The 144,179-nt window shown below is 41.1% G+C and overlaps 1 protein-coding gene across 2 annotated transcripts; it reads left to right on the top strand.

Annotated features, from left to right (window-relative positions):
- Window positions 1-32,857: 32,857 nt before the first annotated feature.
- On the top strand, window positions 32,858-136,145 carry kazna (kazrin, periplakin interacting protein a). 2 transcript variants are annotated; one of them, XM_070910078.1, is made up of 11 exons: window positions 32,858-32,973; window positions 38,350-38,364; window positions 41,857-41,887; window positions 53,930-53,972; window positions 80,643-80,687; window positions 119,623-119,814; window positions 130,788-130,924; window positions 131,464-131,634; window positions 133,170-133,359; window positions 134,855-135,010; window positions 135,366-136,145. In XM_070910078.1, exons 1-11 carry the CDS (start codon window positions 32,858-32,860, stop codon window positions 135,545-135,547), a joined length of 1,278 nt encoding a protein of 425 aa, XP_070766179.1. In that variant the 3' UTR covers window positions 135,548-136,145. The 2 variants fall into 2 exon arrangements, with proteins under 2 accessions (XP_070766179.1, XP_070766180.1); XM_070910079.1 differs by lacking the exons at window positions 32,858-32,973; window positions 38,350-38,364; window positions 41,857-41,887; window positions 53,930-53,972; window positions 80,643-80,687 and adding an exon at window positions 103,189-103,413 and having other exon boundaries at window positions 134,855-134,991; window positions 135,377-136,145.
- The last annotated feature ends 8,034 nt before the right edge of the window (window positions 136,146-144,179 follow it).

Raw genomic sequence — 144,179 nt, 5'->3', positions numbered from 1 at the left:
TTCTCAATCTGTCAGCACTCCACTCTTTTGACCATTATTCTTTCCATTTTAGTCATAACACAAGTAAAATGTCATGAAGCAGGAGTCCATCTGTGAAGATTGCTGTCCATTTTTGATTCCTCAGAACAAGAAGCTCCATGCAGTGTAGTAGCTGAGGTGTCAACATTGAGAATATATATCATTTCATTTGTCAGGTCCAACCTGTGGTATGTAAACGATGGTGATATAAAATATAAGATGATTGAATGTTACAGTAATTTCTAGGGGGGTTTCTATGGTCATGGAAAACCTGGAAATGTCACAATCCTGGAAATGAGGTCTTCAGGCACGTATCCATGACATCACACTTTTTAACACATTTCCAACACAATCCCCAAATGATAAGTTTGAGAAAACACAAGCAATTAAAATGAGGTATTTAATAACAAAATAAAACGTGTAGACCCACATATGTAGGCACCTAGCATTGTTGAAAAGAATAATTGTAGCTAAAGCTGCAGTAAACAGAACATTGTTTTAAACAATTTAGATTATTATGGTAGTCATATTTGGCCAAAATGATTATGAATAACTAAAGTATTTGGTGTAAAAAATCTATGTTGCGTAAGATCACAAGGGGTATCCTAGACTTAGCATGAAGCATTGGAAAAAACAACAGATGACACATGGAGGATTTTGATACTAAAACAACATAATGTAACTTTCATTCTCAGTCTGCGCCTCGAACGCCTGTTCCTGCAGTATGTGACTTGGTTGAGCGAGTACGAACACTTTACGGTACTGCATCACTCATGGGTCTGGCTTAGTAGTCTCAGTACGGACATCATGGCAGAGGTGAAGAGGACGTTGACAAAGGAAGCTAAGAAGAGAAAACGGGGGAGTGACTGAGCAAGAGGCCAGACAAGAGTAAATCTCGGACTGGTTTTTAGTTGTTGGCGAGAGCTTCGCAAAATAAAAGGCAGCAAGGCAGAGGCGAGCTGGCCTCCTTGCTGTTGGACTAGTAAGTAACATTAGCTGGCTTGCTGTGTCTTGTGTTGTTGCACTTGCTTGATGTTTGGCTGTGTTAGCTTTGTTAGTTGTCTACTCGCTGGTTTTTGATCATAAGTCAAGTCAGCCCACCGAATCCTTCAGCTTGTCAACAAATGCACAGCTGCTCATGAGGGTGAATTTCACTCCGAAAACTGTAGGGGCACCAATTCGCATAAAATACCAATTCTTGCATAATGTTATTTTAATACACTAATTGATTGCATGATGTATGATATATCCATATGTACGTATGTTTCTGGCTGTGATCAAATGAAATTGGTTGCCACTTAATTTTGTTTTACTTCCAACTTGACTGGTCCCCTGTTGTTCTGCAGTGACTGAGGGGGGCGCCCCATACCAGCCACAAACCTCTGAAAAACTTACATGGCAATTTTAACAAACCACTGCTATTGTCCTTCAAGAGACAGCTCACTGCAGAGCTGCTTCGTGTGAATCTTTCTTTTCCTCTAAAGGCCCATCTGGTGTGTATCCTGCAGTCAAGCTGGGAGGAGATTGGCTGCTGAGCTTTTGCCACCGACCCTCCCTCTATCTCCCCTTCCCCGTGCCGTACCTGGCTGTGACTACATTAGCTGAGCTGTCACTCATCAGTTGAGGGAAATGGGGGGAGGAAAGGGAGAGTTTGAGCACAGGGCGGATGTCGACGGAGTTTGGGGGCCAGTAAAGGTGACTTTGACGTTGACTCAGTGGAGACACTGATAAATACGATCTATCTGGCTCCCTCCGACCTCCACTCTGCTCTAATCATCAGTGGAGAGCTGCAGACACGTCTGTCACTTACAGAATAAGCAAAGTGGATTCATACACACAGTGCTCCTTTTTTTTTTTTTTTTTTTTTACAAATACAGAGTTGTACAAAATCTTAGGACAAAAAACATTGAATATAGAAACATATCCGATCAAAATTTCATGTAATGAAATTTTCTCAAAAAGCCAGTAATTGTGAGCCCTTTGTAATATGTATTGAACACAGAGCAAATCAATATTGCAAGCATTGCCGGCTATTCTGAGAGAATCAATATTGTATGGTTGTAAAGGGCACAAACTTAGCTTCACCATTAAGTCTCCTTTTTCTGAACTCACAGACATGGATACAGTAATATTTAAATCCCTGAAAACATCTGCGCTGTATGGGAGAAAATGGATGATAATTTTGATTTAAAGCTGCACTTATCAATATTTTCACATTAACAGCTACGTGTAATGTAAAAGTGGTCTCTTAGTGATGAACCCACAGGCAATTATCATACAACCCTGTAATAACCCTCAGCTCTACGGGGCATTTTGGCGTCTTTATGCTCATTGTTTTGATTTTACAGCTTGCACCTTTACTGTTTTGGTTCAGTCTCATTGCTCATCAACCTAATTTCCAATGCTAATGCTGCTCCATGTCTGCTGGATGTGTAAATGGGCAACATGTTCGCCATACATATATATGTATACAACTTTTTAAGTTGATAAAATGCCAACGTTGTGTTTACTGCTTGTTCTGCTGCCCCCAAGCGGCCATAAAACAATGAATACTGCTTAAATGACAGCATATGCTAAGGTAGTAATCCCTCTGTACAGAGTTAGTGTAGACTTAAAAAAAGAACATTTCACTGTGATTGTACCTTGTATAAATACATGTATATAAATAAACTTGATTCATTGACTGCATTCCTAAGCCAATTGTATTGCATCAAATGCCTATCCTGGAAGTGTCCAAATTAATATTTCAACATAAAGGACTGACTTCCACATATATTAGCCAATAGTGCTGGACCTGTGCCCAGGGTCATGGAAGAGCGCAGGCTGCACACAGTCTCAGAGGACTTGGGGGAGGTGCTGTAGAGGGAGCGAGTGTGTGATGGGTCTGGCTGGGTCAGTCTGTCCCTCTCTGACTGGGGCCTCAGCTGGCCCTCCAGAGCACGGTTCTTACCCATGCATAATACATCACCTTGGTCCCATCTGCCCTCTCAACCCTTCCACTGACTCCATTCGGCCTGTCTAAGAGGCCCTGCAACAATGAGGGCCAGATATGCTGCCACGCGCTAATATGTTGATGGCTTATTGGGGCCCGGCTCAATCCCAGAGTGTGACAAATGAGAATGGAAATTGGATAATTTGGTTCAAAGAGAGTTTTGTCTTCATCTACTGTTGAAAATGGCCCGAGTGCTTCCTGGGTTTTACTCTGCCGTCAAAACATCCAGCAGTATTTTCAAAATACTAGAATTAGCTCACCCAAGTTCATGGCTTCAGTGTGTTGTTTGAATTTCAAAAATGATTCTTTCATGTCAAAGGCAGCAAACTTGAACTTGAGGGTCTCATTTTCACATTTTCGATTAGTTCGATTATTCCTATTTCTATTTGCCTTTCCTCAAAGTTATAATTGCCCTGATCTCAATGAATGTTATTTGCAGTGATGGTACAGACAAGGTCAAACCCTTGTCATTTTTAATGCTGCTGTGGTCAAGAGCATTGCACTTAATGAAATGCCCAGGGATATCTCATTCACTGAGTGGATAGTATCCAGAAGGAATATGTAATATTACGTCTTTTACTCTTTATCTGCCTCTTGCAATCAGTTTTTTTTTTTGGGCCACACAAAAATTGAATTGTCGGTGCGAGATGCATGATATTACTCCTCTAGCTGGTGGACTTGTATGTTGAGCAGATTGAAAATGACGGCTTATCTTGTAAGGAATAAATTGAAAACCATTTCATTATAGAATACAGTTCTGAATGTTGCCTGCAGAGAAAAGAGCTCTCTGTCAGAGTGAAATAGTAATGGTATGGGAATTGTTATGCGTCAGTAGGATATGATATAATGCAAAAAACTGTATCCTTTACTTCTACTTGAACTGTGATAATCAGTGTGGGAAGTCACACATTATCATTTCTTGTAAAAATGTATAACAAATGAATCAAAATATATCTTTATACCTAGTTGTTATGCAGTTGATGTCTGCAGTTTAGACACAGAATGTTTTCTAAAAGAGATTTACAGAACTTAATGTGAAATTTACACAGTAGTAAATATTAAATTACAAAAACATAATCCACTTTCTGCAGTGGCATCACTTCGTTTACATTTTTTTTCAGAGACAATGCAAAAAATATTGTATATATTGTTACAATAACATGATACAGGTGTGTTGCATGTAGGATTTCTAACCAAGGCTAATTTGCGACCCCTGTCCATGATTAGACTTTTCTGCTTAAAAAGGTCAGGATAAATCATCTTTGCCAAGAGTACATTAGTTAAATTAGGCACATGATAACTAGTGATACAAAATAATGTCAGATGACATCACTGATTCGGGACAAAAGGTGAGCCAGGTTCAACATTTTTACCCTACGTTGTTTGCTGGAGCTGCAATGGAACCCCTGCAGTGGTCTCATTGAAATAAATGAGAGCACTGTTTTTTTGTGTTTCTGAACACAGGTTTAAATATTGTTGATCTGACACTAAAACTATGAATTTCTAAAAAGCAATATCACATGTTCACACTATCACCAGTTTAAAGTCAATTCGCATACATACATTCAGAGTTAGACTTGTTAGAAAACAGGCTTTTGGCTTGTATGAAAGACTAATTATCCCACTACACTGTCTCACTATTTTGTTACCTGACATGCATGGTAATTAGCTCTCTCAGCTTGTGACCAAATACAGTCTCTCTGCAATTTGCATCGTACATCAGAGTGAAACTCTCATCAGAGTGAAAGACATGACGACCAAACATTGCAAAAGTTTCAGCACCAACACTGAGGGGCTGAGCTTCCATTACCTGTGTCAACAGACAACAATTAGAGAATGATGAGACATAGTGCACATACTGTATTAAAGATGCACAGATATACGGTAGAGCCTGATGGGTCTATGGAGTATATTGGCCAGTATATCAGTATCAGCACGTCAAAATCAGTATCACCACATATAAAATATCCTGCTTAGTTACATATCTTGGTCACAATTTCTCCATAACCACATTTATTAAATACTAATCAAAAATGTTATTTTGTTTTATATCCACATGAATTTGAACAAGACTGTATTTTGTGCTGTTTCTGCAGTTCAAAAAGAGCTATAGTTTTCTTAATGATTGTTAGATTTCCTTTGATTTGAGCTAGCACACCGTATGAGTCATGATTTGGGTATTTGTTAGTGTGTTTGCACATGGTGTTGGCCTATCATCCTTGAAAATCCTAAATCACTAAATGCTTTCCTACAGAGGAAGTCTTTGGGGACATGAAACATCTTTCCACTCACCTTACATCTGAAGGCCCATTATGTGGAATAAATAATGGCATGTTTCAAGCTAACTCTCTGCAATGAAAACTGAAAATGACTAGTTTATTGATTTGGGAGACGCGCTTAACAGAGCAAGGGAGAGAGCTGATGATTGTGCAAGCCTTTAACATGCTGCACAGTTCCCGAGCCCTACTCTCAATGAGCTTTAGCCCTTTCCATCAGAGGTCAAGGCTCTGGCTCCAACGAAGACATACACAAGAAGGAGTAGCAACACAACATGGTTAATAGTCTGCATTGATCCAGAATGCAATACCTCAGAGATTCTACTCGCCCTCCGAGCTGGTCTCCTGTAGCAATGACTAGCAGTCCTTTCCGGTCTCCTGGGATAGGGAAAGATAAATGTGCATCCTTCAAGGTGAAACACAAGCTTGAGGTCAAACGGCTAAGTAAGGCCATTTAATCCCGAACAAAATGTTTTCAGATTGTAGATTAGGCAGCGGCTTGAAACGCTGGACTCGTCCTCCCCTCAGTTGTGTTTGATTTTGGTATTGAGTGAAAACTCCGTGAACCCCATGTGGGACTGGAGAGAGATGCAGGGCCTTTGTTTGGCTGTAAGTTGTTACAGATAAAAGGGGATCATAATACCTAAAGCTAATAACCAGATTTAGTTTATCCGCTACTATGCTAGATGCGTGGCTCATAGATGACCCAGGCAAAATACTACAGAAAACCCTCACCTTTTAATAAACATTCATTATTATCATTATCAGACACATCCTTTGTATTTGGCTCTGTGAATTCATTTGGTAAGGATGGAGTATTATATGCTATTAGACCTCTGAGACAGTCTAACAATACATTTGTTGTTGTGTCTAATGACCCAGAATATGGCACTCAAGGGAAATTCAATCAACTAAATAATTTATGCTTTTGGGTGTTGAAGAGAAATATTTGCATAACTGGCCAAGTCATATGTAGGTTGCTAGGCAACCTGGCTTGTCCGACAGGCACTGTCACAGACAGCCATGTTCATGGTTGAATCTGTGTATTGGTAATTTTTTTTTATCAGCTTGTTTTTCTTGGCTTGCCACGGAAGAAAGCAACCTTTTATCTGAAGTGTATGTGTGTGTGCTCTGGCATTGCATAAATATTGATTTTATTTTATTGATTTCTTTTTTTCGAAGGTTTTTTGGTGCCAGCTCACCTGGAGCCACTTACAGTATGTCATGCCAGCTACAGGATGAATCAGTAATCTCCATCTTCATGTGGAGAAGATGCAATACCATCCTAATCTAACTTGCTCATCCATTGATGTAGTCTAAGTGGAAACCACTGCCTCAGGTGTGTGCTTGTGTGTACACATGTGCATAAGGCAGTACGTTACTATGGAAACAGGATATCAGAAGATTACTTTGATCGTATAAACAGGAGATATAGACGGAGAGGTAATAGCCAAAGCTTGTTTATATGTTTGTCCCTCTTGCTTGGTGTTTTTGCTCCTTGTTTCCTCCTGGTGTTACTTTCCTTCATATTACCTTGCCAAACCAGCTATCTCCCAAGATCAAAGGCTTTGCCCTCAATTTTTGAACGGGGTTTCAGAGCTGTAATGGGCTGCCTGTGTGCTGTGCCCACAGCTACACTGTTTAGTGGGGGTAAACTCATGACCCTCAGGTGTGACTCCAGGTGAAAATGCGCCAAATGAAGAATTGGTCCCATGCATGTGTATATGTACGAACATGCATATGGAGTCACCTCTGTCTCCATTTCTGTAACCTGCAGCAAGTTAACTGCCCCACAGATGACTGCTTTTCCTTGTCTTCGTGCCGCACAAAAATTACTTTGACTTTGTATCTAACTGTAAAACATTGTAGGGGTTTTCAGAGTCTGACACTGTGCCCCCCCCCAGACAAAATTTAGATAACTGTGCCCCCCAACAACACAACACCCTGTCCTCTCCTATTATTGTATTTTGTCTCACTGAGATTTGGGTGATAATCATTTTCTGAGTTTTGGAAATACAGTCCAAATTTCATCTTATCTTCTCCACCACTGTATTGTACGTGAGTGTGACGAACTGGCAGTAAAGTGATAGATACAGTAACATATTAAAAAATAAATTATAACGTGCAAATTGCAAACTACTTTTAAACACTTAGAAATTACACTTGACTTAGAAGCAGTGTGTAGTTTTACCTTTATGTAGCAAAGTGATCCCAAAATCCTTAAAATCACAATAAATGGAACTAGAAAATAATATTTCATGCTGCAAGCTCTCTTATGCTTGTAAATCTCAGCTCTTTTAATCAGAATTTCAACAATGAATTTTTTCAAAAGAAGATAGCAAAAATGTTATATAAATGATATTGAGATTTGGTAATGGTTTATGTCATCCAATTACTCTTATATTCATATTTAGAGCAACCTCCTCTGCCTGGATTCCGGTATGTCAAAGGTCACAGCTGAGATTTACAAGGGTATGCGGCATGAAATATTATTTTCTAATTCCAGGATGGTGACGATGATAAAGTAAAGCACTATACTGGTCTGCCAAACCTGGGATCCTATATGGCCTTATTCCATTTTTTGGTGCCTCTCATGTCAGACCAAAGGAAAATTCTCACTCCATTTCAAATGCTCCTGCTAACCTTTATGCGCCTCAGATTGGATCTGCCTGCACAGCACCAAGCCCATCTCTTTCGTGTTTCCCCAAAAACAGTTTACAGAACATTCAATGAAATTGTGTAATTTTCACATGCAAACCTGAGGTGTTTGATTGTATGGCCAGATAGACACAAAATTATCACCAGTTTGTGGAGGGCTTTGGACACAGAGATGCAGTGATTCTTGACTGTTTTGAGGTTTGCACAGAGAAATCATCCAATCTGAAAGCGCTTGCCCAAATGTTTTCCAGCTACAAGCACAATCACACTATGAAGTATTTGATAGGTATTACACCCAATGGATCTATTTGTTGCCTATCAAAAGGTGGCCGTACAAGTGACAAACATATAACACAGAACAGTGGTTTTCTTGACAATTTGTTGCCAGGGGACATTGTCTTGGCTGATGGAGGTTTTGACATACAGGAAAGTGTTGGCATGTTGTGTGCAGAGGTCAGACACCCAGCCTTTGCAAAAGGCAGCTGTCAGCTGGCTGCAGGAGATGTAGAGGAGACTAGAAAAATAGCACATCTAAGAATCCATGTTGAAGGGGTCATCGTAAATAACTGTCTAGAAGTATAACATCTTAAAAAGAACCATACCCATCAATATGATATGTGTACGTGAGGAAGACACTTTTTTGGATAAGATTGTCACTGACAAACCAATGTCCAATTATAGTTTAAGAATACGTTGTGTGCTGATGCTTTATCCTGCTTGCCACCTGTCCCTCTGTTGTGCATTTTAGAACTGCATTTGAACTGGTCTTGCATGAACAATAAAGCATGTACAATGACTGATTTTTCATAAATGTGTTGGTCTTGACTGTTTCCTTGTCATCAACAATTTGATAGCCAAATGAACTAAATGCAAACAATAAAACCTTTCTGACAGCCAGTGTTTTAAAACAAACATGTTTTTAAAAAGTGCAACTTTTTGTGTCAAAAAGGACAACATTGGTGGTTTTCTGAGGAAGTATCTATGTTGTGATGTGTTTTTAGAAAACAATGGATGCTGTACTAGTGTGAAGGAGTACTATACATACATAAACCAGAAAGTAGCGTGAGCAGCATTAACAAGAGAAACAACAGTTACAACTAGAAATGGCTAAAGTATTCTGAAGACAAGTTGAGTGTACTTGCTGAAACATTTTGGTATTGTGTTGTGGGTGGTTGCTAGGCGGTTTCTGTGGTCCTCCGGGTGGTTGCTAGGGCATTGCTAGGCAGTTGCTTGGAGTGGGTGGAACAACGAGAACAGACCCAACTGTTGTCTTTGGCAGGTGCATGCTGTAGCCCCACACAACTTAGATGGAACCACACAATTGTGCAGTTTTGGTTGCCACAGGCTGCCATGTCGTCCTTGCTGGTCTGGTCCACGACAAAGTCACCACAGCTTCTCAGCTGTTTGCCTCTTCCCGCGCTCCTTTGGTACTGTGTTAGAGGTTTGTCACGTTCTTTTCTGATTACCTGCTGATACAAGGCATCTGCCTTGCACCCCGAGTGAAGTAACTGCTTACAAGTTCAGAGAGTCCAGAGCAGTGGGTCTTTCAAGTCCCTAAAACTAAATTGTTATACTCTGCATCAGCCACATGAAAAATATGTGTCTGGACTTGCTTGTCGTATGGATTACCCTTCTTTAGCTGCAGGTCTCTATCCACTACTTACAAACAAGCCTCTGTCACAGCTGCTGCATGCCTCCTCGACAGTACTCTCACAGTACTTGTATGGGCACTTTATCTCGACGCAGCCTCTTCCACAGCAGGTGCATTGCACTATCCCACTATCAACCTGTGGAAACTTTGGGTTTATGATGAAACCACACGGACTCATTGTCTGTCAGTACATTGGTAACAAACTGCTTTCACTGTAGACAGTGCAGACTTGTCCAAGTCAGACACAAAGACTGAATGCAAAATCAATACAGTTATCGTTCCAGTGCAAAAGTGATGCCAAGATGAGGATTTGTGCTGCTTTCTGGTCTGTCTCTCAAAGAAGTGTGTCTGCTCAGGTGCCGTCTACCTTACTTGCCAAGGTTTTGCAGTGTAGGCGCAAGACAAACAGTTCACTGCGATCCATTTTCTCATCACGTAGACCGCATGGCAAATCTGGTGCTGAGAACGGCTGCACTGGGCCTGCAAATGCATAACAATAACATGCTTACTTTGACAGATGGATTGGCAATACTTTCTACAGTTGCAAGATATGAAGCCCACTGCTCCTGTGTAGCAATGACGAACTTAAAGGTGTTTGATGAAGTCCTTAGAGCAGACATGCTCTCTACCTCACTATCTAGGAGTCTATTAGGAGACTTCCTTTTTACTTTGGCACTGGTGAAATCCAGTGTCCTGCCTCTGCTCCCACCTTTGTGATGCATCTGACTACCGCCTCCAACTTGAACAGCATAGCTGCAACATGTCTGCATGTCTCCGCTATGCCAGCCATTCGTGTGCAGTGACCTGAGGATATAGCCCCTGATGAGTTTCGAGGACAGCAGGCTCTTGTCTTAGCTGCATCTCATGGGCGTTTAAACGACGTTTATTTACACTTCTTTTTGCAGTGAATAAATACTTTCTTCAGATTTGATGCTGTAGTAGCAACAGAGTGAGTGCTTTTGTCCCTGCCACACTAAATCTGCAAATTAAATAATGTATTTAACACCAGACTTCATAAAATGGAGACTACTGCAGAAAACAAGGATATGATAACATTATATATTTTTTAGCTATGAGAGACAAATTGCTTTCATAAACAGTAGCCTATGCCTATAGGTTAAAATATGAAAATAGCCTACTTTTCCATCTGGTTCAGTGTAAAATTATGAATGATGTAAGTGTCAATCATTTGCAGGTTCAGGAATACTCACACGTATCAAAGGAAAACAGACAGACAAACAGACATACATACAGACTTTCTATCACTTTCATGTCTTTACACCATGTATATTGTACATGTGTATTGATATGGTATTTAGTGATGTGGTGTCATACAAATGAGCATGTTGGTTTAAGCTATTTTACATTAAAAAGAGTTGGTTTCACTGCAGTGAGGCTATCCCAGAATGCATTGGGCAAAAAACATTCATAGTCACATTTACAGCTATGGGCCGCTGAAAAAGAGTGTGATCACATTTCATGTCAGACAGAGAAGAATCAAAATGTTTGTGATGAACTGTACTTTCCTTCCTTGTGCTAAACCTGCTACTGTGGTTGGCCTTGTAATGTTGGATTCATGGACAAATAGATTTCCCCTCATATCAGATGTTTCTGCACTTTCTTTTAAACACAATAGAAATTGTTTAGCCCGAAGCCGCTCATTTCACGACAGTCTTGATAGAAAAAAATAACAGAGTGGGAGCTGCGTTGGACTGCGCTGATCGAAAGATGATAAAACGTTTTTGAAATATGTGGTTGGGTGAGGAGGGGGTTGTCAGGTTGCTGACACATATTGCTTTAATAAACACAGCTCGGCCAGTCAGCAGGAGATGACGAATAGAACAATTCATACTGGCCTAATCCATGATTTGAAAAGCACTGGTGCTGTCATCAAAGCCCTCTCCTCACTTTGGATTATGCTGTCTTGAATGAGGTTTAAAGGAATGAATAAACAGAGAGCAACATTAACAATACACAGCTCAGCAGTAGTTTCGGAATGATCACTTTTTCAGTGGCTCACAGTGAAAAAAATAATTAAGGATTGTATTATCTTTGGGATCATTAACATGTTGTGCTCAAGCATGAACTGAGGCCAGCCCTCTCCATTTCAGCAGTTTTGAAGAATTTATCTGTATAGTGCAGCTGTGGGAAAAGCTTATTGGATCTCTTGAAAGCCTTGAGATAAGAATACCCATTGCAACTCTTGGACTTTGGGTTATAATTGTCCTAAATTGATTTAGATTTTTTTTTCATTATTGGGTGAGTTGAGTTCTCCTCCAATACAACCTGTCTATTGAAACACCAAGTGAGCCTGTGTTGAAGGCACTCAAGACCACACAGAAAAGAAGTATTTTATCTTCAGGGACTCATCCACAAAAATAAAGTAAATTAAATGTAAAACTAAAAGAAAGTAAACCATTTGAATTATATTATGCATTTTTAACTGCACCCCTTGTATTCCACTCGGGGGGGGGGGGGCTAAGCTTGTGATTACAAAAAAATAATCTGTTGGTAGGTTTTATAGCTTTCAAGAAATTAAAAATTCTTGCCATCGGGGCAACTTAATTAGAATTCCATTTCTCACAATACGTCCATCCACACGACAACACAGAGTATATCTTTATAGAAGACAGAGAAATGTAATTGAATTACCCTTTGTGCTGCTTGTATGCTCATCCAATCGTACACAGATCTAAGACGCTGTACGGCTCATGTCTCTAATGCAGAGTCTTCTCAGTTACGAGACTCCAAGGTCAAGGGCGGTACACGGAGTGGTGGTATTATCTTTGTGGCAAATCAGCCATCCATCCGGAAAGGAAAATGAAATGAAACAACTGTAGCTTTCAGAATGCACTTCAGTAAAGTCTTACTGCAATAGAAGACACTTCTAACATTTCATTTGAACTGTTCGATTGCCATAACACATTCCTGACGCATAGTTAGAATCATACTCTAAGAAACATTTAAGAGTTCCGGCTTCCCAGGGCATAAAACCAAAGTGGTCCGAGACCTTCTGTTCACTATTTGCCACCTTCTGTCTTTTGATTTGCTCAGGAAAGATTTCTGTTAGTATTATGACTAACGTAGAGTGATAGCAGTCTTGTCTTTGATCTCGGGTAGTGATTACAGACTGTAAAAGTAGACAGGATAGATCTCCTCGTGGTTAAATACCAGAGTAAATGGGATTAGGTTTTGTTTTTCCCATGAGGCCTACTGAGTCGTCCTACAAAGCTGACACACTCAGTGCTGCCCGAGTAATAGATAACAGCACTTTTCCTTTGCTCATAGTGCCACTGTATGTGCATGTCTAACTCTTTCTAATTTCATTTAGGCATTTTCGAAGGACTTACCTGGACAGTAGACTGGATTTGCATAAACGCGTATTTGCCGTGGCTGAAATTGATTTCTGAAACCCTGGGCAGAACAATGAATTCACATATTTTATTGAAGGAGTTTAGTGAGGGCCACTGCCAGGTACTTCTGACATTACCACAGGCAAACCCAACACAGTTTGCCTGACCATACCTAGCATTTCAGTTCAGTAAGCTTTGAATCTGACACACAAACTAGTTTCGTGCCAAAATAGGACATCCAGTGTTTTATAAATTGGGCACATCGAGGGCAAGAAAATACAACGGCCAATGCAAAATCAGGAGTCAGGAGTTTTTCTGCCGAAAAGAACCATATAAACTATAGATGTTTTAGTAGGTAGGTGGGATTAAGAATGGGGATTTCGGCTTCCCCCATTCCAAAAAACTTCTTCATGTCAGAACAACTTGTGCAATAGTTTTCTTTGGGGTTTACAGTGAGGAGACTTAATGAATTTCTTTACAAACATCTATGTATCTCGTTGCCTGACATCTAATCACAACATCATCACTACAGAGCTCAGACAGGCTCTGGCTTTAGCTTCATACTGGGGCAAAGCGACATCCATCGCCATAGGAGTGTTCATTGCTATGGATATGCGACTGTATAGTCGTGGAGAACACAAAGTGCATTAGCCCTGCTGTAATGTTCATATGTGCAAAGTCTGCATCTTTCTCTTGCTCCCTCTCAGTCTCTCATACACACACACACATACAGTGTCCCTGTCCTCCTCCCATACAATGTCTTCAGTTTCTCTTTAAGGGTCATCAGAGCTGGCTGTTTTTCCCCGTGTTTTTTGCTGACTCTGTCTGGGCATGCTTGGGTGTCTTTCAATTTAGCTCCTTCTGATAACTCAGCCTCCTCCAATAGATAAATATTAAATTAGAACAAATGACTCTCACTTTCTCAGCAGGCAATTGTGTCCCCTTCCCCTGAGGCTTTTAGCAGCAGCTAAACAAGCACTGCTGCTATCTGTAATTAGGAATGGAAAAAACAAGACACACACACAACACACAAGTGCTAAATGAACACCCTTTGCATTATCGATAGTCACCATCCAGCTGCATCCCCTGGATAACTGGACATTATTTAGATCAGCTCTGTATATTCACGGGGGGGTCACAAATTGCTGAATGCACCACATGTCTTTTACTAAATCTGCATTTATGAATATTCTTCATTAATGTGGAGGATAGGATTTCAGATGGGCTTTTAAAATGAAAGCTAGATTTGGTTGGCTGGAATGCTTGTACTTTCACATGATAAGTGTCTCATACATATATACTGAAATACTCTTCTTGCAAATCCTTTTCATGTTTGTTTTTAGCACAAATTCTAGGTTCCAGAGAAGGTTGTAATCCTGTAAGCCTGTTTGAGTGTGTAACATTATTAGTATAACATGATTTGGATGGCAAAAGACAAGTGAGTTTGATTGGGTGTCGCTCCCGGCGGAACACTTTTTGGATGGAGGTAATATTGTGTAGCGTCTGACTATCTGGCACAAGTGATTCGATGGTTTGTGTGATAGGGACGTGCTGCCATGCTGAAAGCTGCTGCAGATGGCTCATATCTCTCTGTGTAGCAGCAGCAAGACCTCAGCGTGGAGCAGTGAGAGCAATATCCTGAAGCAAGCATGCAATTTGCTATATCACTGTTCTTAAATCAATCTTTGTAATATGGATGTACTGTACCTATCGGTCTGATGGCCTATCTATTTATTTGAAATTGGTCTATTTATTTGTTTCCCTGAATTCTTATCAAGCCAATCTTTTTGTTTCTTTGTATATTGAAGATGCTCTGCCGTAAAGTATGTATTACAGTCTGTGTACAGTATGTATGTGGTTGTTTGTTTATATAATGTATAAACACACTCCTGTTGTAGGTATCAGTCCTAAGGTTAAATAAAATGTGGATCAAGGTAACCCCACCTAACATACAGTAGGAACTCCTCTTTGTGTACATTTGCTGTCCTTAAAGCCTCTTTGGCTCGAGGACAGTATGGGTGGATGTGGCTGTGATAGGAAAGGAGAAAAATGGCACAGAAAGACACATGGAGCTCACTGAATGTCTCTGACAGAACATATATTTTTCACTGGGCGGGGGGGCTGTCTCATGGTCTTAATGAAAGGCGTCTGGGAAGATGAGTGATGTTAGAATTTCAATGTAGAAATGTTTGCTTTGATCTGGGATTTGATTTTGTGCTCAGGCCACCCATGCAAACCAAAAGAAACAGCATGCATTCAGTATACTGTAGGTTTTTGGGGGATTAAAGCATTCATAAAGTAACAGAGCATTTGTTATCGTGATGGAAGAAAGGCAGTGTGGACTGTTAGTAGGAGACTGAACTTGAACTCAAATCAATGTTTCACTGTTATAAGAAGAACCACACAACTTTCTGTTTGATGCTGACATCACCAGTGTTGTCCTGACATTGGTTGCCACATGGTACAGCACTCACGGTTCATTTTAAAAGGCATTGACAGCCAAACTAAATTAGTCCTTTTTTAGTTTGGAGGAGTTGTCATTTCTCTGGTTGGCACATCCTCCATGCCTGACATCATATAGATCTGAAAATAGATATAATGATAATGTGTTTTTTTGTATACTGAGAGTGCTCAACTGGAGAGAACTGGGTAATACTGCACAGCACTGCAAAATGTGTCCTCAGCCATTTAGCTGCAGTGTGACCTCTCTGTGAAGAAAACGGCATTCATTATCAAATAAGCTAGCGTTCTCCCATGGTTTGCATATGGATATAAATGCCTTGCAGTAATTTACATTTCAATTCCAGACACTATATGAGAAATTAGTCCTATGCAAATTATGAGTAGGTGAGTTGTGCAGGAAAATGATTGACATTTTTCAATAAATACTGCAAGATGAATTTAATATGTTTTGTGCATTAATTAACAGGGGGGAAATGGAAATGACCCTAGCTAAGGTAGAATTAGCATGATTTAGTCGAGGTTCTGCTGGGGTCGATTACCCAGCTACAAGAAGGAGAGTGAAAGAATGCAGAGTCATTTTTGATTGATGTTGATTCATATTAATTTTGATGGAAAGGTCTGATAACTTCACTATCAGACTGAGCTCGTGCCAAATTAAAAAAAGGTCAGAGTTTCTACGTCTGAATTCCTCCCTGTGTTTGCAGTGCTGCCGCTCTGTTTGAAAAGGTCAGCTGATCACAGTATGTAAACAGCAGCGTTATAATGGAAGAACCTGCCTCTCTTTGATGCGTCACGCACAGCAGTGTGCTGTGTGCTTGTTACTGTTCAGAAAGGATGAAACTTTGTTTTTCTAGATTGTTTGGTAATATAGGCTTTAAATCAAAAAGGCATTAATTTACCCTCACTGCTTTTGTGACATATTAATACATTTTAATCCCAAAGAAGGCATTTTTCCTGCATATTGTTGGGCTATTAAACACAACATGCTAAGATGGTTCATTGCAAATGTCTAAATTCTCAGACAGCAAAACTTAACAAAAGTAGAAACCCATCAGATTGACAGATGATGAAATTTGACACGACATAAATGAAAATATATTAGAATCAATACTGGCAAAGGAGATATGAAAGTGTCCTTACTGACAGTTATAATCTTGACACAAACGTTATTTCTACCTTTCCCTTATCATTCATCTTGAACCTAGAGATTTTGCCTCCGCGCTATAAATGATGTTGACAAATTTGTCCAAGTTTTAACGGAAAGGAAAAAGAGCGACACAGTCAGACGCTGCTCTGATGTCAGAATGTGTGTCACCGTCATGAAATATTCATCATGTTTGCCGAGGGTGTGCATTAAGTTTAGAATAAGAATAGCTTGAATTTTTCAGCAGCAGCACCATTGATCGGGGCTGTATCATTAGTTGAATGACTCATCACCGAAGAGTGTTGCTGAATATTGATCATTCACTTGACTGAGCCCTGCAGAGTACACTTCCCAATCTTTTCTTCTGCCCTTTTCATATCCATATTCCATATTCAAGTTTATCTCTAGCTGCCAAAATGTAATATTGAAATGAAATGTTTTTGTTTCTCTACCATGTACTGTCTAACTCAGTTTATTGAACCTTTGTGTTTGGCTGTGGACACACTTACATTGACACGGATAGGATTTCAGTACTGCTTGTTTTCCTCTCTCTCTCTCTCTTCCTCTTCCTCTTCCTCTCTGTCCCTCAGATAATTACACTTTAGCTATCTTTGATTTCCTCTGCCCTCATTGGGATGCTCCCACGAGTTACCTTCTATGTGGCTGCTTTTGACGCGAGTAGTAAATAACAGTGAGAAAGGCCATAAATCATGGTAATTCTTCCTCTAGTCCTCTCATTCTGATTGATCACTTGTGTGCCTTTGAGGTCCACCTGTGAGTCTTGTCCCACTGATATAAATTAAGTAGAATTATGGAGAATTATGCTCAACAGCAACCTTGTGTATCCGAGTAATTCTGCAATAGAAGATGTGTGGGGGTGTGGAATGAAATTAAAATGAAATTAATTTCTAAAAATGTTAATAATTTGTAATTTAAATACGCCACAGTGATGGCTTGAGATTATTTTGCAAGGAAGGTGCCTTCCAACTGGAGGAACCTCAGAAATGAAGTGACCTTAAGTCAGACACAAGCCGTGTGGATGAGGGGGCAAGCAAAATGAAATCAATAACATATCACATCAGACTACGTGACACGATCCTCAGATGCTGCAGTTTTCAGATGTAACCAAGGTCATCAGCGCTTTTGACACTTGTGACTCTTGTGACGTTGAAGGAGAGCCACACACACACACACGCATGCAAACACACTTACACACAGCTGGCGAGCTGAATGACTGGCATCTTAACATTTACCTCACCTTGTGCCTCTGCGTTATTCACTCCTTTAAGACTTTTCCTATTATAATTGACTTCACAGGGGGGCTCACTGTGCTCACTGAGTTAGAAAATCATATTTGGATGCACAGCTAGCAAACTAATCCCAGCCATGCAGAACTCTGGACTGGACTGGAAACAGCTGCAAGGCATCCTCAAACACTGGTGCTTCATCTCCCTATTGGCAAAACTCAGATTAGTCTCTGCAAGACATTTTTTTTTTCCTAGCTCATCTTTCACCACACCATTAATGCAGCCCTTTTTCCTCATTTGCTTTCCAAACCCAGCTGTAGAGTGCTGGAGGATGTTGGACCATGCACTGCTCTGTCAGCTCAGGGTCAAACAGAGATGACCTTTTTATCTGGCTCCGCCTAGACAGGTGGAATTTGAACAGGATACATGTGTAAGTAACCTTTTATAGGCAGAGCTGGCAAGAACAAAACATGCCCATTAATCTGTTTGTCACCATTATCAAGATATTTGAGTCTGTGGAGTCATTACTGCGGTTTGTTTTCATGAAAGAGAATCACTCCAAACTTGAAATTGATTGTGGGACATGTTTCCACAATCTTCACATCTGTGAGTGTGTCAGTTAACGGCTTGTCATAATGCAACACCACCTTCAAAGAAGGAGCATTTCTTCATAACATAACGTTCATAATTTTCCTATCCTGTGAATATCCCCCCCGTGGATAAATACAGTTTGATCTTACAGACACTGAGAAGATCTAAATGTATTTACAAACGAAGTACCGAATTATACGTGGCGATGGATGACATTATTATGTCATGGGGATCAGTCATGTTCAGCTACCAGCATAATACTTTGATGTTTGTGGAGGACACTCAAATCGAACTCACAAAAAACCCTCTGCAATTGGCCCAAGTGTGACAACAAGACATTCACAAAAGACTGTTACTGTGTAACTATTGTGTAACTGTTCCAAAAAATGGCTGCCCTTGCGTTATCCAATGTTTAATGAGCACAAGTCCACAGCCCAGTTTCTGTTTAGAGGTTTTATTCAAATGTTCCTCAGTTTAACACAAATCGTAAAAGACATTACAAACTTACAACACCACACAACTCAAAAGGAGGGGGAAGGGAAAAACAATTGTCTGTCTATTAAATCCGCTTTGAGCATATATATGTTTACAGTATAGCCATTTAGCTCTTGGGCTGTGACTGATTAATCATCTCTTTATCAATCAGTTGTCTCCCTTAATGTGGTCTGATTTTTGATATTCAGTACTCATAGAGGAATTCATTAAATATGTCATAATGTTCCTCCTCAGTCCTGTGAACATATTTTTAGAAAACCAGCTGCCCTCTTCATGTTTAGCAGGGCTACATATTGTTTTAACCAGGAGTCTCTTGATAAACCAGCTAACATATGTTCTGTTAATTGATATCCACAGTCTGTTAACCATCACGCCAATATTGCCGTCCAGCTTATGACCAAGCACACTATGGGGCAGACAGAAAGAGCCACATCGAGGACCGGTGACATCAGCGAAATTCATTTTAGGAACACTTAGCCCTCCCACACAACACTTCAACTCACACAATACGGGTGCCGATTTTGGCTTGTCCCTGCCTCGTCGGCTCAGGCTGTAACCACAAAGCACCCATAGGTGTCCACGTCCCATTGTTCCCATAATCAGCACTTAGGCTGTTGGCAAGTGCTCTACGCTAATTTGATTTTGGAGGTAATGAGTTCATTTGCAAAGATCTGCATATTTTGAGGAGAAGTACAATGCAAAACGCCAAGAGTGATGGAAAAGCTGATTCCCTATGGTGTTTTAGAGGCTTCTCTCCCCATTCGTGTAACTGACTCCTGCCTCTTCTCTGTGATCATAATGACAAGGGGAGCCTACTTAATTCTGCTGCAAATGAATCAAGTGTAAACATCATTAGGTATTGATATGAATTGCATTCATTTACAAAATTAAGTTTGGTTTTCTCCACTAGATCAACTCATTGGCACTGAGCTGAATCCAGATATGAATATTATGAGGAAATAAAGTGTTAACCCAACATCGTTTTGGTGTTTTCATTTATGATTTAATCTTTCATGTATCTTTGCATATTGCAGCAATCATACATTCTTAAGTGACAGTTTTGAGTGGGTCTTACGTCTGACATCATCACATTCATTAGTTTTGCAGTCATAGCTCACATTTTTGTACCATCTAACAGCAGAGCACTCAGGATTTCTGTGGTCCACCAAAATGCAGTAAGATCAATTTTAGATGTTGAGAAAAATTACTGACAGACAGAAAGGCAAGCTAAAAGGACTTTCTGGTTGACATGAAGTAATGGACTCCAGAAGTGCCCAAAACATAGAATTCTTTAAATCCATCAAATGAGTACATTTCCCACTGTAACAGTAGCATGTATGTTCACCTCTGAGTTTGGTTTTAGACCTACCTGACCCCGTCTTTATACCATTGACATTTCTCTTTACGGTACTACGAATCACTTAGAATTTACACCACAACAACCAGTTATTGGGTTTTAGGAATTTTTGATGTATATCGTCTACAATTCCAGGCATCCATTAGTTTTCATATATTTTCATATGGCATGAAATCCTACATTATAAAAGATGTTTCAACAGCTAACAGTGATTTTCATACTACAGAAATGACTGCAAAACAATGGCTGCTTGGAGCTGTTGTAGAAATACCTTAATAGTTTATAATAATTAAAATGCAAGAGTGTCTAAGCGTTTCAGATGGCGTTGCTTAAGAGCTGGCGTTGCTGCTGTAGGAGACGTGCTGTGAACTTCTGTGATGCGCTACTGACTAGAGACTGTAATACTGTTTGACCTACGAACATTTACACGACATTGATACAAGTAAGTCCACAAAGCGTTAGCAATTGAGCTGTCTGTTGCTTTACGACATTCAACTTTGGGACGACCCATTAAGGTGTTTTAATTTGTATTTCACTCAAAAAGTGGAAGCTAATTAGCTTATTTAACTAACTTAAGCACTGATTCCCACCAATTTTCTTTAGCACAGATTTAATTTTTTGTTCCTGTTCAAAAAATATATGACTTTTTTTTGCTTCTTTTTGGTAATTACAAGTTTGACCAATTAATTTCACAAGTCAAAACAAACACCATGGATATACACTATATTGCCAAAAGTATTCACTCACCCATCCAAATAATTGAAATCAGGTGTTCCAATCACTTCCATGGCCACAGGTGTATAAAATCATGCACCAAGGCATGCAGACTGTTTCTACAAACATTTGTGAAAGAATGGGTCGCTCTCAGGAGCTCAGTGAATTCCAGCGTGGTACTGTGATAGGATGCCACCTGTGCAACAAGTCCAGTCGTGAAATTTCCTCGCTCCTAAATATTCCACAGTCAACTGTCAGTGGTATTATAACAAAGTGGAAGCGATTGGGAACGACAACAACTCAGCCACGAAGTGGTAGGCCACTTAAAATGACGGAGTGGGGTCAGCGGATGCTGAGGCGCATAGTGCGCAGAGGTCGCCAACTTTCTGCAGAGTCAATCGCTACAGACCTCCAAACTTCATGTGGCCTTCAGATTAGCTCAAGAACAGTGCGTAGAGAGCTTCATTGAATGGGTTTCCCTGGCCGAGCAGCTGCATCCAAGCCATACATCACCAAGTGCAATGCAAAGCGTCGGATGCAGTGGTGTAAAGCACGCCGCCATTGGACTCTAGAGCAGTGGAGATGCGTTCTCTGGAGTGACGAATCGCGCTTCACCATCTGGCGATGTGATGGACGAGTCTGGGTTTGGCGGTTGCCAGGAGAACGGTACTTGTCTGACTGCATTGTGCCAAGTGTAAAGTTTGGTGGAGGGGGGATTATGGTGTGGGGTTGTTTTTCAGGAGCTGGGCTTGGCCCCTTAGTTCTAGTGAAAGGAACTCTGAATGCTTCAGCATACCAAGAGATTTTGGACAATTCCATGCTCCCAACTTTGTGGGAACAGTTTGGGGATGGCCCCTTCCTGTTCCAACATGACTGTGCACCAGTGCCCAAAGAAAGGTCCATAAAGACATGGATGAGAGAGTTTGGTGTGGATGAACTTGACTGGTCTGCACAGAGTCCTGACCTCAACCCGATAGAACACCTTTGGGATGAATTAGAGCGGAGACTGAGAGCCAGGCCTTCTCGTCCAACATCAGTGTGTGACCTCACAAATGCGCTTCTGGAAGAATGGTCAAAACTTCCCATAAACTCACTCCTAAACCTTGTGGAAAGCCTTCCCAGAAGAGTTGAAGCTGTTATAGCTGCAAAGGGTGGACCGACGTCATATTAAACCCTATGGATTAAGAATGGGATGTCACTTAAGTTCATATGCGAGTCAAGGCAGGTGAGCCAATACTTTTGGCAATATAGTGTATTATATATTATTATATTATATATATATATTAAATCAAAAAGGAACTTTGTAAGGTGCTGTTGTATATTTGGATGGCTCTAAACTATATCTTAAGAGGTTTTCTGTAGTATAAAATCTCTTCTCCTCTCATATTGTTACAAATGAAGGAATGTATTTTTGGTGTTTTTTCTCCTCCTTTGTTGAGGTGTAGAAAAGCTTGTCATCCATGTGCTGTGCCTTTGAAGGAAAGTGGTTTTGAAAGGATGCATCAAGCCAGCCAGCATCACCCCCCCCACAGCACCTAAACAGAGCTTCTCTCAATCCTCGTCACAGAGACGACGGCTGCTGAATACTGAACAGAGAAGACAGGAGCTGCCCCTCACCCTGAAACACACAATTATTCCCTCTCTCTCTCTCACACACAAAGGCAGACATACACATTCACACGTGCAATTAACTACACTAACTGAAACACCACACACCTACGCAGGGATTTTAGTTCACAGAACGCTAACAGCATCAGACGTGCAACCACACACTCCCTTTCAGCAGGAAAAATGGACCATCTGTGAGCTCTTCAGGCCACCAGCCAATGACATTGTTTAGGACTCATTTTAACGGCAGTCGTGAACTGCATTTTGAATGTTTGTTCAGCCGTCTCTTGGATTTGGTGTTTGAAAAGCCTTTTTTGTTCTTGTTGTTTTGCAAACATCTGTGTGTGGATGTGAAAGGAGCCACTTTTAATAGAACTAAGCTTCTCTAATTTCTCAGCTACTGTATACTGTTAACTACAGCCACCAACTAATATACAGAGGTGGTAAGAGCACATAGTTATCATGCTAATGAGATTTTATTACTGCATTGTATGAGTTTTAATATTGAGTTCAAATAAAATGCGATCCTCTGATATCGTCAAATTGCTGAGTTTGAAAGAATATTTTGTGGAAAGTCATTGTCCTCTCCTTGAGTATGTTGGGTAGAGATGTCCAAATGTCGTTTTTTTGGCCCTAATCCTGTTCAGAGTCTTTTAATATTGGATATCTGCTGATACCAAGTCAGATCCGATAGTTACATTTACTTAAATGTTGATTAAATATGCATGTGACACATTGTAATATCACACACCTTATTTTTCAGAAGCTATTTGATCCAAATAGTGGAGGTCCTGGTTTAAAAATACCTTAAAAATAAGTTTATAAACTTAAATTATTGATGTGAATTAAATATTAACTGGGAGAATGTGACTCCTGAAACTGATGTGATGTGATCCGTTAGAGAGGAGACGTCAATCTGTTGGAGCTGTTGGAACTACAGAAATACTTTGATTGTACAGTGATACTACAGAGTGGAGGGTCTTTGGCTGAGTCGGAGTTTAGCAAATCTGTGTATTTTTCCAAACTCAGTGTCGAGTTTATCACATTCATGAACCATTGTCGTTTTGCCTGTCAAAGAAGTTTCCTCTGTCTAGGGGAATGTTTGGATATAAGCATTTCTTACAGATAGGTAAATGTGTGTAGAAATTTAAGAGCGTTCATGGAAGCACGTAGAAAACGCTCTTAACTTCTAAGAATGATTGTTATCCAGAAACGGGGCCCAAAAGTCCTGGATGTCAGAGAGTTCTAATTTTTCTTGTTTTCTGACAATGAAAAATAGATTTATCAGATTTAGCATTTAAACATGGTAGCATCCTGCTACATGTACTTGAAATAAACCAGAAATATTCTAATGGGTTTTACTTTGAATATTCAGTTTGAAGGTTTTTCTATGGTGAGTTTTGTGTTTGAAGGTTAGGATGTGTGCTTGGGCACAAAATCCACTTCTCATCTCTAACACAAACACAATCCACCACCTTCAGTGGTGAAGATGTTGATATCACACAACCAGATTTAAACCCACATAAAAGCATTTTTCTCTTTTGCCTACAAACCTGTGTGAGATCTTTATTCCCTGCTTGTCTCACTCCAAAGGAGCATGTATCTTGATTCCCATCAAAGCTCACAAACCTGTTTGGGTCTGAGATCAGCCTTGAGCCTTTCACCACGGAGCCAGGGTCCATTTGGCGGTATGGCATGCCCCATCTGTTTGACATCGCTCTCTGGATCTGCCTCACGCCGACTGGCCATGTGAAGGTGGGGAGGATGTGAGCAAGGGCTTAGCGTGAATGGAACAAGAGATTAGAGAAATTGGGAGAGTTGGGATGAGGATACAGGATATTCCAACAACACACCTCCCAACCTCTAACCTCCCCACCCTCGTCAGACAGAATGGAAAACTTATCTGTGTGTGTCAACAAACTGTGTTTACCCGGCTGCATCTGTGTATTTTATTTCTTAGCCGGTCGGTACACTCTGTGCTGACGATGGCAAGGACAGAGGCATCGAAATCAATTCCCAGGGAGCCAGTTTGCTGCCTGACATGAGTTGCTCATCTCAGTGAGGTGACTATAATTAAGACTTTAGGATAGAATGATATGATAATGATCTTTAGCCAGTATGTTGACCAGCTAGTTCCTAGCTTTGTTTATCTTCAGAGATAAGGAACTGACATCTCCTTCACTAACACTTCAAACTGGTTTGGACTAACACTTGACTTCAACCTTGTGACCCTTTTAGTTACACAACTGTCTTTTTAATCCCTCTGGGTTAGTTAGACAGTTGCCATTGCGCAGAGCTGCCTCTCTCCTATCCTCCAGCTGCTCGGTATTATCCATTTTCAGATAGTTTAAACAGTGAAGGAAGAGGAGGGTTGAGAATAAACAGATTACTGCAGGGAACATAATTGTGTGTTTTCATAAGACTTGTCTGTTCCTTGTCTTGGGTTGACCCACCCCTGTGGAATGAGCTCATACTTCTTCTGGTGTCACACAGTTACTTGTCTGCTCCCTCTTTGCAGAAATGATCCTTTATGCATAAATGAGATAGTGCCCTCCTCTATTAGTATGGAAAACTGCTTTTAAGGAACTTTGGCACAAAGCAGCAGGGCATCAGTTTGCACTTGAGTCATGTGGGTGTGTCTTGTTGTATGAGTAAAGCCTGTTGATTCCACCACATTACCAACGTTAGCCTTCTCTTCTAACTCAAGTCTAACTCAAATCTACTTTCTCCCTTTTTGATCCCTGAGCTGTTATTGCCTCTTACTGTATATCCCTATAACTTACTTACTTCAAACATTTTACACTTTTCAAATTGTTTTCTTTTATTTAGCAGGGCTTAGATACACTCATTGATTACATTGGGAAGCAGCTGGATAGAGGAGGACCTCATGGGCAGTTGCCAAGTTACAGTAATGCATGGGCGAAGATCTGCAGTAGTTATCTTGTTCTTCTTATGTCACAAAACTGAGTTGCTTCATTATATAGAAGTTTAAACAATCGTTACATACAATGAACTGTAACTGAAGTGATGACCCAGCAATAACAAACAAAAATGTCTCTATCGTGGTAAATATCTCCTTGGAAATACTGAGTTGTTTGGTTGAAATATAGTGACTCATTCATTCTGATCCTGTTACCCAGGATCTGTTGCCCCAGTGCAAGCTCTCTATTTGTAGGAGGAGCCTGAGGGCATGTTTGGTCTCTTTCCTTTGGGTGCTGTCTGCAGCCAAGTGACAGGATGTGAGACTTGTGAGACTTTGTGCACAACAGTGGTCACAAGTGACACAGACCTAGCAAATGTTATGATCTTATTGGGGAAAATCTGTTTCTCTCTCTATCTCTCTTTTCCTTAATGCCTTCCTCGATTTCTCCCCCTCCGCCACTGTGTGTGTTTGTTATTTGTGTGTACTGTGTGTTCTGACTCTGCAAAAAAATGCTTTTTAGCTGCGCCCCATTCTCCCCCATAAGATAAGATGATCTTGATAAGAGATCAAGATAGCGTTCAGCTACAAAAACCCCATTTCCTAACTCCTCTAGGGACATAAAACCATTTCCTTTTGCTCGAAAAAAAAACAAAAAATCAAGCAACCCAAGAATTCACATCAGCACGGTCCCGCATTACAGCATCTTTTCCACCTCATTGGCTGGCCTTTCCAGATGCTATCAATGAGCAGGTGATTTTGGTGCAGCCCATAAGTTCTGCATTGCAGGGGCATAGTCTGAATCAGTAAATACAGATTGTGGTGTAGGTTTCTTTACATTGTATTCAGACTAGCTGCACAGCAGCGACCCTGACTTAGAGGCACAGCCCTGCTGAAAGCAGAAAGTGCTATAGATACAACACATTCTCCTTTCCAGAGGTAAAAAAGTTAAAAGTTTGATTAGTGTCTTTACTATCAGACCAACAAAGATTGTGATTACACACACACATACAGGATAGTATTTCTGTGTGTCATAAGCATATGCGGTGATTAATGAATGTATCTTAGGGGAAAAACAAAATAACTTATCTCAGTCCATGGCCGCAGTCTGAATATTTAAGCAATTTTATGAGACACCACAGAAAAAAATCCTATGCCCGTCATGTGGTGGACAGGAGAGAAATAACACTTCCGCACTCATGCCACTGTAAGCTTCAGTAAAAATAATTTTCTGTAGTTGACTCCACTTCAGCCTTTCATTTGTACATGTAACTACACCTTACCTAATGTTCTAGTTTGCTCATCATTTACACCCTCAACTGCTGAGCAATTGATCTGACAAATTAGGAATTATTGCCTTTGCTGTGCTAATACAAGGTCAGAGGACCTACTGTAAAAACAAGAAAAACATAATACATCTACTTTATAAATAATAATCGTAATTTGTAATTGTAGTATGATAACACAGAGACAGAGGCAGTATGTTCAGAGCTTGGTAGTTTTGGATGAGAACCCAAAAATGTAACTCTGTCTTAAAAACATCAGATAAGCATCCACTGGCAAAAATTGTAAGTTTAACAGTGAAAGATGTATGCATTTCCTGGATGTTTTTACCACCACAGCTGAATTCTGTGTCTATAGTTGCCAGGCAACAAATACTGTCCCAGTGAGGACTTGTGAGTGCTGCCTGTTATTGCTTAGCAACAAAATTCCGCCCCAGTAAGTAAGAAATTAAATCAGCAAGGCTTAAAATCTACTGTATACAGACCTCAGTGCTGCAACTTTTTTGCAAGACTTAAGTTGAATACATTGACTTGGATGCAAAGGCCTGCTGTGTGGACGGATACTCAGCAGCAGCACAATGAAGAATGGTCGCAGAGCACTGATCCCACTCCCCACTGTCTCTATTCATATGGTAATCCAAGCCCCCAGCACACCAACTAATTACTGATCCTCAGTCAGTCGCTGGGTCCTGATTCACTCCACTGACCAGCAGACACATTCAAGATCCCAAGAGAGAGACTTGAGCGATGGGTCATTTATGTGATGTACACACAGACATGAATCAAATTTACAACCCATGTTCACATGTTTGGAGCTTAACTCACAATAAAGCCAGAAACCACTCTTAGATGTTGAGTTGTTAGGAGTAAGGATGTAAATCTGAACCAACCACTCAAAACAACCCCCAAAACAGCATGTTGTTCACTGTTTAGCGGCTGTTCCATATGGTTTTCTAAGTAAAGCCAATCATTACAAAAATAACCAAGGGCAACAGCAGTCTTGACTGATGCTCTATTCTGCTGTTTATCTTGTTTTAGTTGGTATGGAGACTGGAGAAGATAACTGCATAAGTTATTCATGCTCAGCTAAAGTGGAAGGAAATGAAATTAGATTTGGTCCTGCTGGCTCCCAAAATCTCTTCCTCCCAAAAACTGTCCCATGTTCTCTTGCAGTTGAACCTAAACAAACCAAATACAACTTGGAAAAGTTTCAACTACATTATTGGTAGGAAAGGCATATGGGGTAAATGAAAGCTTTTTGAGGAAAAGCTCATATAGTTTGAGGCTCTTTTTCATAAACATTATTACTGATTACCTTTGTTCATCATCTGTGTTATGAAAACATCAGGTTTCTACACTGTCAGACAAAGTAAAAGTGTGTGTCCTGGTCGTAGTTCAGTTGTAAAATCCTAGCACACCACGGAACGTCTCTCCTGCCGGGCTGCTGACAGCGCTGTCAGCCGAAGAGTCAATCACACCAGACGGCAGTAGAGGAAGTTGTATCAATGTCTGGGTCAAAAGTAGTTTAGCCAACTTCACTGACAGTCATCGCCGGAGCTGAGAGCGTCGGAGCAGCCGTCAGACTCAAGTCGAGCTGCCTTGCCTCGCACCGTCCGGCGCCGCACTGCTCCTAGTTTCCAGTGTCCTTATCTACTACCATCACATTTTGTTTACAGCCTGCCGTGCTGTTGCTCCAGCATTGCTCTGTGCACAATAAAAGTGCATTGATTCCCCAGGCAAATGTGTATGCCAACATAGAGTATATGCATGTTTACTGACAGGATACACATTCTTGAGGAAAGACAGCTAGTGTAAGGGATATAAGATATATAAATAGATAAAAACAAATCCACTTACAAACAAGCATCTTAATTACCCTCAAGGGTCCAATAGACTTTTATGACTCCTGACAAGAGATGAATTTCATTAATGAACATCAAATGACTTTGGGATTATTAGCCCCCTAGTGTATATATGTGTGTGTGTGTGTGTGTGAATGAGTGTACAGTATGTATGCAGCAGCAGGGTCGTCTATAAATAACAACATGATGTTCATTTACTGAGCGGGAGGGGTGACTTGTGTCTGGGCAGATGGATGAACGGGGGGAAAGCGTGTGTGTGTGTGTGTTGTTCATCCTTTTGCTTGCACACTGTAGCGGGCGGTCAGCAAGGTTTTATTTGAGACAACAGTGTGGACCTCAATATTTGGCCCACACACATACTCACGGGGTGCCCGAGGCTACGGTAACTTTTGTTTTTGGGAGTACACAGCAGTTTCTCGCTACCCCGGCTTGTGCAGTGCGGCTGCTGATCTGTGCTTACCTCATGCAGGATGGGTTGGGGTCTAAGTTCACGTAACCTTGGGAAATACTAACAACGCAGCTGCACTGCTGAGTGAGTGGGCATGCTTTGACATCCGAATGTCAGATTATAACTGAGAAATGCAGCGTTGAGTGGGGGTGTTGGGTGGGAACTGGGGCAGATCTCCTCCACCACAAAGAGTAGTAGTTAATTATAAGTGCTTATTTTTTACAACCAACAATTAGAGTGTATACTGTCAAAACGTATTTTCTGGCCTGTGAGATTAGATACTGAGAGTATGAGAATGGATTTTTCTTTTCTGTGAAACTCCTTATGATACTTTTTCCTGTAGCATTTAATGATGTAGCAGGATTGTGTGTTTAGCTGTTAAACTGCTTGTTAACCAGAAGTTGTTCAAGCCTCCTGCCCGACTCAAGTGTCCTTTGAAACCGAATATTCCTTTTAGCTCTGTTTTGGTCTCCACCAACCACTGAGAAAAAAAGGGGACTGGAGCACACTTTGTTGACACACATTGGTTTGAAACCTTGAACTGTGCAAACAGACTAGCCTTTCGACAAAATGCCATTTAGCCATTTACCATTTTGACTCTGATGAAGTCACAGCAGTGTCGAAAAATGTTAGTCTGCTTGCACAATTAAAGGATGCAAATCAATCAGTGTGCTCCAGTCCCCTTTTTCCCTTGGGGGTTGCTGTCCTCTAACTGAGAAACACTTGATTTAGCTGCATATTGTTGGAAAATGCTGTTTCAAGCTGCTAATGCTCAATTACACTCCACCATCTAGTCCAACAACTTTTTGCCGTTTGGTGCTGGACAGCTAGCATTGAGTGGGTCTATCAGAGCCTTTTCGCTGCCTGCTGCTGCTGGAAACAAGGTTGATGAGAGCGGTGAGACTGAACCAAAACAGTAAAGTTGTGTGCCGTAAAACCAAAACTCATAGCTAAAAGAGGCTTAACACTCTGGAGAGCTGAGGGGAACTGTAGAATCGGGTGATAATTCCTTACTACAACCATTTTCACATTACATGTAGTCATTTTTTCCCTTGATATGTAATAATACAGCTTTAATTATTTCTATTTAACAATTAAAGTCATTGTTAGGAAAAAAGGTTCCTTAGTTATTGTTTAATGCAATTTTTAACACAACTACTGTTAAGTTAGGACTGTGTGGGTGTGATTGGATCAGATTTGATTGACATTGTTGTCTCCATGGTAACACTGTCATCAGATTCTCATATTGTTAAATCATGATTAGTATGTGGAAATATGTTACATCATCTTTCTCCAACAGGACGGTTTTAGGGAACATGCTTTCAATATTGCCTCTTTGTTCAATATTGCATACTCATGTACAAAAAATACTTAAATATAATATTTCAAATGAATCAAAATATAGATACATGTATAGTCACAAGAAAAAAACTTGCAGTTTAAGCCTCTAAGCCCTGTTCGTATCTGATGATGCCTATTGACAAACATGTTAATTCTCTGTCAGCTCTGCAGTCTCTCTGTTGAGCTACTTTGAATTCATCATGAGGCTTTTTTATCCTATAAGCTTCTAGTATCCATCTGTCTCTTATTTGATTTCTGGGGTATATTTGACATTTGGAAGTAATGTTGTTTGCTTGCAATGCTTCAACTATAATAAAAGTGACAGTTTTCACACCCTGACTGCGGATACTTTCAACAATACCCTCTGTGGTGCTGCAAAGGGGAGACAGAAGCATTAATGCTTGATTGGCTGTGAGTGATTAGCCTCATCTGTAAACAGGTGGCAGTCACTGTGTCTGCTGCTTATATTTGTAGCCTTTTAAAGAGGGAGAAAAACAGAGCCGAACTTAGGAAGGGTTAGATATGAGCTATACTGAAAGATGTATTTGTGATACATTGTTGATCGCATATTCTGTCATCTGTAAGATTAGAAAAATGGTTCAGTCACCAGTCTGAGCAGGAAAGTCCAGTTAGGAAAAATGAATGAGCGTCATTCTCCCCTTTCCCAGATTGAATGGGAAAAAAGCAAATTCTCAAATTCCCCTGCTTAATTTCAAGGTCAAAAAAGAACAAAAGATAAACCTAAATTGAAATAACCCGAACATTCTTAGTATAATAATCTTCTTTTTGGTTTAGATCATCGTGCTGCAACTAACATCTATTTTCATTATCTGTTAATCTTTTAATCTTTTTTTTCCGATTCATTTAGTCTATAGATTGTCAGAAAATAGTGAAAAATGCCCCTCACAATTTCCCAGAGCCTCGACGGCTGCGTTCCCATAGAAACCGTGTTAACACAGGTCCCGCAACATATGACAGCTACAGTAGTTTGGAAAATAGCGACATGGGGCACTGAATTTGATGAATTTACTGTTCATCAAATCACAAATGAGACAAGAATTAGCTATCTAGTATGCTATTTGCTAACTGTATGTTCAGTGGGTGTCTGATGTTGAGTAGTGGGAAACGTCTGAATCTCTCTTCTTCTCGTATATTTAACACTTTCATCTCAGAGAATATTCAAGTTTTTTTCTCATAAATGTACAACTTTAACCTTGGAAATTCAGTTTTTCTCTGAATATTACCCCCCCCCCCCCCATCCAAACCCCAAATATATTTCATTTCAAATCATAGATTTAGACTAACTTGGCAGAGTAGTGAACATATATTTAGGTATAGGTAAGGTGTAGTGAAGAAAAGACATCAGTAATAATGTTGAATGTTTATAGAAAAGAAAAATATCTATAACAGCCTCAAACGGCATGTCACTTCAACATTATTGTGGTTTATGGAGCTCAAAATGTCAAGTTTTAATGGAAATGCACACTTGAATGCACCTTCCTGCTGTTATGTTTAACTTTTCTCAAACATTACAGCAGAGCCTTAAAAATTTAATTTGTTTGCAGGAGGAATACCTCGCTGTGATACTGTGATGAAAGCATTGTTTGCATAACTATTATTGTTTTCTCCCCACAACTGCTTCTTTGTCAAACTAATGATTTCCTTCCCTTTGTCCATGGAGGGAGCTGCACGCAGTATACAGAGAGAGAGAGAGAGAGAGAGAGAGAGAGAGAGAGAGAGAGAGAGAGAGAGAGAGAGAGAAAAAGCGCCAGTGTTTCACTGAAGTCCGTTTTCACAGGCTTAGTGAAATTTCTTGTGTCAGTTCAGTCAAACACACAATCCCAGAACCTTCCAGCAGTATCTCCAGAAAACAGCTGTGCTGAAGACTTCTGACTTCCATGTGCTCATATGGTCTAGCTCACCCCCCTACCCCCCCCCGACTTTCTCTGCAAATGGTACAGTCCATTTAAAAAGGTGCTTGTCATCTCTCAATGCTCTGTGTCCTTTCAACAGTCAGCTGCAGGGAGCACATTTCACAGGGGCAGTGCTGGCTCTCTAACACACACACACATATACACATATACACACACACACACACACACACTCTCGTGCTGTTACGGAACTCTCAGACACACACACACACACAGGCATGCTCGCACACTGACACACTCACACCACATATACACCCTCTCCAAAAGCGTACACTCCTTCCAGCAGATACACATTTCCCCTGAGCCGGATGCCTCTCTTTAAGGGAAAGGACAAACTGCTTTGAGGATTTAACTTGGCTGTCTCATAAAAAGGGACCGAGAACAGACAGAAAAGGGAAAGAGGAGGAATTTATTTGGGGACACCGTCCTTCACAGGAAATGGTCAACTTGTCAGCATGACACCTTGTCTGGATTCCCCTCTCCTCCTCAGGCAAAAATCCTGAAAATGATGGATGACAACAAGCAGTTGGCCCAGCGCATCGATGGGGCCATTCAGTCCGCCAGCCAGGAGGTTACCAACCTGCGGTCAGAGCTCAGCGCCACCAGCCGCAGACTGGCCGAGCTGGGGGCGACCGACTCTGCCAGCACGCTCGAGACCCTGCAGCACAACCACAACGGTAGGAGAGCCGCTCGGAGAGTGGAGTGAGACTAACTGTGCGCTGAGAAGCTGTGAACATGTGCAGAAGGATGAGTGCGCTCTGATGCAGCTGTGTATAATCTTGCAGTGTGTGCCTTAGTGTATCTTTGTGCACATGTGCTGCTGTGTGTAATGGACGGTGTCCAAGAGTGAGTTGAAAAAGCCTCTGCTCATGCCTCTATCCATGGGAATAAGTCAGTGAGTGAGTGGATGAGTTGAACAAAAGAGGTGAGGGGTTTCTGCTGGCTGGTGTCCACTCTCAGTTCTCCCACAAATCCCCTCTCATGTTGAATAATTAACCTCCTGAACCTTTAAGAGGGGGGTAGTGCTGCACTTTAGTAAGGGCAGAGTGGGTAAAGTTACAACCTCTTTTCACTCTTGGGCACTGTCTGCTAGTTCATTCGGCTCTCCCTTAACCGGGCAATGGATCTGTGTCTCTTGAGGAGGAAGGGAAAGGGGGCTGATTTTAGGGTTGCCGTGGGTTACTGTTACCGAGAGCTGTTTGAATGGCTGCCCAGTCTGTAGAATTCTGTCCTGTGTGTGTGTGCGTGTGCTGCAGCTGCTCTGTTTGCCCTTTTCCAACTTTTTTACACTCTGTGTGACATATAGATAGGTAACAGATGTGTGTTTGTGGGTCTGTGTACATGCATAAGCATGGGTGGCTGCATTAGCATGCGTGGGTATGCGTGCCCATGGGTTGTCATGTCCTTTCAACTTCTGGCTCACACATACTCTCACACTCTTGCTGTTTCCATAGCAGTCAGCTAGTACAGTGAGCTGTCTGATAGGATATGTTCCATCCAGGCTTCGGCAGCACTCTGCTTTGAAACCACATATCTCTCAGATACTTCCGAGATCAAGTTCAGTAAGAGGGCTGCGATATTTCCTCTCTCACATTCACAAGGAAAGACTGTTGGCTAACTTTCCCTTTACAATGACAGAGCGTCATTTAGTCCTCAGTTGACCTCTGTAGTGCTTTTCCAAAGAGGAAAATGTGAACGCAGGCTGCCTTACACAGCTGGTCAGGAACAGTTTGGTCATGTGTCAGCATTGTTTTCAATGGACTGCCCCTGTCTCTTTGTTTTTCAGTTATTTCTTTCTGCTGCGTGTGTGTGTGTGTGTGTGCCTTGCGGTATCCCTTTAACCCTGATGCACGCTCACGCTCCTGCTGTTTCCATAGCAAGTGTGTGTGCCAGTGTGAGTGACGACAAGCATTCCTCTGGGAGGGTTTGAGCACTGATGTCATTGTCCCTTGTAGCTGCTTCTCTGCTCAGCTGAAATGATGCCTGAGACATGCATGCTGTGGAATCACATTCATAAAACTCATAAAAACCACATTAGCGTCACAGAGACTGCTGTCTTTCTGACTGGTTCATTCTTAAAATGTTCGCAATGTTTCTGACATGATACACTTTCAGAAACTGACACCGATTTGTAGATCTGTCTCGAGATGGATTTTGTCAGACATAATTGTCTAAAAATACAGTGCTTCTGTGTTTTTCAACATCAAAAATGACACACATGACATTTTGATACTGAAAATTATGGTTTCTGACTCCTGCCTTTGTTTGGCCTGTATATCTTCCCCATCATTGTGTCTCTGTCAATAAGTCTTTTTTTTACTTCACACCCACCTCTCGCTGTCTGTTCTCAACCCCCTTCCCTCCTCCTGTCTGTTCTTTACAAGCCCGGGGTATATAATAGAAACTGCTGGGGATAGGGGGATTAGGTAATTTATCACCAGTGGCTGTGTTGGGAAGGGAGGTGTGTGCTAAGGGTTGCTGGTTCATTGCGCAGCCGGCAGAGTGGGAGTCCTGAGGGAAACTGTGTTGGGGGAGGGGGGGGGGGTGCTTCCTGGCACTTCGCTACCAGCAACACTAACCTTGCTAGCAGGCTAGCTTACCTTAATTGCATTTCTACTGCCTGGGGGTTTGCCTGTTACATTCATCCCGACAAGTACGAAAGTTATGAATAAATGGTAGTACTTCATGTATTATCTTTTTTGTGGTGGTCTGTGGAGACACACAATTGTTTCTAAAACACATTCGTCTCTCTCTCTCTTGAACCATTTTACACGTTGTCTATCCTCTGAGCTCACTGGTATCCTCATGTGGTAGTTCATGAGCTTCCCCCTGGACTTAAATGGACTACATTTAGCTTTGTTGTGGTGCTGTGCGGCTGCTTATATAGAGAAATGCTGAGCAGCCATAAAACTGGCTCAAAACTTTTGCTTGTGGCCCCAATTTGTGCCGTTCTCGTTTTCTCTTTGTGTATGGGCGAGAATGTCACCTCCAGCTCCACTCTGGAAGTTGGTAAGGTGACTGAGAAGCCCACTCTGATGCTCATTCTGCCATATATCCACCATATATTTATTTGTGGTCACCTTAAGCTAGAGGTATCTTCGAGGTGTCTTTTACTTTTATAAAGTTTTCATTAATGGCTGTAGTGAACAAGAAGCTTTTTATTCTCATTGTGTCAGATATAGAATGAAATGCTTCTTACAGCTCATTTAGTAGAGGTGCATACAGGTGGAAAAAGTTTTATATCTGCTGTCTCCAGTTGTAGTCATAGTCAAACCACAGTTACACACGCTAGATCCACTGTGGTTACCTTGATTAAATCTGGCACAAGGAACACAGAGCTGCTGCAAAGTAACTACACAAACTCCTGTGCTGTGGTGCACGTCAAACTGGTTGGTTTTATATTTGTATTCTGCACAGTCTCCTCGAGCAGTCGTAATCATCAGGAGTGTTAGAGATAGCAGAATTATGACTGAACGTATCATTGTTTTGGTTAAATTTACAAATACTGCAATTATGGATTTGTTGACATTATTTTACACTTGAATGTCACCAAGCTGTGTCAGATTTCGACAGACAGACTTATCTTAAACAAAGTTATCAGCAGTTTGATAAATCCACTTCGAAGCTTTTTTCACAGTGTTTATCAGCGGAAGAAATGAGCTCTGTTGTCATGGAGATATATTGTTCAAAATGTTTAAGCACTGCTCAGTATACATTAACATGCATGTGATCATATAATAAAGACATATGTAATGTTCATGGTCTCATTCTTTTCAATTAAAGTTGAGTTCATCATGCTGTAATAGGATTCGCAATGAAGACAGGCAAGGCTGTCTTCTCGGCTAATGAAGACAGCCTGGCTATGCTGCTGGCTAACATTTGCTTGCTAGCTACAATAGCTACTGTGTTAGCTATGTTGCAATTCTGCTCCTGTTCCAACCCATATTTCCACACGTTATCATGACAAATCTTTTGTTTATTGGCTTTTCCACTAGATCGGTTACTTATCGGTTACATCCTTCATAAAATCCTTCATCAACAGAAAAAGCTAGACTATACTAAACTATATGTCTAATGGAGTTGTAATAAAAGGGCCATTCAATCTGTTATACAGTCATAGTAAATAGACATTTATATAGTGGAAAGAGTGCTGCAGAATGGGAGCTACATATTGGACATGAAATAATTTAATATTTTTGGATATTTCATAGTAAAGTGACCAGAAATTTGGCAACAAAGAGGGAAGGATGACATGCAATAGGTCCCCTGCTGGAGTTAAACCAGGGACATTGTGGTTACATGTTTTCTTTTTATGAAAATTATGATAATAGGAATATTGATATATATATATACATAATATTTTGATTATCAGTGCTTAATTTACTATACATGTAATCCTTTAGACAGCTTTTAGAAGTTGGAAAACATTTTGATCAGCTACTCTTTTGTAGTCTTTCACCCGGAGAAACGATAACAAGCGGAAGCAAGCGATGTAAATCAACTGAATATATTTCCCTGGTTTACTTAGAGCTTGTTTTGGGCCTGAGGGTGAAAATATGCTGAGACTGTTATTTTGATGCAATTTTTTGGACAAAGCGTTGGATATTTTTCCACAGCTGATTGTATTCTGTCCACCTCTCATGAGGGACGATGATGTTTATTTATTCAGCATTCAAAGGTTATGAGAGAAGGTCACCCCTATTGCATTTAATGACTCATCCATTCTTGTGGTTGAGAGTGAGAGTATTTGAGCCAAGCGTGGTTGGTCAAACATTCACAAGATTATTGACTACATTACTGCCTCAACACAAAGGGCATGCTTTTCTATCTGAAGCTCGTTAAAAAGTTTTATGCGATGTCAGGGTAATCATTTGAGTTAAACACAGATTTTATCCTCATGATAATTAAAAATACAAAAATATATTCATCTTCAAGGAAGGGTTATCCAGAAGATCAAGAATGAGTTAGGTCTATTATATCATTTAGCATGGAGGATTTGCTGTCTCTATACATCATTAATGAGCAGACAAGCTCTTTATGTTAAAATGCTACTGAGACTACAGAGTTTTCTGTAATTCTGTTCACGAAAAGCCTCCTTGGTCATTGACATTAGATATTAAACAGGATTAAGAATATTGGGAGGCTATATGAGCAAAAAGTAGTTGCTCCTTTAGAGGTGAAGAGAAGAGCAACGGAGACATGACAAGACTACTCATGCTTTTAATACTATTAGCTTGAATAAAGGGCTTGAATTGGAAAAGGCGGCAGTACTCTAGACCCTCTGCATCTGCACAGCGTGTGGTATTGGGTGTTTTTATTCAGTTTAACCTCTATTTCACAAGCACCCTAAAGCAAGTGGGGCGGCCCACACCTTTCTCACACTGGCCGCAGGTCGATGCAGTACTGTGATGGGCGGCCATTCATCAGTAGAGGATTTTGAAAGTGAAAGCAAGAGGCTAAGCTTTTCTCCACCAGCTGTGTGGCAGAACCCATTGGGTTCTAACAATGGGAGAGGGACAGCAAATTTCTGCCTCCTGCCTGTACTTGTGAGTACCAGACATTTCAAAAAATGCTATAGAAATGTCCAATGTGTGTTTCCAACATTGACTTCCCTGTTATCACACCCCAGGTTTACTATGGTAACATGGCATTTAAGTGAAATTGCTTTGCTCTGTTATTATAATTTCTATGCGTGAGTGCAGATCCTCTCTGCTCATTGGGGCTCCCGTCATTCTGTGTACGGCGTTGACATTGAGTTGTTGGTATATTAGAGAGACACAACTTGCTCAGTAAATGCTTCATTAACATCAAAAGCTTGGACATTTGTATTCCTCCAGTGTGCAGCATGCACACGTGCATACACTGACACACGTGACGTAGACTCCTAATTACCACTACAACAATCAAATGTATGTACAGCACCAGGGATGTAAAGTCTTGTAAAATTACTGATGTAAAATTACTCTGAGTAAACGTTGCTGCGTTACATTTTTAAAGGCAAAGTGGGGGTGGGTAAAGACAAAATTGTATATTATAATGAGATTGTATGATCACACCACAGAGCCCCTTTGTCCAAACAAACAACATATTCCTTTTCTATGGGTGGCACTTTGCAGCCTGTGCATACAACTGATTGACAATTACACAACCGCCTTCCTCAGAGTGGCCTTACTAGAATTAACCAAAAAAGTGGACAAAACTCAGACAATTGAACAAAAATGACGACAATAAATAAAAAGAGCCATGGACATCTCGGTGGGTGCAACAAGCATTATTAGGGCAGACAACATGTACATAAATAAGCTATAAAAACTCCACAGTGGCTGGAGCCAAGAAGACACACACTCAAAAAGAGAGCGGCACAGTTTTTATACAACGTGTAGTACACACACACGCACACAATGCTACGCAGTGTTGATGTTCTAGCTTCAAGCTTGATGTTGTTCTCACCTGTCTGAACGGCAGTCTGCGAGTCACAATCTGCTGTACGTTCAACTTCTTGTCTTGATCGTTCTCAAAGCAGAATATAACCGGTTCACACAGCCTCTCTGTCACACATCGCTCTGCAGTCACAACTGTGACAGGAATTGTCAAAAACAGCAGAAAGGTCTAATACACCTCTCTGAAGGTAAAAGTTCCATAAGTGAATGCCGAAGTCACAGCTGAAGGATCCACCATGAGCCTTTTATTTTGCCAGACCCAGTTCGCACCTGTTGGTCACTGCTGCAGCTATTGATTTGGCTTCTTTCTTTTGTTCCAGCATCACACGGTTTATCATAACTTTTTGGTATGACTTTTGTTTTTACACTGTAACGGATGTGACTTCAGCCCTTTACAGCACTTACTACTTGCAGCAAACAACTTTTGTTCCACAACTAGTTTGAAAAATTGCAAAGACTCACAGTTAATACACATAACTTCACCTATATGGAACTTAACTTGTATGGAATAAAGACAGGATTTGCATAATTTGGAAAGACACTTTTATATCTCAGCGATTTGAAAATGTCAATAGGCTTTCACATAATGTTCTACCCTCCTCAATTAGGGTAATGTATGCAAAAAGGGGTCTTTGGCATGAATTTTCCTTTCTTTTTAAGCGTACGATTTGAGTGCTCGGTTAGTCACATTATACTGCACTCATGTTTATGAATACATATCAATAGGAATATATTGTGTCAAATAAATTCTAATTATTTCACTTTATTTCTGCTATTTATACTTTACCTCACAGTATTTGTTATTCTTATATATAAAAATCACTGGGCAACATTTTTGGAAACCAAGCTGTACGTGTTATTTTGTATGCTTTATTTAGAGAAATTTGCATCTGAACACATTTCCAGATGCCAAAGTACTGAGTATTTGATCACTGCCTCTGCTGCATCAAGCCCTAGGGCAAAATCATCATTTCCACTTTTGTCTTCTTTTCTTGTTATGTCGTGGTCCTGTCAAAATCCCAGCAAAGTCTTTCAAGTATAGGATGTCCTCACATAGATTACAGGTTTTTTCCATGAATTGCATTTCCTGCTATCTTTTGTCTGCTCAGACGATGTCTTGAAAACCTGACATTTTGCAACTTGCCATTACCTTTGTACTCCCTATCATTGACTTGATGAAGAGGGATAGGTGTAAAGCTGCTGTCACTCAGAGAGGCATTTGGTGTAGAATGCCAGCTGGGTGAGTGAAAAAACAAAGAAACAAAAAGGCAGGAAAGATATAACAGGGTAACTCAGTCATAAAAGACTGCGATGAATTACCTCAAGCTGTGAGAATGGCACCATCTCATTAGCGTTTTTTTGTCAATGGAGATGGCTTTTGAGCTCCTCTCTGTCTATGGCAATGAGAAACTTAATGACTTGTGTAAGGAAAAATGATAGTCCTCCTCAGGTTCCATGTTTATGGCACGTTTTATAGACATTTATTTGACAAAGTTACCCAACAGATGGTTCCTCATGAAAGCAGTCCTCAAAAGTGCAACAAAAATTGGAAACGCCACAATTGCCTTTGGCAAATTTCATTTAGCTCCTCTCCTGACGTCGACTGCAGTAACTTTCCTAATGAATCCCAAGTTTAGAAGGACTCACCACCCACTGGAGGCTGTATTTCAAACGGAACGACTCGTGTCGGTATAATTAATAAGGCTGAAACCTGAACGTGTGGTTGAAGGTAGTAATTACTTGCCTATAAAGCACGTTAATGATGAGTGATGTTAGTCTGTAACCATATGCTTAAAGGTCATTCATTTACATAAACATGTAGTCATCAACCGAGTGAGAGAACCTTGTGAATTAGATTGATTACAATGTAGTATATAGTTAAGATATAATGATGTGTTCTCTCTTATGTGTGTGTTCACCACATTCTGGGTGTGTGTTCACAGTGCTGCCACGCACACACACTCACATACCTCTCTGTCGCCTTGTCATAAGTTGTTGACCAGAGGAGGAAAGGGATTTTCAGTCATCAGCTACCAACAGGCCTTGACACACTAGCAGTGGCTTTGTTTGACATTACAACTCTAATACTAATTAACTCACACCCCCACTACTATGCTACTTCACACATATTATTTATTATCTACCTGAATAGACAATTTGATGCCCTTCATTGCATTTGGGTAGGTCAGGTCTGTAGTGTATATTTGATGTTTTGGGATGGTCACAGTATGCATTAATGAGTTTGAGTGGCTCTCGGGTATGTAAATGAATGTTGCCCTCTGTCCTTCAGCCTGCCTTTCCTGAAAACTGATGCTAGCAGCACTCTCACGCACAGCGGCAGATGGCATAAGCGAGTGTGCCCGGTAATCGGTGACATTGCACATATTCAGATGCCATGAAGTGTAAACTCTGAGCTGTGTCATGCAAAACTGTGGAAGTAGAGGGTGAAGAATGGGGGAGGGGGGTGCTTTAGTACGACGTAAATGTCACTTTTCCCAAAGAAAGAGATTTGAGAGAGGATTTGGAATAATCTGTAGCTCCATGCAGGTGACGGGCCAGTGTAATGGATAGTGCACCATGTGGATAGACTACTGTGAACAATGATTAAAACTCTCATTAATTTGATGGAAAGCTTCATTAGTGGGTGATGGTGGGTGGTGGGCATCATTGTTTTTATACTGCATCCACTAAGATCCCCCATTAGTTTCTAGATGGCCTTCATTTTCTGTTTGCCACGGGGGCCAGCTCAAACATATTAGAACAAACTTATTCCTCAAGATAATGTGGGCGAGAATCATTCGTAACTATATCGTTGCCAGTGAGCATAAAGGGGGGGAAAAAATGGAAATAAGAGCAGCTGAATCTATGCAAGGCTGTACTGCAATTACACCGGATGGGACTCTGGTGTAGAAATCTGCAGAGTGGAAGCTGATAGGTCTGCTCTTTTGCCCCAGAGAATGGCTCCTAATAGGCTGAGATAGGAGATGAGGAAAGTGTGTGCTCGTCAGGCACGGAGCCCCCCAGTGATTTTTGAATGATGTGATGTGACGGGGACTGGGGGAAGAGGAGGGCACGGGGGAGGAGGGGGGTCCACTGCGGGGCTTCCTAAGATTTTGTCAGCAATTATTCACAATGAGGTGCAGGCAGACGATCGGCCGTGGCAGCGGCAATGATGAAATGACATTTCCTCTGTTCATCTCGCATCTCTGGAAGTGGTAGATTGAAAGGATATGAGTTTTACCTACTTCTGTCCTCTGTTCCATTTATGTGAGGCCGATGCTGTGCAGCACTGTGTAGAGACGGTGTAAATCTTGACGTCATCCTTATCTCTCTGCAGGTCTCACCTATAAGTGTTCAGAAAGTATTTTATGCATTCTTCATTTGATTGTAAGTCTTAATTTTTTTATCCAAAGAAACATTACTAAGCATTCAATGTTGATATTTCCATATACAGAAAAAAAACATATTGAAATAATTCAACAAGAAATAACTAACATTTTAATGCAGAGCAGTGTTCATCTTCTTCAGGTCTACTTCTACAACAGGGTGTTAATTTTGGATCCTAGCTGGGGGGTACATGGTGTGTGCAACCCAAGATGATAAGGGTATTTTGGGCGTAGGTATAGCCGAATAGAATTACTGCATAGCTCTGCAGAGGCATTGGCTTGCCTCTGAGCATTTTCAGACACATGTACTGGTCCTGGGTCGGATTTCTCCTTGCACACATCCCACTGCAACCGTTTAGGAGCTGACAAATAGAGTGGGATCTCGGATCAGTGATTCTGTAAAGCCTCTACTCATGTGTCAAACAGCTTCCACCAGCTCACAAGGACCAGTCAAGGGAGCTGTGAAGGTGTTTCAAAGTTTTTGTGAGACATTGCCTTGAAATTGCTTCATCGCTCTCTTGGAAACGGGCACAGGATGTTATGTTCTTGGCCTAAACCGATGACGTTCAATGTTTAAAGACAAGGATCAGTGGGAGTGTAGAGGTGCTCCTGCACAGCAGACACTAATGTAGTTATTTGAGTATTAAACACTCCCCTCCACCTCCCACATTTTGTACTTGCTGACATGCTGTGTGGAATGATGCCCTTAAATCTTGTTGATGGTGTTGAGTCTAGATAAGTTCACCATTGAGTCATACCAATATCAATTTATCTCCTCTGCTTTGTCTGTAATATAATTTAGGTACTGAACATGTTGGCTTTAGGATGGTTTTGGCTTTAAGTCCTCTCATTATTAAGTTACAGAGGTTACAAGATAGACTTTGGGATCGTAGTTGTCTGTTAGTATTTTCTGGTCCATACTTGAGGCCAGATTTTTCTAAGTATTTTGTAGCTGTCACTCTTTCTTTGTCTGTGATCACATTGGACGCTTGGGCTTAAACCAAATGTACAGCTGTGAGCGTTGCTAGTGACCAGAGGTCAATGGGTGCAGACACGTTACGTCATCATTCTTATTGCCACGCAACACAAGGTTTGGTAACTAGCAAGCTATCCAAGTTGCATTAGCAAGCTAAGTTGAAGTAACAAAGGGGGATAATTCTTACTCTTCATGGAAAGGATAAGGAGTCAAAGTATGGGTGTGAAAACATGATGTAGCATGTCTAAGAAAATCTTGTCTAACAGCTGCCTGTTTCAAAGTTTACACATTATAAATCGAATCTAAGTTTGAGACATTTTCTTCATGGGGATCCCAGGAGTGCACTCCTGATTCAATATGTCCTTTGTTCGGAAGTGATCAGAATATTGAAAAAGATATATAAATTAACAAAGGCACACATTCACAAAACTGCTTTTCTTTTCATCTATTTCTTGTCATCTTACCTTTTGTTTTCTCTTCTAATGATCACACCAACAATCAGCAGAAACAGACAGACAGGCGCAACGCTGTTTCTGGGTTTGTTCTAGCCAGTTGGTCAAGTCCTGGCTGTTGTGAATATGAGTGATCATCCAGCCCACAATTGTCCATCTATCAGCATGCAGGCTGTCCGGCCAGCTGGTGCCCGCTGGGTAGGAGAGGCAGATTGGGCAAGCCTGGATATCACAGTGGTGGCAGGTGGGCCCCGCCATCAGGTACCGTAATGCCCACTGGCACAGACGGGGCCGTCTCAGAGCCGCGTGATGGGAAGGGACGGGGGCATGTGTGGCGGAGGAGAGAGGGAGGCATCTTGAGCCATGTGTGTGCCAACCCTGACAAATTGGATAAAGCCTCCAGTGGATAGGAAGGGCAGTGCCAGTGTGATGCTGACATATGAAGAGGACTGGCACAGTGGGTGGAGTAGGCAGAGGGTAGGAGGGGGGTGAAGGTGGCGGAGAGCAGATGTGTGTGTCATCACAACCCTGGCATCATGCTGAAGGAGGGGCAGCATTACTTACGTTAATGGACGCAGACAGACAGATACACACATACACAGAGCAATAAGTCTACTTGTCTCTGTATGTGTGTGTATAAGAGAAAGTGGACGTGCCTTCTTATAACAAGGCTAAAAAACACTTCCTATGGTGTGCTATTTTCACACGTACACAATGTCTGTCCGGGGATACTCTTCATCCTCTACCTCATTTGTTTTTTCACGTGTCATAAACCACATCTTTTGCCTTTCTGCTCCTATTACCTAGCATGAAAAATGGCTTGACATTTTATCTGCTGATGCATTTATGCTTTAAAAATGCCCACAGACTTGCAGTGTCAGGTTGGCGGCACTGTTTGTTCCATCAGAATAACAGACCATACAGTACATAGCAATCTGTGGAGAAGCTGTTTAGCAAGTGAACAGTGCCGCCTGAAGGTAGTGGAAGCGCTATCTTAATACGTCTTTAGATTTTATACACGGTGAAAACTGTCATGTCATGCTGACATGCAAAAACATTATATACTTACTTCAAAATACAATGTGTCTCCAAACTAAATTAGACACTCCTAATAGATACTGTTGTAAACTCTCTCGCATAGGTTACCATGAGTTACAATGATCACTCTCACATTTGTACTGGTGGAAACCTGTGACATTTAATTACTAGCCATCCAAGAATTAAAGTTCACTCATTGTACCAGTCCAAGAACCCCCCCCCCCCAAAAAAAAAACCAGGTGGCTAACTGTCAAAAGAAATTGCAGGTGTGCATTGAGTATTCTGCATCATTACGTCAGACCTTCATTAGCAAGCAAGCAGAGTCACTCATTTACTCTAGACTAAAGCAATTACAGATTTCTCACAGTCGATTTCACCTCAGAAACGTGGGGATTCATTCGAATGTTTTGTCTTTGAGTTGCAAAGACTAACCTTTTCGAGTCAGTTCTATAAGTTTCTCATATATGAGGATTTGTTCATTCAAATTGATTTACTGGCTTGACAAACAATAAACAGAGGCTGTGTCTCAGTAGCCTTGTTGGCAGACGGAGATCTGTATTTGCCTTATCCCACTTAAGGATCTGTCTTGTCATCGTCTTTCATTTTATTGATCGGGATAATACTGCAATGACTAACTCCGCAGCTTACTGTAGTGCAGCTTTCATTATGTAATGAAGACATTACACAGTAAGTAAGATATTAGATGATATGTTGAGAGCAGTCTGTAGCCTCTCTGCATTGTTAATGGAATTTAACTGCTATTGATTATCCGAACCGCTGGTCCGGTGCAAGCAATGCGAATGGCCTCAACAAGTAAGGGTGTTAGTTTAGGGTCGATGCATCTGACGGCCATCCTTTGACTCTCATTGAGCCAACATGACCCTTAACCGTGGACCACATAACCTCCAAACTGAGGATGCGATGGCCTCACACAGTCATTAGAAAGTGTTCAATGCGTCACCGTGCCTGTTTAAGGCATTGAATCCTCATCAGCAGGAAGCTATAGGCAGATGTCTGATCAATAGACAGGGGGAAAGGAACAGAGGAGTCGCTACTACCAAATGTTTCTTTTGTGAGCAGTCACCCCAAAGAAAGTCCCTGACCTTTTGTTTTTGAGTGATTGTTTACAAGCATCAGGCTGAATGCAAAAGACTGAAATTTGTTCACATTTTTTGAACGTTCTTAAAGTAATCTATCATATATTCCAGTGGTTTGTCATTTTAGCTTTATTGCTGATGTTGTTTTCTTGTCTTCTTGATTTTTTATCCTCTCTGCACTTTTAGTTTTGAAACTAGGTAAGATTTTAGCAGTATCATTATACACAATACTGTGAAACTGTGAGTGTATGGCAGGGTTCATTGTAAATACCAGTGATATAGGGATTACTCATTACTCATTGCTGAGATTTTTGTTTTTTTTTGGTATTCAGAGTTGCACATTCTTCTCGCCCATACTCTTGTAAACAAACCCCCACATTGTTGCATTTTCAATCTCTCAAAGAGGGAGGATGGTGCTACAAGTGTGTGACTGGCATTGTAACACCTTTTATTCTCAAGTTAAATTACCTTATGGTATAAAATTATATTTTTCATAGTGAATTATTTCTCTTCGGGAAATATTTTTGTTGCATCTCTGCAGTCATTTGCCAACTTGCTCATTGTGTTGTATAAATATGTTCTGTCCTTTACCTGACCTGTTAGTGTTGCAGACAGACATCCGAAAAGCTGTAAATTACTTACTTAAACATCAGGCCATGAAAATGCCTTTGCCACAGAAAAAGCCTCTAAAATGCAGTGGCATGTCATATTTGCGTTTTAGAAGTTGGTTCTTATCTGAGACATAACAATGAGACAGGTACTGCCAGCTGCTGTCAGTCTAGAAGTAGTCATGACACTCTCTTTCTTGAGCGAAGAGGCTTTGCCTCGTGTCTCCCATCCAAACAAGGAGAGTTCAGCCAGAGTTCAAAAGGAAGTTGAGAGGGAGAGCGAGATTTTCGCTTCCCCCTGTGTCAGTTACTCCCCACCTTTTGGGTCTTGCTTCTCTTGCAAGAGAAGTGTTTGGTTTGACAGCTGGTAGGTTGCAGATATTGTATGTGGGGGAGACATATTTCTTTCTGCCAGCCTCTTGTTTGAAACAAGTACGCTGGTTTGTCATCTTTCGGGGAATATCAAGAGGAGGACTCAGCTAGCCCCAGGGGAACACTTTTACTTATTAGAGAGGCAAATTGTGAAGACATGCTGTACGATCCGCCGGGCCAATGGAAAACCCATGTGATATAGTTTAAAACAAAAATAATACAATTTAGAAATGGTGCAGGGGTGAGCAAAACACCACTTGTTAATCTCTTGTTCCAGGCGATGGACGAGGGAGGAAAGGTAAGATAGCATGATGAGTTGTTATGTTGAGCATCTCACTGGGACTTTGTGGGCAGTGGGACTCTGGTTACTTAACTTTGATAAGGTTAACATGGACCTGGCGGCTTGAGGCCCCTCAGCAAGGCTCATTGATGCTGACATGAATGTACACATGCAAGTACACACATGTACGTGCATTCTTTCTCACACACACACACACACACACACACACACACTGAACGTTGCTGGGTTATTTGCTTTGTGCAGTGAGTGATCCATGTGTTGGCATGCTCTGTGGCCATTAATTGATGTGGCTGGCTGTGTAGACATAATTGATTTTTGTGGTACGGGCCGTAAAGCACAATGCTACAGCTTTTCACTGTCAGAATCTACAAGGCCGTTACCTTGAAAGGAAGTTGATGCCACCGTTGAACAGATTCATGGATAATGTAATGGATATAGAAAAAACAACTTTATTCCACGATAACCTACTGGGCTGTTGTGCTACTACGGTCCCAACTCTAAGTCTGCTTTGTTGAGTTAGTACTCTTGTACACATGTATACTGGATAATAATCTTGATATGAATAGGTAGTTTAGCCAAATAATCTTATTGGTCACAGAAAAACTTCCAGTACACATCATATCTTGTTTCACTCCTGCTGTACTAACTGCGGGGGTTGTCATGGAGATACCCAGAAATGTTTCTCTTTACCTTACCAAGTGCAACTGAAAGGGGGTGACGTGTTCATAGCTGTCAGTTAGTAAATATAATGTGAGTATAAAATTGGTTGGCCTAAGAATAATTCATTCTCTATTAGTGCTATGGAGTGGGTCCCCTTTTTGTCTCGTGTACGTGGGTGACGTGATACACTTTCCCGCCACTGGCTTGACAGTATTCCTCTGATCAACAGGCGGCAGTGACACACCATGATGTGCCACAATGCGCCAGCAAGCGAGGGAAGAAGAAGACTGCCAACAGGGAAACATGAATGTAATGCTGGATTTAAAATTAAAAACTCTGCTTTGCAAATGTTTTATGCATTCAACACATTTGTTAGAGCTGAAGGACACAATGCGCTTTGGTTCCTGGCAACCTCACATTAACAATAAGACTCCAGTAAGTTATTGTGCCTGGGCAAGACATTTTCCACATCATAATCCCCCGTAAAACCTGGGCGTGGAGGTGTTCAGCTATTCCTTTAGTTGAATTTTTAAGTAAGTTTTACTAGTCAAATCTTCAATTTCTTTTTGTTTTTGGCCTTACCACTCTGGTAGGATACTCTTAACATCTTAGCCATGAAAAGTTTGAATTCTTGCTGCTTTGAATTCTTGCTTTGTTGCATTGGAAAATCAAACCTTGAAGGCAAGTTGTCATGTAGTCTTCAGCTTTGCAAGTCAGATAATTATTTAGAGGTGTGAGAGGATTGAGATCTGCTCAATATTTTGTAGTTTCCTCTGTTCCCCTGTTTTTGAAGAGTAACTACACCCAGACTGAAAATCCTACTTGTGCTGCCATCTAGCAGTTGCTGCATGCTCTTTGTCTGTAGTGCAAGATGATGAAGGTGATGAAAAGTCAAGCCATACAGATCAACACAAAAAAAGAGGGATGTTCTTTGCTCAGTAAAAGCCAATACTGTTTTTATAATAAAGAGCACCTTTAGACTGCATAGAATATCATGTTGAGGGTATGTGCCTGTATCTATGTTTGGATCCCTGTCATTACGTCTTGTTATTGTAAGAATATCCCTGAGATTGATGTCCGTGTGTATCTGGATCCAAAGCAATAAGCTGCTTATATTAGATCTTAAATCCTTCACATCACCAAACAACATCTTGGCTTTCAGTTCCACAATCCATAATCAGACCATTCACACTAACTTTATTTGGATGCTTCAGAATTCACTGATGGATTGCCAAAACCCTCAACATCATAATGTCCTATAATTCTGCAGCTTGTAATGCAACCTTTTCATATCTGACTTGAGTGGATAGATGGATAGGCAGCTCTGGGTGGTGGGTGAAACGACTTGTGAGGAGGAATAAAGTCTATCGCCTCATAGGCAATTGATCTTTGTCAGGAGTGACGTGCCTGTGCAGTGTCTGTCTCCCTCCACAAAATTGACTTACATTAGGCTTAGCGTTCAGATATTGCTCTGCTGCTCAGGGTGTCGGAGAACAATTCCCAGGCTTATGCTCCTCACCATGATGCCAAAGTGTATCATTGATTCATTGATTGTCGGCCTCTTAGAGTTCTTGCTATTCAGTACATCTCCTGCACACAGTGTCATTGTTAATGCGGTTTCAGGTTTACGATGAACAAATTTGCATCAAAGTATATTTATAGAGAGTTATATTGTTGTAAAGAATCAATCTCAGAAGTAGGTATTACAGGTGAAATAAATGTTTTTAAGTTAGCCCCCTGGGCAACAGAACATTTCATTTCTAGTTTCATAATTACTGCAGCACTGTGGTCTGTCATCTTTAACCTATTACTTGGCCAGCTGGGCGTAAAGGACACCTAACTCTTATTAATCAGGTTTTGGTAGTCTAGTGTTTCCCCCCTCTGAAACTCTAGTTTTTAAATTTGGCAGCTCTGCACAGATTGTTTTGATATATATTGACCTTACACAAGATGATGTTTTGTCAGAGTGTTGCCAAGGTGGAGTAAATTCAGTTGATATGGAACACAATGCATCCGTATTGAAAACTGTCAAGTACTGAAACGCTGACATCAAATGTCAGATTTGTAATCTTACTTTTACTCATACTTTCATTTACATTTACTTCATCTTTGATGATCTTTAAATGTCAATGTTTTTTTTAAGTTCAAATACCACCTCTGAGTTTTGCCCCTGCTGGTGCTGTTCTGTGGAAGGCAGGTAAATATGCAGAGGTTATAGGAAATGGCACCATGGCTATGAAAGAGAACATTGAGTGGTGATTATGTAGTGGAAACAGCACAGGCTGGATGTCCAAATTTCCTCTCTTGAGGCTGTGTCAAGACATAAAACTTTGTGGTTGTTCTGCAGTGTTTGTTATTCATCCTGCTCATCTCATGTCATGTTATTACACTGGACAATGGTTTTACAACTACCGTCTATTGTCCTTACTAGATACCATTGTTTATCAATTTATACAGTACAAATATTTCCGAAATATAGAAATATTCATCAAAACATATTTCTAAAACCTGCAAGAACTGTGAAGTCACAGCCTCTTGATAGTTAATGTAACATTGATTTTGATTATAAGTGTAATGAAACGAGCCGAATAGCCCCATACTGGCACGACCTTGTAAACTCTTTACACAAAGCTTTACACTCTTTCTAGGCTGGTGAGGGCTTTGCCTTGTTGCCCCAGATCAGAGTGTTGCTCGAGGATTAAAGTCACTTTCTAAGCGTTTGCCTCCAATTCAGCAACACAGTTATCACAGCCACATGATCATACTATCAAAGCTCATGCCCACGCCTCAGCATAAGTGTGCGCCAGCCCTTTTCAGAAGTTAACAGCTCCACAAAAGTGCCAGTGTGTATGTAGATGTAATAAAGGACTGCATGGCAGCAATGCTTGCTGAGGGCACTGACAGAAGAATTGTGCTCATTAGGATTCTGCAGTGTCTGCCGAGCGAGGCTGAGATGAGAAGAACTGATGAGAGGAGAGGCAGCAGAGGGCCAGAAATAGATCAAAACCAAACTGGAGTCCAGAGTACTGGTGGGCACGGGGAGGGAAGGAATGCTGGCCCTGTAAGGCTGGACACGCTAAATGGAGCTGTCCGGCTGTATTGCAGATGGAGAGGCACCCGGGAGAATGATAGCAATAGCGAATGAGCTAGCTTGCTAATGATGGGAAGTATTTAGGAATGCTGATAACAGTAAGAAGGGGTCTTGGTTGTGATTGGGAAGGATGAAGATTATAGAGACCCTCAAGCTTTTCTCTGCTCTCCCATTTTCTTTCTCTCCATCTCTTTCCTCCCCCTGTTATCTCCTCTTAGTTTTGCTGTTCTGAATGTGATTAGTGGAGAGATAAGAGGCTCATGATTCTTCTATTTTCTGCTCCATTAGTCTAACTCACTTCATGCGGTTGGTCTGTGCCAGTGGCCGAGCGGCTTTTTCGTCTCCGTGCCTTCATCATGCTTCTCCTGTTGTTCAAGGCCTCGTGCACCTCAGCCTTTCATCTGATGAGCTGCACGTCTCAATAGTTCAGGTTATTCCTTTTAAAATGTAAATTTAAAACGTTTTGTGTTGTCTTTGAGTGAAACATATGAGCGAGGTTGTTTTAATTTGATTCTTTGAATGTTCAAAACACTAAAGCACGTTACATTTTCTGTCATGATTTATCAAAAAGAAGATTTTTTTAACACAAGCTGTGCGTTCACTATCCAAATAAGATAATTGTAGCTTCTTGAAAATGTGACCCTCACTTCGGCAAGTCCACTGTCCCACTCCATCCCTCTGCCGTGCTCCCCCTTCTCTCCAAACAGACCATTAGCACTGTGCTGGGCGCTCTGGAGCTCTGTGGATGGACGACATTTAAGAAACATCGCCTTTAGTCATTCCTCTTCTTCATCCTTCTTGTCGGTTAACCTTTCCCTCTCCCTCTTTTCCTCCCTCTACATTCTCATTTCTCATTTCTCTCTCTCTCTCATTTGCCATCCTTTCCTCCGGTCCTTCTGTGACTTGCAGTTTCATTCAGGCAATTTTTTTTTTGGTCTCCCCTCTTTTTAGCTCCCTTCCCTCCTTCTGTCTCTCTGTTTGCCTCTCTGCGGATCCATGTGTGGAATGGAAGCAAGTAGAGCGAGGCAGCGAGGTAGAACCCACTACCTCATCTGGTAATGAGCCTGGAAAGTTCCCAGTCAAACGTACACCGTCTCCATGGAGACTGAGGTAAAGTTGCTGGCACTGCCTGCGACTGGTGTCTTTGAAGGTCCCGGCTAGAGTAAACAATGCCAAGGTCAACACTCCTAGGGGTCCGCCACAGCATCTGCGACCACAAAGACGCACCGCAGTCTTTGAGGGTGTCGTGGGAGCTTGTTTTTTTGTCATCTGTTTCATCCAGGACCTTTTCATTAGACTCACTAGACCACCCTCACCGTGACTCACCACCCAACTCACTTTGTTTTCTCTCAAGTGCAAACCTCTAACTTGCTATCCTTGTGTTTTATTTTTTGCCTTGTCCCAAAGAGAACTTTCCAAGGTACAGATGAACAGCTCCGTACATCTCAATGTCTCCTCAGTATGTGAACTTGTTTGTGTGTTCCTTCATAAGATGTAGCTCTAAGGTTCCTTGTTTAGTCATATTTTTAGCACTGTGTTGTTGTGTTATTTTGTGTAATTAAATGCCCTCTTTGTCCTTCTGCTGCCTGCTGCTCTCTCTTCTCTGCCCCCCCCCAGGGCCACCTCCATTTATTGTTCAATTTAATTATTAATGTTCTTAATTCTAGACGAGGGAACAAAGCTGCTATGTCGTTTATTTATGCCTTTGAGCACTTAGTCATTCACTCTCTTGCTACCACGGTTGCTGCTGCAGAGTCACTTACTAGTTGGCTAATTACATACAGAGGCACCTGCCCACACAAAGCACAGACGGGTGGCTTTGTCACATTTCGTTGTCAAGACTGCCTCTCTTGCACTGTGAGCTCAGTGTAAACTTTAGGTCATATCTGGAACTGGTGCGTGCAGAGCTGTGTCTCTGAAATATCACAACACAGTGGTCACTGTAGCTTTGTTGCAACTAGTGTATTTCCACTACAACGTAGACTAAACCAGAAACAAACAAGCCACTATTACTTGTAAACCCAGACAATAACACTGTACAACCCTGTGTCTCACATTTATATACTGGCAAAGAAATGTTGCCCGATTATGTTTTTTATCAACATAGTAATGAAATGTTTTTAAATTTGTCACAGAACGTGGCAGTACAATATCTGCTTGTAGCAACTAAAGTGTATGTTTTATGGTTATGTTTAGGCAGTCAAAACACGTGGTCAAGGTTAGGACAGATCGCTTTCTTGACTGAATATCAATATTAAAAAGTCAATGCCAACTTTCAGGATGTGTTTACTTTTTGATGTTCAACCAAAATCCCACTATCTACCATGACCTCCTCTCTACGACTTTTGTGTGTAACAAGAATGTAGTGCATCCTTGACTGGAAGAAAACCGGTGACTTTGAACATCATCCAGTAAGCAAAAAAGTTTCCTATTTGGCAACACAAATTAGTAGAATATAAACAGAATTTCTCAGAGACAGGGTTGTGTTGTAGTATATGTAACGGATTGCCCTTTTAAATTGCTTTTGCCAAGAAATATGTTCAAGAGATTCTGTAGAAGCCACTATATTTTGAGATTTAGTCATCGAAATGAAGTTTAAACAAATGTTATTTGTATTCCAGATGCCTGATAAACCTTTCCGCCAAATTTAGCCCAGTTTCAATAGACACTTATTTGTCTTTAAACCTTCAAATCACCAAACCACAGTTGCTGGGCTGCTGCTAACAGCTGCTCCTACAATAAACATCAACTTTGGAAAAAATTGAAAGTTAAATCCACAAGTTTACTCAATGAAGTCACTTTCATTTTAATTCATCCCCATGGAATCCATCTAAAACCAAACTCTGCATTTGTCTTAGTTTTCTTATGTTTCAGACTTTTGTTACATTATGTTTTCAAGGAAAGTCTTTTTTATTGACAGCATGACTGTATAGTCCATGACCAATAATTATAAGGTGCCAAATTCTGAAAAGTAATGCTGCCATTTGGGATTAATTAGTGCACAGCACTTCCATATCCATTCTGTAAAGGTCAGACAAAATGGTAAAGTTAATGTTTTTTTCTCCCAAAGTTCATGTTGTAACCAATTTTAGACTAGTGTGATGAGACTGAACAACATCTACATACACATATTGTTCATAAGCTGTGTAACTACAGCATTTAGCAGCATATGCTGCCCTTCAGGCTTGTAACAGTGCAGGTACTTGACATTCTGCCCTGTGATGCCGTGTTTGTGTATAAATTGTACAGCTCACACGTCAGAGTGTCCGACGCTGTCCCAGATGCTACAGGGCACATATCTAGCCGTTAATTGGGGCTGAGGGCAAACCTAATACAGATGGTATTTGCACTGTGTGATGAAGAGGATTTTCTGGGTTTACTGCAATCTGCAGTGCAGCTAAAGGAGGAGAGGAGAGACGAGGAGACCGGAAATTGGAAAAGAGAAATGGGGGAGATGGAAGACTGAGACAGTGGCTGAGAAAGAAAGTAAAAAACACGGTGAGGAGATTGAAGGCAGGGACACACAAGGAGGAGGAAGTAGAATGAAATACAGAGAAATAGATGACATAAAACATACACAGACACAGAAAGAACATGTAAAATCCCTCTGCTTAGCTCTGTTTGGTCATTACGTTATAGCACGTTGTCACCTTTTATTGTTTGCTTTAATCCTGGAATTGAAGCTCTGTAGTGGTGAGGGCCATCATGTATTTATGTTGTGTAAAATGTCGTAGTCACATGGAGACCCCAGTCACGACAAACTCGAAGCCCACTTGAAATCTTCCCCCCTTTAAATCCCTGCTCATCCTGTAATTACCACTGATAGAATCTCCTGGAAACTCATTCAACTTCCTAATGTGCAAAGTTAACTTGATGAACGGCGAGCAATAATGCATCTGCGCCCGCCATCAGTCACCATTAAAACTGAGAGCTGGCCATTGCATCTCAATATAGCATTATTAGCAGCGGAGTTTCTCAAGAAGATGGAGTGCCCTGCATACTAAACCAGACAAGAAGCCTCAGTGTCATGCTGAAAATGGACAGCTACTTCACTGTAAACTTTTTGAATGATCGTCAACTATGATTAATGTGAGTATTTACTGATGAGTGGATTGTGACTTAACTAATGGCAGCTGTAGATACTGGAGCTCTAGTGAAACATCTCGTCTGTTCCCACCAAGCGTCATGACCTCCGGGTCTGGAAAGAAAAGCCAATGCAGAAGTGTCTTAAACCTGCATTATTTCTAATGGCCAGCAGGGGGCGACTCCACTGGCTGCCAAAAGAAGTCCGATTGTATAGAAGTCTATGAGAAAATGACTCTACTTCTCACATGATTTATTACCTCAGTAAACATTTTCCTAATGAGTTTATGGTCTCAGTTGCTAGTTTCAAGTCTTCTTCAATACAGCATGATGTTCATTTTGTATTATTATGGTCCCATTTAGAGTAAAATAAGTGATAAAGCAGGGTATGCTTTAGGGTGTGGTTAGCTTGTGATTGACAAGTCGCTACCATGGCGACCTGTCAGTCAGGATAGAGACGATCGGTTGTACTAAGACACTCTAAGTAGTCAGCTATTCTCTGCGACTTCGCACGGCGTAGCCAGGAGCCAAGTGCAGCCATGTTGCATGTTGGTATAGGTGAGTGTGCATAGTGTCTTCGGGTTGTCAGCTCCACCCTCTCGTCTAAATATGGTCACTTCTTGTTCCATAAAACCAAGATGGTGACGGCCAAAATGCCAAACTCAAGGCTTCAAAACAGTTGTCCACAAACCAGTGGGTGACATCATGGTGGCTCTGTCCACTTCTTTTATAAAGTCTATGACTCCCACAAACATTCACATGCTCTGAGTGTCACTGCATTTGTAATTTACACATGCAAAATAAGACTCTGAGGGTGCAAGATTCAACTTGCATTTTCACTACTGTCACACACAGTTGAACCAAACGATAATGTCCCCCTTGACTCACACATGCAGCCCACACAACATCCCACAAATGCATCTCAGTTCGTCATACAGGGTGATCTCTCTATTCTCTCTCTCTTTCACCATAGACGGTTAAGATGATGAATGCTTTTCTATTTGACAGCCTTTTTTTTCTCTTCACTGTTTCTCGAGACTCAAGGCTTGTGTGAGAAATGTGTGAGTTATACTCTGGGCTGAAGCTGTAATGTAAAAGTATACCACAAACCAACAAAATTGTGGGATACAGTGTATGGTACAATTTGAAGGAGATCGACTGTGAATGCTCTATCTGCAGGGAAAAGCTATTAAATGCGGCAATGGTCCAGAGTAAGCTGGACAGACATGTTGAGACAAAATACCAGTGTGGTGGTGGGGTGCTGTGAGAGAGAGAAAAAAATCACTGTGAAGGAGTGCCATATTTGAAAGAAGTTTGTGAACCAATGGTTTATCCAGCTCTCCATGTAGATTCTGCTGCAGCTGCTGACAGCATGATTATGTCATGTTATCTTCTTTGATACTGGGAGGATCTGACCCATGCCAATGTGATCTTTATCTTTGCTGAAATCTCTTCTTACATCTCTATAGTGGTATAGATATACCTCTATGACTTAGATAGAGCTAAAAAAAATGTGATCGTGACCAACCACCAGTCATTGTCTGTTCTTGACATTACAGGAGAAGGCAAAAATCTAAGATGAAACAATATATGGGGAAAAAAATATTTAAACAATGTATACTGGTACTGTATGAAGGTAGAATATAGCAAAATATCCATAATAAAACTACATGACCATTTACATTACTTGAGAATTTGTTGACCTTTAAGGACCCCTTTCTTCTGTTTCTGTTCCTTTTTTGGTTTCATTACCGATTTACACTTAGGTGAGATGTTCCATCTTAATGTCTAGATGAAAAGGCATTTTGAGAGTATCCAATGTCCGTATTGTGACGTACTTCCAAGTGAAACAGGACAGGCAGGTGGGACATAATGTTGGGAGGACGTGATAACCGTACCATGCTCTTGCTAGCTAGCTAACTAATGAATCTTATATCTGTGCTGCTATAAGTTGGAGATTGATTGATGGGTGGATGCCATGATATTATTGGTTGAAATTGGTTGGTCCAAGCTTATGTAAGCACATGTCATATTTTATATGGAAGAAGAATAATAAATAGATTTTTTGTCATTTATACGGCATATATTGTTAGATAGGTTCACAATGTGACTGGGGATGTGATCTAAAAGGGTTAAAAGGACATTTTTATTTAATCTGGACTTTAATATTGATGTTAGTTAATTATTTGTGTAACATAATCCTATCAAATTACAATAAATGAAACTTAATACCTCACAGCAGCACCTTTCTCATCTCTGACAGAGCAGGAAGAGTAGGCCGTGGAGCTGCAGAAGCAGCCGAATCACACCTCTCCCTCGCAAACATGATGGATCACAAAACAGCCAGCGTCTAGAAAAACAAAGCCAGCATTTAAGCTCCTGGCTGCCCACTGTTCTTTTCTGTCGTCCGTGGCATAAATCTCAGTCAAGGCATACAGATTCCTTCCTTTAAGACGGCTGAGAGGGGTTATTTGTTTCACTTTACGGGCAGTTCGTTGGAGGTGGGTGGTGGAGATTTCACCTTGTCTTGGGGAAGGTTTTAAAGCCTGATGAAAGAGGTAGGACAGCGGAAAGGTACTGAACAGATATGGATGTATGACAGTGTTTTGCCATAATATGCATTTTTGAAAACAGTGTCAGACTGGCAGGCTTCATGTGTTTGTAGACCTACTAAGATGGTGTGTGTATGTGTGTGTGCGTGTGTGTGTGTGTGTGTGTGTGTCTATACTTTTCTTTACAGTAAAACAACACACATACTGTATATAGGCTGCAGATAAGATACATTTTGAAAGGATGAATGGTAATTCTGTCTCGTACAATAGTAGAGTTGTGTGATGGTGTGCAAACATTTGGTAGAATGCCTCAAATCAGACAGTGCATGTCATTTCTCTCTCTCTCTCTCTCTCTCTCTCTCTCTCTCTCACACTCACACACACACACACTCACATTGGCAGATAAATAGGTAGCTGGGGATTGGTTCAACCACAACAACAGCTGCTCGTGTCTGGCCACTGCCATGTTAGCTGCAGCCAGCCATGCAGTCTGTGGATTGGAAGACACAGTTTATTTGGAGAGTATAAAAGCACGTGCTGTATTTGTACCAAACACACAAAAAAGTTGTTTTATATTACACAACATGGTGTGGTGTGAATGGTGTGTTCATGTTGCTTGGCCATACGATGTACAAAAAGAGTTTTGTAGTTTACCTTATAGATTTTGATGAGTAGTATACAACAAAATAAACGAGTTTGTTTTACACACAGATCCTTATCTAAATAAAACTCAAGAATAAAATCTAAATTAAAATGTTCTCATTAAGATGCTGTCTTCTCTCCTAATCTCCTTCGTCCCCTGTGGGACACGAGGCCACAGTGAGCTCCCTGCCTCCAGATACTGTAGAAATTCCAAACTTGGTTGGACTCACACTCTCCAAACATCCTTAGGTGGTCACACAGCCCAATTTCAGAGACTCTAATGGATGCTGCTGTTCGGCTGCTTTATACAGTGTGTGAAGATATTAAGTCAATGCAAAGTCAATGGAGACATACAAATGGAGATGAACAGATGCAGATTGGTGGGCACGAATTGAGGAGTGCGTTCACTGAAGCTGAAAATGTTTCCACTTGAGTGAGAATTTGCGGTTATCCTAAGTTATTCAAATGAATATCTTCACTTCACTCTGCCCAGAATGGGAGCCAACAGGATTTACTTGTGACTGATGTCTGCTCCACAGTGTGTATCTTTGCGCTTTTGTATCTCAAAGCATAATTCCACTGTTTATCCTATTACATTGCTAATATTCTGGTTGAAAATTTTACATTCAGAAATGTTCCAAGTGAGCATTTGGAAAAACATGTTTCTTGATATTGCGCTGAGCCATTTTGTTTTCTCTGTTTACCACTCTCATTGTTGTCAGGCAGCACTATTTCTCCTCCAATCACCACGCAAACAAACAAATAATTTGAAGGATGGCTGTTTGGAATGAGGCTGAGACCCTCTTAGTTATCCTGAATTGTTTTATGGCTTCAGCCTTTAGGAGGAGGGACAGGTTGGGAAATACATTATGACGCTAATACTGCACCAATCTCAGGCGCATGTCAACCCTTTAATCAACAACACACACATCAACACACATGCACACAGTCCCTGCTCTCACCACTGTTAAGGGAGTATTATTGTAGCCGTGCTGAATTTAATGGGGGTTTGGGTGGAGTTGAGATCATTGACAAGAGGATTCATAAAACCTTTATGTTCTGTGACATCTCCATAGATGTTTTATGACCCTTAGATATGCTCCAAATGACCTACACTTTAAGCACACTGTCTGTCCCGTGGGCACTGCGTTTGTTTCCTGTGTGACAGTGTGTGTGTGTGTCCCTTGTTGATGAGGGCGTGTCTTCAGATGATCATCGGGGGGCCAATGAGAGGATGCCTGGGATGGAGACACACATATCTGCTCACACACTCAGGCGCACAGACACACTCACACGCAGATTAACGGGGTAAGCTGTGCCGCTCATCTGGGATAAATGCGGTCAGAGAGGGGAACAGCTGAGCAAACAGCTCTGGCAAGAGGCAGAGAGCAGAGTGGAGAGGGAGAGAGGGAAGCAGGGATGACGAACTATTCATCCCGGCGCAGTGCTGGCGACCGGCTGCCGCGTTGGATATGCATCAGCCCTGAACCTGGGAGAATGGGGACCAGTGGAGGTAATGGCTAACAGACACACATATATACTATACTCAGCTGGCAACATGTCTTTCTTTTCCTGGGGAAAACTTCAATGGCACTAGTAAGTTGTTCGCTGTGCCCTGGGGGAAAGGAATTATCGGGATGCCTGGGAAATCCCTTGTCTTTTATTATAGTGACTAATGAAGGACAGGTGCCACTGCAGGTCTATTCTGTGTGTATCAATCTTAATTATTTTTCCCTCAAGAGCCTGGCAGCAGTTGAACTTGTTCTGTCAAGTGACACTATAGAAGATAAGTGTTGTTAATATTGGAAAGAGTGATGAGGAAGATTTTGCTCTTAAATCATACACTTTTATGTCTGAATTTGAAACAATTAGTTTGAGGTGACGTGATTTGCAGCCCTCCAGATGCGGCACAGCGGTTTTAGTGAGTCGTGTTTTAAATAAAACACAAGCAGAGGTATTATACTGGGACATGCACCCGTGTTGTACAGTACATTATGAGGCCAGATGGCCTGACGCTGATAGTCAGTTATAAACCAATGAAACCGTTGTCATTAGGATACATAACAGTGATCTGCCATGTTAATCCTCCGCTACTTTGTCCAGATGAAGGGAAAATACAGTAACTGTTGAAATGGTCATAACCTAATTGGCTGGGTTGCTGCTTGATGCCAAGCTTGATCTTGAATTGTGGGGTTACATTGTCTCCACTAGTACTTGAATGCAAGAGTGTTAATGTGACAATAAAGTGACAACACCTGTAAGGAAAGATGTGCATTTCTGACAGGTAGGGAGGACTAATTGTGTCAGCAGCATTTAATTCAACACCACTGTAGTGTCAAACACATTAGCCTGTCCCTCATCTATTCACACAGAAAAGTTGAAACTAATAGGTAAGGCTCAGTTCAATTTAGGTTGCAAATTGAATTGTGACACTTAAAATCCACTTTCGTCTCCAGGCTTTCAGAGGTTGTCATCTTCTGGACCCATTTTGTTGCCCAACTCAATTTACTCACACTGAAACCTTCTTTTCAGTGTCGCTACAGGCTTTAGGAATTACCAAGCGAAAAATTAACTGTGATCCCACAGTCTCATTTTGGCACATTGACATTTCTAGGACGGACTTGTTGTTGCTGAACATGCTGCATGCTGAAAACTGCATGGGCAAAAAAAAAAAAAAAGATTTGTCAAAAGAATATCTGCTCAAAAAAAAAAAGATGCCTCAAAAGGAATATCGACTTGAACGTCGAGAGACATCATGTTCACTTTTCTTTACTTAACTTTTGACATGTAAAGGGTTTGTTTTGTCTGGTTTCTCTGCAATTGTTCCCTCTCATGTCCAAAAAGGATTTGACGTCCAAAAAACAGTTGTTTGGGTTTCAGAAAAGGCCGTTGTCATCTGCTCCTCCTGGTGCACGGAGACACAGTGCATATACACAGTCTATTAGGCAAGACACTTGGGAAGTCTAAGCAACCTTTTGAACTGCTTTCTGAGCAAGATGTAAGATGTTTTCTTGTAGGTAGCTGGTTTTATGTTTTCATCCAGTTTTTTAGACCACTGCTGCGGCATGCCGGCACAGCACACCTGCTCGCTGGGTTTAGTGGGTCAGTTGTGTTCTGGTGTGAGCTAGTTGTACAGTGTGCTTTTAGAATTTAGTTTAATTATGTATTTATATATTGGCAAAGCAGGTCTGCATCCTCCTAAAACCCTCAACTAAAATCTAATTTTTACTATTTTGTCTTGAGATTTGGCTTCATTGGAAAAGAAGCAGTGTTCTTTCATCTTTTTTTAATAGAGGAGCTCTCGACATTTGTAACCTGTGCAATGTATTATTGTGTCCGTGGTCTGACTGAAGTGCTGCCTAGATTGGGAGTTATAACACCATCACATCTTTCTCTGTCAGAAATGCGAACATTTGAGGGAAAACAACTGAAAGCTCTGTCTTATTTTATTACAGTCATATCACTGGATATTTTGCGGAGTCCTGAACAGATGGTTTGCTCAATGGTGCAGATCAGATGAAGCTGGGTGTATGTGGGTACAGATGGCGGTCCATACCTGTTTGCACATGTGCTTTTGTATTTGTTCTCTAGTGTGCGTGTGTGCTTGTATAAGTGTTCATGTGCATATGTAGTAACACCAGACAACCGTGCGACCTTTTCCTGTGGCAGCAGTAGTCTTGTTGTCTCGTGCCGACACCTTGCCAGATTGAGAGAGCTGCAGCTGATGGTGGTTATCAAACTCCCACTGCTTCTCCGTCAGTCTCCTTACAATTCATGTCCGATGTGCGAGCCTCCTGCCAGTGTCTCGGGACATTCTCCCAGTTAAACCAAGGTTAAATCAAATCAATTCCCATGTCCACATGATAAGGCCTTACCCAATTATTAATTATGCAGAGCATGAGGGAGTTGATGAAAGCCATGGGCAAAAAGAGTGGCAGGGGGATAGGGGCACTTTGATAAGAGTCCTGCTGTGGAGTGCTCAGTTACACAGTTGTGGTCATGTACATTATCTCTTACCAGCTTCTCAAATATTATGATTTGCTGCTTTTCTCTGTTATAGCAATATAAATTAAATACCTTGGGTTTTGGACTGTTATCAGGTCCAAATAAGTTATTTGAAGATTTCATCTTGGGTTTTGGGAACCTGTGATGACCATTTTCACCATTGTTTTTTTTTTTTTTGAACTTTGATTGAAATGTGAATCCATTGGCGGCAAACATAATCAATAGAGAGATGAATTATTTCCCTTATTATTATTATATATATTATTTACCTCACTAGGTAATGACACTGGCCTAGCAACTAGCCATTAACACAACTGTGGTTGGCGTCCCTGTCTTACCAAACCAACAGCTGTCCTACCTTTGGAAGTCTGCCAGGGACTGCCATGTACTCAACAAGCACTGTGCTTTAGGTCAACCAATATAACAGTAATGTCAGACCAAGAACCAATAATGTAACCCCCCCCCCCTCTTTGGTCTAAAAGTAAGTCCTTTGAAATTTAGCTCCGCTGTCTGAGCTTTCCTTCTACTGCTCTGCCAGAAAATGACTTTGTCAGGCTATTTTAGCTGAAGCTTCAAAGATTACATTTCCCCAGATTTGCTATTCTGGGAGTAAAATGGCCTTTGCGGTGTAACAGGCTTCTGATGGGAGACCTGGGTCACTGTGACTTTTGGGCCTGCAGAGATGTGGATATACTGCAAGTCTATCCTGCTGTTCAATGCTCAAAGGCCTGTGTTAGCTGTGAGACAGACAAATATACATCCACACAGAAACATGCACACACTCAGTCTCTTATTTTGATAGACATGCTGTTTAATCTTGTCTCTGCGATGGAGATTGACGGATGAACTTCGCATGTCCTAAACTTTGCTCATATTCTTGGTAGTGGGCTTAATCTGCCCACACTTAGTTTTTCCACATAATCTCAAGAACCTTCTCTTAATCCGTGGATGTCTGCGAGCTTTCACCATAAGCCTCTGTTGCATGTGTGTTTCTGTGTGTGGTTTCGTGCATGTTTGTGTGCATTGCCATGTCTCTCCTGCTCCAGCGCATTTGCTGACTTGACTTTTCGCACCACTCAGCAGCAGTAATGAGTAAGAGGCTGGTTGTGACAGGCCTCACACAAGCTCCATGCATTATTTAGCTAATGGTCAGGTGGCAGATGCTCAGCTTGTACTGAGACCAATGTCCCAGTGGGCAAAGGTTACCCTCCTCCCCTCTACAACCACCTCATTTTTTTCAGAATAAAATCGGCGATGTTCCTCTCCGCCGGTCAGTGAGCTCACTGTGGTTTTTCTGGGTATCCTCCCAGTAGTTAATGTGTCCTCCGAGGGGCTTATGTTTGAAAGCTTGCTGCCACCCACAGTTTTAAGGGCTAATATCTGCGCTCTGAGTGCAGAAATACCCATCACATTTGCATGATCCAAAGAACCAAATCAGACTTGCCACACCAGGACACAGAAGCAGAAAAAGTGTTGAACATTTGCTGGTGCTGCTTCCCTATTGTCAGGATTTGCTGATTTTGTCTGTTTCGTATCATTATAAATGGAATATCTTTTGGGCTTTGAATGGAAATTTGAAGACGTTACCTTGTGCTCAGGATGATTGTGATGGACATTTGTCACTATTTTTATGTTATATATATATACTATATATCTTCATTGACTAATGAATGAATGAATGAATGAATGGATCTCCTAGTTGGAGCCTCACTTGTCTTTGCATTGTTTTGCAATATTGTATCTCTGAGCACTGTGATTACGCCATACTCTGCATCTCTCGGAGGCAGTATGGGATAGATGGTCCAGGGCAAATCAGGTCAAGTAATTAAGGGCCTCTCACATTATGCTGTTGCATAAACAACAAGCTAAATCATTATCCCTAATTTTCATACATTGAGCTTTGTGGCAGAAAAAACATGAAATGTCTGTCCAACTTTACACCAGCTGAGGCCTGAGCTGGAAAATCTAATGATGCTAATTGCAGTCATTAGCTTGGCTTTAGGGGAGCGGCTCAGATGTTGTTTGGACATGGACGTTGATAGTGACACATTCTGTTGAGTTGTGCAGTATCATCCAAAGCTAACTGGAGCACCACGGAGCGTTGGCTGGTGTAATTGGGAGATGTTAATTAGTCTATTGGATGGAGCTTGTACCCTCCTGAGTATTGCCTTTGTGCGCTGCCCTTTTCTGTGTACAAAGCCAACCCTAATGCTTATGTCAGTGTAAATGTCCAAATGTTTGTGTGTACATGTGTGTGTGAGAAAGAGAGGGAAATCATAGGACAGTGTTTGTGTGTGTGTGTGTCTCTGTTTGTATATATGCACGAGACACTCTGGGGCACTCTAATGAGGCAGTCATTTGTTTAACGTAATCACCCACTAGTTTACGCCACCCGCTACCCCTGGCACAGGGACAAGCCCTATTATGAAAAGGGCGTGTTTGAATCACATTAGCAGTGCAACAGCCACCCCCTCCTCCCTGTCCCCTCGCCCCCAACTCCCCAGTCACATGCTGAAACGGACCATCAATGCCCAGCTGCCAATGCTCCAGCCAAGCGTTAATGATGCCATTCACTCGGGATGTGCCAATGGTTCTGTCAGTCTTGACTCTTTTCGGGTCCCTGTGGTAACTTCCACTTAAAATATGTTAAATACTGAAAAGAGGCTGTTTTTCATAACGCTTAGCATACAGCCAAGTGCTTGGATTTTATGCACAAGCTGTCAAAAGATGCTTCACATGAATTGCTGCCACACATGAAGGATGAGAGGTGGTGAGATGGTAATGAAATATCTGAATCGGGTTTGCAGTTCCTGTGTTTTCAAACAAAATGTAAATTGTTATTGACCTTGATATTGGCGTTTAGGCTGAAGGGAGTTTTTTTCCCTAAGCACTAGAAGTATGGAGTCAAGTCAGATCATGTTTCATTTTGAACATAAACTGAACTGAAACATTGCATGAGTGAAGTGGTGGAGTGAAATCACAAACCATTTGTCAGGGTAGGATTGGTGACTGTAAGCACATTGACCCTTAGATATTGTAGGTCAGAACAGAAACAGTCAGGTTTAATTCAAGTTTCTTTAAGTATCAGCACTAGCTTCTATCAGTCACTTTGTTTATAGGCTTTAAGAGCCCTCATGGTGCTGTTTAGCTATCAAAACTATTGACATGTATGATTCATTTCATGGGGGATATATCCTTTTTATGATCTTGGTAGTCAGGCAGAGACTTGATGACTAGTTAATCAGTCAGACATGCCATTTGTAATTCGACAGAAAGCAGACAATCTGTATATCAGTTGACAGACGGTCTTATCTGATCCTCCAGCTGTCTTCTACAAGATAACAAACATCACCCGATAGGCCGAGAGAGGATCAGCTGCCACTAATGAAAACAGGCCTCTCATCACTCCTCAGTCTTGGCGTGAAAATACAGAGGCCGACATTTATAAAGCATAAACTTGGCCTGAAGTGCAGTTTCCATGTTTTTAATGGGAAAAGGAATAAACACCTAACATCAAAGATAAACACAGATATTTCTGGCTGCATCTTTCCCTTGACTAAACAAGTGTTTTGTTTTTGATCCATCCTTCATGTTTTAGTTTTTAAAAGTAGGCGCAAATTGCACTTGAGGGAAGCGCTGTGCAAATTAGGGCCCGGGTGTAACGAATGGCTTAATCAGAGCTTACATGGAGAAGGCTGCAGACATCAGACGATTGCAGGGCTAATGCAGGGATCAGGCTGGAGAAGTTCAGCTGCAGATTCATTGCTATCAAAACCCAAATCATATTAACCCAAAGTGCCATAACACAGAGAGCAGCTGAAACTAGTTCAGATATGCAGTCACAAGCTTCAGATTGCAACAAAACATGTCGGCCCATTTTTACATATTCATATCAATATTTAGTTTTCGAAACATAATAGGGCTGCAAATAACTTAGTCTTTAGTCTATAAAATGTAAGAATAGGTGAAAAAGTCCATCACAATTTCCAAAAGCCGAAGGCGGCGTCTTCACATTGCTTCTTTTGTGTGACCAACAGTTCAAAGTTCAAAGATATTCAATTTGCAAAAACAGAAAAGCAGCAAAGCAAATGCATAATACCCTCAAAATTTGCTTGTGAAACGTACTTGAAACATACTAAGTGATAATCGTACAGATGGAGCATGGCGTGTTAATATCCTTTGTTGTGTGGAGGCTATTAAGAGCTGAAGCTAAACAGCATGGAAGTATTCTTAAGAGGATGAAGCAGTAGGGTGCACAATAGTGAGCAGATGATTGAAGATTACACTTTGTCACATACACAAAAATCTCTGGCCTTCCCTCTGTACTAGCAGCGCAGATATTAAGCTAAGACATGCATAGAAAATGATGAGAAAATAGGCCTGAAACATTGATACACATAAGATTCGCGAGCTAAACATGCTGCTAGACAGATCAGTAATCCTGCCGTTGTTGAGGCACTTGGTAGTGCTATGCAATATCAGACAAGTATTCTTTTCTGGTCTTCTGAAGCATAAAAAGTGTTGTTTTGGCTGTGAAGTGCTTTTGATGTGGTATCCTGTGAGGAGACGCCACAAAGAAAGATGTATGGAAAATGTAAAATATGCTGTCACCATCTCTGCTGGATAATGAAAAGGCCTCACAACACAAGAGGAATCCTACTTCAAAAAATGTGTCTGAAGTCACAAGGGGACCTTACCCTCTGCAGGCACAGCCATAAACATCCCCATTTCACATTCTCAAGATCTAGCTGTGCTTGTCATAAAGGTAGACAGTGTTTTGGAGTGAGTTTATAACGAAAAAGACAATTGTGAGAGTTAAACTCGTGACAAATTTTTGTCTCTGTGTTCCCTCCCACAATCCGAGACTGGCTGGGAGGCAGCAGGTAATGCGATTATTTATCCTCAAGTGAACTCGCTGATGGAGGCGTTGAATTAATACACATGGAGAAACAAGTCACAAGAATGAAATAGACCATTAGAGTGAAACCACCTCAAATGGCCTCCTTTTGAGGTGGCTTAACTCTAGTGGTTTTGAGGTGGTATGCAATATGCAGCGTCTGAAAATCCAGGTGCCTGTCAGTCAAGTTAAACTTGGGGGCACAAATAGGATGGAAGAAACATTATGTAACCAGATGAGCATCTGGACTTCTTCTGTCTAATTGGAATGATTATTAATGCAGGGGGCCAAGAGGCCAGCTGAGTCCTGCAATTGCCCTTGTGGTGTCTCCTCTGGGAGCCTAACTGTCCCGTAGAGCTGAGGGCCAAATCAATGGCTCTGATTTGGACTGCAGCTGGGTCTTCTCTCCAAACATTATCTCCCCCACCAAGGGAGATGCCGGCTGCCTTATTGAAATAGATGACCGCTCATATTAACAGCTGTAAGGTGCACATGCGAGAGGAAAGCCATGCATCTAAAGGTGACACGGACATGTGGTAAATATATAATAACATTAGCTGTCATTTACTGTTTGATGATGATCAATGATGTAAAATTTAGCAGTTTGACCTGTTTTGATCAGCACAGTCTTTTCTTCTTCTTTGTCTTTTTATCACATGAATTCATATGTGAGTGTATCTAGTAGACATTGTCCATAAGACAGAAGAAGGCATAGGAAATCATAACTTTGTATGTGAAGTAATTATTTGTGGCCTACATTCAACGTGACATACATTACAGTACCCAAACTATTGACAGTTCTTGTTTCATAGACAACCTGCAGTTTTTGGAGGCTCCCACTGTTGAAGATTAATTTCACCATCTTTAATCCCACGTTTTGGCCTCCAAACAGTATTTAACACCTTTTTGGCTGCGTACAAGCAAGTTCGGTTTGTTTTATTATTGTGCAAGTGCATAATGTATCCAATAAAGCATTGCTACTCTTACTCTTTCAACCTATCCCATCATTGAGCTAGAAAGCCATGTGTTCATGAGGTCATATACACCATACAACATGCATGTAATCAGGGTGACTATTTTGATATTGATCCTCATTGCTAAACGGATGCTAAGCTCTCCACACCGCTGAAGTTGTCCCATGCAATTCCTACTGCTCAGACTCCGCCGACAAATGAGACCTTGGTATCTTTTATGCTCGGCTTGCCAACATTGGTATTGATCGCTGATGTGTTGCATCGCCCTACCACAATGGTGGCAGTGAATGAAAAAGCATTTGATTATATGAGGATGCCACTGAATAGACAGCTAGTGTCAGGCAGTCAGTGAACTGATTGGTTTACTGTTCATGTATATGGTCATGGACTACCCGGCCTTGTGTCACACTGTCTGCACCGTCATCCTTCAAACAAGCAAGTTTCAGCAAACAAAGGTAATCTTAAGTAAGCTGCGGTGCCAACACTCAAACCAACGGCAACACACAAACCTCTGCAAATAATATGAGGCACCGAGACTGAAAGTGTGTTTCTTCTCTGTCTGTCAGTGTTGAAGGTGTAATCCAGAGTGACAATCTTTGTTGATATTGCCAAAAGCAATTTGTTGAACATATTTGTTGCCTAATGAATTTGGAAATGAAATACAAACAGGCAGAGTAATGTTACAAATTACTGTTTGATTACCAGACTGCAATCTCTCTGGGAAGAACAAATCACTGATATACAGCAAATCAAATATGTAGTTACAGCAAGCTTCGGGTTCTTGTAAATCAATTTTTTGTTCCTGGATTACTGAGGAAATATAAACTGTGTTTGCTCTGGAAGATACAGTTTTATAATGCAATTAATACCAACAAACCAGCAAAACAAGGTTCACTCAAAGCATGGAAATAATGCATAATCCTAAAGCTTTCTAAGTCTTTTAAAACATGGAGGAGTTTTTTATTTGATGATGGAAATTTTCTGTTATTGAGCTGCTTTGGCAAAGTCAGACATTATAGCCTTCTCTTCGATTGCGGTGTTTTGATGTTTGTTTCTTTCATGAAACCCCGTTGGACTTTTTCAGAAATACTAAGCAACTCCACCTTTTGTAGACTCAGGGCTCCGCTCTGTCAGGTAAAATTTAATACTTCATAGCATTATATGAAGTAGTCAATCTGTCTTTCCTCCAGTCAATTTTTGTCTCAGCTAACTGTCAATTGCTACGTGATGGAAGAAGATTCAGCTTTACTTCCTATTTAAAGAAAAGGAGTGACTTTTTCCGTACCCTTTGTCTCCATCTCATTCTTCTTCCTTCCTTCATCCTCTCTCTCTCTCTCTCTCTCTCCCCTTAGGGATTTCTGTTTGAAAGGAATGTGGTTTGTATTCTCGTTCCTTCTCTCCAAATGTCAACTTCAGGTGTTTCTTTTCTTCTCATGCTGTTGTGTTTTCTGCATTCTCATAATTAAGATTCCTGTTTGTGTAGCAGCTCCTCACTCCTTCAACTTGTTTTTAGCATCTCTGTTCCAGGCTTTTTTTTGCGCCCTGTGATTTGTTTAAAGGTTAGTCAGTGTGGGTGGACTGATGTATTTTTCTTCTTCTCCCTTCTGTCTCAGACACATGCTTCTGTGCGGCATGTATGAAAATTAGTTGAGCTTTGGTGTATCTAACAAGATCCTGTGACATTCTCGTCCACAATGTGACAGCAGAATTAAGTACAATTTGGAGTCATGCCATGGCTTATCAGTTGAGACCGTTTCGTTCTCCCGCTCTTCTCAAAGGGCTCTGCTTTGCCCAAACTTGCCCTCACCCCCAGCTCTGCAATTTGTGGCAGCCACTGAGGAGATGACAGGATTGTTCCAGGTCAGCCATGGAGCTTTGACCTCTACTCTTCTTTGCCTCTTATCCGGAAAATGGCACACTCGCTTGGCTAAGCCAGCTTGAGTTCACTTCAGAGCCTTAGCCTTTAGTCGCGCTCTGATAAGTGATTGACTAAAATGGCAGGCTGTCACAACAGCGCTGGGCACTAAACTCACAAACTCCAGATATCACGGTTACCTGCTGATGCTTGGTTGCTAAAACCAATTCAGCAGTGGATCTAAGATTGAGGACGGAGAGTGTAAATGTGTCTTTTAAAGAGCCATATATATGGGTATAAGGTTACTGTCTGCTTCTTCCCAATAGCCATCAGCCTACTCAAATAGGAGTTATTTTTTACTAAGTCTGGTCCTTTTAACTTGAAAAGCTATGTTCATTCCTCTCAAAGCTCAAAACATATTCTATGCATTTCCAATCCTAACTGGCACCAATGTGTCATGTTGTTTCAATTAACAGTAGTGCAATAAAATATTTCATACGGAGCTAAATGGATACTTGTACACCAGCAGGTCAAATTTACCTTTACAGTGAAATATTTCAACACCTACTACTACATTGGCACCATTTTTTTGTATTGACTTCATGTTCTCCTGAGGATGAATCCTGATGATTTTGATGATCCCCAGACTTTTCCTCGAGCCACCACCATGAGGTTCACATTTGTAGTTTTGAACGCCAGATAGATTGCCATGAAACTTGGCTCAGACATTTCATGGCAACTGGATGAACTGTAATAACTTTGGTGTTCCCCATTACATTTGTTCAAGACTTTGATTTATAACCAAATACCTGCAAAACTAATAACAATCCTATCAGCCTCAGCTGTACTTAGTGTTAAGTGTTAATCAGCAAATGTTAGCATTCTAACAAACTAAACTAAGAAGGTGAACGCTGTAAACATTATACCTGTTAAACATCAGCATCGTCTTTACGAGTATTTTAGCATGTAAACTTAGCATTTAGCTTGAAGCACTGCTGTGACAAAGTGCAGCCTCACAGAGCTGCTAGCATGGCTGTGGACACTTAATCATAGAAATGTCTCCTTCATACTTATCAGTACTCTGTATCTCTTCGAAGAACTCTCACATCCCAAATCCTACAACTACAAGCAAAGCAGTAACAAGAAAAAGTCTGTCTGGTTTTAAAGATTAATTTCTTACAGTTTTATTTGGTAAAGAGAGTGATCAAAGTTAACAGGTCATTTTGCTGAAACTGCTTGGCCCTAATTTAGGATGGACGACCTTTCGTAGGCTATAACCATTTATTTCTACAATCTGATTCATTGTTGCTTTGTAGATCTTATTGTTGGAGACAAAATTGACCATCTGGCTTGTGATGTTGCATCTTGAGGCTGAACAGATCAGAGGCCCTCATTTGCCCCCATGATACTCCACCTATAAAGCCAATATACCCTTTATAGAGCTTAATTCATCAGATCGTCTGTCCCCAGACACCCTTTGTCTCTCCCTCTTTTTCTGAAAAGGTGTGAGCAGCCACCAATGTAATTAGAATCTACACACAAGGCGTCAGATTGACTTCAGTCAGGCTTTCAAGTCTTTAAATCTTCACAAATGGTCTGTCATAGACTCTAAATGATGAGATGGCGAGGCTAAGGAGGTACAGAGTCTGTTTTGTCAATAAATCTCCCACACTTTTATCTTTTGAATTCAGTGTCAGGGCACTTATATCACACCCAATGAGATGTGCTTGTGTTATTGACAGAGTTGGTAGGGGAATCATTAGCTGGCACAGGATTGTGTCAGTGTAGATCAGTGATTTAAGTGTTGTTATGCACACTGTCATCCTTTGGCAGTGCAACTGCGGAAGTAGTCTGCTGAGATTTTTCATTTGGCTTCCATCATTTGATTTAGGCTAATTGCAGTTTTTGCATGGCTTTGGGGGAAAGAGGTGAGAGGAGGAGAGGAGAAGCTGTCATTCTCTAATTTGTATGGTAACCCCTCCAACACGAACATGCACAGGCCGAATGAGAGCGGCCTATTCTTGTTTAGAGAGTGAGGACATAGCAGTAAAAAGAGACGGGTGGACAGAAGGGACAGGGAACAATCAATTGAAATAGAGTCAGAGGAAGATGAGATATGAGGAGAACTCAAGACGAAAGTCAGATGGAGAGACGAAAAAAGAGGAAAATGATTTCTGTAAATGGAAGCTGTTTCAATTTATATTTAAAGGTATAATACACCCCAATCTTGTTAAAACTAACAGCTACAGTGTGGCTGATGCAATTTGCATTTCAGTCTGTTTATCATTTGGTTGTGCATATTCTGTATAAATAAATACAATATAAATATACACAGATTAGAGCTGAAACAATTAGTCAATTAGTTGATTGTCAGAAAACTAGTCGGACATTATTCCGTAAGACACCAAAATGTCCACTGTCAGTAGCCTGTGTGTGTTTACTGTAGTTCATCTATGTTTTATCTGGACAAACGCACTCTTTGTTTCTTTGCCATTACTATCACTATTATTAGTGCTGCAAAATAAAGGCTAATGCAATCAGATACAGTAAGTCTACAATGAATCCGTCTCTGTGAAGCTCACAATGCTCAGTTTCTGTTCAGAGCAGAGAGGCATAGAGTTGCTGATCCAACTCTACAGTCATTTTTGAGGATATATTATGTGGTGTTGTCATACTACTTTCAAAAACACCATACAATATAATGCAATATATATAACAATGTAATTATGAGCTCAACCCCTCTGTGACACAATTGGAAATATTATAAGCTTTATAAAGATTGTATTTACAGCAGAGCTATTGTATTTGATTGTTTTTAAGGTGCTCGTATTATTAATGGGTCAACAAAAAGTTAATTACAAATTCCCTGCAGATCTTTGGTAGATAAAATGTAACAGTGTAAGATTAGCCCTGGTGGGGGGGACACTGTCCTTAAACTCCAGCATGAAGGTATTACAATAGCTCTGCTGACAAGTTATTAATTTTTTTGTATGAAGATGAAGAGCTGATGAAAAGGGAATCTGAGCTGTGCCTTCTCTGAATCACCTATTGAACTGGTATTAAAGCCCTTCATTAATCCATAACTCTAAAGTAAAAGCTGCTGTCTTGCCTCTAAGGAATGGTACCTATTGAACATTACCATTTCTCCATTTACCATTATGGGCAAATGGAGGATATTTATTTTCAGGGTAATAGTTTGCAACAAGTTCCAGTTCATTTATTTAAACAGCTCTTCGTCTGAAATGACTGTACAGATAATACAGACAAGTGTATCAAGATCTAACTAATCAACAATCACTCATAGGACGAAATGAAATATATCACGCAGGAAATAAGATACAAGAAAGGTACAATCAAGGCACAAGACAGACAGCACTAAGGACATGCCAGGAAGGTTAGAGGGACAGCAAATGACAACTTCTCCACTGGAAAGGTAAACTGACAGAAAACAAAAAAACAAGACAAGGAGCCCTTGACTCCCGCAAAATGCTGACTTGTTGCATGAGTATCCTTGACGTGAAGGAGAGCCCGGAGTGACAGGGAGGCGATTCACAGGGGTGATCTAAAGCTAGAGAGGTGGAGAGACAGCCAGAGAAATGGTGAAAGAGAGCGAGAGATCTAAAGAGGGAGAAAGGCAAAGTGACACAGTAACGGAGAGTACACCAGACCTAAAAAGAGCGGGTTTGTGGGGCCTCGGGCCTGCAAACCCACTGCAGAGGGATTAATGATGCCAGGTCAGACCCTAAGCTTGTTTACAAAGAGACACACAGCTGTTTTCTCTATTGCTGGCTTCCTTCGTCCATGCTGGAGGGCACAAACTAGACTCTCCAACTACAGTACCCAAAATGCATCCTGAGTGTTTTATGTGTGCAATTAGCACATGATGAAAAGCCAGTGTTTCCATTAAGATGTTGAACAACTTCACGCTAATATTAGAAAATGCACGATGTATGAATATGTGAAGGATGGCGAGAAGGAGAGAACTGGACTGGACTGTAGGGAGATGAAGGCTCTTGAGGCAAGCATATTCACTGGACATATTTAGGGCTACCAACTAGGACACAGGTGGAGTAGAAACAGACTTGTGTTACTAAATCAGGTCCACAGAGCTCAAGAGCACTAAGAGGGTGATTTGCCTGTTGTGTATAACCTTGACCAAACATGTCCCACTCAGCGACTCGAGGTTGTAGTGAGGGCGAACTCTTTTGTCTCTTTGTTAAAACATGGACTGCTGCTTGAGCATGCTGCACTCAACACAAGAAGCTTCTTTATTCATAAAACACCAAACACACACTCCAACATGTAGTCTGTGAAATGACACTGACCCCAGTGGGGATGCTACAGTGTAGTATCCATTACAAGAAGCTGTTTATAACTGAGAGGACCCCCTTGATTTAGCTGAGACGCTACTGTTGTTGACCTGTGACCAAGCTGCCGAATTGGCTGCTCCACTGCGCTATTTTGAATATAGGACACTCTCCAGTCCACTCAGTCAGCTCCCTGATGTCATACCGCTAATTCATTGGTTGGCTGTTTCTGTTAAATTCATGTCAGCTCACAAATGAATGAGGGTTCCTGAGAGGAATGTCCTTGTCTGTTTTTCTCCATAAATCATTTCCAAAGGATACATCTCTGTTGTTTGGAGGTTTTCTTTTCTTATTACCACAGATAACTCGCCAAAAGGAAAAATTTCCAGCACAACGACTAATACGTTTAATACCGAATTGTTCCAGCTAATGTTAAATGTGAGGTTTTACACCAGACCTGCCGTCTCGACTGTATATTTTCCACCAACGTCTAACAATCAGTAAATCCATAGTAGAACGAATGAAGTGTCAATGAATCTGTCCGTGGTTTTTGAGATGAATGATATAGTCCAGGAAATAGAGAAAAATGCTCATCACAATTTCTTAGAGCGCAAGGTGGCGTCTTCATTTTCTTGTTTTATCCCACCATCATTTTGCCTCAATTACTTTAACGATTACTCGATTTTACAAATTGTTCAGAATCAGAATCAGAATCAGAAATACTTTATTGATCCCCGGGGGGAAATTGTACAATTGTTATCGATTAATTTATTGTGGATCAGCTAATTGATTCTCTGATCGCTTCCGCACTAGTCTCACAACTCTCATGCTTGACTGGTATTATAGTATTAGCTCATGCTAGCTTATATTTCATTAGTCGCAGGAGATGCAGGGTGAAACACATTTAGTCTGAAGCCTCTATTGGGCATTGGTGAGACAGCCGTGAGCCTCTCTATCATCTGTATGTCAGCTGTGGTGGAAATGAGACAAGTAATTGGCAGCCGCTTGACAAGGACAGTTGTAGAATAGCATGGGGGGCAAATATAGCAATAGAGCTACTTGGCAGGGTCAAAAACCTGGCAGTGTCACGGTTCAAAGAGCACCAACCTCTGCATGTCTGTCTCCCGCTGTTGTTGGCAATGTTTACTCGAAACAGCACTTCTTGTTGGTGGCAGGCAGACAGAAATGTCAACACCCAGTAACTGCGGCACTTAGAAACTCCCTCCACTCCTTTGCCTAGCAACACATTGCAGTGACAGCTTACATCACCAAGCTTGCTGGCAGAGTCCTCTGCTTACAATCCTCTCAGCGGCTATCTGTAAATGGGAAAAGGCAAAGCGTAGAATATGAAAAAGTGACAGGAAATGCTGAAAAGGCCTCGAGCTGACAACAATTAGGCCCATTTTGTGACATTATTTGTCAGTGGGGAATCAGACATGAATTCTTGTAAGTGAATGGTGGTTTTGTCTGAACTTATGCCTGGAAGAAAAATGGAAAAATCTTCTTTTGTTTCTCTGAACGGTCTTTGACTTAGTGGTGTGTGTGTGTGTGTGTGTGTGTGTGTGTGTGTGTGTGTGTGTGTGTGTGTGTGATGGCTACACGTACACTTGCATTAGTGCAGTGAACGTTTGTGGTGTTCAAGCCAACCAGACAATGCTGCATGAGTGTCATTTTTTTACCAGTGTATGCTGGTGTGTGATGTATGCCCCCATGTCATTCAGCTAACAATCTAATTTCTTCACTTCCAGGCAGCGGCCGTGAATTTCATGGTCTTTGTCTCTTGTAAATGACATCTCTCATTGTTAATGACTTCTCCATTGGTAACGCATGTCTTTAGAGACATGTATTTATTATAGGAATGGAGCTTTGTGTCATTTATTACATTAATGGGGCAACAAGGAGCCTAATTATCCCCTACATCTGTTCAACTATCACAACCTAGTGTACACAAAGATAAGAATATTCATTTAGCAATGAATATGTATTGCATTCTCAATCGTTATCTAATTTTCCATAGTTATATTTGCCTTTTTACATTTTCCAAACAAGAGTGTTCTGGTTTAGATTGCAGAAGGAACCACCTGTTTTCTTTTTCCTACCCTTTCCATGAATCCTGGATGGCATGAATGATGAAAATGTTGCTCTATTAGGTATGGCAATTCAACAGTAGTCATAGTCACACAGTTGTAGGCACACAGAGACCCACGAATGCCATCAAGCACACTGTGTGCACTTGCAGCTATTCAGTGATACATGGTGGCATTTCAGTGTGAGGATTTCTGCTGTGGCATCTGTGTGGCTGTTGCTTTACAGTGTAGACCTACAGTAGCATGTATGGGATGTTTAGTATGACTCAAAATGAGCGCATGAAGAGTTAATGTTAATGTAATCTTTTGCAGTTTCTCTTTGAGATGGTCCTCCATGTTATATATGGTTTCAAACACAACAAAGTAGCATGAAAACTAATCAAATTGATGTTCAATGCAATAATGTTTAGCAAGAAATCAGACAAAACTCTTAATAAATGTAAAACAAGAACTTCGGTGACTAATTCTGATGCTTTAATTACAATTTGCATGATTCCACTGAATATTGATAAGCAACACTTTTAAATCATCCCCCAGCCCTAATATCTATTACAACCGTGTTATTTTTTTGTTCTTATCTGTGACGACACACAGAAAGGGATTTGAGCTTTCCTAAAAATCCACAGTAAATGTCAAATGTTTGGACTGTGATCAAACATACCTGGCAAACCAGTTTTGTTTTTTTTGTTAGTCAGACATTTGCCATTTAAAATGGTGATGGTGATGTCACCTCCAAATGTTGCGTGGCCTCTGAACAAGAGGATCTGCTTTGTGGATCGTGGCATGAATCACTGTTTGTCTTTCAAAACCAGAGATGTGGATAAGAAGCGTGCCTGATTCGGGTTGAAAATGTTAGATATTTCTGTCCTTCTGTGATTGGGATATATTCGACAAAAAGCCTGAGCTCTGCAGCCGCCGTCAGCTCCTACAAAGAAACGCCAGGAGAGTTGTACGTATAATAGGCTACCGTATAAATGTATGCATTTCCCCTCTGGATGCCATTACTCTGTTAACAGCAGTACAAAGATATAAGCGTAGCGCTTTTTAAGGGTTATATGGGGACGGTGGATGTTCCAGAGTTTAGGGTTAATGCCCAGTCTTGTTGTACATTCGTCTTGCGAGAAGGAAAGGTTTTACAGCCACTGAGTTTTCCACTCCGTTCTCTCATGGCACATTGACTAATGTGACCGCTCCAGTGCCAACCCCCAACCAATATGTCTCTTAGGAGCTTGTTAGCCACGGACCTGCAGTGACCCAGACGCCCTCGCCTGTTCACTGAAAGCTGAAAAAGTTACTGATTTCCTTTTTTCCCCCCTAAATGCCTTCTCTAGATGGGAGAACTCAACTTGAGGCGACAACCGGTTGACCTCTTGGTTGCTTTCACACACACACAAATAAATATCATGATAATTGTTATAGATGGGAGGGGAGTGTTTGTTTAATTTTGCACTTAGTGACTGAAAATAATGTCTGAAATAAATGTTTCTGTCTTACTCCAGAAACCTTTTGAATAAAAACTCTATAGTTAGATGTTAAGAAAGAATTATTTTTAGTCCATTTCCACATATAAATACATAATACAGATAAAATAAAAATAATATGTCGGCAGCGTTGGTAAGCTCACTGTGTGTGCATTGATCCATCATGCACGAGAACGCTGCTGAAGCTCAGATGCTGATCGGTGTTGACTGCTGCCCAGCCCACCGCACCCCGCTGGGTTTTCCACAGACTGCCCCCCCACCTCCCCGCCTCCCCACTAGCCAATCAATAAGGCTCTAAAGCACACCTGAATGGTTGCAGTCTCAATGCTGCTGCTGCTGTGTGCTTTGGTGGAGTGATGAAGAGGGTTTGTTAGGCTTTATAGAGCCTAACAGCCGTCACACAGGCATCTGGAGATGCTGTGTGGTTATGGCCAAACTTTTAAGCAGACTATTGGAGTCATTATTTCTTTGAGTTTGTGTGTGTATGTGCGTGTGTGAGTCAGAAGATAAAAAGCATAATGCGGCAGCCAAGTTACTCATTGTTGAAATCCAACAGGACAGTTTTATACCTATGACCCAAATCATTCATAATAATCATCTCTCTTGAATGTTTTATGTTAAGTCAGTACACATAAATAATGTACACAGGCCTATGGGACATATTAACCTTTTGAGCCTGTACGTTTGGGGCTTGTTGATGGAAATAAAAGGTTTCTGTGGAAAAACTATCCTGGTGTTTAATGTGTTTCTTCCCACAACCAATATTCAGGAGAAAAGGGCAGCATTCCAGTGGTAATGAAAAATAATAATAATAGTAATAACTAAAATAAGCCTAGAGAAAACAGTTCTATTAAAGCTTCAATAAAAATCATTTATTTTTTTATTTTAATTAAAATTAAATAATTTTAATAGTTTAAAAATAGTAAAATATGAAAATATAAAGAAATAATAAATTAAAATGAAATTTAACAAAACAAATATAGCACACAAGGCTTTGTCCCCAATAATGATTTGTCATGTAGGTGACGTGATTTTTTTTTATGCAGATGTAGTTGATAAGCACTCTTGTTCTTTCCTAGCCTCACCCTTCTTCCCACTCACACACTTACCCACCTCTACAAGCGTCTGGGAGTTGTCCAGTGCTTCCTCAGCTATCTGCTGTTGGATGTTGAACCACTCCACTGCAGCAGCGAGGGGTTAAGTGGCTTGTTGAACACAACCTCAGCTGTAGCTGTTGATGGAGGAGGAACTCGTTCACTTTCCCCACCCACATTTCCCAAACCAGTCTGGGATCTGAACTCCTTGACCCGCTCTCGTCTCTGCTGGCAGCATGAGGTCCAGGCGGCAGTTTTTCTGTGTTTCCGGATATTCAATCTCACTGCGTGGAATGTCAAAGTGACTTGTTTCTGTATGTTATGTTTGTTTTTTCTCCTCATAATTGCAGTCAAGTAGTGTGTAGGAGTACAAGTGCAATTTTCAGCACAACATACTCAATAAGAAGTGTATAGTTGAGTGTGGTGGGAAAAAATAATAATAATATGATATAATTATTGACAGCAAATTAGTTCACAAGTTCAGCTGCACTAATAAATATTGTAAGAAAAGAAAACATTGTCAACATCAGCCACTATTTATTTGATTATGAAAAATGTATAGGCCTCACATAAGGTGTGTTGTAACTCCAAGTTATTATTCATGTATTAACCAGCATCACGTTCAACACAAAATTATTATTAATCTGGCAATCATGAGCATCTAGTTTGTTGTGATTTACTGTTCATTTTGCCTTTAACAGACAATATGAACCACTTTGAACGCTTTAAATGTGCAGGCTGCATTGTTTTTACACATACACTTTATGAAAATGTTATAGCATGGCTAGCGAGAGACTGAGACTAGAGTAGTTTGTTCCACTATCCATATCTCATGTCCTCCAGAACTCAGAGGGAATACCACGATCATCATTTGGTATTCATGATGTAGGATTTTCTCCAGTCGATGACTGAAGAGCTGAGTTGTGAAAAGATTTTAGCTCGATGTGTAACATGCCTCACAGCCCGCCGAAGTTTATGTCTGACAGTTGGTTGGCCTTGAAGTGAGGGAAAGCGATGCTTTACCGGCAATTTGTTTTGCAGTCTGAGATATTGAATAAGTAGCGTAGCACTGGGCACCGTCATGGTCCGCAAGCTTCATGGAACTTTGGTAACCTGTTTGATTTGTTGTATCTGCAAAGCTTTGCTCTCTCTGGAGGAGGAGTGTGCCTGCTTCCTTCTGAGACCAATTTGATGTGCATCATGACTGAGAATCCATCTACACACCTAAGTTAAGACTCAGTCTGTGTCAAAGCTGAGCAACGTGGAGCATTGCAAGGCTGGAATTTTCGCTTTTACCATATTTATGACATTGGTTGCGGAAAATAATCTCAAGGCCAAAATGAACCCAGATATATGTAAGAAAAAGAGTAAAATGATCTTATCTTTCCATTTTAATGACCATAATTTTTAAAAATCTCATTTGTAAGACCCAACCAAACAGCAAAGCCCAATTAATCCTTTTAAGCCGACCATTGTTGTGATTGTGCCTTGCCACTGTGTCGGTATGAAATGGTTTCTCTAATTGATTTTGTCCAGCAGAGCTATTTGTGAGTGGAGCACAGGCAAACATTCTTGATACGGCTTTACATTGCCACACTTTTATCAAGTTTCCCAACTCAGTGGGTCTGAAGTCACACATTTTCTCAACAACAGGCACATGGGGCAGCAGAGCACACAGACATTTCTGTGACTTGACATCAGCTGTCTATTCTGAGAACGCTGGTACAGATAAGAGACGAGCACAGACATGTTTGTGTTATTCAGCTTTTCAGATACAGACAAGCGTGCATGAACTTTTTGTTAGCTTTGGCCCAATTCGAGCTATTGAAATTGATGCGGCCGTATCCCACTCATTAAGCCCATCACTCATCACTGAATAATACCACATGCAGTATCAACACAGAAGCATCACTCTGTTGTGCAGCATGGTTTTTCTGGCGAACAGTACAGTATAAATATTTTAACATAACCTCAAAATACACACTCATCAAAGTAAAACCACTAACGATGCAGATACACACATAAATACACACGTCGCGCCTTACCTGCTTCCCTCTGGCTTTGCTCTTTCTCTCACTCCTCGTCATCTGTTCCTTGTCAGTTTTCACACGTCTTATAATTGGGAACATTTGTAGATGCTTCCGGGTAACGCTGTGGCGCATCTATCACGCCGCGCACATGCCAGACACACACGTACACATAATAATCCCTGAATGGATGTACTACTGCGTTGCCTTCAACAGCCTTAATTAGGAATACAATTCACGAGTGCGTGCCGCTGTTCTGTGTATTGACAAAATGCATCACTCGCAGAGAGGATGAATTCGCCCCAAATCCCTCTTGATCATTTCTAATTTTGAACCAAATATTTTTCTTGTTCAAGCTGTTGCTTGAATGCCTCAGCACCAAGAGCAGATAGCTGTTATTAAAATGAATTAATTCATGAAAACACCAACTGCTGGGACACTGCTGTGGCCTCTGACCTGTGGATTTTAAGGATCAATAAAGCACTAAGCCAGAGTATGATGTTAATAATATGCTAAATATCGTTATGCACTCCTCAAACGTTATGAAACAAATAATACTATAGGGAAAATAACAACATTAGAACAACAATAACCACCTTTGACTTAAACTGACAATAAGCACATTAATGATTTGATTGGAACCATCATTCAAACAAATGTAGTGTTTAGCTCAGTTTAGGAACTCCCCTTTGGACAATACCAGTTTAATGTCGAATAGCATGCTTTGCCTGGACGACTCCAGACTCCCCACTTTGGGAGAAATTACACAGCAGGCAGTTTAATGTCTTCAATATGGCATCAAATCCTCCTGCCAAAGACTCAGCCACATCAGTGGGGAGAAGAGGACACTGCCAGCCCAGTTTTCCTGGGAGTTCCCCAGTTTTCACTGCCCTCTCCTGGTGTCCTACACCTACAGTCCAGTCCAAATAAGAACTGTGAGTACACTGAGCAGGCAGGACAGAAATAATTTTGACTGAAAGGAAAACTAAATTTCACCATGAGTAAGACAAATACTCAATGCTGTTGTATACATAATTGAAATTTGACTGAAATACATTTTTTAAAAGTATAAATAACCTAAACCTAAAAATAAATCCAGCATAATGCAAACTAGGGTTAGGTATGGAGAACAGTTCGTTTGTTTTACTTTAAAAAGTATGAAGTTGTTGCTTTTTAATACTACTTACCAGTTCCTGAAAACAAAGTTCAGACCTGTTTTGCTTCAATTTGCATTACCTCTTATGTAACAATGCATTTGTGTTCTGCACTGCAGTTAATGGACACTATGCGGCATGCTGGAGAAGCACAAACACAGATGTGGTTGTCAGTAGCAACAGTGTCACGAAACCATTTTCACGATTTTCCGGTGTCCAAAAACTCTGCATTGGTTCACATTTTCCACAAAGCGCCTTCCCTCTGCAGATAACTATGAACGTCATGAACAAAGGGAACACATGTTACAGAATCCATCAACTTTTCTGTTCTTGTCTTGTTCACATATTGGGTCGGTGTTGTTATTGTGCCTGGATGGTGGTTAACTGTCATCACTCAATATTGGCTTTTGATGCTCGCCTCATTTCCTAAAAATTGCAGAGACAGAGGGAGCGGAAAGGAAACAGACAGTGCGTGTGTGTGTGTGTGTGTGTGTGTGTGTTAGAGAGGCAGAGGAATAAAAGAAATAGGGCAATGGCCTCGTACAAGCCTCTGTGGTTCATTCTGCTGCAAATTTTCCCATTATAGTATCTCACATTTTAAAAAGACAAATGTAGAGAGCAAGTGAGAGGAAGACAGAAAGGCGAGCAGCCACACGTGGAGACAAGCCGAGAGTGAGGGCAAGAAAAAAGGGATGAGAAAGGAGGATGAAGTCAGGAAAGGCTGAACATGCAGACAGTGAAGAGGAAGCAGAGACAGACAAGGAGACAGGGAATGAGCCGAGATGTGGAGGTGGGAGTGTGGGGGTGGGGGGGGGGGGGGGGGGGGGGAAATGATCTACAGTCAGTGGATGAAAGAGAAAGTGAGGAAACAGAGATGGGTATTTGTCAGGTGTTAGTGAGTTTCAGAGTGAAGGGAAAAAGTGGAATGGAGAAGAACCTCAACTGATAGCCTCTCATCAGAGAGGGATATAGGAGTTGTTACTGCCTGGGATGAGTTGGAGAGGAGTGGGTGCTTTTTTCATAATGGGAAACGTGTGCGCATGTCTTTTTTTCCCCAGCTACCGAGGTGAGAGCTATTGAGTAGCAGAATAAGAATTTTTGCTATTAGAGTCAACGTATGTCCTTGTATCAGCTCACGCATACGTGTATATGTGTGAAATTCTCAAATAAAATGTCTGTCATGTCATTTTCACCCCTCTTCTTCTCTGAAATACAATTTTCATTCACTAATTCATTCCAATCAGCTGTACTGTGACACTATTTCATTCAGTGTGAAGCTACTGTCAATGAAACCCAACACTTCCTACAAACTTTTCACAGTAAAAGCCTATCAAAAAAGGGGGGAGGATAATGCTGTTTGAGCTGCTGGAAGGCTTTTAATGTGAAACAGACGGAAGTATTGATTTTCATTGGCGATAGCGTAACACAGAGATAAGAAACAGTAATATAGATTTGATTGGAAATAATTAATAGATAAGTATTTCTGTTAAAAAAGAAACTCAAAGTAACAGAGGCGAGCGCTGAGCATGTGTTAATGCATTATACTGACAGCAGGTAAGTATGGACAAAGTGTTGAGTTTGCATTACCATTTTTTTTGATTTGTCTCTTTTTTTAAACTCTCCATTCCAGCAGCTGAGCCTTTCCGTCTCTGTATTTTACATTATTCCTTGATTGAGGAGATGGAAACTTCATAATATATTGTCTTTATTTCCTGCCATCCCTCCCTCTTAACCTTCCTCCTACTCGGTAATTATTCCCTGTGTCTCTCCATTCCTCTCATTTTCTCCTCCTTCCTGTCTCTCACGCTCTCACTTGACATATCTGCTCTCATTCAATCTCTTTCTCCTGCTCTCTTCCTTCTGTCTGTCCGCTCGCACTCGCCGGCACTCTCAGCCTCAGAGCGAACTCCCTGCTGCCCTTCTCCACATGCCACACTGTTCATCATATTGAAGGAAAGGCTGACGTAGGATCACATTTTGTGACATGGTGGCATAAATAACGACAGGCTGGGGATTCGAGGATGGATGCTCATATAAGAGAAATGATATGACCTTAATTTATATGTGCACATCTTTGAGTGTTGACAGCAAAATCAGCCACAAATAGCTCCCCGAACTGCAGCTCCACAAGGAGGTCCTCCTCATGTTCCTTTGTCAGGCCTCAGTGTTGGATGAGGTCAGACGGATTTTTTAATGATCATAGATTAACTTAAATTCATGGGATCATAATTGCTATCTGCTATCATTGCTCTAATTGCTATCTGTGCTAAAAGTGATTATTAAAGCTGAAGCATCTGATACTAGCAGTCAATAATATTGGATAACCTGTATTTTTGTGAATATGCATAACGATGACAACTTGTCAGTGCAAGTCTTTTTCAAGTCAAGGTTTTATTTTGAGATATGCACACAGTTTTATATCAGCAGGATACTTTCAATTCCCCCCTCCCCATCTATTTGGAGAAACCCAATTCCCTGAAAGTCATTATACAGTACCCTTGCACTGTCTTCTTTGGAGAGGCAGTTTTTTGGAGTCATCAGTCATGGATGATTTATTTGGAAAGAAAACAATCAGTAACCATGGTGGACAAAGAAACACATTTTCTTAGTTGTAAGTATTTCTAAAACAAAATATCTTTATAAACCTTTAGTATATACATGTATATACATTTGTCTGTTTTCAGCTGTGTTAGGGCTTTGAATGCACATTAGCTGTTTAGCAGATTTAGATTGACGTTAATGTTAACTGCCCCTTGTGAATAAAGAAATAAAAATGATAACAACAAATAAAAAGGCTGATTTCAGGCAGAAGTCAGTCTTGTATTCATCACCTTGGCCCTCACTCACTAATATGTGCGTAGAAATGTTTTTACTTTGCGCACAAAATAAGTGTGCACGCAAAATTACCGTTGGATTCATGAAATATGCACCCCGACCAGTTTTGTTCTCACCACCACACAGATATGGGGATCAGAATCATTCTAATGCCCGCTATTTGCAATATTTGCAATCAGCATACTGCCACGCCCCCATTTCTCTTTATAAGGAAATACGTTTGCCTAGAGGTGTTTCATGGAGAAAGCGGTTAAGTTGTTGTAAGAGAAGCCCCTAAAGCCAAAAAGTAAAAGAATTTCACGTCTGAAGAAGGTGAAACAATAGTGTCTGAGGTGGAAGCTAGAAAAGGCACACTTTTCCTTAGTGTTTCCTTGGGAGTGACCATGGTCCAAAAAACAGTGCCTATTTGTTCTTTAAGACTGAACCTTTCCTGTCAGACGGCTCCCAACGCAAGAGGCTCAATTAGAAACCCATTACAGGGAAAGAAGTTGAATATTAAATTTTCACCCCAAACACTTTAATATTGAAGTGGTTTTTCAGATGATGTGTTATGAAATGCTTGCAGATGATCATATTATACAATATTATACTCAGCAGCGCTAAAAGATAAGCTGCAAACAATGCACATAACACCGTCGTTTAATGTGCTTTGCCAAGGCAAGGGGATGTGAAAGAAACAGCCTCCCAAGGTCCTTTAGAGAATACTACACTTGAATCATTTTACACTGCCTTTGAGTCATAATTGCTGTTAAAAGCTGCTCATAAAACACATTTGGTATAGATGGTATTTATTAATTTGATTCTGAACAAATTGAGGGGCGCTGAAGCGGATTTATTTTCAATTTTACCTTCTAGGTTTTTTGCATAATTGCATTGGGATAATTATTCAAATATCTTTTTATTTAGTCTGAAGGCAAATTTTGAATTAGTGTATTAAGTATCCACAGCTTCTCTATTTTCTATTAGAACATGGTTGGTTAAAGTAATGTGGTGTAATGCCAACTCCCAGGAAGCATGTTGCTAATATACTGACAGTGTTTTGTCAGAATATCATTAATGTAGTATTATGGTTTGACAAAATGAATATTCCAGATTTAAATGAATAGTGTTTGGGAAATACGCTTTATTAACTTAACGGACAGATATCAGGATGGTATCAACCTTCTCATATCTCTCCGCAATAAAGTGAAAAATGTTTAATTTTTCCTTTACGACAATTTAGAAGTGTGCTTTTCTCTTAGATTTTCCAACAACAAACTCTTCTGTAATTTTGATCTTTGAAACTGACTCTTTAATTTATCCCCATAACAACTTTATACCATCTTACCACACAGTGGATCTTCACACATGAAGACTGGCAGGTCAATTAACAACAGCTGTCTCAGCTTCTTACTGTTGTCTTCAACATATCCACAAATGTGTTACATCCATGATTTGAAGACTGAATGTGTCCCAACGGCGTGTTTCTGACATCCGTGTTGCAGGAAAAGGTATGTGTTGCAACCGTTCCCCTGATACTTTCGCCATGGCCCTAACAACAAGGCGCAGCTCCCGAATGGTGTTTGAGGGTTTTTTTTTTCTGCAACTAACCGACCAATGAAAACTTGGTCGACTAAGACTCTTCTCATCAACGGTTAGGTCGACTATTAGGTGGCAGCCCTGCTTGTAATCTGTCATTATCTCTGTATACATAATATAAACGTCCCCACAGCTGCAGCAGGCCGTTGAAGAGTATCAGTAAAGATGAGAATACACTGGAGGAGGTACAATTCAGGTATCATTTAAAGCCTATCAAAGAGGATCTAAATGCAGCATGTTTTCAGAGAAAGCATGTTTCATCACCATTCAGTATGATAGGAGCTGTCACACAGCTCTCAATCTCCGAAAGTGCTTTGATTCCAGGGACAAATATGGTGTTGAAGTGGCCGTGCTCAGGCCATTTTAAAGCTGTAGTCCTCGCAGGCACCTGTCTCTGGTCTGTCATGGAGCTCAGCAAATGGGCCATTTTTCACTCTGCATACAGTGGTGATGTGTTCATCCCTCTGATGGCCACTGTGAAAATGACATTCACGCACTAACAAAAGCCTGCTTCTCCTCGGTTTAGTCTCTCAGGCAGCGGCTCATTCTCTCCCGAGTCCTCCTTACACCAACTAATAACATCCCCAGCCTACACACTTCCTTTGAATGGCCAGCCAAGTACATTCAGCAGCCTTTCATTACAATATGAATTGACAACGAGTCATCTTGAGATCAGGGATGGTTAGCATGGGCGGCTAAACGTTAAACGCTAGCTCCCCACAATCACACGCCTGGTTCATTACTTCCATTTATCTGCGGGATATTTATAGGACACCTTGAATTGGGGTCTTCAGGCAGTTGATGCAGGGGGGGAAAGGCCTGTCTTGGCTGGTGGTGATTAATGCACGAATACGTAAGCTTTATCGCAAGTCCGGCAGCCTCGGGACCAGAGAATGTCAGTGCAATTAAAGGCGGGTGGCAGATGTAAGAAAAGAGAGGCAGCGCCTATCTGCAGATTGCAGGCCGAGCCAGGGAACATGGGCGGCTTGGTTAAGGTTCCAGCAACAGTGCCTATTCATTCCTTAATCACCTCCACTACTCATTAGGGCCTTCTTTTGTTCCAGCCGTCGTCTTTTCCTTCGCTGTGCCAGCAGATAAAATATGGCAGGCTGAGAAGAGAGAAGAGCTTGGGGAACCCCATTAAACGGCGACAGAGAAAGGATAGAAAATGAGGGGGGAAAAGGAGAGGTGACGCTGGAGTGGTGGAGTCAGTCAGCTAAGGAAGAAGAGAGGACTCAAGGGAGAGAGGTGGTGACAGGGATGTGAGAAACAGAGAGAGAGAGAACTGTCTGACCATGAAGACGAGTAATTCCTCTCGATCTTCTCAGTTTGAACACTCGGCAAGAAGAGCATTACAATATGAGAAGTTTTCTGTCATGACCATACAGCTCATTACAGCTGTGACTGCTTGAATTACTTCTACAATAATCTCCACAAACCTGTGAACTTGAACTCTGCGTGGAGACTTCTAGTGCAGTAACTGGATGTAAATTGGTGGTTTTATTCAGTCATTCTACTTCTTAATAGCGCATCTTCCTGCTATGTAACGGTATCAAGGTCTTCCATAAGATGAAGTCTGTTATTATTATGCCTGCCTTAATGTGTTCCATCGAGGGTAAAGTCGTCACCAGTTGTTGGACTTGTCAGAGCCTTTCAGAGAGAAAAAGAGAAGAGATACGTTTTACGTGTGCTTGTGCCGACAGCTGAGAGCCATAACGGCTAACTGGCTTTTTATATAATGGCTACACAAGTGATCATTACAGTGTTCATGGACCGATTAGAAAGAAATACACTGTGACATACTTTAGAGACAGACATACTGTGTGGGCCTATGTTAATAAATGGTAATACTTCCCACCTCTGCTCAAGTAAGTATAATCATAATGTGCACTGGGAAACAGAAATATTAAATAAGACCTATTTTCAGTGGCAATAACAACAACAATCAAACTGAGGCGTCAAACTAAGACAAACTAAGGCTTCAAAGTGTTGCTGTTGAAGCCTTGCGTGTCTGAATATTTCCCTCGGCTTCACAGATTATCTTTTGACCGACTACTAAATATTTGGATCCCCACGAGCAGTCTGTTTGAGTTATTTATGAAAAAAAAATGCACAATGAAGTCTGTAGTTTGAACTAATTCTTCTTCCAGACTCGGTGAAGTAAAGGAGGCTCGCCTGCCTCTGTTTTGAGGGAATTGTTTATTTTGGGAGATGCTTCCCCGCACTGACAATGATTTTGTGTTTCCTCCCCGCTGAGAAGAGGAACAATAGGGGGTTCTTGTTGACAGAGGCTGAATCCTCCATGTAAGTTTTACTGCAACATTGTAAAGGTTAGCATCGGACTCCCAGAGGAAGCAGTAGTCAGGTAGGGTCACTGTTGTCTCTCTCATTCAAAAGAAGATTATAACAGCTTTCATGGTCAGAGAAAAACATTGTGTTAACCAGGGGAAAAGACACATTATACAACCATAAACAATAACCAACAAGGCTTCAAGCGGCACTTTAGCACAACCTGAAATTCAGTTATTATTTAATTCAGATTGTCATATCCGTAAAACAAAACAGTGTGTCTGTTGTTTATGTTTTAATAACACCAATGCACACGTAAGTTGGTAAACGCATTTCCCGTAAGAGGTATACACTTTGGGAAGGAGCTACTTTAACTCAGTTGTTGTAACCAATTTTTTTTCAGTGCAAGTAGACCCTGTTTGGCAAGGATACAGTGATTTGGATAATTACATCATTACAAAGCCACATGGTGTACAACAGTTGTTTTAGTTTCTGGGCCAAATCATTATTTATTTCATCACAACAGAATTACCTTTCCCTCACTTGTGTGCACGGCTGGTTAAACCGCTTATTGTTGAGGAAAATAGAACCAAGCTACAACGTGTGATCAATTCTCATCAGCATCAGCAAAAAAAAAAATCAACAACAACAAAGTTTCTGCTTCTCATGAAACCTATATATCCTGCAAGATTTTTACAACCCATGCCAACCTGCTGTATCCTGTATCCTCTCTCTTGTTTTAATTATAATGTGTGTCGTTTTGCTTCTGCAAACATACAGATTCTCGAGTTTTCTTGCAGTGGGATGAAAGGTGAGCTTGTGTCTTCGTCAGATGACATTCCTGCTGGTGTGTGAGGACATGAGGAAAGAACAGAGAGAGGAAATTACGCTGTTATCTGAAATCCTTATTAGATCATCCCAAACGTGATTTATACAACAAGTGTAAGCAAAGCTTCACTCTGACAGAGCAACAAAAGACATTATGTTTTTGATTGTTTCTACAACTCTTCTATATTATCAGCCCCTGATATCTCATTCCCCACACACACACACACACACACACACACTGTCTGCCTATCTACTCTGTGTGTCACTCTCTGTAATGCTTCTTTGCTGAGATAAAGACTAAAACATCAATATGAGGCAGACCCAAATATTCAGGACATTGATTCAGAGACATGGACAGTGACCCAGAAAACATTACAATTACCTGCTTGATAACTCAATGTAGCTAACAAAAGATAAAAAGCCATTTTCATTGCTATGCACTTGCACATACACACCAACACACCTCAGTGCACACATCACTACAAGGTCTGAAAGCTGAAGCAATAGTTGGAGCAGCAGCCTGACCATTCTCCTTACCTCGAACTCTTAAAAAAAAAAAACATTTGGTCTACCGGGGAACAAAAGTCATCAAAAACTTAACTTAAACCTGCATGGTTCAGTACGATTTCAGTGTAAAAGATGTTTGGCGCCATCATTAGTGGGAAACCTCTCTCAAAATATAGAGCTGCATGCAGAATTGTTGTTGCATGATCACCCTTTGTATTCATATTGGGCAGTGATTGCTTACAAATAAGTTATTGTATCAGTTACAACATCACATTTATGTCACATTGACGCAATGACACATTAACAAGTGACAGGCAGCATCAACAGGTGCTGATAGGAAAACACGTTGCACTGAAATGTGTTTTCATTTAGTTTAGGTTTAATAGACACATTTCCATTTATATTTCTTTCAGTGTGGCAGTAAGCATTTTATAAGGACGCTTTGAAGATTTACTTGATGCAGAAAATGAAATGTGAAAGCCAGAATTTATGAAATTGCCAAAGTTTAAATGCAATCTAAAATTACCTAAATGTTTTTCTGTGTGGATGAAGACTTGGGAAGGTGATGCAGAGTTTAGTAATAAATCTACTCAAGTTCTTTGCTCTCATTTGAAGGTTTTTCACCTAATATTTTAGTTTCAACCTAACTTCATTTCATATACAGTAAACAAAATGTCAAGTCACACTTGAGCTCACTCTGTAGCACAATCCCCCCCCTGCTCTCCTCCATATCACACCTCCCCATCAAGCAACCATCATGGTTTACTTACTCCTTTGCATTTCTTCCACCACGCTCTTCCCCTTTTCCCCCTGGTAAGTTTCTAAATGTTGAGGACCTGTCAAGGGCACGATGCAGCGCAGATAAAACATTTTCATGAGGCTACTGGGCAGCAGTAGCAGCTTGAAGCTAGCAGATAAGTATGCACTGTGAATTTTTACATTTATTCAAAAAAAAACAACTGACAACTGTGTCCAGTGCTGAAGGCTGCACCGTGGGCAAGTTTGAAAAATGATAAATTTGCAAGGTGTTGTGTGGCAAAGTGTTATTCACACTTTTAAAAAACAGCCCTCATGTGCTCTTACCAATCACCTTAGGTGGGGACAGGCAGCCAGGCTGTTATTTGTAGCCCTATAAAGTCCATCTCGACAAGCGTGATGACTAATCTTGCCATAATGGCAGCACCATCCCTAGACCTCGGGCTCTTCACCCAGACACATCTGCGTTCAATTACTGCAAATAATTCAACCAGTAACAGCGTCTTAGTAGGTGGGTGGTGGACTGATGGCAGAAGGAATAGAGAGAGGAGGAGGAGAAGGAGGAAGAGGCCAAAGAGGAGCAGCGGTTGAAGAGTGAAGTGGGAGAGATGTAGTTTGCTGGAATGTGAATTTAATTGTGTATGTGAGCAAAGCCGAATCCTTTAAAATCTTGTTTTTTTTGCCAACCAAAGACTCTTTTTCATCAAAAAGTGACCTTTGCACATTTTCCTTTGGAATAAAAACCCTCCATGTGTCTGTGGGCTGGATCGGGAGGATGACAGAAGTGGGCCGCACATGTTGAAGTGACAAAGTCATTTTAGCAAACATTTTTATGTGAGCTGACCTGGAGCAATGCATTCAATATGCTTCCACTGTGTGCCACTGGTGAGCCTGGCCAAAACTATATTAGAAACCACTGAACCTCACCAGAAATCAAATCACACTCTGGTCATAAAAATGCTAATATTTATATGCAGCGGTCTCTCAAAGTTGCCACTGTGTTTGTGTGCCTGCGTGTGTTTAAGCTTGCATGCTTTCGCTACGGCAGTGTGTTCACGCTCTCCTCAGAGACAGTAGCTGTTTTGATAAATGGTGAGCTACAGTGGAGTTAGTACAGTGTAAGGAGTGAAGAGTAAACATTCATTATGTGTGCATTGAGAGAGATGGTGTGGTGTGCTGCGCTAATCATTTTGTTTCCCAAATGTCATGCATTATGTGCATAGAGGAAAACTTACACTGATGCAGACTTGTATATCGTTCATTCATGCCGTTTGGGTGTACTCAGGTTTTTCCTCTCTTTCTCGTCTTGCTCTTGTTGTCTCCATAATCATTATTAAATGATTATTGGAAATACATTTTACAGCTCCAATTGCACTTTTAAGTGTTTTGTAAATGCCTCAACATAACCCACACACAGAGGCACAAGTTAAAGCCACAGTAGGCAATATTATTGAATTATAATTTTGGTTGAAATAATGAATTTTGACCATTGCATGTTACCAACAATATCTAACTGAAGGGCTCTTGTGTGTCTGTTAGCACCCACCCCTTTGTATTTAGTCTTTTAAAAAACTGGACCGGGTCTGAATCAAAAAAATCAGGGTTCCCTACCAAACAAGGGCTTCTACAAAAGGTGAAATGTGAATCAGAACGTTTGGAAGAGAGGAATCAAAACACAGAACCACTGATTACCCTGGTTGGTTGTTTGATTCAGACCTGGTCCAGTTTTAAAAAAAAAAAAAGGTAGATCAATTAAATATTGTTAGTGACATGCATTGGTCAAAATTAGTTATTTCAACCGAAGTTATAATTCTGCTGTAAGCTAATAATTATCAGTGAGAGTTTCCAATTCCTTTCTCTTTTTAATGAATAAATAATTTAGTATTTTCACATGATCTTGCACATGCTTGAGCTCAAATCTCCTTTCCCGATAACACAGATTAATTCCACTATATGTCCATATTTGTTATCTTTCAAAATCCTGTGATCAGTTAAGTTAACCCTGTTTGTCATTTGTTTTTCTCCCAGATCCCTCTTCCCAGCCAAGGCAGAAGCCACCGGCCACGGACCTCTGCTACAAGACTGAAATCAGCAGTCTAATGGACTTCAACTCTCCGGACGCTTCCCTGGACAAAGGTAAGACCTGGTCAGCTCTGTTGAACCAGAGCTGGTTGACTTAAAAGTTTTTTTTTTTCTGCAGTGCCACGATGGGAGGATGTTGTGGCAAGGCAGGGCTACATATGCATCCATGCAAATATATTATGCCCTTAGTAAATCCACAAGAGCTTGACTTTGAGATGAAGTGTCATGGATTTCATGATAGGGAGAGAGCAAGAGTAGCTAATAGCAGCACCTCTGCAGTCATCAATTCCTCTCCCTTCTTAGCATTTGCTGCTTGCACCTGTCGTTGAAGCAATGGGCATCCATTATACTTTATTCTAGCTAACGGCTGATAATGAACCCAGCGAGTCCTGCGTTTGAAAAACATCACAGCTTTTCACTTAATCAGACTGTAACAACGTCTGCTTCTCAATTGAGTCTGTTCCCACGTTGGTATTGAACCAGGAACACAACAATAATTTACCACTGCTCGTTTATGGTCATGTGCAGTTTGTATTCTTGCAGTTTGCCTTTTTTGTTACATGCTTGGATGGACTAGCAGGGCAGAAATTATAACTCTTAATACAGTATGTACAGTAATAATACAGTGAGGAAATAGTCGTCCTGGCTGAAATGTTCTAAGTATATATTTAAATACTTAAACTGTATTTGTAAGAAGTACGTAACAACTCAGTATCGTGTCAGTAAGTGTAAATACAATATTGCATTAATAAGAAATATATTTACATTTTACTAAAATGTATTTATATTTTATTCAATTGTTATTGTCATTTAGACTTATTTATACACATTTAAGCAGTTAAAACTTTATGTGATTATTGAATTACCATTTATTTAACTGTTAAAAAAAAGTTGATGTATAAATCAACGTCAATGCAATCCTGTTAAACGTAGTAATTTAAAGTTCATGCTGTATCATTCATAACTCTCTGATTTGTGTGAATAGTCAAATTGCACCCACATTTTATCATGGGTTTGGGTTGACTCCACTACAATCACATTATAATCTTACATCGTGGACCTTTAAGCCTCTTGCACCAGCTGTTTACTTTTTGTGAATTATAAATTGATGCAAATTCATCAGAAAAATGTTTCAATTCAGTGAGCTGAGTCAGTATTTGCCTGTGTACACATTTTGTGGCTTGCAGTAAGTGAAGATATTTTCATGGTTCTTATGAGGACAATCTGAATTGTTACTGGTTTTACATTTAAGGCATTCATACCTTCCAGTCCTGTAAAATGATGCTACAGTATGGCTCTGTCAACAGTAAATACTGCCATGCTCCATAGTCATCTGTGTTTACAATTCTACGGTTACAGTCAATAGCATCACCATGAACCATCCCAAAAAGCAGCCTATAAACTGTGAAGTCTTCATTTATTCCCAGACTCCTCTCTAAGTGGGTGGTCAGACGGGTCTCACGTTAGCGTCATCATCTTTCAGACAAACACAGTTACAGTAGTTTATTTATGGTCTGTTTCCATGTTCCAGCCCGTTTCATGACAAAAGCGTCTTTCAAGGAGCTGGAGTCTTGTAGAGAGGATCAAAGTAGCTAAAGATGGCACCAGTACAAACGCATCTCTTGGATTGTGGATCCTGTAAGACTGCCAGCTCCAGTATGGATCTCTAGTGTTACACAGGAAGCCCCTCAGGGGCCCTCTCCTCATTAGAGTGTCCTGCTTAGGGGTCTATTTGGCTGCCAGTTCTCTCTTCGCTCCTATTAGCGTCTGTCGATGTTGTGATGATACTGAGAGTGTATTTATTGTTTGAAAAAAAGGGAACAATGTCACTGGATTTTTAGTTACTATGGTGTTTTATTACAAGCCTGTTCCCATATGTGGTACTGCACAGTGGTGAATTGTGGCAAGAACATTTACTCAAGTACTGTAAGTAAGTATAATTTTGAGGTACTTGTTCTGTACTTATTTCCAGTATTTCCATTATATGTATACACTACATTTCAGATTGAACTATGGTACTCTTAATTCCACAACATTTATCTGACAGCTATAGTTACTGGTTACTTTTCAATTCAAGATTTTATACGTAAAACATACGCATCACTTATGTTCCAATTATATATATATATATATGATAAATATAGAATTCTGAATGGGACCATTTTGCATAATGAGTATTTTTACATTTTGCTGAAAATACTAATGTATTTTTACTAAAGATTTTGAACGAAGCACTTTTACTTGTAATGGATGTTTTATTTTGTCAGAGTGGTATTACTACTTTAACTTAAAGGTCCCATATTGAAGAAAATGAGACTTCCATGATTTTGATTATGAAGCAGGTAGAGGTTGTTCAGTTTGTCTTGTTTCAGACAGAGGGTGAACTGAGGGGCTGCATGAAGGGCCAGTATAAGATAAATAAGGACTTTTCTGAACTGTAATTCATGCAAACCTACTCTAGCGGAATCCCAGAATAAAAATATAGAACTGAAAAGAGCATGATATGGGACCTTTAAGTACAAGATCTCAGTACTTCCACCACTGCTGGTCTGGGGTCAGGTGTTTGTATCCAATTGATAAGATTACAGAACATGCTGAAAGATCTAATTACAGTACATTTAATCATTTTTGGGAGTCATTTGGAAGTCAAGAGAGCAGATACTTTACAGGATGACTTATATGGACAGATTCATGCACATTTTTAAATGAACAAGTTTGCATGTGCACACACACTCACTCTCCTTCAGCACGAACCAGCTGGTACATTAGGTCTGTGGTCGTTTCCTGGGTGCTGTAAATGTGCAGACTCAGGAAAAGCACACACCAACAACCCCTGCAGTGGCCAAGGCCGCGTATATCACCCCAAGTTTCATCAGAACGAGAACAGGGAACTAAGGGGGCTGTGTTATCAGCAAATTCATCTCAGGTCTGCAGTAAGAGAGAGACAGAGAGACAGGGAAGGAGAGGGGAAACAAACGTAAGCAGTGAGCACTGTATCATTATGGAGACAGGTGCTGCTTCTGCACATTAACTGGCAATGATGTCACTAGCTGGGTGAAGCTTGCCGTGTGGGCTGGTTTAAATAGGGAGGTCAGTGCAAAGAGGTAAAACAGGGCACCCAGAAAAAATTGGCTTCGGAGGGAAGGAGAGACAGAGACGGAGAGGGCAAAATTGGGGGGGAGGTGAGGAGCATCGTGAGGACAAGGTGAAAGATAGCATTAGGACATAGTGTTACCTGCGTATGTATTCTGATTAACGAGGGAAAAACATACTGCAAAGGGGTTAGTACAGAGAGACAGAAATAAACAAAGAAAAATAAAGAAAGGGAGAATGTGAAGGTGGATGTGTGGGTGTGGGTGCATGTGTGGAGTGGTCTCTGCTGAGCACTTCCATTTTTCTCATGCGCTGACACTTTCCAAAACGCCTGCCCCCACCGAAGCCCTCTTACAGCCATTGGGAGAGTGGCACTTAAATTGCCTCCAGCAACAATATCCAGGCCTCTCCACTGTAATTTGCACACATCAGAAATAGCTACTCAGAAATGCTCAGACACGATGGTTGTAGTTAGACTTGGCTTTTTTTTTCTTTTTTTTTAAATGACCCATATCATTTGATTACGCTTAGAATGCCGCGACTGGATATTGTTTGTATTGTCATCTTCAAAGTCAGATTTCACACTGTGGATCCGCTGACGTGCGATCTCGTGAAATGAGGAACTGCAACGTTCACAGACAAAGGAGTCGTCGGGTGTGCTTGTGTGCCTCTGTCTTCTGGCCTTTCCATTAAAGGTTGCAGAGAGGTTGAAATTATCAAGGGGAGCAGAGCAGCAGTCTGATTATCTGCAGTCTTTGTCACTTTATAACTGCTTCATTAAAGGGAAAAAAAATGTTTTTTTAAGGAGTCTAGATTAGAAAGACATAATTTGAACAGTCAGCAAAGAACGTCAGAGAAACTCCCAGAGACACAAACGTCTATTAGCCTCTCTTCGTCCACTGAGCCTCGTTGTTTTCTTCTTCTCTATTATTCCCCTAGAAACCATTCAGAGGCAGGTTACACCACCGTGATCTATATAGATAAATTAGCCTTCCCAAGTGTTATATTTTACTTTGCCACATATTACTTTATGGTCTAAATTTAGATCTGGAGCTGCGCTGTTCAATTAATCAATCAAGGCTCTTTTTTATATACTGCACGCAGGTCAAAAAAATATGTCTAAGCACACGTCAGTCTACCACACGTGGTTTCTTTCACTTTATTGCAGGGACAGTTGCTAAGCAGTGTGCCCACTGCAAGTCTGAATGTGTGTGATGTGTACTATCAATACATCCAAAATTGCCACGTGTCAGATTGTTGTTAGTACATCCCATCTTGATATTAGCACCTCGCTCTCTCTTTCATGTTTTCTTTATACTGCAATTTGAGTTACAGTTACGTTTTTAGTGTATGTATTAAACCGGAAATGTAAACTGGCTTTCATTGATCTTCATAACCTCCAACCTCACCCCAAGAACTTAGTTCTTGGTTGTGGACACCAGTGCCAAGACCATCCTGATTATTATTCTGGACCAGTCTTGCAGGGTATGTGCATATATGTATGTACACCAACATTAATTCTCAACATTACTAGGGTTATACCATTAATACATCACCATAAAAAGTAAAGTGTACATAAACCATTGATAAATATCCTAACATAAGTTGGAATAAACTCAGGTGAGATTTAAGACTGAACACAAACACTCATAAATTATAGTGTTTTTAAGACTTGGAGGAGGCTTTTTTTTGTGGCTGTACTCGGACCATTAATATAACAAATCCTGTCCTTGTATACCTGGAGTGAGAGCTGTGTCCGTGGGCGTTTGCCTCTGCCAAGGGTTGCATTTCTGCTTATTGCCAATGAAGTAGTTCTGTCAGCTTCACTGGGCTGTGACCTTCGATACGCACTGGGCCAGTTTGTAGCTGAATGCGAAGCGGCGTATATGAGAATCAGCACTTCAAAAACTAAGGCTATAGTGCAAAGAAGGAGCATTAGATCAACAGACAGATATGTGCAGATATGTGCTTAGGCAGTGATGTGGGCATTGTGCTGGATTGCTGTAGTGAAGAGGGAGCTGAGGATAAAGTTGATCTCAATTTTACCAGTTCATCTATGGTCGTGAACTAAAAGTGACCCAAAAATTGTGGATACAAGCAGAATTAAGATTTTGCAGGTTGTCTGGGCTCACCGTGAGGAGATCAGACATCCTGAATAGACAGGGTGTTCCTTAGCTGCTGTTCCTTTTCATCAGTGCACTAAAGAACTAATGCATGTTTTATAGCGCAGTACTATTCCAAAATACAACACTCTGGCTGAAGCACTTCTCTATATTCTCTATCACTTTATATGTTGTGTTTGGCTCCGTCTGAGAGCTTTGCATGTGTTTGTTTTGCAGTGTAAGAAAATCATTTAAAATCTTTCACTTAACACCAACACCTCATTAGGTTTTGGATTTACACCCAGGTGCAGCACTGCGCCATGGTGCTACTAGAGGTGTATTTTCTATTTCTGAATTCCACCTTGGAGTTTTGACACGAGGCGAACAGCCAACTGGTACAACCGGTCACTGGTTGTAATACCTCATGCCTGCCCTTCAAATGGCTGTTAAAAAGGCCCACGGGCAGCTAATCTGAGCTGGCGTCTGGCAGTAGTGAATTGGCAGCGGAGTTGATGGTGGAGAGGGATGGTGGCTGTCGGAGCTGGTAGATCTGGAAGACAGCTGAGTGGCACCTGGTGGCTGGTGGTTCCTTTTCACTGATTACTGAACATGAAGGTGGGAGAATAGAGAGGAAAATAACACGGCTGATGGAGACAAAGATCGCAGTAGCAGGTCTGGTTGAGTAGATGGAAATATATAAACATAAAATGCACAGTAGTAGTGATGAGTGGACTGAGAAATCTAGACGAGTAAGCAAGCGAGTTAAGTGCAGCAAGACAGTTACGTTTTCGACTCACAGGAGATTAACAGTATAAGGTTGCACACCCTTAGGTCTCATTTCGATACAAAAGACTCCAAGTTGACATTTTGACGTTGACCCACCCTCCACATGTATGAGCTTTGCCTGAGGTGAAAGAGTAAAAAGGTGGGGTGTGTGAGGGAGGTTATGGGAGAGGAAATGACACCCGCTTGAAGGTCATAACAAATCTGGGACCTTAACATTCCTTGTCAAACCCCCGCAGTTATCCACAGGTGACCCACCTAGGTTAAGTATGAACTGACATGTCATAACTTAAAAAATGCAATAACAGTAGTCAGATGACACACAGCTTTACAAACAATACAACACTCCCCAGTAATTTCAGTGAGACTACTGCTTTGGCACAGAGGGGGTCTATTTCTTTTGCTCTGGCAAAGAAAGGTAGGGTTGTCCAACCAAAAAAAATGGGTCTACTTTTCCAGCAACCCTATGCAACCTCATCTGGCAACAAATCAAATTTGTTCAAGTTCAATTATATCCGGTCTGACTACTTTCCAGAGTATTATAAACTGCTCTGCAGTGTTTTGACACCTGATAAGCTCAAACTCATGGATGTGTCACTCAAAGTAGACTTTGTCATTTGTATTACATTTTCTGCAGGGGTGGAAGAAGTACTCAGATCTTGTAGTAAAAGTAGCAATACTGCAATAAAAAAAAAAAAAAAAATACTCCATGACATATGAAAGTTCTGCATTCAGGAGCTTACTTCAGTAAGTACAGAGTACAGAAGTCAGCTTTGTGCATTTAAAGTATCAAAAGTACTCATTATGTGGATTGGCCCTCTCCATTTTTCAAAAATTGTTCTTTGATCAATACTGATGTGAAAATCATTCATGTTGTAGTGGATCGAGTTGTATCTGAACTGTTTTATATACTGTTGGGATGTTTAATAATACATCTTACGTCTTACAATATATTTTTTCACGTCTGTAAAATATATGTAGTATTATCTCTGAAATGTAGTAGAGTGACAGTCCATGCACGCATGCACATACACACACTGGTACACACACACACACACACACACACACACACACACACACGAGTTGAATTAATGTGTAATCTTTCTCTCATTGTCTCTGCTTTACTCTCATCTCTGTCTCACATAAACAATGAAAGCTTGACGTCTTCTTGGCAGTGTGAGGCGGTGATGCTGCTGTCCTCTGAGGTATTGTGTAAACTGACTGCAGACAGATAGAGATTGGCTGCTTCCATTGATTTTCATTTAAAGGATAGTGCTCTCACCTCCAGGCGGAAACACGTGTGTGTGCTTATGTGTGAGGCTGCATCATACAAGGGGAGTGTCAGCAATTTCCCCTAAACTGCTTTTTTACACACAAATCTTTTTTTTTCCCTCCAATATCATCATGCATTCCTAGCCATGCGTGTCACAGAAAGCTAATTTCCTGTTGTTCCCTGGTCCCTGTAGCGTGATTTGATGCTGTCTTAATGTAGTGTAAATAGCCAGCGCGTGCCAAGTACATTCTTTTAATTAGGAAACCCAACAGGCCTGCTGATTAGCACTTTATCTTCGTAAGTGTCTGTCTTAGCTGCAGCTGGACCACTTCCTAGTTACCTTACACTCTAGCTAGCATGTCCCAACAGGAGCAAGACTAGCGTAATTGATATGTTATAAGTCTGCCATCTACTGAGCAAGCAAAGCTTGGTTTAGTTAATGTTGTCCATGTACATGTATGTTACTGTATTTGTTAAATTTACAAGCCTTTTGCACAGTTGGAAGCTTGGTAGCCCAGAATGATAATAATGGTGGTATCCTGCTCGCAAGTCCTCGTTTTAGATGGTAAAACCCCCTTTCTCATAAAATCACCGTCTTCCAGGTCATCCAGTATTTAGGGATCTGCCCTGCAATCACTTCTCGTGCACTCCAGCAGACAATTTTACCAGCACGATTCTTTAAATAACTTCACAACCCACCGCTTCACATGACAAATGACACAATTACATTTTTTTCTCAGATTCTTTTTCTTTTCTCCAGAATGGGGAAATTGCTGAGTCATCTCTCATCCTTGGATCTGTAATCTTAAGCCACTGGGTACTGGGCACGCCCATGATGTTCTTTATGGCCAGTGTAACGACTGCAGCCTTCTTCTTCGCTGGCATTAAAAAGGCATTTGTTACCATTTCATGAAATAGCCTTGTGACTGTGAGAGGAAAATAAGGTCCAACAAAAATCAATGACTAGATTCCAATTGTGTTGTACGAAATAGCTCAGCAGCTCTCTCTCCCTGCTATCTGCCGAGCGTCCTCCTGGGTTTTATCATGAAGTGAAATCGTCATGTACTCCATACACACATGCTCACAACACAAAGCCTCACGCTGTCTGTGCACATACCTGAAGCTTTTAATCTGCTGCATATCAGTTGAGCGAGGAGGATGAGGCCGCTGAGCTGCAGGCCTGCATGGGCCACAAACACCCCTTTGAGTTGGCCGTGTTCAATTTCCTCACTTTGTCCATTATGCATGGACACAATAGACAACGAGAGATCATTTTCTTTAGCTGCTTTACTGTCTCGGAGAGAGGGATGGTACATTGAGTGATTATCAAATGTCACGCTCTGCAGAGAACCTGAGCAAGGTCTCTGGCATCACTGTTGATTAACTGTGAAATAATAGCATTAGACATCACAGACACTTGTATGGCCTTTTGATACCAACATCAGATATAAAACTATTTTAAAAAATCCATTAATTAGCATTATTTACTGAATATACATGTCCACAGTTTTGGGATCTGCCATTGTTGAGCCTAGAATCAGCTTTTTTCTGGTCAGTGGAGGGTTATGGTGGCTCCAATGAGCCTTGTAAGTAAGCATAGTTCAGTAGTTAATTCTTGTTGATTAATTAATAGATACATTGAAACAAATTTTAGAGTTTAATTAAATTCACATTTCACAACTTGCATTGTTTTGCCTCACTCTTATAGTCAGTACAGGCCACCAGGAGGCCAGTGAAGGCTCCTGTTACTCCAGTAAAGTGTGGGTGGACTGCAGCAGCACTGTGTGGCCCACATATTGAACGTAAATATGGAAGAACTCACACATTGAAGTGTGAGATGGGAAAAATGAACTGTTCCATTTGAATGTGACTTAATCAACTGATAAAATATGAATTCTGTATGATAATGCTCACTGATAATATTCAGGTTGGCACACAAAGGCTCTGCAGAGAACGCTGCTTTATTCTAAATTACTACAAGCATGAAAAGGAAATAACTCCAAGATATAAGGAGTCCTCATTCCTCATCTTCTTATACAGAGTCTTATACAGCTGTTTTGCCTTTTAAATTGTTGGGATTACATTTATTGTCTGACTCATCATTCTGCTTATATTAAGAGGTTTTATCTTTGTTCTTGCAGGCAGATGAATGAAGCTTGATTAATACATCACCTTTGTTTAAAATCAGGGCCTCAACTGTCTGACTACTCACACATCATCAATCCTTCAGTTGCCTGTCTGCCTACATGTCACTGCAAGGGTTGTTCAACAAAAGCATACACAGATTGTGTGGACACATAGCATGCACCTCTGCCTGCACTAATAGAGAAAGTCTGTTTGCTTACTTTCCATGCCAACCAGAGAAATTAAAAAGATGTAATTAAACTAAAATGTTTAAGGCTTTAAAAGATAGCCTTTACAATGAACTGTAAACATATCCAGTTTATTACAATTTAAAAGAGAGCTGTATTTTAATCCACTACATGACGACAGCAGCCTGTGTGTGTATCCCATGGTTGTACTTCTAAATCCACCCATTATTGTGATGCTTTGGCTGACTTACCCAAAAATGTGGCCTGATGGCTTTGAAAGAAAACCAAAAAAAAAAAACAATCTCAAAGTCTTTTTTACAGACTGATCGTAACTGCAGACAAAGACAAGAACAAACATCATGTTTTTCTTTGGCAGGTTTCCCACTGCAGTGGTCATTTTAATGCGCTCGAGGTTTTCATGACACCATAGGTGTTGTTTTAAAGGTGTTAGGTTACTGAGACCCTCAGGCAAGTCAACAGCTGGCAGACCTGTTGCTGTGCTGCCTGTCAGTGTTAGAGTACACACACACATCCATGCTCACCTGCCTGCAAGCCCACACCTATGCTGGGCTCCTCCCTGCATCGGTGTGTGTGTGTGTGTGTGTGTGTGTGTGTGTGTGTGTGTGTGCGTGCGTGCGCGCATGTCTATGTGTATGTTTGAGTAATGTGGGAAAATCCTAGTGGCAGCCCTGCTGAGCTCCTCCTCCTTACCTAGTAAACCATTTGAGTTAAGGGGGAGGAGCCGAATGTACTGTATCATTGAACCCGTGGGAGTCGCTTTGAACAGGTACACTCAGAGAGGGAAACACGCAGCAGCAGCTCCTGGATGTATTTCCTGGTGTCAACTGAGCCTGATTTAAGTGGGGGAAAAAATATAAATGTTCGTGGTTTGAGTGAGGACCGCCTGAGAAAGGAGGATTTTTGGGATTTTGTCTTCGTGTCTGTCTTGAAAATCTCCAGCACACACCTGACAGATCCTGGAATCCTCTGGAACACTCCCCTCGGAGGAGGGGATGAAGTCAGACGGGGAGCAGGGAAAGTCTGGTGAGTGAGTGGAAACGACAAGTGCAGCTGCCACTGTATGCCTTATTAGACAACAGCATGATGCGAGTTTCAGTCCTGCACTTTCAAAGGTTTCACAGTGAAAAGGCGAAGGTGTCTTCTTCAGCGTCTTTGTGGACTAAAGATCCCAGGAAGGGAGATACGTCTGCTTTTTAGCTTGCTGAGTGACATGCTCACGTGTTGGCAGGTGTCACGTCTGATAGTGAGTCACCTGTTTTGGTGCTGAGCCGTTGGGAGACTTTGACCTGCACTGACCAGAGTAGTTGTTATTGTGTGAACATGGGGCCAGACTCTCCACCAGTAATTGATTATACTGCAGTCAGGTGTCTTTAATGTTAGTTTGAGCTGAGACTCTTTTCCCGACTGACGAAGAATGTGCTGGTAGAGATCTGTGTTTTCTTGTATCTGCAGACATATGGCTGTTTATGTGCGGATCCAAACCTTTGCCCTATAATATCAGAAGATTAAAAAATGTGGCCATGATTCAAGCTTTTCGGAGCTGCTCCAGGAGAGAGATGTCACAGTGCAGTCTAGTATTTGTTCTGAGTGGGCTGTGAGGGAGTTTTGCTACCCGTCAATGACTAGATCACAGTCTTGGGGATTTGTACGGTGAAGTTTGTCAAACAACAGTGTTTTTATGGTCATGTAAAGAAGGCTTTGTGCTCTGTTTCTATTGTAAACACTGTTGTCTGGGGTGGCTGCAGTTTTTAGCCTGAATGCACATTTTACATTCTCACAGGATTTTTTGCTGCGTCAGCCAGGCTGGTTTCAGACTATTTTAACTGAAAATCATTAGATTACAACTGCCCAGAAATGTTCTCGTCTCTGCTGTTTGGCCTCCAAATACCTGCATTTTCTCTTTATACTGGTAGTTCACCTGCCCTTCAACCTTGGACTAAAAATAGCCCCAACACTGAGGTAAAAGTTCACATAACAAGACAGATAAACCCCGTGTTTTCTGCCTGTGACCTTTTGTAGAAATTCCAGGTGCTAGCAACCCAGAAATGTGACGTAAAACTGGTCAAACTGTTATATGTTTTCCAAGCATGTCATATGAATCCTTCAAGCTTAGCCTTGAGGTGTGGTTGTGACACAATTAGCGCTTTTAAAGCAAAACAAACACCTGGAGGCTATGGATGGCTGTTATTGCCTAACCCTCACTATCCCAGGTGTGGTTATGTATTTGCAATTGTGCTCAGTTACTCACCTTTCCATCTCACATTTCTGTGGCCACCTCTGATTATCACTTAGGTCATTTGTGGTCTGTCTTTGCAAACTGCAAATTGACAGCATTCGTCATGCAGCCCCGGTAACCATAGCAGCAGATTATGTGTAATCAAACCTGCTGACAACTTCCAAGCAGCATAGAAATGTTCTGGTTTTGATCTTCTAAAGTCACATCAAACCCCAGTTCCTCAACTCTTGCCAGGCCTGTCAGTCAAGCAACGACACCCCAAATCATTTCAGATTACGTCGCTCCTTTATGTCTCACGGCTGTCACTCAGAGAGAAAGCCGTGTTTTGAGATGAGTGACATGATGTCAGAGGAGGCTTAACCCTCTGGATTAACACCTTCTGTGAACCAGGCCGTAAAACATAAGCTGTTGTTGGTTTCCACTGGACAGGCCTGACGCGCACGCAGGATCAGGTCTGCAGGGCTGCAGGATAGCAGCATTTATATGCATCCAAAAGCATACATTTGTCCATCCGTGCATATATGTCAATCAACGCATGCTTGTGTGTGTGTGTTTCCAGCAGGCTCATTTTGACAGCGTAATTGCGCGAGCAGCTGAGTTTGGTCCTGGCTGTGTAATTGCCTTCTTTCACTGACTTCGCTGCAGGTGAATGCAGCAAGCGGCTCCCTCGGGAGCTAGCTAGTTTCTTCTTCTTGTGGCAGACACAGAAGACAATTTGGAACAAGTTAAAGATAATCAGCTGCTTGTCCGAATCAAGTCGGGTATAGTGGTAAAGCAGCTGTAATAATCATGAGCCATGCTAAGTCAGATTTGCCACTACTTTCTGAGGGCATGGAGTCATTTTGTATTTGGATGAGGATGGACTGATTGGAGCCTTTATTATGTTCCACCTCTCTCTCTCTCTCTGTCTGAACACCTCGGTGTATAATCACGTTTACTCTAAAGAAAACCTCAGGTTAATTTGGCTGCTTACTTTGTCACGATCACACATCCAATTCATCCCACCATTGCCTGCTGTTGTCAGACACTGTCCACTCCTCCTGTGCTCATCAAATATACATGGATGGATGGATGACAGAACTTGCTCTCTGTGAGTCATTGAAAAGGTAATTCACATTTGCTGTGACAGACTTCTCAGTCTTGCGGCTTTATTTGCTGAAGCTGTCAGCAGGCGCCCTGCTCATTTTGAAAACTGGGAACAAATGCAACTCCACAACCATTAGCTACGTATTTCAGTCCCGGAAATCTTATTGAGAACCTCAAGAGGCAACCGGGATTGTTTTGGCAGCCCCATACTCTAATTTGTCTGCCAAATCATCATTGTCATCTTGGCTTGACTTTTCTAGGTGGCAGTATTTATTTTTGGCGACAGCATGTTTGTTGATGTGTGTGTTGAGTTGATTTGAAGGAGTGCAGGCTTCGTCACAGGGGTGGGAGCCACCTCACACAGGTACACTGAGGTGACTGTGTGTGTGTGTGTGTGTGTGTGTGTGTGTGTGGACTCATCCACGGTTTGATGAAATATCCATGCTCTCCTATTTGGCCAAGACTATAAACAACAGCACCGTTAGCCTTCGGCACCAAAGGTAATTTCTTAACTTTATGCACACAAACACATGGACGCACCTACTCTGTCACACAAGCATGGGCACACATCCAAGCACCTCTTAGCTAATGTGTCCGTCCACCTAATAAGATTAATCTGTTGAATTTGAGTATATTTTCACAGAAATCTCTCTCCAAAACAGAACTTGTTTATTGTTCCTATTGCATCAGAAATTGTTGCTTTGTTATCTACTTGACTCCCACTCATGCACAACAAGACTATTCTCTGAAAATAACAGTTTATTTGTGTGCAATATGCTTAACAGCAACACCCAGACAAAATGAGGTACATAATAGCACAATGTTAACAGCGTGTTGCAATAAAATGGAAGCAGAAGGAAAAGCTGGTGAAAATAGATGTTACACAACAAGCTGAATGTTGATGGCTTGTGTATTCACATAGATGCTATTTCATAACATGACTGAATGAATGACATGTTCTTCTTCGCATAATAATACCAGCACATCATCATCAAGCACAACTGTGGCAGCAATTATTGCCTGGCCTGATGCAACCAATCAGCATTCTCATCGTGTTTGGTATAAGCTGTCCAGAATGAAACCACAAGCAGTAGCTCTCTATCTGGAGGAAGCACCTTAGCAGAGCACCAATTTATTAGCGCACCAACTACATTTAAGTAGTTATCCCCCAAATTCTATAATTTCCTAGAATTGGCTCTGAGTGAATTCTCGCAGCATTATTTGCCACCTGAATGTGGACTAATACAAAATACTGGAGGATGATAAATAGCATGCGGCTAATAAGAAGATCATGAAGGCGGATATTTCCCAGTCTGCTCCCTCATTAACACTTCTGTGTAAGGGTTGTCATTTTGGCTCATTTGCAGTCTCGGACTCCGCCAGTTGTGTTTTAATGGCTCCATCTATCCATCCATCCTTGTGTATATCAGCAATCTTATCTTCCATCCGACCGTCCATCCCTCATGACCTAGAGCAGCGTCTCTTCCAGTTTCATGGAAACTCTGCTGCTAATCTCCATGGCGAAGGAATTCAAAAAAGCTGTCCGGCATATCCGTCCATCTGCAGCCCAAGACGGACAGTAATCTCACTGTTTGTGGTGGTGGCGTCATAGACGGGAGACAGACTTTAAAACAAACACATTGTTTTGATGGATTACTGTCAATTCGGCACAAGTACAGACTGTGTGCTCAGTCCACCAAAGAAAAATCTGACTTTTTGAAGTAAACAAAATGCAAATCTGAACTGTTTTTCTTTTCATGTTAGTTATAGTAACTGCATATATATATATATATATATATATATATATATATATATATATATATATATATAAATGAGCTCTGTTTGCATGTTTGTGTCTTTCTGAGAACAGCAATGCAAGTTCTGGCGAGTGTGACTGATGCGATGCACAGACATGCGAGAGGGTTTTAAGCCAGCGGATGCAGATCGTGGTGGAATGCAGCTGAGATTACTGCCTATCTTTCTCTCTGATCAGTTTTTTTTTTTGCTCACTGTCGGGCTCTGTTCTAACCCCACTCTCACACAAGTTCAGCCCCCATTACTCCAAGGACCTGAAGCATGAAATAGGCTTGCCAGCATGTGGATGTCAGATTCTGTGATGTTAAAGCACAGACTACTTGATCGACACTGGCTGACTAGAAGGGAGGGAGTCATGCAGTGAGTGACGTCGCCATCCAAATGCCTTTGATGTGAATTAACAGTGACGGCCTCGAATTCTGGGGGAATCAGGTTGTAGTTTGTATAATGCTGGTTTGCTGCTCTTCCCTGTTTTATATGATCGTTAATTGAATAATTTGGAGTTATGGACTCCATGTCAGACAAAACAAACAATTCGAAGATGTCACCTTTCGGTCGTGTAAATTATTAGGGCCATTCTCTGACATGTTACAGGCTAAATGATTCCATACATTCGCTAGCATATTACAAGCTTCAGTGACATCTTCATAGTCTCCATTTTGTAATCCTCCAACTTTAGAGCAATCATGAGTTTATATGAGGCTAAAGACCACAGGGGACTTGAGGCTTCACACTGGTGGGCTCATCAATAAATAGCAATCTATCCCCATATGTGTTATCCTGAATACCAATCTCTCTTCATCACTGTCTCCATTAATAGAGAGTATTAGAGTCTGATTTCTATGATGGAGTGCCCCAAGGCAAGGTGTGTTTTTTTTCCTCGTTTTCATCAGCCGTGACCCTGTCATCTCCTCAGGCGACGCAGGGAGATTGTTCTGCTCATGAGAATTGACTAGCTAATCCAGAGCAAAGTACTCCCAGGCAGAGGAGACACTGCAGGCTGCCTTCATCAGTCAGAGCTTAGGCGTTACTACCGTCATGAGCCACTGATGAATTTGCTATCAATGGTCCATAAAGATGAGTGTGTGTGTGTGTGTGTGTGTGTGTGTGTGTGTGCGAGAGACAGAGAGAGACAGACTCACACTCTGACTTTTATTAATGACTCCAGCGTCTCATTCGAGATGAAAGACCCTATGAAATATATTTTTGCAACCTGCCATGAATGACGTGGGCAGGATCTGATGTGAAAGTGCGCACATGGGCTTCCACTTTCACGAGGACCTGCATGTGAAAGTGACGCATTACACCTTTGCTGCCGTCCTGGCAGATTTTCAACACCTCATTTGTACCCGTGACGATCTCTCCCTCTCTCAAATCACAGGATACAGGTTGCAACCAACTAAAAGGGACCATTGCAGTGTATTTGCATGTTTTAGTTCCTTATTTACAGTTCATGTATATCTATTTATGCTGAGCATTTTCAAATGCATTATATACAGTTTTTGTTGGGGACACCAGTCCAGTCAGCTATGGTTTCTAGTCATTTCTGTACAACATGAAACAAACCCGATCCTTGAAACTTGCTTGAGTTGTGTAATTCATCACAGTGAGTGTCAAGTCTGCATTTGTCCTTGCTGGTGTTGCAGTTGTGTGGTTATGCAGTTTAAGTTCAGATTGATTTGAAAAAGTCAGCATTTGCATTAATTCACTGTGAATTACTTTAAGTAACTTTGACAAAAATGTAAGCAGACTAGATGCCTGAGTTATGTAATCCATCACAGCGAACAAGTTTATGCTAATACATGTTCATACTATCGCTACAATGAATAGAAATAAGGGAAACTCAAAAAATACAGTCACATTTCTTAAACACAGCAGCATCTTTTGCAAAATGGTAAATTGTAATGGAAAGTATACGTGATTTGTAGTAAATGAGCTTAAATCACTTGTATGGTACTTTAGGGAAGGCAAATCTCCAGACAGTGTAAGTAACTGCTAGAGTAGAAAAGTTTATATGTGTAACATCATTTGCAATACAGTTTTTTTTTTTATCTGAGGACACAAACAGATTCCCTTAGGAATGAAAGGTCAGCTAATGGCTGCTGTTTGTATACATGCCTGCAAAGGGCAAACATTATTCAGTATCCCGTCATGCATTCGGCTATGTGTGGGGGTGTTCACATACCTTTCTGGTATATGTGTATATATATATATATATATATGGATGACAGTTTCTTCACATTTTGAGTATTTCTATTAATTGAATTATAAGTTGATGCTCTCGAAATATACTGTATTTCTATAAAGACGTCCACATCACCACTGAGTGCATAGAATTTCCAGTGTCTCTCTGTGTCAGTTTTCTGAGAATCATTACAGGGAAATGAAACCATGTTGGAGGGGGTGTGTTAGCCTGAAGGCTCTTTTGCATGTCATTTTCTATAGAATAACGCTGCTGGTTCTCATGGATTTTAGGATTTTATAGGACTCAAGCTGGTAAGGTGCTGGCTCGGTTGCTCTTTGCTCTGTCACAAAGACTATCGAGGCAACAGGAAGTCAAAATACCAACTGAACCTGAGGACCACGGCTTGAGATTTTTTTTTATAGATAAGCATCTGCATGTTGGGAGTGAGAACAGATAAATGAAATTACAATTACTCATCAGTAATTATGATTATTATTATCTTTAACAAGGATAATAAACCTTGCAGGTTTTATAATTAGGAAGTACATCGCTACAGTTCTTTTATCTCACTGCTGTTATGAAGCACTTAGAGGCAGGTGACATTGTACAGGTTTTGAATTTGGCAGGAGATGAAAGTTGAGAAATGTTCGATGAGCTCCACTGCTGCCCTCTGAGCGTGCTCACAAATGGAGCTTACAAGGGCAGATATGTCATAGTCTTTGTTTCTGCCTTTATTCACATTATTTAGTTATAGAAGAACGATTAAAACAGTCTGTTGAAACATCTTAATCACATTAACATGAGCGTTCTAGACTCAGTCATTCATTTATTTCAAGTATATTCAAAGGAGTGCTGTGAAGGGTTAAGCTTTTAACCCAGCGTGGCATCTCTGAATGGGTTTTAGAGAGAATCTGTTTGAATGTAATTATTCACACAGGGCCACGGCTGAGTTGCCAAGTCCAAAACAAATAAGAGGATGCGGGCTGTTGCCTCTCGTGATGAAAGCACTTGCTGCTCGCATTCTTGACCCCGACTGCTCTTTCATTACTTTTTTTTTCATTTAACACATTCTTAACACATTTGGGTCGTTCCTTTGTCCTGCACTACTGAGCTCTGCATTCAGACTGAGGATAAGGTTTTACTGCACATGGACCCATTCATCTTTGCTGGAGGAATGATGTTAGAGCCTAGCTGGTGCTGCACTTCCTTACAGCATTGCCCTGTCATTAAATATGACTTCATGAGGATGTGTTTTTTGAAGGAATCAATTATGTAGTACTGTACCTGATCCCTGTATGCCGTCTCATGATCTGTTGATCTTATCAGATGGGATATTATACTGCCGTAATTGAAGCAATACATACACAGCATGTGTCTAAATCACATGGTTATTGTGTGAAAGAAATATCTTATAATTTTCTTAGTTAGCGTGCCTGCTCACTCTGTGCAGCCATTATAGAGCAGCCATCAGCTGCTCTATACTGCGGGCCGGTGCTGTACATCCTCACCCTGCAAGCTGGCTGAAGGAGAATTCTGTGGGAACAATAGGCCCATTAATTGATTTTGTCTCCAGTAACAGACAAAAATTGAACCCCACCCTGTCGTTCCCTCCCACTCACTCTGAAGAGGGAGAACCAATCTAAGAATTTCCCCCCTCTAGACACTTACTGTCATTCCCTATCAATTTTCAACCTCCAATCCCGTTCCAGCCAAGTTCAATTTCAGCTGCCTCGTGGCCGCTGGACTCTCATGACAGATTGCTGGACCTTTTGCAACTTTGGCTTCTGAGCTTCCTGCTGATTTTGTAGATGCGGGAGAGGAGGAACTGGAAGAAGGAAGAATGGTGCAGGACAAGAGACACTAGTCGAGTTTCCATAGAGGTATTTTTATTTGCATTTTGAAGCTGTATGGAGACGGAAAAATTTGATAAACCTTGCAAAAACTTGTCCAGTACTAGCTGACATGAAAGAACGATTACAACTTGTCCCATAGAAACAAATTCCTGAGGACCTCTCTCCATTTTGCAACGAGCCTAGTTATTCATTCCAAACCAGTTGATGGAAACATGCCTAATTTTTTTTTTGCGACATTTTGAAAGTGCGCTTGGCAATTGAACGAAAACTCGACAACTGAGAGTGACATGAAGAGAGACAGAGGCCCTATTATTGACAAATAATTATCAAAAGGAAGCCCCAGAGAAACATAATGTGTGACTATGGAATGAGATCTGCTGATTACAATGACTGAATAGTCTTTGTGGACCCAGAAAAATATTTCAAGACAAATGGTAAAATCTTAGGCTCTAAAAAGTTTTCACACACATTAAGAAGCCTTTGCCAATCTATTTTCCCCTCGAATGTTTAATCTTGTTTTTGCACCATTAAATCCAAGAGAAAGGATGACAGATTTTGTGTCTCCAGAGAGGTGCTGATATTTTGCAACAATTTTATAACTGGTTTCCACCATACCAAAGCTGCTACACAAAGGCTGCAGGATTATTTAGGAAGACAGTTTCAGCCATTTCGCTTAAATCATACAAATAGGAAATGACACTGATCAGATTCATAATTCACTGGTACCAACTGCATGTCAGCTGATGCATGGCTGCTATTATGCAAATGCACACATTTAAGCAGTCATTTACATCAGTGGCCGAGGATGGAGATTTTATTTACTGTTTCGATGAATCATAATAACTAAAGGCGAGCCAGTTTTGGGAATTGGAACGGAATGGAGGCAGAGATGGACGGAGGGTCAATGAATGCACATATTTCTTCGCCAATCAAGTCACAGACAAAGATCAGTCGTCATTAGCCTCAGTTTAATCCCTGTGGTACTTCACGGTTGCATAAGACTTCAGTCAGAGAAGCATATTACGCCCGTACTATTTAAAGAAACTCCCTGTTCAAAATGTTTGTGTGTTTCTGGGTATTAAGAGACAGAAAATGCAAACGCCAAGCTAATGCTTTTCCTAGCAAAACTGCTAATGCTTCAGTCATTAGAGACTTGTACCCAGTTTTGTGCATTTGCTTTTCTGTTGCTGCAATACAAGACCTTTGTTGATGTTTTTGTGTCTTTAACTTGTCATCGTGTGTTTGCTTCATTTTATTGTGAATAGTTTTATTTCATTTTCTTGCATCTTTCTTTCTCTAGTGCCTCTTTAGTATTGTGTATTTACTGTGAAGACTTTTCTTTTAGAAAAGTGCTTTATATTAGTGTTAAATTTGTCTGCAGAATTAAAGTAAACTCAAGACAGGTTGAGTGCTTTTTAGATACACTTCTGCCAAATCAGGTTATGTCCGTGTGTGAATCTGGCAAGTTTTGTTAAAAGATAATTCTTGTTTCATCCCTGTTGGTACAGTAATAATAACATTGAAGTTACTTGTTCAGGGAGAACAATAACATTGGTAAAGAGAAGTCAGATGGGGCAGTCAAACAATCAGACCAGTTGTAAACAAGCAGTAAGCTTCTAGCACGCTGTATTTTGCTGTGCCACCTTCAGGTGTGACCAGGCCTTAAATCGGCTACAATCAATATTTTTATATATATATATATATATATATATATATATATATAATAACAATATATCAAATGACAATCTGAAAACAATGTGAAAGGGGTCGTTGCTTCGTCTTCAGTTGCAGCAGGCACCAGTGAAAAAAACCCGCCGTGCACTACCTGCTTAGCACCAAATGACAGACAGACACAGTTAGCGACTAGCTGGTGAACATAGCAGAGCATTTAGTAGCTAAAGAGCCAGATATTTCCTTGATTCCCTCATTCAACACTGACCTACTTCACCGTAGAAGTTTGCGCTCACAGTTTTCCTGTGAAATAAGGGATTATGACATATAGGGGGCGCTCACTGCTGGTTTCACCTCCAGATAAAATGGGTCAGATAATCTGGTTAAACTTTTTGCCCTGTATGACTTTGTTTTAGCAATATACCGCATTACTTAATTGTGCGCAATGTTATCATAATTGATGGAAATAATGAAAACTACAAAAAGAATAATACCAGATATATCAGTTAAGTTCAATTTCTAACCATATGCCATAATGTATGTTTTATGTACTTATGTGGTAGCTGTCATTTAGCAGTAAAAAATCTGCTGCCTCTGTCAGCCAGTGGGGAACAGGTGGTGCTGAAGGCTGAGCTAACAGCAGAGTGGCAGCAAACATCCGACCCTCCTCTCATCTGTACCACTACTGTGGTTGTGATGGCAACAGATTCACTCCACTGCAAACTAAAACACAACCCTGTGTTTCAAAACTTTCTCTGTGCTCACAGTCTTGCACACTGACAGAAACATCTCTTTTTATATTTGTCGTCTCTCTTTTTTCCCCCCTGTTTGGATGGAGAAGTAATTAAGGCCAGAAGTTTTTTTGTTGACAGCTGAGCGGGAGAGCAGCTAAAAACACCAGCCTTGGTTAAGATGTGTAACATTTGACGGTGGTTGCTGTGGTGAAATGATTTCATGAGCACAATCTGAAAAACTCAGAAACCTATTCATATTCTTTTCCTCTCAGGGTTACATTCTTTTTGATAATTTACCTGAGGTCCACAAATACCAGCCTTTTATTTTGATAATACACACTGTATCTGTCATATTTTATGCTTTTGTCAGGGTTTTTGCAATTAAGTTGTTATGGTTTTTCATTCTTCCAGACCTCTCCTTCAATAAAAGCACATGTGAATTGTCATACATGTGAATTTCGAGATGTTTTCCAAAGGCTTCTCTCCACCACATGAGTTACACAAGTCATTTTATGGACTTAAATCCAAAGAAAATCAGACACACAGAGGCCGTTTGCAAAAGTGCACACTATCATATACAATTAGCAAGAATGTGTTTGTTTGCACAATATAAAAAATAGAATACAATACAACAAGTAACAAGACGATTATGTTAATTTGGATATACATAAGCATGCTGAATTGTGAGCCTCACACAAACGTTGCGGGGAGGATCCTCCATGGGAATGAGCTGCTCGGAGTCCTGGAGGGAGAGCAGGAGAGATTGCTCTTATCAGGAGGCTCCCACTCTGACTGTCATTTGCAATTCAGAGCTGCAGTCCATGCGTCTCACCAACCTAGAGACGATGCGGACATTGAAAAATAGGTGGCTATCTTCATTCCCCTCCACCCCACCCCCCCACAACCTCTGACAGTCTTATGTAGAGTGCTCCACCACTGTGCTCGTCTGCAGAAAGACAATAACATACAATTGTTTCCGCCTCACACACTCTGCTAATAACTACTCTGGCATACTTAGACAGTTAGACTTGCATATCCTATCATAGATGTTGAGGGTCCTCTTGCTGGTAAAGTGTAGGAATTTAACCAGTCAATGTAGACCGCCTGGTTGTCTTTTCAGTGTTATGACACATAACTAAGTGTTTCATTTACATCAGGAAGCCACACTACGAGGATCCATAGGTTTATTTTTATCATGAAACATCTGTGTCCCCATGAACTTTGAGAAGGGGTGAGAATTGTTATATTTGTCTGTAACATATTCTCTACTTCACGCATACAGTAATGACAGTTTGAAGGCAGGGATTTGACGGAGCACAGGTCTTTTCTCTTTTCTGTAAACTCTTAGTAGTAGTTGTCTTAGAAGACATTACTGCAGCTCTGATGCTCTCCTGTGCAGGTTAAATGCAATCGCTTTGAACAGGTGGCTGCCACACTAATGTAATATAATGTAAAAGTAAATTTGCCAGACGTAGTCATGAAATTCACTAAGGCAAGGCAAGTTTATTGATATACCACATTTCATTCGCAAAGGTAATTCAAAGTGCTTTACATAATGCATTAAAAATGAATACCATAAAACATTAAAACACACATTGAAAGGATTAAAAACAATCCAAAATAAATTGCAAAGACTGAAACCTAACAAATAGATGGTAGTTCAGGATGTAAATGCAAGTTGGATAATGATGGAAGTTTTAGTCAAAGACAGAGGAGAACATAAAAGTTTTTTGAAATCTAGTTAAAGATTCTAATATCAAGCTCTATGTTGCATAATAACTAAATGCTATTTTTCAGTGTTTACGGTACAGACAGCTACCACAAGACTGCCGATTTACCGTGCTCCCTGTCTGTTACCTTGATAAAATGGTATTTATTTACAGTTTTGTGATGTCCCACTGTGATAAACAGCAGTTCAGTTCAGTTCATTTTATTATCCCGGATGGGAAAGTTGCAGTCAGGGGCACAAGATAAAAAAAAGTACAACCAAACAGTCTCTGAAATTTTAAATGACGTGCAGATTAAACGGGGTTATTGCACAGGGAACAAAGGAGTTTTTCCTCCTATTGCACTTGAACCGGGGTACTCTAAATCTACGGTTTGAGCGTCAAGCTCAAAGTGAAGGGGGTGGTTTGTGCAGTTTAATATCAACCTGGCCTTGCAGAGAACCTGCTGGTCAACGATAACCGTCAGAGGGGTCTGTGGGACACTTACCAGCCACCTTCACAGTATAGCTCAGGTGGTTTTAATCCCTGGCGTTCAGGCTACCATACCAAGCAACCATAGTACTAGTAAGAACAACAAGTGAGGCTTCCTCTCTTTGTTGCAGCGGTTAAATCAATTCTCATCAATTTTGCTTGGTTCGTTATCTATCTTTCTATAGCGATCAATCTCACAGCTGGTTAAGCTGTTTTTTTAAGGTGAAGTCGTGGTTATTACAAGTAAATATGGGAGGTAACGATGTGGATAAGCTTACATTAAAAATCAATTAAGACAAATCCAACCAGATGCACATAGTGGTGTTGTAAGCTGTGTTTTTTAAATCGACGTCTCTTTATTTTGCATTACAAACGTTTTAACATATGAGGCCCAAAGAAGCAGCTTAATTCTATAAGGGAGTGAGTGTCATAGAAACCATAACTGTTAGCCAGTATTTATTAGTTTGCTATTAAAGGTAAAACCCACATTTGCTGGGTCACTTATTTATGACTCTTGCTGCCTTTGCACAACCAATACATGCAAACGAAATGAATCAAAGCAAGTCTGTGACTATTACAGGATTTTTGAACACCAATGAACTGTATCTCGGTGGCGGTCGGTTGTTTCCAGAACGGGCCAGCTCTTTGGTTTGCCAATAAGAGGGTTGCTGCTTGAGTTGCTCCGTAAAATGTGGTTCTATTATCGAGTCCATTAAGTATACCTCTGTGTAATGACAGTCCACTCGCCGACGTTTTTTCTCTCGACCCTTCTCCTAATAACCTCTTTTACATTTCATTTTCGTTATTTAGCAGGCAGCCCTTATCCTCAGCCACTTACATTTAGTCAGTGAACACAAATTAAAGGACTCAAAAGCCCCGGGAAGCAGGTGCATGTCGTACAAGCGGTGAACTGGCCTTAAAGGTTCATTTTAGTTTCAGGGGAGGAAAGGTGAGAGCTAAAGTTTCTCCACGTGGTGGTAAAATGTATCAGAGCAAAGCTGCATACACCACATACTGTATCCTCTATTATAGTTTTTCTTGTGTAACATATCAATCACTGTGGGTGCAGGAGGGGAAGATGGGGGTATAACACCAATTCTGCTGTAAGAGGAGTCAGGAATGAACTGTGTCATGTCTGAGCCAAGGGATTAAAAATGAATGTGTCATTCCCATATACAGTAGGTGTCAGTCAGCAACATACAACAACGATTGTGTCACTGGTGACACATTCAGGGAATAGACAGACAAACATGAACACATATACAGTTCAGTGAATTCAGTGCAATATCCCTGCAATAAATAAATAATGCCTTTGTGAAGCATATCATGTTCATTCAGGTATTGCTATGGCAATATTTGAGGTCCTTATTTATAGTATTGTTGTCATGGGAAGCATTATATTATGAGGTATTTTGTATGTTTATATACTCTGTTGACAGACTAACTTACACTTAAAAAGTGACCCCAAATCAGAAATCCTAACTGTGGGCAAATGCATTATTTTACAAACTAAACCAATTAACAAAATCAGCTTTTTGGATCACTGTTCAGAGTTACTATGTAGAGATTATTTCCAGTGTGACCCGTCCAAGTTTGTCAAACTAGAGGTTCAGCTTTAGGAAACAGATGGCCCACGATTCAAGGCCTACCACTGGCAACCAGTTTCAGTCTACCACAGCTATCACAGTCAAAGGTTTTGGTAAAATCTATCAAAATACAGTATGTGACAATGACAGAAACATTTACAATATATGTACAATATAGATGAAATTCCTCAGGTCATGGAATCTGATGGGCACAGAATTTGCACTCCAGTCTGCACTTAAAAAATTTGAGATTCCTTTAGAGAGAACCTTTACTGTCATATGCACAGTTAACTAGTTGCCCTATGCAAAAAAACGTCCTCTCCAGATATGAAATAACAAAACTTTGCAATAAGAGGCTCAATTATTGCTAATTGTAAGTGGAAATGTCAAGTTGCTTAACATTTTCTAAATGATCATTTACAGATTTCTTAATCTCACTGATGCTATGGTGTAATAATGGTGGAAGACACAGCGAGTATTAAACAGGGGCAATATTGGCAAACTGTATGAGAGGATTATTTCCACTGATGCTCTGCAGAACGCATTTGCTGTTTTTTTGCTGACTCCTCTGTATGTTGATCCTTACTTTACATTCTCACACCACAAAATAATAATCCTAGCCTAAAAAGTCTGAAGATGGAGCTAGATGTTACTCACTCACCATTGAGCTCAACCATTAAGTCTGTTTACTTATTTATTTATTATTTGTTATATCTTGCTTTTACTGATGCTTCGTGCAATCGCGCTATCCCCTTTGCTGATGTAACACTGCAAATTTCCCCTCTGTGGGATTAATGAAGGATTATCTTATTCTATTTTATGTTATTAAAAAGCTAAAGTGCAATCTGTATTCTGTCTTTAATTGTCTGTTCCTCTGACTGTATTTTGTCATATTCAGTCTCCTATTCTCAGTTCTCCCATTCACCCCTGATTGATTTTAGTTTTTCAGACAGTAATATTGGAGCTGGGATATGAGAGTATGAAGTGTGATTTATGTGAGGCACTTGATAGTGGAGCCATGCGAGATAGGGCTGAGCAGTTTTCCTCACGCCTCCCCCACCCCCCCCCACCCTGAGGATGCATTAAATTGAGCAGAATGACTCTACTCATCCTTATATAAATTACTCTCCATATGCTCCACCTAGACAAGCACATTCAGTGTGCAAAAAAAGAAATATTTTTAGATTAAATATTCCTTTTTTTTTTTTAGGTTTTATGTGAGAAGAAGTGTGACATTTGTCTGTTGTGGCTTGTTTTAAAAGCGAGTGAAGTCCTCTCTCTGCCACTGACACTTGAAACATTTCCTGTGAGTCAAATTGTGAGGAAAAATCTATTTCTCTCTGTAGCTGTTTTCATTTTATTGTTTGCTTCTTTGTGAAAACTGAGGGGAGGAGCTCTTTAATGCTACTGAATGTTAAATGGAAATGAAAACCTTTTCTCATAATTCCACTCAACACAGAACTGGTTCAACAGGCAGCTGCAAAGACAAATTTCATTATAATATCGATGTCTTGTCTCTTCTACTGGACCCCACCTACCCCTGTGATGCTCATTACCAACAGTCATTTGGCACTGCAGTTATCTCAATTACAAATGAAACCATAACCTCCTATGGTGATGTTAAATCGATTTTGCATTTCAAACCATTTCTGCAGTCTAACGCTAACACACCTCTTTGAGATTAGATCCCAGTACATATATGACCCTTCTCTAGCTACTGGAATTACATTTTTACTTTGGCTTAAAAACTAATTCACTAAGAAGGCAGTCTTGCAAAATCAACCCATGCATATTTTCTACTAAGAATATATTAAGCCATGTTTTGGTGTCAGCTTGCTAAAGCTCCCTTTTCTGTCTGTGTGTTGTAGTCCTGCTGCGTGAGGAGGTGGCCCAGCTCCAGGAGGAGGTGCACCTGCTGCGGCAGATGAAGGACATGTTGAGTAAGGACCTGGAGGAGACCCAGGGAGGCTGTTCGGCCGACGTGCTCTCTGCCACCGAGCTCCGCGTGCAGCTGGCCCAGAAGGAGCAGGAGCTAGACCGAGCCAAGGAGGCTCTGCAAGGTGAGGACCTCGCCAGTAAACAAGAAGCTGTGTGTGTTATTTAAAACGCTAACATCATTATTATTATGAAATATGGACAATGATGCTGCAAGAGATAGAAGGCCAAGAGTATTAGTGAATCATATAAACAGTTAAAAGTTAGCTAAAAGTAATGGATAAATGGTTAAAATAGATGGCTAAAGTAAGGGAAGTGAAAAAAAGTTGCTTGCATGAGCTTCCTTTGGAAGACTTCTGGTGCTGGACTTATTCCCATCGGCATTCTCAGCCAACAGAACCGGCTAAATGGGGGGGCGAATGTGGTGAGGTAGCTTGACTCCACCTCTGATTTGACGCGCCAGAAGCCGCACTTTACATCACAAACTGTGAATACTTTTGCCTTTGAAAGCTCTGGGAGGATGTCATCAATTGTAAAGAGGGGAAAATGGCTCCTTTTTGGGTCTATGCAGATCCTCGGCTTCCCGGTTTTACTACTTATCCAGTCTGTGCTATGTTCCACAGGTGTGATGGTGCCTCCTCTCTCCAGATCCTTGGGTTCCTATTTATGAGGTGCCATCATTGCAACTGGCACTCTGCACTTTGGCAGTTTCACTGGTGGTACACTGTTGTCTATTTCAATGCTATATTCACCCTCCAGCCTGCTGAACCACCGGTGAACACATCTTCAAACTGTCTGCCATTCTGGTCCACCATTTGAAACTCCAGTCTGACCTTATATTTACCAAGCGGACATAAGCTGGTTTTGTTATACATCACAAGCACTTTCTCTCTGTGCCGTGTGTCTAGGTTTAGGAGATGTATGGAGATGACATTACAGGTGGTCCACAGTCTATCTGGACGTTAACCAGTGTTTCATCGGTTGTTGGCCTTGACTGTGGCTCTCTTTATCCATGTCATTATCCCCATTTACTTCTGTTATTGTCATAATGTCCTCATATGCATCATTGTTCTGCTCTGAGACAACACTTCTGGCTTACATTTCCTGCTGTTGTCTGTTCTTGATTTGCATTTTGCAAAATGATTTTCTTTTCCACACTTTTTACACTTCTTGCCAAAAGCTGGGCATTTGTTCTTCTTCCTCTCATGTGTTTTACCACAAAACGGATCCTGTTGTCTTTGCATTTCTTTGTGGTCTGTTTCAGTGCATGAACTTCCTCTACTGTCTGTCCTTGCAGTATTTTGCTGTTCTCCCTTGACACCTCCATAGCTCTACACATCTGACATTCAACTACTGGCCATCTCTCTACCACTCTCCCCTTTGAGATAGTAGAACAGCTTGACTCCCGTACCTTCGTCTGCATCGGGCATGGTAAAGTCTGTGTACAGTGTAAACTCCTCCCTCCAACTCTTCCAGGGTTTGCTAGGTTGGTTGAGTCCAAAACCAGTATTGCCGGAGGTTTCACTCAGTTCATTCTTGCTAAACCATACAGAATGGACGGTTAAAGCCTTGAACTTGCTTACTTGTGACTTTATTAACTCAGACAGCCTCCACATTACATTCAGCTCTAGCCAGCATTACTCGTGGTCTGTGTCACACTCTAATTGCTCCCTGGAAGAACACAAACTAGGAACAACAATCCTATTGTTACAGTCCCAAACATCTCTTGAAAATAAATTGTGGCATGAATGATAAGCCAATTTCCTTAATATTCCTGTTTTTTACATGCTGTTACCAGAAAAAAAAATCCTTCTACTGATTTCCCTACATCTGGAAGCCATTTGCTTCCATTTAACTATAAAATAAAAGATACGGAAACATTTACTACTTTGTGAAATAAAATCAAGTCTAGACTAGACTAGTCTAAAGTTATCCAAAGTAGTAAATGTTTTATTATTTTACTTGTCAGGTACAATTCTTGTCGATCAACACAAAAGAAAGAGAAATCTGTCAATGAGCCTAGAAAATTCATTTTCATCTGTTGTCCCTGGTTAGATGTCAAAATGGCACCCTCAAAACTGAATAAAACATTTCTTACAAAGATAAAATGTGTATTAACAAACATGCACAAGACAGTTCAGTATATACACACACACACACACACACACACACACACACCAAGAAATTATTCAACAGTAATACACATAGTAGTTTGCTTCAATCCACAATGAGCAAGGACAAATGATATCCATATATCCACCTAAATTTAGAGAGACCTAATTTGATGAACACAAGAAAAGCAGGTGTGGTGGGTTTTCCCTGTGAAAATTGGAAGATTTGAGAAGTTGCAGCAATTCTCACTCATCTCTTTGCTCCCAGCTGCTCTAGAGTTTCTGTTTTCCACTCACTGCCACACCAGTGCATTTCTTCGTGTCACCGTAATGTTAACATGAGTGTCTGTAACAATGTGGTTCATGCTGCCCATTAGCTGCATTATGGCCCATTAGCATGTGTTCTGCTCGATAGTTGGAGTGGTGCCTTGGGGTGAGAGAGGACACCGACGCTTTGACTTTTCAAAAAAGAAAACGCTCTGCGCTGCAGGCATATCTTGGCGCTCTGTTCCCACTCTGCACCGCCCACGTACCCTGATGTACGTACAACACATGTACTGTAGAAACTCCCCTGTATCACCAGAACAATGCTGAATTCTGGGTTTAACGATGAGAGATGTGATTAAAAGGTTTTAGCTTCACCTAAACCTTTCAGCTCAAAGTTTTATTACACTTTTGTGCATATTAGAATTTCCACCTTAAAAGCTCTTCTTATAATGCACCAGAGGCGTACACTTCAGGCTAAAACTTGAGTTAGACTTGACACAAAGTTAAGGACTAAAGACTTGACTCCCGAGAGATTTGACTTAAACGCAAAAACATTCAAGTCTCGTGTTTTGAACAGGTACAGTCAGTGAACAAATAATGAAAACAGTTATAGGCAGATCTCGCACACCTGGAATATTTAATTAGAGCAATACACTGAAAGGGCTTTATCTCAATAACTGTACATAGGAAAAAAACACTATCAACAGATAAATGATGCGTCTTGACTTGCAGTTTTAATATGAAGATTTATTACATGACTTGGACATGTCGCTAATGACTGGAGACTTGACCTGCTTCAAAATAATTACAAACAGCTCGGTGGATTAATGTTTTTTTTTTCATGTTGAAAATTAGCACTTTTCTACCTGGTAGTGCTAATTAGAATAAGGTGTGAAATATGGATGTTTCATTCTTTGGCACAGATCGGACAAATATGTTGAGTCATAGTTTAATAAAAAGGAAGATGTACTGTCTTAGCTGCTATGAAAGATTTCTTTTAATGTTTAAATACAGGCTGAATGTAATTACATATACATTAACCTTCTGGCTACAGGTTAGCACAAAAGATTCATTAGCAAAAGAGAGCGCCTTGGAGAGTGCCTCAGCGCTCAATAATTATCCTTTCAGAACTGATGAAGTACCAACAGCACAGATTCCTCTCTGTTAATGACCAGCAGCCACAGTGTTTGGTGCTTTGTATCTGTGTTATGCACGAGTATATGCAAAATGGGAATTCACTTACATGTTGCCTTCGTAGAGACTTTGCACAGGGTAAAGTAATGAACAAGTTCTGCAAGGCAGTGCACAGTGGATTGCAGGGCATCAAGCCGAGATGTCATCAGTGTGGCAGTGAATCCCTTCTTTTCAAAGAATCATCGCCCATGGAATGAGGCTGAGCACAAAACCGCCATTTGGTATCAGACAAACACATGACGCGCTGTCAGGGGATTTTGTTGCTGCGACATTTCACTTGACACTTGCAGCCCATGCTCTTTGGAAGAATTGAACAAAAACAAAACGGGCTGGGGCAGAGTAGAATAGAGCACACATCAAATAAATACTTATCTCTTCTTCAGCTGGGTGTTTGGCTGTCTGAACAGACCGCACACAGGCTCATACAGTCATTTGTATGACTCAGGCCTGTTAATGAAGGCCAAAGCCTACCAAGCCCAGCAGGCACTGACAGCAATCAGCAGCTAATGAAAGCTTTATAAAGGGGGACTTTGGTTGGCTTACAAGGTCCAGAAACGTTAAGCAGGGTGGATCTGGTCTGCAATTAAGATGGGGGTATGTGGGAGGACAACAGGAAATTGGCTGTTGTCATATTGAAGTTTGGTTCTATCGGAGTAGATTCAAAGAGGCGACTGTGAACTTGAGTAGGAAGACTTTCCTGTTGCTATATTCTAATTGTTTTTGCTCTTAAAGCTATTTTTATATAAGCAATAGAGCAGAAGTCGATGCTCAAGTAGAGCTTTTGGCCAGAGAGTGACCCGTGAAAAACATATACATTTGCATTCAGTGGTGAAAGCAGCAAGATTTCTGAATAATTTATATTTTTTATTGTTATTTTCCACATGACTTGGCCTGTACAGCAGTAGCTGGTTCCCAGCTCTTTTGTTAGTCCACGGCTGTCACACTCCACACACTGACACTGCAGCTTGCTCAGACTCCAAAGATACTATTTTCTAAGACAGCTATGAAAGGCCAGCAACAGTATTAGCTAGCTTTTTGCTCTTGTACTGTTTTATGTGGTGAGTAGCAGCCAGTGAATTTTGGCTTTGTCCCCAGCAATATTTACAGTTTACTTGAACACCTCTGCACAATTGGCTAATTCCTGATTTAAGTGTGATCTGTTTAGTTTAGGAAAACCACAAAAATTCCCTTTGAAAGATGCCCAGATGCTGTTGAACAAGGCACTTTATTTGAAGCATACTGAGGCCTTTAGTATATCTCAATATAGTTGTGAGTTTGTTCATTTGTTCCTTCATGAAATTACATTTCGGTTTTATTGCCTTACGCAAATTTGGATGAATATTACATTACTATTACAGGGCATATTTAACTACTTGAAAGATATTAGATTCAACGCATATGCAGGGTTGTTTTGTTAGGTGTTGTTGTGGGATCATTCCCAGGACCACAAGTCCAAGTCTTGTTTATACTGGATCACTCCCAAGAGAAACAGATACCTGGTTATACCTGGAACATTAGATCCTGAAGCCCTCAACATCTTTTGTCTGGTTAGTTTTTGTGTTTGTAGGGTTTGTAGTACAGCAAAAAGAAATACTCATTAGTTGTTGGAGTTGAAAATAGTTGGGGTTTAAAGTGAAAAAAAAAAATACATAGGCCAAATGTTCTTGAGAATACCTCATTAACTACAGCAATTTCCGTATGCTGCCAATTGATTGGAGGCAAGATGTCGACTCTATTTGATTTCCCTCCGTTTTCACAAGGCAGGCATATTGTGAACATCCCCACCAGATGCTCTGGCAAAGTGTTTTCCTCGAAGAATGAGAGCAATGTTCGGAGAACTTAAGCACCCTGGGGGGGTTTTATTGAAGTGCTACCAACAATTATCGTGGAGCAGAGTAGCTTTGTGTTCTTTTAGTTTTTATTTATTTATTTGAAGAAAAAAAAAAAGCAAAAGGCTGGAGCGATGAAGTAGCGTGAACCAAATGCATCATCCCCTCCTTTGCTCTCTGCCGCTTGAGATAATACCTGTTTACTTTGGGAAAGGTTCACAGAAACTGTGTTGCCACTCCTACCTCGGTTCAGACGGTTTGCAGCTAAATTACATGCAGATTTTCGGGTGCCTATGAATACAAAATGGAGAACGCGGAGAGGAACACTTCTTTTCAGTGTGTTTTCTCTCCAGTTATTCTTCATTTTCTCCCTCGCTGTCTCCTCCTGTGTCTCCCCTCACTGCTTTTGTTTGGTGTGATGCCCACACCGTTTCAGTGTTACGGCCTGAGTTCCCACTGTGTGCCAGACATTAGCCTGTGAGCACTATAATTGTAATCGTGGATAATTGCCAACCTCTCACAATTGTAGGTTTTGTTATGAAGCCTGTGGGCACTCGATCCAACCCTGTAGCTGCTGCTTGGAGTCATTTCATCCCCCCTACCTTAAAGTACACAAATGCCAATGAAGTAAAACTGGTAGGCAATCTCCAAAGCCTAAAGTGAAGGTACAATGAGAAAATAAAGCGCTGGACTGTCAAAAGGTGTTTATGGGCTTACCCGACTCTTATTTGGACTGTCTTATCAAAGTTGTGTTTAATGAATTTTCAAAGTATAGCTGGCCCTCTCTGCTGTTTTTAATTAGCTATTTCCGCTTTGGCTAATTACTATCACTGAGGGACTCCCAGTCAATCCAGAGCTCATATGAAAGCAGCAGACAGCTATGTATCATCAAAGCACAGTCTGCCTGCACTGTTTAGTGTCATTTCACGCTACACCATACTCAAAAAGCAGCTCTGTCCTTGACTACAAGGCCTCTTCCTTAAACACCAATACACACATACACAGACAGACACACACACACACACACAACTGAATGCTGCCAAATCTCATCAGGCTGCTTAACCTGATAACATTAAAGTAATTGTAGTGTTTTAGTGATGTCTTTCATTTTTGAACAAAGCAAGGCTTTGTTTGTTTTTCTTTTAAACTCCAATTGAATTTTGGAAACCTGGGAAAATCACTGTGGGCCGGTGCGTTTTTGCTGGCAGCACCTTCATCATTACAGGTAATGAGGATGGTTTTTGCTATTCAATTTGCACCTCAGTCCATTGAAATTGGACGGTGAGAACACGGGTTTACCCAAATGGTAATCAAGTGTATACCTCACTTAGACATCCTGCAGCTCCATTGCATCAGCTTCTACGGCGCAGCTGACCTACTCTCTGCGCTCAGCTGTTACAGTGGTGTTACATAGCTTGCATCTGAACAATAAGGCTCAGCCCTTTACAGCCGCCTGTTAATTTTGTTTTGGATCCTGGAGTGAAGACAGAGAGGTGAGTAATGAGGTGCTGTTATGGGATCAAAGTATGATTCTCCCTTTGATTCCCCGATGTGTCAGCTCTGCTGTTTTAAATAGTTTGTACACACTCTCATTCACACACACACACACACACACACCTCCAGATCACCTATTAGCAAGCATCATTTGATCTGTATTTAATGGCTAACTTATAGGTAAACCAAGTGTCATTGCTGAGGTTTGTGGATTCATGATAAACCATTCATTAATTTTAATTAACGTGTCTGCAAAGAAGTCTGATAATAGTAACCTGGCCTGCTCCACAGTAAGGACTGTTAAACAGTACCAATGCAGATATCAGCGTCACAGAACCCATGGGTTTTTACTGAGGAAGTGAGGAGGTGAGCTCACTGTGCAGCTCTGAGGCTCCTACTTCATTATTCAGCTGACAGATTTAAAATCCCAAACCGTGAACACTGGACTCCCTCCAATGAGCCGATGTCTCTTTTGTTCTCTCCCCAAATAATTATGTTAAGAGCCGACTAAAAGCCTGTCCTTTCTCTTTAGGACTGAAGTTTATGGAGTAGTGTCAGTGTGGAGTGATTTCATTCATTAATGGGAAGAATATCATTTTCTGGGGGGGTGCTGATAAGTGAGTCTATCTTTATGATCCTGTTTGTGGCAGGTAAACTGAACTACCTTATATAGCAGTCTTTGCTAAAACACAATATGTAATTCATTGAAATGCATATAAATTGCATATGCTATTAATTCCTCGAAGACCCTTATATTGTTGCCGTACTCTCTTGTCATGTATTTATTCATGTTATTTAGCTGAAATCATGGCTGGGATCTTGTTGTATTTGTAACGTAATAGATTGGGAACATCAGGTGATGCAGGTTGTTATTTAACCAGAGAGAGGCAGTGAGTGGGATGTGAAAAGTGTACCACCACAGAGATGGGCAGTGAATGAGATGGCTGAGGTTGATTTTGTTTCTTTACAATCAAGGATCATCAGAAAGTCTTTTCGTGGAGCTGAATAACATGTGACCCTTGATTTTCCCAGCCTGTAATATAAAATGTAATATATTCATGTAGTGTTTTAAAGTGATAGTCCACCAAAAATATCAAGCAATGACCTCCCGTATCCTTGAAAGGTAGCTGTAAATAGTTTGTAGTTTGCTTCTTCACAAACAACAGCAGCTCTGGTCAGCTTGAGTTCATGTCACTTACAAAAGGGATTCCTGTGACGACATGTTTTCACAGCAGGAAAAAAAGGATGAAAACATACAAGAAATGTCTCCTCCTGCAGTATAATCAACCTTTAACGGATCCTCTGCTGTTCATACAATCACATATCACTAATACTACTAAGAGGAAGCATAACACTCACAACCCTGGCCAAACAAACAAAAAGATTAAAATAAAAAACTAAATCATACTACTCAATTAGTTACCAGCCTGCCATGTTCCCTAGCCAATCCTTTGCTATCCTGACCACCATACATCCAATCATTAATTGTTTATCTTTATCTATACCATATATGCAGCATATATGTATGTTTCTCTCTATCTATTTAGCCTATAGATTTATTTATTTATTTAAAGGAAATGTTTTGGGAAATATGGTTATTCACTTTATCGCCGGAGTTAGATGAGACGATTGATACCACTCTCATATATGTACGCTAAATATAAAGCTGGAGCCAGCTTAGCTTAGCATAAAGACAGAAAAAACTCCAGAAAGCTCCAGTTTCTAGCTCCAGAAACTTCCCAACTGGCTGCTGGCTGTAGCTTCGTATTTATCATATGTGAGAGGTGCCAGTCTTCTCATCTAACTCTCAGAAATAAAGAGAAAAAAATGTGTATTTCCAAAAGAGTGGCTCCAGCCTGTAGGAAGTCCCTGAGGAGTCAGAGACAGTGTTCCTGTTTAGTAGCTTATGAGTGGGCCCACTCATTGCAGGCAATCTAAGCCCTCCAGTAGCAAAGCGTCACAGAAGAGCCCAGCAGACAAAGGCTTTTAGCCCACTACAGTGGTAGATACTCACATTAAACTACTTTAAAGCACAAGGGCTTTGGTAGCAGAATAGCCTTCGTGTGATGAGCTAAAAAACACGTGTGCAGATTTTAGAGAATGTGTCAGGAGAGCGTGATACAGGTAGGTGTGTTTGTTTGTAACGCTGGGCAGTGGGAACAGTGGCTTGGACTTTTGATGGTGAATGTTTGTCTTGTGTGAGCCTTGATCTGCTCTTCTTTTTACTAGGCTGGCGACAACCAGACAACCACTGATGCACATTTTAGACATAGATGGATGTTAGATATAATCTAAAAGGTACACAAATACTCAGAAACAAAATATATTCATACAATACAAGAAAGAAGATAGGCGCTCGCATAGATATCATCTCTCCATGAAAAGACTATTAAATTGAAGCCTCTCCAATAGCAGTGTCTTCCTCCTCCTCCAGCTCAACACACATTAGCTTCAGCTCTGTACAGTTCCCCGGTGGTTCCCTCTTGTTTCACTGGGTAATAATTCTTGGAGGCTTGGACTGAGCCACAGTGGATGTTAGTCATTAATATGGCTGTCAGCAGAAGGAGACGTGCTAGTGCTTTCCCCATCTCGCCGAGGTTCTTCAGTGTAAAGTAACTGCAACGAGCCCCAGGTCCATCTTTGTTCATTAAAAGTGTTCATACATGGTAAGTAATAGTGTTAACATGATTTGCGAATGTGAATAGACCCTTTTTACCGAGAGTCACAGTGAGTGCTTTCTTGTATCCGACACCAGGAAGGGTTGATGTTGCCAAGCGGTCACAGGTGCAGGATGTGAGGCAGCAGCAGCAGCGTTTTTGGCTCGTCTCAAAGACGGCTTTGATTTCACTTCCTAAGGCAGGTGCTGGGAGGTTTCCTGTTTCTCTTGGCCAATGAGGGTCGTTTCTTGTCGTCTCCGTTTGCAGGCTAGTTTGGCTTGAGTATCCCTTGTGCTCGGGGATTCCACCTCTGCAGGGCGGGTGAAAGGGAGAGATATGAAAGGGTGACAAGAGAAAAATGAAGGAGAGGAAACGACGGGGTGAATCTGTCCTTGTAAACTGCACTTCCATTCCACTTGCCTGAGCATGCTCCCCAGACACAACTTGTGAATGTCAAGCAATTAACAAGGCCGTGATATAAGTTAATTAATGACACACAGCTGGCTCAGGAAGGGGGAGGGGTAAAAGAAAGGTGAACACATGATAACAAGCATCAAGAAGAAAACAGAGAACTGTGTGATGTTGTGAAATATCCAACCGTCAGAGCTGCTGCGCTGCCAGGAAATAGATGTCAAAGTGACGAAGGTGGACAGACACAGTGAGAATGCATAAAATGTAAGTAAAGCATATATTGTCAGTTAGGAAAGATAGCTGGAGGGAAACTCGGCTTCAAGCAGATGTCTGGAAAACAGCCCTCACATGAAGAGGGAGGGAAAATCAAGAGAAAGCAGGAGACGAGGCAGATGCAGAGGAGAGAAAAAAAGGATATGTTGTCTTTGAGAAAATTAGAGCCTCTCTCTGAATAACCACACTGAACCATATTCTTTATCACGATGCGTGGGTGAGGTGCCAGAGGATTAGAGAGAGTGTGTGGCAGAGAGATAGATGAAAAGAGAGACCCAGCCTCTAGCAAATCCAGCAGCAGATTGACAAGAGGGTTCATGTGTGATTCACCCCTTTATCAACAACGCCACGTTAGACCAGCAGCGGCAGGTGTATTTAATGTTTTTACTTAAAATGGTTCACGTCTGAAAGTGCTTTGTTATTCTTCATGAAGAAGCTGCCACAATCTGGAACTGTACTGACCTTAAAAAAGAAATACTGTACATGAATCACCTCAAAGCCTGCTCTGTATATGTGACACCTTTAAAGTGATTTCACTTTTTATTTACATTCATGCAGTTAATATGTCTTGTATGTGCGATTGTTTTGAAAACCAACAAAGGAAGGCAGCATTTATCATGCTGTGCGTATAGCTCTGCGGCTATAGATATACATAAAGTAACATATTTTACTATTTTACACAGTTCTGACACCACCAATACTTAGCCCGTTGTTATTTTCTCCTTTACATGTAAACATATGCTTTTTCATGGACAACAAATACTGTTGATGGCATACACACACCAACACATGCACAATCAAATGTTGCTGGGTCTCTGATGCTAACTAACAACCCCTCTCCCTCTCTCATCCTTCCTTGTAGCCATGAAGTCGGACCGTAAGCGCCTGAAGGCGGAGAAGGCAGACCTGGTGAACCAGATGCAGCAGCTTTATGCCACACTGGAGAGCCGAGAGGAGCAGCTCCGCGACTTCATACGCAACTATGAGCAGCACAGAAAAGTATGGCACCTGCGCTCTGACCATATATAGTCGCACAGAAGTGCATGCACAAAAAACACACATAAAAAGAGTCTCTTCTTCTTTTGTACGTGTGTTGGTTGGATGCACAAAAAGAGGCCTGTTAGGCAAACATAATGAGTTGTTTCTCGGTGTAAAGTGTAAAGACAAATTGTTCCACTCACTGCATCTGTAACTTCAGTGACTGAGGATGTTTGTATTACTACCTATGTTTCTCTTGGTAAGATGGTGTATTGCTTGTCATTTCCATGCACAGACAGCAAAAGAACATGTCGTAGTGTCTGTGACGTTACATATGCAGCAGGTTTAAGAAAGTGTGTTACCTGTCAGTCAAGCAAATGATTGTTTAAGCCTTAATGTCATCTATGTGTATTTAGCATTAGCAATTTAGACCCCCTCTTTTTAAAAAAGAAAATGTTTTGGTTCAGTGCCATTATTTAGCAGGTTTGACTCAGACAGTTTACTCTCCAAAGGCACGCTTGATATGTGAACCAATCCATCAGGATCTCTGTGTCTCCTAGGAGAGCGAGGATGCGGTGAAGGCACTGGCCAAAGAGAAGGACCTGCTGGAGAGAGAGAAGTGGGACCTGCGGCGGCAGACCAAGGAGGCCACGGAGCACACGGGGATTCTGCGCTCCCAGCTCGACCTCAAGGAGAACCGCATCAAGGAGCTTGAGGCTGAACTGGCCATGGTGAGACTGGAAGACAGACTAGCGTTTGCCATTGTAAAATTTGATTTTCACCAGGTTTAGTATGCATCTTTGTGTATAATGAAGAGCTTTGAAAAGCTCCAATAAAAAAGCCAGTATAATGGAAAGAAAGACGGACACTAGATGCATACTGAACTGAACCAAAGTACAGTTATCAAGGCTCAAACATGTCCGTCACATGTTTTGAAACCACTGACAAGAAAAAAGAAAAGACGATAGCAGTACACGCAGATACAAATAAGAAAGCATAAATTATACGTTTCATTACTGTCACTATGCACTATTTTGAGTATATTGAATGTAATAAAACCCAGAAAGCCTTTGAATGTACAGTATAGCCATCCCTCATGTCTCCAACCCCCCAGATGAGTAACTGTGTCAATCAGAGAATGGAGTACCGGGTGTTTGAGCGGGTTGCGGACAGGGACTACTCTCCTAGGGTCATGGCGGTAAGATGGGCCCCCAGCTTAAAATGTTTTACCTTTCTTGATCCTCCCACTCCCTGGAAATCTCTCCTACTTGTGACCTAATTGTCGTTTTTTTGGAAAGCCCCTCCTCAGCTGCACGTTTTTATGACTAACCCTCAGCCGACCCTGACTGATCCCAGTGGTCCTAACATCAGTGATCCCACGGATCCCCACTGTGATTGATCTGAATGTGTTTTAGGCCTAATTGAGGGAAACAATGCTTAGTGTTCTGACAACTAATGATTACTCCAAAGGTTTGTGATTGTATTCTGTTTTGCATGTGAAAGGCTATGATTGATAATCGTTTGACCGCTGGTAGGTAGAGATGATTGCAATGAAACTGATTGTGTCGTTGTTGATTTGCCGCCTGCCGTCGCCTGGCATGATGATAAGATTTGCACAATAACAAGATTTCAAGCATTTGTAAAACACCCACACGTCGAGGCTAATCAGAAAACATACTCACAAAGGGGGAAAAAAACTTTTGACTGACACAAAATACACAAGCACAAACACATTTCCCAGCAGCTCATTGTTGTTCCTGCTAAAAGGTGGTGAATCGTGCTGTGTCCAGAGCAAATGTATTCATTAAACTTAGAAAAGCTTCATTATTTCCAGTTCCTCCATTTATACACACCCCACCCTTGCCTAACTTCCACCCTCAGAAGGAAGCAAACATCCTCCTCCAGATATTCTGTCCTTTTTTTCCTTTCCTCTGCACTCTCAGGAGTGGTAACGAGAGATTTCACACAACAGACGACGAGCATGAATACAGCTGCATTTTTCATGAGACGACAACAACATGAGGAGCCCAGGGGAGAACTCATGTCCGCATGCACTCAGAGACTCTGGATACATAACACATGTACATGTCCGCACACATATGACATATGCATAAATAAAAACAACGGTAACAGTGAAAGAAAAACACCAACTCACTCAAAAACAACCCAGAAACAGCGAAAAGAAGCGTAACATTTCTCTCCAGGATTGTTGCTTGTTGTGGGTTTGCTTCCTGGCTGATTGCATCTGTCTGTCCACCTTCTTAAGGCCAAACAGTCACTAGCCACCCTGACCAAGGACGTTCCCAAGCGTCACTCTCTGGCCATGCCCACGGAAACGGTTGTCAACGGCAACAACCAGGAGTGGGTGATGCAGGCTGACCTTCCCCTGACTGCTGCCATCAGACAGAGTCAGCAGACCCTCTATGTCCACACGGGGCATCCCACTGACAGACAAGGTAGGCCAACGTGAGCGCACATGCCGCAACAGCCTCACCCCGCACATGAGTGGACTCACGCGAGGTGGTTTTTGCCATAATTCACCCTCTGCATGCTCATGTAAACCTGCTTCACACACGTTCACTCCTGCCGTCTGCTCAGTATGACCACATTGTTTGCCACCGATGATGCTCCGGTCGTGACATTTCATGCACAGTGAACATTTTTTTGGCTTTACAGCTTCTGTTTGTCTTTTTGCCGCAAACAAATGTTTCCTCTGTATATGAGAATGGTGGCAGCTGAGGATCAGTTGCGTGTTAAATATTGTTTCTGTCTTTTTTTAAATGAGGAATAAATGGAATTCCTAAATTTTGTCTGTGATGTTGCAGTAACTTGCATTTACAGTAACCCTGCTACAGTTCTACGGGAAACTTTTCACATTAGTTGTCTACATTTTTCACCTGACTTTGTAATTCTTTATTTTTTGGATCCTGTTTCTACTTTACACTTGCTAACACTTGCTACTGTAGGTTCACAGTTGAATTAACTTGTGCAGACATACACCACAGACGAAGGAGGGGAAACAACATTCTTGGTGACTACTTATGTGAACCATGGCTCGCCCTACAGGCAGACATTTGCTGCTGAAATCCATGTCAAGCCAAACTATCAACCATTGTCATTGACTCCCGTTTTCCCAATTCAAAACACTGTTAACCTGCCCTTGAAAAGCTCACCCGCTTTGACTTTTGTTACTCTTTGTACTCCTGGAAAATAGAACTGTGTCCTCTCTTCCAGTGCAGAAATGCAGCTAGCCAATCGTTGATCATCCCAATATAAAATGAGGAGTTGTTTTGTAGTGTAGTAGTAGTGGTAAATTAGATAAACAACGTACAAAAGACAAATATAAAATGATCTGGAGTTAACATTATAGTTATAATCTCCCCCCTCAGAATTCGCTCTTGAAAGTTAAATGTCATCCAAGTGTCTGGGCCAACCACACAGAAGCCGTCAGCCTGAGAGGTTTATCCAAAAGTAACTGGACTACTGGCACCTCCCAGCCTGAAGAGAAAGTTCTACACAAATTAGCCCTGCTTCCACCGGAGTAGGATTGATCTTGATCCTCCTAGAGCTTGTTTTAAAGGGCAGCCACGGGTTCAAACGGGTTGCTGACTAATTGGGGACATCTGGAGGAAGAAGCAGACGAAGACAAAAAAAAACAAAAAAACAGGGGAAACGTGTCACGAACCCCCAAATTGCTGTGCAATTGGTTGTACTGTATGTATCAGTCTCACCGGTGAACACACACTCGCTCAACCTCTGTGAAGCTGTTTTCACTGTTGCTTAGCAACTGCAGATGATTGCAAATCATTTTCAGGCTTTCTGGTCAGGGACTTTTTAAAATATATTTTTATAGTGTGGAATTGTTGAGAAGAATCACATTCACTAATATTGGTGCCCAAACACACCCCAAAGAAAACAAGCCTTTTCTCTTCTCCCTCTTGTCCCGTTTAGTGGCTGCCGTGCGGGTGAGCCCGTGCCACTCGCGTCAGCCCTCCATCATCTCCGATGCCTCGGCGATGGAGGGAGACCGGTCGTCCACGCCCAGCGACATCAACTCGCCGCGCCATCGGACTCACTCCCTCTGCAATGTAAGAGCTGCCCACCACCGCACCCTCCCAAGTAATCACCTCCTCTGTAGTAACTGCCGACTGTCCTGCTCCCTGGCCGCTCTCGTTCCCTTCCGCCATCGTTCTGGCTGAATTCATGTTCGCCCCACGCAGTCTGTTGTGTACTCACTCTGCAGCTGTGACTTGAATTTATGTGAAAACCAGTTGTGGTTGTCGAATAAGTGCATGTTTGGCAGCATGTCAAGTGTCACTTCCCCTTTGTGTTGTGATCTTTACCCTTCCTGGTCTTTATCGCCCACTCTCAGCCCTTCACTGACTTCTCTGCTCTTGCATCTTTCTGTTCCTTTGCCCACCTCTTCATCTTCTTCTTCTCCCTCTGCTCTCTCTTTCCCTGTCTCCCCTTCAGTCCCTAGAAGATCTGGAGGAGGCGAAGCGTAAGAAGAAGAAAGAGAAGATGGGGCTGGGCTCTCTGTCGCGTGTCTTCGCGCGGGGAAAGCAGCGCAAATCCCTCGACCCCGGTTTGTTTGATGGTACTTCAACGCCTGATTATTACATAGAGGAAGATGCAGACTGGTAAAGCACACATGTCCGAGCGAAACCACCTGGAGAGCCTTTGTGGCAATTATCAGAAGACAGCATTGTGTTGAAGCACGCGCGTGCGTGTGTGACAGAGGATGGACGTGTGTTTGATGCGAGTGTGTACAGATATAATAGTGTGTGTGCCTGTGCAGTCTCACACGCATGCATACGTATGTGTGTGAGAGTGCGAGAGCGTGCATCGTCCATGGTCAGAGGCCATGTCAGAAGCCGGAGGCACGTCTTGCTTCGCAGAAGTGCAAACCTTAACGAGCAAATTGCACCTGTATGTATGTACAGTCCTGTAAATAGAGTGGACAGTGTGACACAGCGACCATGTGGATATGTTCTATTGTATCTGCCCTCCAAAACGGCTGTGTTATTGGATCTTTTAATTGTTCTTTACATTTTGACTTTTTGTTTTCACTCAACTGGAAACTTGAAGGACTGCTGTACTTGTAAATAACACAGTTGATGTGCACTTTGTGCGTGTAAATGTCTCCTTGTCCCGAATGCCTTTTGTTATTTTTGACATGTACTCCCCTCCTCTCACTACCTTTTTAACTTAAACTCCTCCCTGTTTATTGTCCTGCTTGGTCCACCCCCCCCCCCACCCCCCCCCCCCACTCACACTGCCATGATGATGAACTGTTTCCTGTAGGCAACATGCAGACTCCTCAAATCCACCCCTAATTTGGTTGTACAACACATCCCTCAACTGCCAAGAAAACTGTGCACTCCTTGATGTTTGCTCAAATGACACTTCAAAGACGCCGCTAAGCGAGGAATGAACTTTCTATGCAGAACAGTTTGTTCCACGGCAACATGAAGCCAAACAGGAAATGTAAGAAATGTGTATTCTATCTGTTCTGATAGAAGATACATGTGTGACATGCATGCACATAGTCCCAGTCCCCCAAATGCATGTTGAACAAAACCCTACTAAACAGAAATGTCTTTCTCTGGGTATGTTGTCAAGGGGGTGATAAACTGTCTGTTTGAAAAAAAAAAAAAAAAAAAAGAGAGGTCAGTTGCTGATTTCATGATGTTTATTCATGATTTCCTCCATTTCAAATATCATTTGTTATTCAGAAAACGTTCTGATTAATGTTCAAGAGCTTAACATCCCAAACTAAAGATAGAACGTTTTAATCTGCACCTACAAGGCTCTTTAGGCAAAATTACATTTGAAATATTAAAGGTCAACAGTGACAAAGAAAAATCCAGCGCTACACTTTAAATGATTAAATAATTATTCCACTTATTCATGAGGCTTTGTGCCATTTTATTTCTGTAGGATCTTACAGTAGCTTGTAGCTGTATCTTAATAGTTAAAAGGGCTGGTGGGAGAGTAAAATTATTCTGGGAAGAGTTAGTCTAAAAAAAGAAGGGTATTATCACAAAATAAGTGATAGTATAAACATCAATTATACTAACGTAGTAGATATTTAACTGACGGTTATTTGGCCGGAAAATCAGAACTTTAATTTAGAGGTCTGAGCGTGGAGCAGAAATGAAATGAACTGTTATAACAATAACAAGTGCCAACTCAGGAGGTTAAAAATCAGATTTAAGCAGGCTAATCCAACTGAAGCAAATGCATACCTTCTCTCATGACCCCATGAACTCGCCAGACAAAAATTCAGATGCAGAGTTCAGGCAATTGCTGAAAAAAGCAATTAACTTTGTGCCAAAGGTTAATAGAGCTTCTTCAAGCAAAAGAATAACTACAGACATTGGATTATTTCCTTCCTTTCATTGGATTGAGCCGGAGTCTGCACTGCCACCCCCAGGAAATCTTTTCTCTCTCCCTGATATTAAACTAACACTGGGTATTTGTCAGTCTCTTCTGAAACACTATGGAGTCACAGATTACATTTGGAGCTGTATTTAACCACAGTGCTTGTCAAAAAGAGCGTCCATGTAAGCAGTGAGGGGATTATCGTTTAACCCTTAGCTCAGCCTACATTTGGGCTGGCAGATATTGGATTTAGACGTGAATCACAAAGGTAATTCAGAAATCAGTCACCATGTATTACAGTGTATGTATAAGAACAACACCTCAACTAGTTTTATTTCATTAAACATTTTAATGAAATGTATGGAAATCTAGGATATTTTTATTTTTTCATTTAAACAACCTTTATGATCCTCTGCTGATGGGGGGGAAGAAACATATCGTATTGTACTCTTTTATGTTTTGAGCCACGGCCTCTTTTGTTTTGGTTTTGTTTTTTATTTTCCACAAACATTTTTCTTTTTGTAAATGAGATAGCATTACAGAAATCAAATTAATATTATTATGAAAGAGTTTTATTTAAAGTCAAAGATGTAGGCCTCAGTGGAGGACTTCTATTTCGAGGTCCTGAGATGTTTAGAAGTGGATAGTAGCGAACTTTTTAAAGGCATGGCAACAAAATTACGCTCAAAAGAACTAAATGAGAAAAATAAGATTATTTTAAAATAAAATAAATAACGTTGAATTTCCATGTGGCTGTCCTCTCTTTCCCTGTGTTAATGTTTGTGTGTGTATGTGTTCATTTTTCCGTGGTATGGCTCTAATCCTGATCCGTCCCTTTATGCTGGGGGGCCTGCCATTTTTAACATATGCGTTAGCCTCCCTCAGCCCTGCAAGTCCATCTGTGAGAGGACTGCATCCCAAAAGCTTCCACATGGCCTCCTTTCCTCTCTTATACAATTTCTAACTCCTCATTCACACTGAAAAGCATTTCTTCCTCTTCCTCCTGCAGATATTGAAATCAATAATCAGAAAAAAATAGAGGAGAGGGGAAAGGAAGCCATGTCAGATTGTTGGAACGAGAAGTCATGCGTGTCAGCACATGGTGTCAATAATGTTCTGCTTTGATTTGACCCCTGACCTCTAACACTGACCCCTCTTGTCTCACCTCCACCGGACTCTCAACACAGTGAAGTGACCCATGAAGTAATCAATCAGACTCAGTGAGACCAAGGTACACCAGTCCCAATTGCTTTAGAAAAGTGAGCTGTGCTGGGTTGCAAACTGTGTTTGCAGATGTCTTCTAACTCTCAGACATCATCACAAAATGACCTTGGAATTTAGCACTTCTTCAAGTTGAATCCAGATCTGATGCAAAACATCTGAAAACAATTGTGTGCTACCCAAAAGCATATCTGTCTATATATATTTATATATTGTGTATATACAGATATGCTTTCGGGGGCAAGAGCAAGTGTTTTTTCTTGTTTATTGATATTACTCCAACAACATCCTCCTGAACTCTTCCTGGAGCTTTTAAACAATAATAATAACCACTTGAATGTAGCCCTTAAAGGAATAGTTTTACATTTTGGAAAATACACTTATTTGCTTTCTTGTCGAGAGTTGATACCACTTCAATGTCTGTGAGCTAAATACGAAATTACAGCCAGCGGTCGATTAGCTTAGCACAAAGACTGGAAACAGACAGGCTGTAGCTTCATATTATCGATCTTCTCATCTCTCGGCAAGAAAGCGAATAAGCACATTTACCAACATATGGATCTATTCCTTTAAGGTACTTTACTCTCTAGCTACTATGTACAGTATACTAGGTACATCACTCGCTGGCCACCTTAGGGTGTAATGATTTATTTCAAATTGTCCAGACTGTTGATCTGTTCAATTGTAAAACTTTTTTTGTTACAAAATCTGGAAGATGTCCAACTTCTAACAAATGTGTCATGTGCATCTTGGTACACAACACTACCTGCTAATCCATTCCTCATCTTGAGTGTGACACAACATCAGAAACGCTGCTGTACTGTAGCAATAACATCCATGACACCAGCTATTGAAGGGCACGTTTAAGCACTGATTGTTTACACAACACAGACTCGTGTGTCTCATGCGAAGGGTACATACTGCCGTTCTCTCTGTACAAAAGGATTAATGATCCATCCTAGTGTTTACAAAACACACCAAACACTCGTGGCCTCAGATAAACGGCACCAAATTCTTCGCAGTAATACAACCACATAGCTGTCAGATGTTCTGCTGACTCGCTGCACTTTGAGCGGCTTTTAAAAAAGGCACAAGAGGGTCAGCCCCACTGGAGGACCTCACTCTCAGGTCACAGAGAGTCCAGTCTCCAACAGTTTGGCTTTCAACTGGATGTCAGAGAGTCAGTGCTGCAGTTCTTAATATGTCATGCCTTTGTTAGCACTCTCTGCGGAGTGAAAAACCGATCTTGTATCTGGACAAGATTGCATTTCTGTCCAAAGAGCAAATTTATTCAGCTTAATATGAATTGGTCTCAGAAGGGCACTTAGAAGTGTAGTTCAGTTCAGCCCTCATTTTATGCATTGCTCTTAGAAGGGCACATAAAAGCATCCAGCTTGAGATGAATTGCTGAAGTTGAGTTTAGTAGAAACCTGTTTATTTGGACCCTCCGATCATTCGGTCATGAATCTCTCTTTTTGAGTAAACACACGTTGGTGCAGTTAAGCCTGCCAAAAAGTAGAGTTTCCATTTGCTGTCTCTGCTGGAAACACGGAGACACAAAGAGACAGAAGCACAGAGGGACCAAAGCACCTGTTGATTCATTTTTTTGGTCTGTTTTAAGGTAAAAATTCAAACGATTCCCAACAGAGAGCATCATCCTGTCTCACGTTTTTATTTTATCCACTGAACAGTTGAAAGAAAATGGATGTTTTGGTGAGTAAAGGCTCCAACAAGCAGGACAAAGATTCTGTGGCCGCCCTTTGTGACTGAACTCTCAGGTGGATGCTTTTGTCCGAGGCTCATTAGCTTCCCAGGAGCCCTCACAGTTTTAGCCTTAATGGCTAAAGGCCATACAGTCACTGGGTGAGCCAGAGAGCACTGCATCAAGAGCAGGCCAGTATTCGTGCTGATGTAGAGGTTTACAGAGAGGTGACTTTGAGGTATGTCATTTTGTTATCAAATGGAAGGACTATTTGTACTTTGAGCTTTCCTTCTGTCTGTCAGTGAAAAAGATGACAAAAACCAAACAACACCTCAAGCGGATGAGCGTGCATGCATATGTCGTGAGCAATTAGAACAATGAACATATGTTCAATATCAAAAGCAATACATGATGCTTTACCAACTGCTGAGCCTGAAACTGGCACTACGTTGCCACCCACTGGTAAAGACAAAGAAATAGCTCCCAGTGAAACAAAGTGAACTGCAATGTTGACCAATATTTTCTTTGCCTGATTTCTCCAGACATTGAAATCTTTCTAGAAATGTAAACAGGAAACATTTATGATAATAATAATAATAATAACTTTATTTATTATTTTTGGCAGGTAACAGGTAAGCAATACAAGGCCATAGGGAATAATTAAAGGAGCATTTAAAGGACACATCACAATTCCAAGGCAGATTTTACCAACAGTAAATTATAATGGTGTGAGGCGGATTTCACGTGACCATAATGCATCAAAACATAACACAGTTTTCCAAATTGCATGCTTTTTTGATTTCATCAAGCTGTTGCTGCGGGGTAATTTAGACAGATGACTCATGTTAATTCAGCAGCTCAAACAGCTGCCCATTTAATGGGTTTCTTAAGTGAGGAGCTTGTTTATAAAAGCTGCAACTTTGTTTACAGCATCACTGGCAAACGCTTGGCTCGTTGTCATGCAGCCAAAAGCTTAGGATGTTGTTTGTTTTGAAGAAATTACTCACCACCTCGTTCCCTTACTGAGCCGGGCTGATTTTATGTTCAACTGATTTTTAATTTGTCGGAATTAACATTTTGTTTCTTTCACTGCTCACTATACCCACTACCACCTCTGCCTTCACTCATACCCTCAACTACATCACCCACATGTCTCCATCCCCTCCCCCTCACCCACCCAGACTCGGACAGCCTCTCTAGCCCCACCCGCCACAGCCTCAGCCTGTCAGACGGGTCGGAGGACCAGCTGGACCGCCTCCAGCAGGTGGAGCTGGCCAGGACCACACCCATGTCCCAGTGGAGGGCTGGCACTGTGCAGGCCTGGCTGGAGGTTGTCATGGCGATGCCCATGTACATCCGCACCTGCTCAGAAAATGTCAAGAGTGGAAAGGTAAGACAACATCCCTGATGTGATGCAGGTGGACTCACTTTGCATTTTTCATACATTTTTGTGCACATTTGCAAATGTGCAGATGAACCAAGCTGTTGTATTTCAAATCCACTGTTTTGAAACCACCTGGAATTTGTTTACAGGACACTCAGGCTGAGGCTTTAGCTGCAGTAAACTGTATCAGGCTACTTTGACATTTTGCAGGTTTTACTTGGGCTTACAGATGAAGACCTGGAGCTGGGTTTAGGTGTCAGCAGTTTAATGCATCGCCGGAAACTGCGCCTGGCCATTGAGGATTACAGAGATGCTGAGAACGGTAGAGGGTGAGGAAGGGAAACAGAGAACTCTTGTGTGAACTGTACATTATGTGGTGGTGTGAGAGGGCCATCTGTTGGTGACTTATAGTAACAACAGTAGTGTGGGATCAACTTTTCTCTCAGAAGCCATAATAATGGCTTTAAATAGAGAGATAAATGTTTGGACAAAGTTTAAGTCTCACTGTCTTAACAACTGTTTCCTGCTGTAGATTAATGACATGCAGGTCAGTTAAACTGAAAGCTCTTCCATACGTGAATGTGTCATGTGTGTCTGTTAGCAATAAGCTGGTGATCTGTCCAGAGTGTTTTCTGCCTTTATGAACTATATTAAGTAGGTGAATGGGTCAGTTCATCATATTTTCTCATTTACCCCTTGTGGTATTTAGCTATGCAGCTACTGCAGTTTGGGTTTTATGTGCCCAGGTTTTGAAATATTCAGTTCTGCAACCTCACAGCATTGGGAAATTGCATTTGAAAAATTCAACAGCAATGTTCCTTTACAGAATCGGTGTCCCTGTTACTCTGGATAATCCACAGACCTCACAGTGAACAGTTTGCAACTACTTCATACCAAAGAAATAGTCCCTTTGAAAACCATTAACAACCTCTGTAACAGGGACGCTTTTTTTTCTGGAAATACATGTTGTTTTTCAAGTGTAATGTTTTTAGGGCTGCAACTATTATTTCCATTATCGATTAATCTGATGATTATCTTCTCCATTAATCATTAATTGGTGAAAAATTCCCATCATAATTTTCATAGAGCCCGGTTTGAAATATTCAAAGAGTGTGTTTTGTCTGACCAACAGTCCAAAACTCCGAAAATAAAGATATTCATTTTACCAGATTAGATCATCTGCTGATCTGCTGCTGATTCACTTTCCATCTGTTTAAATTTTAATCCGCGGTGAAAAGTTAAAGGATCGATTAAGTTATTACAATTCATCCTGAGAGTAACGTAAACATCTGAGCCAAATTTGACAGCAATGCATCCAACAGTTGTCGAGACATCTCACTCAGGACCACAAATGTTAACCTCATGGTGGTGTTCAAAGAAACATCAGGGAATCACCAAAGTCTGCAGGATTTATTCTCTGGGGACCCTGCATGTCTGCACAACATGCTATGGCAAGCCATCCAATAGCTGTTGATGAAGCGACCAATCGTTTGACATTGCCATCCTGAAGCCAGACCACTGGTATATCTTCATGTACAGATACCACAAAGAGAAAGTGAGAAAATGTGATTTTTTGTGATTCTGGTGACCCTTTAAGAAATTGTTGCACTGTTTCTTTGCAGGCTGTCCAAGGCTGCAGATATGGACCACCACTGGGTTGCCAAGGCCTGGTTAAGCGATGTGGGCCTGCCTCAGTACTCCCAGGCCTTTCACACCCACTTGGTAGACGGGCGCTTGCTGAACTCCCTGACCCGTCGTGACCTTGAACGTCACCTCAACATCACCAAGAAGTTCCACCAGGTCAGCTTGCTGCTGGGCATCGAACTGCTGCACTTACTCAATTTTGACAAGGAGGTAAGTACGATTCCCCGCCATGTTCCCCAGCAGAGGACAACAGTGAATGTGCTTCGGTACGCTCTCGCTGCAGGTGAAAATACTTCTCAGTGGAATAAAAGGTGTTTGTTGAAATGGTTTCCAGGCGCTGCAGGCTCGCCGGGTTCAGTGTGAGCACCAGAACGTGGATCCACTGGTATGGACCTCTCATCGAGTCATCAAATGGGTCAAAGATATTGACCTGAAGGTGGGGATAGAGAGAAAGAGAATGCACCTTTAAGACTGAACACATGTAAAACAGGTTCTTCTTCTTGGAAAGAATATATTATCTTTTTTAAACTCACAAAAAACTGAAGCTGACAAAGTTTCACGCAAAGGTTGCCCTACAAAAAAAGCAATTATTTTGATTAAATATTAATAATCAAGAGCTCCTAATGTATTGAGCATTATAAGAACACTATCATGTGGTTGTGGGTAATCAAGGCTTTTGTGTTTACTCAGCACTCCCTATCTCCACAGAGGGATAGAAGGGCTTTGTTATTGTACTTCTAAGCTGCTACTTGTTGATTACAAAGCCTTTCAGATTACAGCCTCTATGGTGATGCTGCAATATGAATATCCCTAGTCAACATTGTCCTCTGTCTTGGCATAGGAAAACATGTTTCCATTATGAGGCATGACCACATTCAGGGTGTGTAGAGATAAGGCCGTCTGGACTGACATCCTGTTAATATCCTCAGAAAGTGAAAATT

This window comes from Enoplosus armatus, chromosome 8 (assembly GCF_043641665.1).
Source record: "Enoplosus armatus isolate fEnoArm2 chromosome 8, fEnoArm2.hap1, whole genome shotgun sequence".
NCBI classification, from domain to species: Eukaryota; Metazoa; Chordata; class Actinopteri; order Centrarchiformes; family Enoplosidae; genus Enoplosus; species Enoplosus armatus.
This window is presented reverse-complemented; position numbering and strand designations above follow the sequence as displayed.

Coding starts and splice junctions, on each gene's coding strand:
- kazna (XM_070910078.1), top strand. CDS start 32,858: ATGATGGATGACAACAAGCAGTTGGCCCAGCGCATCGATGGGGCCATT. Junction 53,973..80,642: donor TCAGGCTTGTAACAGTGCAG/GTACTTGACATT, acceptor TACCACATGCAG/TATCAACACAGAAGCATCAC. Junction 80,688..119,622: donor TGTGCAGCATGGTTTTTCTG/GCGAACAGTACA, acceptor TGTGTGTTGTAG/TCCTGCTGCGTGAGGAGGTG.